The sequence below is a fragment of the Diadema setosum genome, chromosome 21 (assembly GCF_964275005.1).
Source record: "Diadema setosum chromosome 21, eeDiaSeto1, whole genome shotgun sequence".
In the NCBI taxonomy this organism is placed as follows: domain Eukaryota; kingdom Metazoa; phylum Echinodermata; class Echinoidea; order Diadematoida; family Diadematidae; genus Diadema; species Diadema setosum.
In genome coordinates, this window is record NC_092705.1 from 29,054,009 (window position 1) to 29,198,187 (window position 144,179).

General features: G+C 38.2%; 5 protein-coding genes across 5 annotated transcripts in view; 3 read left to right on the forward strand and 2 right to left on the reverse strand.

Moving 5' to 3' along the window:
- Window positions 1-7,269: 7,269 nt before the first annotated feature.
- On the forward strand, window positions 7,270-20,779 carry LOC140244527 (thymidylate kinase-like). Its single transcript, XM_072324154.1, has 5 exons — window positions 7,270-7,423; window positions 12,358-12,466; window positions 14,096-14,186; window positions 15,551-15,739; window positions 18,876-20,779. Exons 1-5 carry the CDS (start codon window positions 7,300-7,302, stop codon window positions 19,038-19,040), a joined length of 678 nt encoding a protein of 225 aa, XP_072180255.1. The 5' UTR covers window positions 7,270-7,299; the 3' UTR covers window positions 19,041-20,779.
- Window positions 20,780-26,788: 6,009 nt separating this feature from the next.
- On the reverse strand, window positions 26,789-50,143 carry LOC140244228 (very long-chain specific acyl-CoA dehydrogenase, mitochondrial-like). Its single transcript, XM_072323863.1, has 15 exons — window positions 49,996-50,143; window positions 46,999-47,095; window positions 46,022-46,094; window positions 44,037-44,101; window positions 41,751-41,885; window positions 40,037-40,305; window positions 38,609-38,737; window positions 36,560-36,654; window positions 35,588-35,691; window positions 34,557-34,748; window positions 33,508-33,570; window positions 32,310-32,411; window positions 31,305-31,402; window positions 28,944-29,162; window positions 26,789-27,423 (listed from the first exon to the last, which is right to left on the reverse strand). The coding sequence occupies exons 1-15, from the start codon at window positions 50,061-50,063 to the stop codon at window positions 27,210-27,212; spliced, it is 1,923 nt and encodes a 640-aa protein (XP_072179964.1). The 5' UTR covers window positions 50,064-50,143; the 3' UTR covers window positions 26,789-27,209.
- A 14,732-nt stretch (window positions 50,144-64,875) lies between these two features.
- On the forward strand, window positions 64,876-100,814 carry LOC140244260 (autophagy-related protein 16-like). Its single transcript, XM_072323899.1, has 16 exons — window positions 64,876-64,983; window positions 67,357-67,471; window positions 70,259-70,370; window positions 76,757-76,830; window positions 77,663-77,753; window positions 78,391-78,623; window positions 80,999-81,019; window positions 83,195-83,263; window positions 89,920-90,019; window positions 92,578-92,683; window positions 93,871-94,013; window positions 94,685-94,805; window positions 97,633-97,747; window positions 98,391-98,540; window positions 98,779-98,925; window positions 100,721-100,814. The coding sequence occupies exons 1-16, from the start codon at window positions 64,887-64,889 to the stop codon at window positions 100,812-100,814; spliced, it is 1,788 nt and encodes a 595-aa protein (XP_072180000.1). The 5' UTR covers window positions 64,876-64,886.
- Window positions 100,815-120,536: 19,722 nt separating this feature from the next.
- LOC140244712 (glycerol kinase 5-like) lies at window positions 120,537-136,451 on the reverse strand. Its single transcript, XM_072324328.1, has 16 exons — window positions 136,350-136,451; window positions 134,455-134,548; window positions 133,886-134,055; window positions 131,809-131,898; window positions 128,876-128,917; window positions 128,420-128,495; window positions 127,647-127,708; window positions 126,773-126,846; window positions 126,127-126,187; window positions 125,409-125,535; window positions 124,281-124,385; window positions 123,528-123,622; window positions 123,285-123,388; window positions 122,725-122,787; window positions 122,037-122,170; window positions 120,537-120,698 (listed from the first exon to the last, which is right to left on the reverse strand). The coding sequence occupies exons 1-16, from the start codon at window positions 136,449-136,451 to the stop codon at window positions 120,556-120,558; spliced, it is 1,542 nt and encodes a 513-aa protein (XP_072180429.1). The 3' UTR covers window positions 120,537-120,555.
- Window positions 136,452-140,511: 4,060 nt separating this feature from the next.
- LOC140244801 (coiled-coil domain-containing protein 39-like) overlaps window positions 140,512-144,179 on the forward strand; it is a 22,075-nt gene continuing 18,407 nt past the window's right edge. Inside the window, exons 1-5 of the mRNA XM_072324415.1 lie at window positions 140,512-140,670; window positions 141,634-141,753; window positions 142,285-142,431; window positions 143,223-143,381; window positions 144,056-144,148. Of these exons, the coding sequence (XP_072180516.1) occupies window positions 140,578-140,670; window positions 141,634-141,753; window positions 142,285-142,431; window positions 143,223-143,381; window positions 144,056-144,148 (612 nt within the window). The 5' untranslated portion in view covers window positions 140,512-140,577. The remainder of the gene's footprint in view (window positions 140,671-141,633; window positions 141,754-142,284; window positions 142,432-143,222; window positions 143,382-144,055; window positions 144,149-144,179) is intronic.

Here is a 144,179-nt window from a genome sequence, read left to right on the forward strand (position 1 = left end):
AAATGTTGACATTTTGCAATCCCAGAAAATGTCGTTTGTAGCTGCATTTTTTCGCTTTGGAAATTAAGGGGAGGCACACCGGGCGAAAACTGCTGGCAATTACTGGCAGCAACATCAGGAGAATGGCATAATGATTGAGCGAGTGAGCGGAGCGAGCGAGCTTCAAAATTTTGACTTATTACAGTCCCCAAACTGCCGTTTGTAGCTTTATTTTTAGCTTTGGAAATTAAGGGGGGCACCGGGTTAAACTGCTGGCAATTACTGACAGCAACATCAAGAGAATGGCATAACAATAAAATGCGAGCGAGCGAAGCGAGCGAGCTTGAAAATTTTGGCTTTTTACAGTAAAAAAAACTGCCGCTTTTTTGATGTATTTTTTCGCTTTGGAAATTAAGGGGGCGCACAGGGCGCAACTGCTGGCAGTTCGTACTGGCAGCAACATCAGGAGAATAGCATATTATAACGATTAAATGCGAGCGAGCGAAGCGAGTGAGCTTGAAAATGTTGACATTTTACAGTCCCCCAAACTGTCGTTTGTGGCTGCATTTTTTCGCTTTGGAAATTAAGGGGGAGCACCGGGCGAAAACTGCTGGCAATTACTGGCAGCAATATCAGGAGAATGGCATAATGATTAAATGCGAGCGAGCGAAGCGAGCGAGCTTCAAAATTTTGACTTATTACAGTCCCAAAACTGCCGTTTGTAGCTATATTTTTCGCTTTGGAAATTAAAGGGGGGGGGGGGGGGAGCACCGGGCGAAAACTGCTCGCAATAACTGGCAGCAACATCAGGAGAATGGCATAATGATTAAATGCGAGTGAGTGAAGCGAGCTTCAAAATTTTGACATCTTACAGTCCCAAAACTGCCGTTTGTAGCTATGTTTTTCGCTGTGGAGATTAAGGGGTGAGCACCGGGCGAAAACTGCTGGCAATTACTGGCAGCAACATCATGAGAATGGCATAATGATTAAATGCGAGTGTGCGAAGCGAGCGAGCTTGAAAATTTTACAGTCCCCAACACTGCTATTTGTAGCTATATTTTTCGTTTTGGAAATTAAAGTGGACGCACCGGGCACAACTGCTGTCAATCACTGGCAGCAACATCAGGAGAATGCCATAGCGATTAAATGCGAGCGAGCGGAGCAAGCGAGCCTTAAAATTTTGACATTTTGCAATCCCAGAAAATGTCGTTTGTAGCTGTACTTTTTCGCTTTGGAAATTAAGGGGAGGCACACCGGGCGAAAACTGCTGGCAATTACTGGCAGCAACATCAGGAGAATGGCATAATGATTAAATCCGAGCGAGCGGAGCGAGCGAGCTTCAAAATTTCGACTTATTACAGTCCCAAAACTGCCGTTTGTAGCTTTATTTTTAGCTTTGGAAATTAAGGGGGAGCACCGGGCGAAAACTGCTGGCATTTTATGGCAGCAACATCATGAGAATGGCATAATGATTAAATGCGAGTGTGCGAAGCGAGCGAGCTTGAAAATTTTGAGTCCCCAAACTGCAATTTGTAGCTATATTTTTTGCTTTGGAGATTAGGGGGGGGGGCGCACCGGGCGCAACTGCTGTCAATCACTGGTAGCAACATCAGGGGAATGGCTTAGCGCTTAAATGCGAGCGAGCGGAGCGAGCGAGCTTTAAAATTTTGACATTTTACACCCCCAAAACTGCCGTTTTTAGCTATATTTTTGCGATTTGGTTTGTCCCACTTTTATGGGGGAACCATCCCCCCCCCCCCATCGACGCCTCTGCATATGAGGGAGCTTTTGTTAAGTGAAAGATATGCTGCACACTCTTTGACAAAATTAATTAGGGAAATATACGTCAATCTCAACAGTGTACTTATCGAATGGGATCCAGTATAGCGGAGCTTTTGCATGTTTATGATTGCAATTCAACGATTTGGTGCATAGTTCTGGCGGTATTTGGACAATAATTCCATTAAGAAAGTTCGAAATTTGTCCTCATCTCGGAAATTGCTTGGGGGATAAAATGATTTGCCTGCCTAAAAACTTTCGTAGGGGCGGGGCAAATGCCCTTTGCCCCCCCCCCCCCGAGATATTTTCGACGCCCCTGATCTTCCCTGTGTATACCCATAGATGTATCTTGACTGAATTATCAGTCACTGTCGTTCCTCATGAATGATTCAGGAAATGGAGGGGGTTCAATTATGGCAATATAGTTTTGTTATTGATTGTTTGTTTGTTTTCGTACATATTTTGCAGATGGTCCCAAGTTACTCTCGTCTTAGCATGTTTACATGTAGGCCTACACTATTTGACGTTGTCAACGTCTGAGCCATACCTTACAGTGTATGTCCATGTCCGCGAGCGAGCGAAGCGAGCGAGCGCTTGAGAAAATTATGCATTCGATTTCCTACAAGATAGAATACTGTTCAGCCCTGTTACCTGTCTGAAGGCCGGCGTACAAACGTCATGCAATATGCCAAAATTGATACAATCACATTTCTGCTTCCTCCATTTTTTTTCTTCAAAATTCAGGGGGGATGATTGTACAGGCCATCCCCCCTCCTCCATTTCAGGGGGGGGGGGATATATCCCCCCCCCATCCCCCCGGGATTTACGCCCATGGTTAAGGTTGAGAAACTCAGGATGCCTAAACCTGCTAATGACACTAAACTTCTCGTGTCCAAGTGGCCTCGACGACTGAAGACTTGCTCTGTCGAAACTCAAAACTTATCTCGGTATGCAGCATTTTATGTGCGTGCATTATCCTGCTCCTCAACTCAAGACAGAACAAATTTATTTATGCTAGACATTATAGTGTATAAAAGAACTAAACACTCAAACAAATCGAATTATAGGGGCCTACAAAGGAACGAAAGAGAAACACAATCTCATTACACAAATATATATTTTACCTTGAGAGTGTTTAGTTAAAACTATGGGCAGAGGCGACTCCACAATGATATCATTCACTATAAGGGGCGTCCGAGGCCCCAGAACTTCGAAACTTATGGCATGGGTGAAATAGATAGTGAACTTCGCCAGGAAGATTATAGGCCCTATATATGTTTCTGCCGGCGTTGGTTTTGTCTGTTTGCAAAATAACTCCTGAACTTGTGAACAGACTTGGGTAAAATTTACAGGAAAACTTGACACAAGAAACAGATGATAAAATTTTGGTAGTGATCCGGACCAACGTCTGGATCCAGGATTTCTTTACAATGATTTTTGAAGGATTCTTTATAATTGACAATTCAAGGCCACCAAACGAGGGACTTCAAGCTGCGTGCGTATATTTTGAAATATTTAAACTTTCCAAGTTAAAGGGCAAGTTCACCTCCATAGACATGTGGGTTGAGTGAATGCAGCAATATTAGTAGAACACATCAGTGAGAGTTTGAGCAAAATTGGACAATCCGTTCAAAAGTTATGAATTTTTGAAGTTTCTGCTCAGTCACGTCTGGATGAAAAGACCACTATATACTCTCTAAAAAAATCGAGTGAATGTCACATGAGTACAACGATATAAAAAAAGAATAAAGAAAATTCAACATATTTTCATTTTTCTCGCATAACAAAAGAACTCTTGACTTCTCTCTTTCAGAAGGCAGGGGGAATAATATTACCATTAACATACGTCAGTAGCAAGTCGAAGAAATGTGTACTTTATTCAAAAGGTAAAGTTTTGTGAAATTCTCTTTTTATTTTCCTTATATATAGTTGTACGCATGTGACATCATACCCTGTAGTAGTCTTCCCTTCCAGCATGACTGCGCAGATACTTAAAATATTCATAGCTTTTGAACAGATTGTCCAATTTTCTTCAAACTTTCACTGATGTGTTCTACTAATATTGCTGCATTCTCTCAATCCTTATGTATATGAAGGTGGACTTGTCCTTTGTTTGTTTGATAGATACTTTATTTCTGCAAATCAATATACATAAGTTACATAATCATGAAGATGCAGGAAGTATACAAAGTAAATTCAACGCAGAGTCGTTTGACTTGCATAAACCACGATACATATAAGTACATAATCATGAACATGTAGGAAATATATAAAATAAATTTAACACAGTCTTTTGACTTGCGTAAACAACGATATGAAAGAAATATAATATACAATATGCATGTCTATGCAGCAGTGATAAGAATAGCATTTATAGTTAAGAAACGATTATGCAGAGGGCCGCCATTATAAGCATTGCTTGAAAAGATGGCCGGCCCGAGGAAAAGATAAGGACGTACTAGATTCGTAACGATATAAATTCTGCTGCGAAAGTAGCAGGGGAAAATAAACTCTAGTGTGTGATGGTGGTGGTGGTGAATGTGTGTGGAGGTGCTTGAAGGTGCACAATGGCAGATAGGCTGGAATTTAGAATAATAAAATTGGTTTACTGAAAGAGGGGACGATATGCGTTGTTGCTATCGGGAGACCAACATTAATTGTATAATTTGTTTGTTTTTAGTTCGTATTTGAAGTATACTGTAATAAAATATACTTCTTTAAGTTTGCTTTAAATGAAGACAAGGAGGCACACTGTTTCAACTCCTCAGGAAGAGTGTTCCATGTATCCGGACCTTGATGTCTAATTGACTTTTGAGCAAGTAAAAGCTTCGGATTACTTAAATGAAAATCATGGGAACGACGAGTAGGGTATAAATGAATATGATCATTGGTTACTAGGGTATTATGAAAAAATGGTAATAAATTTCGAGTGTGTTCATACATAAACACACATAAGCTCAAGATGTCTTCAATGAATTTATTATTATAATAAAAGTAGTGAAGGTGCTTGGGCATCAAACCTGAAATTGGAAATAAGAAAGTTTTGAAGTTTTAAGTTTCACCCGGCCGTCTTGACATGCAGGCATTAAATTGAAGAGGTGATGACGTCGTAATTACGAAAGCCTCTCATTGGTTTCCTCACAAAATATCTTTATAGTGTCAAAAGAATTATTATGTGTTTTGTTTTGTTTTGTTTTTGGTCGATAATAATCTATCAACTGCAACCTCTGTGTCCTGTAAAAGATCGTCGTTGCTATTTTACCCATACACACTGCCTTATAGGCCCATATGAGTTTTTTCTTTTTTCTTTTTTTTTTGTTATTACAAGAATACAATAATTTCGTGCAAGAGGGAAGCATTGACTGATTTCAAAAAACGAAGCTTATAACTTTAGTGAAATGGGAGATTTGGAAAGAAAATGCATCACTATACCTCCCCCAGCTTGAGTCTGACATTATTGTATAATTGCGACTATAATGCCACTCATGATATCCTGTGCGTGAAAACACAGACAATTTTAAAAATTACTCATTGGGGTGGGCGGGAAGCTGTAACTCCCTCTCCTCCACCCCGAATACACAAATTCCCCCTGTTTTCTTTTAATAAAAAAAGGGGAAGTGCAAACACACACACACACAAGAAAAACTTCTGGCTTTCCGAGAATGCAGCTCGAGATTCTTCCTTGTATTGAAGGGGAGACGGGGAAGAGGGGGCGTTATTCCCATTGATCCATCCCCGAGCACCCACATTCTGATGCCCGATAGGCCTACCCCCGATGGCCATGATGGCCTGAGCCCTCCTAAACTACACGTATATAAAATCACAGACAAACAAAATAAAAATTAAAACGTCCGCGGCCGCTGATTACCATGTATGAAGTATAGCATAAAGCTTAAAGGTCCTGTTTACCTTTGGGAGCAGTGATTAAAAAAAAATCAAGATATCAAATATTTGATGCATAATAGATCAGTTGTATCACAAAACATCCTACCATATAAAAATTTTGCAATAGATCCTAAAATATAAGGAGATATCACTGTTTTCTCAATAAACCAGAACTGTAGACGGTTTAGTCTCAAAATATGTTTATTTATTGTTCACAAATGAATATGGTTTTTGGTTCTCGACAAAAAAAAAAAAACAAAAAAAAAATGAGTAAAGGATCAGGAACAAACTAAAAGAATTAACAAAAGGGAAGGAAGCACACCTGGAAATGACTGACGGAATGAGTTGATTTCTGATATGGAATGACAAAAATAGTATAATAGGAAAAAATGCTCGGAGTTATAGTCCTCGACCACTGTGAGCATCTAATAATCTCAAATGTTTCTATGGAATCATTTCTTTTCTCTCCCCTTCCCCCCCCCCCCCTCTCTCTCTGAAGTTCAGGAAAGTGTCTTAACTCTATCAAGCCCAAGCCTTTTGACCTCTTCCAGGCCCAATTACAGAGGGGGGGGGGGGGGGAGGGCGGGGAGGGGCCCAATTACTTCTTTATTATATGATGTATCGTCGTCATATTTGGCAAATGGATATAGAGCAACTTATACTCTGCATGACCCAACATTTGAAATTTCTCAAGGTCATCCACTGAAGGCGCTATTTCCTAAAATATAAAGAAATACATAGGAAATATGCTATGAATCATGTTTTTCTTTATATTTCTTTATCCCAAGTATATTCTCTTTTATGACGTTCATTTCCATATTTGCCACAAAGGAAAAGCGGGTCAATCTTCACTAATTATCATGGTTGAAATTTCTCAAGGTCAACCTGCCGGGACGCGATTATGAATAAATTTTTGAGACCTTTGATGTATTATTTGGGATAGGTTCGTATATTGATATCATATTTCACATTTCCATAATACTGAAATTTTTAGTTATAGATTGCATGATAAACAAATGATACTACAGGCAAAACTTGTGTGAAGATGACACAAAACAAAAAGGTAATCTCTGAAAAATGCTACATCCAATGTTCGATGCCGATGTCATACAGAAAATACAGGAAATGATAAGAAGATTATTTTGGTCCTTCAGCAAACTACAGCCAAGAAAACCCCCGTTTCCTCTATTATTATATTTTTAACTGAAATTAGAACAGAAAACATGCAAAATTTGGTGGACATCGCCGTTGCCGGTTTACAGTTGTCATGGCAACCAGCAATATCGGACATAGATGAATTATATATCAAAATGTTCGTAGTAAAATTTTAAGAAAAGTCACCAAATTTAGTTGAAATTGGGTAAAAGGTGTATTAAGTAAGATTGGCAAATGAAAATAATGGAGCCCCCCTTGGGCTTTAAAGGGTTAATTCCCAAGGACAAAACATTTCCGGGTGGGTCTATCGCGATCGCGCGGTTGTACATTCGCGCGGGAAATTAGAAAGTAGTCTTATCTGCAGTCACTATCTTCCCGTTCTCTCTGAATACAATAATACACGCAAAGCCAAATACGATAGCAATCTACGGTCCGCGGTCATACTGCTGCCAGGCACGCCAGAGGTTTTTGTAAAAAAATCTTCAGTTTCAAAGAATTGAAATGCGTCGCGGGGCATTACTAGTTTTTGAAGGCTGCGATCGCTCTGGAAAATCAACACAATGCAAGAAACTGGTGGAATCGTTACAGAAACAGGGAAGGAAAGCAGAATTATTGCGGTTTCCAGGCAAGTGGTTTTCTGTTCGGTCCCACCTATTGACATTTATGTTGCGATTTAGCTATACACAGCCCAGCCCAGTCGCTGTATGAATATTACTACGCACAGCGTCTGGTCAGGCTAGTTGCGATTGATCCAATACGATGTCCTTGATGATAAGAAGCCCACTACATTAGCCTTCCCAAAGCCCATTAGGCAAAATCGTGAAATAGGCCCCACCGCAGTGCGCGTGCACCCGTGCGATGCTATGCTGTGGAAATCGGCCCCACCGCCGTATGTATCTCGCGTAAACCCCGTTTGGTGGGGCCTATTTCACGAGTATGCCGCCCATTATATTAAAAATCTGATGGTTATATCAGCTCTGTCATTTCTATCATATATCTATTGATAACTATACACAGCCCAGTCGCCGCTGTACATACGTAGCGCGACAGGGCTGTACCAACGAAGCTCCAAACACGAAGAGGGTCCAACGATCGCATGCGATCGGATTGAATTGTGATACTTTAGATCATTTTTTTGTCACTTCAAACTCATCTGACGAACAAAATGATAATGAGACTTCATATCTATGCTATGAATATTGAAATTTAGATTTAATAACTTAGGCCTACCTAAAATGATGGTTATATGCAGCATGTGTGAACGGTTCACGAACGGTACATCGTCTTTCACGCCAGGCCATTTCTAATACGCATCCGGGAGGTCACATGATCTGAATGCCCTTTCAAAAGGTCGCGCTGTCGACCGTGCTGCTACACCAACACTCAAGCAGCGCATCGCACGCACGCAAAAGATTTCCGCAGAGATCAAGGCGCCATTTTGAATTCTGCAACGATGAACCCCGACGGTGTTAGGGAATCCGCCAGAAAGTATCATTTTTTGGTTCCACGGACTTATCACGAGGGCTCTCAATGGACTTACGAACCTTCTGTAATACAAGCATGCACTTAACGTGAGTAACGTTTGGTAACGTGTACACTGTTTATAAAGAACGTATAAATTTTCATAAGTTTTGTAGTTGTGTTGTGGTTCCCCACTTTGAAGGTGCCCGCTCGCTGGTCAGACGCTGTATTCGCGTAGCGTATTAACAGCGTCTGGTCGGGCTAATATATCTATAGATTATAGGCTACCTACCTACCTGGTGCATTCAGAATGCATGATAACTGTGGAATCAGTATTGTACTGTATCTGCTTTATAGTGTCCAGTAAAATTTTGGTCCTGTGTAAGACCTTTAACAATATAAATAAATAGATATGATAATAAATATTCCTTCTCCTTTACCCCTACCCCAACTGTCATTTTTTGCACTTTTTTCCGTATTTTTTTTTTCAAGTCATGTTAACTACTTCCATACTCTTAATAACAAGTTCTAGCTATCAATATGGTGTTTTCTTACAACAATACAGCAAGAAATATACAAATAACTTACATTATACATGGTTTACATATGTGTCATGCACTACAGGTCTGAATACCAAATGTTTATCAGCACTACAAAGCAGATACAGTATAAGCACTGGCTTCTGTTACAATGTACACTGTACCATGCATCCTGAATGCACAAGCCACACTATATACCGATATGTGCATGACACATACATTGTAATAACCGTTATGTAAACCATGTATAATGTCAGTTATTTGTTATTATTTATTATTATATTTATTTATTTATATTGTTAAAGGTCTTACTTAGGACCAAAATGTTAATGGACACTATAAAGCAGATACAGTATCTAATACTGGTTCCACAGTTACCATGCATTCTGAAATCACCAGCCACATACCAGCATTGGCATGACAAATACATGTAAGTTATTTGTATATTTCTTGCTGTATTGTCGGTAGAAAAAAACAAAAACAAAAAAACAGATTACTAGCACTTGTTATTAAGGGTATGGTAGTTAACATGACTTGAAAAAAAAAAAGCGGAAAAAAAGGCAAAAAATGGCGGTTGGGGTAGGGGTAAAGGAGAAGGAAATTTAACCCTAAATATGGGGAAAAGGTTAGTTTCATGTAGAAGCTTAGGTTTTACACTAAAATCATCATGATATTCCATTTCCTTGACCCCTAAAACATGGGGTTAGACATCAAAACTATCACAATTGACCAAAAAATAGCCGAGTCATGTATATCTCAGATTGCTAGAGTAGAACTTTACTCGGATCAAGGAGGTTTTACATGGTCATGGAGTTCCGACTGGCTGTGATTATTCAAACAGTTGTCAGATTTCTATTGATGTACAAAGGAATTCCACAGGTGCACTTGTGCCTTTGATGATCGATGTTCCTTGCCGCCGTCTTGCTCAGCATTCTGAAGATTAATTTTAAATGTTATCATAATTTTGGCCATATTTTGCTTATCTATTTATTAAATGAAATGAAATTTCAATTAATGATAAAGCATGTAAAACAAAAGACATTTCCGTCCAGAAATTTGCGCAAAAGAGTAAATCTGAGCTGTATCATGTGAAAATGTTTAAAACTGTACCATCCTGGAAAGCTGGTTTTAACACTTTTCCGCTTAGTTTCCACAAATGAAACTAATATGGAATAATCTTCAAGTATAATTCTTTATTGATAGATATATCAGATTAGTGCCCGCATATGCCCAGCACAGTCAAGTAATTTTCATCTTCATTTCAGCATTTTTTGCTCAATTTCTATTCGCACATCCTCATGTCTGTACCACCTACCTTTTATAAGAAGGGATAGCAAAAAGTAATTACCATCACAAAGAAATATCTTCCTTTGAAAGTGGCTAGTGATTTATATGCAATGAGACACGAGTCAATTGTCTTCCTATCTGCACGGCAGATCCTGTTTTGCACATGCTTCAAATATATTTGAGTAGCGGCTTCGAACATCTAGCAAAGGAAATAAGACGGTTGTGACTCCATTCTCTAGAACCTCTCTGCTCGGATGTTCCATGAGTGAATGACCATGTGATTAGATAAGTGCAGTGATTTGTGTGAACATAAATGGCACTGCATCAATTGTGGCTAGCTAGCCAGAAATTTTCATGTAAAGCTAAAAATCATTCATATCATTGCCCATTGGGGATCCTTTCTGGAATTTTAAGGATACTTAACCGTTAAGATTTATGGACCTTCAGAAGACTACTTTATATTAGAGGTGGGCTATAGAGGGTGACATTTTCAGAACATGCTCATCACACCTTAGTTTGATGACTTTGTGCCTACTGACACCATTTTTAAAAAAAAGAACGAAAAAAATGGGAAATCCAGGGTGCCCCGGCCGAAATTGTAAAAAATCCAAGATGGCCGCCGTTTCGGCTTAAAAAAGACATTTTTGGCCATAACTCGGCTATTTTTTGGTCAATTGTGATAGTTTTGATGTCTAACCCCATGTTTTAGGGGTCAAGGAAATGGAATATCATGATGATTTTAGTGTAAAACCCAAGCTTCTACATGAAACTAACCTTTTTCCCATATTTAGGGTTAAATTTCCTTCTCCTTTACCCCTACCCCAACCGCCATTTTTTGCACTTTTTTCCGTATTTTTTCAAGTCATGTTAACTACCATACTCTTAATAACAAGTTCTAGCAATCTGTTTTTTTTTTTCTACCGACAATACAGCAAGAAATATACAAATAACTTACGGTATACATGTATGTGTCATGCCAATACTGGTATGTGGCTGGTGCATTCAGAATGCATGATAACTGTGGAATCAGTATTGTACTGTATCTGCTTTATAGTGTCCAGTAAAATTTTGGTCCTGTGTAAGACCTTTAACAATATAAATAAATAGATATGATAATAAATATTCCTTCTCCTTTACCCCTACCCCAACTGTCATTTTTTGCACTTTTTTCCGTATTTTTTTTTTCAAGTCATGTTAACTACTTCCATACTCTTAATAACAAGTTCTAGCTATCAATATGGTGTTTTCTTACAACAATACAGCAAGAAATATACAAATAACTTACATTATACATGGTTTACATATGTGTCATGCACTACAGGTCTGAATACCAAATGTTTATCAGCACTACAAAGCAGATACAGTATAAGCACTGGCTTCTGTTACAATGTACACTGTACCATGCATCCTGAATGCACAAGCCACACTATATACCGATATGTGCATGACACATACATTGTAATAACCGTTATGTAAACCATGTATAATGTCAGTTATTTGTTATTATTTATTATTATATTTATTTATTTATATTGTTAAAGGTCTTACTTAGGACCAAAATGTTAATGGACACTATAAAGCAGATACAGTATCTAATACTGGTTCCACAGTTACCATGCATTCTGAAATCACCAGCCACATACCAGCATTGGCATGACAAATACATGTAAGTTATTTGTATATTTCTTGCTGTATTGTCGGTAGAAAAAAACAAAAACAAAAAAACAGATTACTAGCACTTGTTATTAAGGGTATGGTAGTTAACATGACTTGAAAAAAAAAAAGCGGAAAAAAAGGCAAAAAATGGCGGTTGGGGTAGGGGTAAAGGAGAAGGAAATTTAACCCTAAATATGGGGAAAAGGTTAGTTTCATGTAGAAGCTTAGGTTTTCCACTAAAATTATCACAATAATTCATTTCCTTGACCCCTAAAACATGGGGTTAGACACAAAAACCATCACAATAGACCAAAAAATAGCCGAGCTAGAGCTAAAAATGTCTTTTTAAAGCCGAAACGGCGGCCATCTTGGATTTTTTACGATTTCGGCTGGGGCACCCCGGATTTTGCATTTTTTTTGTTCTTTTTTTCAAAAATGGTGTCAGTAGGCAAAAAGTCATCAAACTAAGGTGTGATGAGCATGTTCTGAAAATATGACCTAAAATTGACCCTCTATAGCCCACCTCTATTTATATGATGATATGTTTATTAATAAATATGGTTGCTCTTTTGAATGATCCTTGATACATTGCTCGCTCTTTTCATTCATTTTCTAGAGAGGACAACCTTAATTGGCAAGTTGATTGACAACTACCTGAAGAACAGCTCAGAGGTCCAAGACAATGCTGTACATCTCTTATTCTCAGCCAACCGCTGGGAATTAGAGTAAGTGTACCCTTGAACCTTGAAGAAGTAATCCCTGTTGCAGCTTTTCGTAGGAAGCTATACCGGGATGGTACACGGTAACATCAAAGGCCAACGGATGTGTACTTACAAATGGCAAATGTAGTCAATTATGCAAATAAAAATTTGCCAGGTGCAAGTAAAAACCAAGCCGGTCAATCTTTAGCATCCTGGATCCTACTGGGGGCTGCATTTTCAAATAGATGGGAGGGCAGCCTCTTGGAAAGCAATAGATGTTCTTGAAGTAACTGTAGAGTATGGTAGGCAGTTCCACAGTTTTGTTGTTCTTGGGAAAAATGAATATTTGTATGGATCAATTGTGGCTTCTGGGACTGTGTATTTGAGGCGGTGGTCATTTCTACCAATGAAGGTTGCTGGGATTATGATGGCTGGGAAGGAGATGGTCACCAGGTTGTGTTGTATTTTGTAAAACATTGACGGCGGGTGTGTAACAGGTCCCAGTCAAACTCAGATAGTAATGGTGTGACAGGAGATAAACGTCTATAATAGTCTCGGTAGACAAAACGGGCAGTAGCTCGTTGTACCTGTTCCAATCGGTTGATGGAAGTAACCTCATAAGGATTCCAGGCTTCTACTCCATACTCAAGTTGTGGGCGGACGAGTGACTTGTAGGCTTGGGCTTTCACCTCTTTGGAACATGGAGACAGAGTCCTCCGCAACAGACCTAGGGTTTGGTTGGCTTTAGCAAGCACAGACTGGCAGTGCATCTCGGCAATAATTTGGTCTTATTTGCCCAGGATGTCCTCTTTGGTGGATACAGTTAATTATTCTGAAGCTGCATCAATCATAAATTGAAATACATTGTATGGTTCGTTATTTCGAAGGTTCATTAATCTGAAAATGAAAAAAAAAGTGTGTTATTCCAGAGGTTTGTTGATCCAAAAAGTAACTAAGGTTTGTAATTTCAAAGGTTCATTATTTGGTATGCTCTTTCTTTTCATTTCAAATAAACAAACCCTATTTTATTTTTAGATTTACAAACTACTGCATATCGGATTAACGAATGTTTAGAATAAAAATTTTTTAATCAATTTCAGATAAATGAACCTTTAGAATATCAAGCCTTATTTTATTTTCAGATTAACTAACCTTCAGAATTATGAAGTTTTGTAATAATGCCACAAACCTTTGTCATACCAACCCTATTTCATTTTCGGATTGCTGAACATCTAGGTACAGGGAATTTGTGTGTTTTGCAATTAACAAATCTTTGGAATAATGACCTTATTATATTTTCAGGTAAACAAACCATTGAAATAATGAACAGCACCATCTTTGGTGTTAGCACTGCCTTTCATTATTACCTCATCACTGCCAGGTCCCAACTAAAGATTGAAACCCAAATAAATGCAAGGATTAAGTGAATGTAAAACATTAGTATAACACTTATGTGAGAGTTTGAAGAAAATTGGTCAATCCATTCAAAAGTCATGAATTTTAGAATTTCTGCTGCCATTGCTGGATGAGAAAACTATAATCAATTTATTATTGTTTGTTTTTAATTCTCTCAGTGCCCCTTTCCTTTGTCACAAAGTTGTATGATTTGGAATTAATTGATTTATTTCTAATTTTGATCTTGAATGTTTGAAGGCCCCTGATGAAAAGGAAGTTGATGGAAGGAACAACGCTTGTCGTTGACAGGTATGCCTTTTCCGGAGTGGCGTTCACGGCTGCCAAAGAAGTGAGTATACAACAAATGGCGGATACACCGGAGCACTCATCAATTATGACTGTGATGTCATCATGAATACTCATAAATGCAGAAATGCCAAATTTGCGGAAACCCTTTTTGCCATCAGTCATACTAAAGTTTGTTTGTTTTTTCCTTTGTGAAAAATCAGAGTGGTAGCTCTCTTTCATTGATGTATCAGATCACACTTTTCTTGAATTTTCTGCACACATTGCAGTTAAAATAGAAGTTTCGTCATAACATTGAACCATGATTAGTACCCCTTTCTACACTAATTCTAGGACATTGATAATCAGTCCAACATGAAAGAGAGTGTGAATTTACTTGATGGTCATTGTTCATGAACTGATGAAATGTTACATGTATGTCATATGAGACTTAATGAGGCTATAACTATAAAAACTGAGGCTGCAAATGTGTCCAAAAACTGTAACATTGAAAACTGCTCCTAATTTTGTTTAAACAATGACAAATGTCGTAATAACCCTCTCTCATCCCCACAAAACTAGAAAAAAGAATATCACAATACTGTAATAGTGGAAACTTTGTAGTAATATAAATTTGGCACAGGGCCAGTTTGAGTGAATTTTCTTGTTCATAATCTTGCAGATGAGAGTATTTTCTTTAAGATTCTGATATTTCCTCCAAATATTTTCAAATTCAAATTAATGATATTTTTTCACACCGTGAAATATTCCATATTCACAGCAGTGTGTGACTTCAGTTTTGAATACCAAGTGCCTTTATCAATATCAATGGTACCAGAATCTAGAATTTCAGAGGTCATAATCGGGAAATATTTTGCCCATGTGACACTGTTACCATTACAGTTCTGCAGACTTCTTCTGACTGTGACTGACCTGCCAAAGACAGACTAGTGGATGTCTGATACTGTCTGCTTATTGTCTTGTCTGAAACTTTTGAGATTTAAAAGATGAAAACCATGTTGAACAGACCCTGGAATCTCTGAGTCTTGATCTATGGATGCCCTGTCTCCATTTTCTCCAGTACATGGCACCGCCGGCAGAATGTTTTCAAAAGTGGGGGGGGGGGGGGGGGAGCTTCCGGGTTTCATGAGCTAATAAGCAAAGAAAAACAGGTCTTCAGCTCATCTTTCTCATTCCATTTCCGGGTTTCTTCAGCTGACAAGCAAAAAGCACTTCAAGGTTTCTATCTATTTCTTTCTAGTGCCACTTCCGCACTTCCGGGGTAAAAAATGTGGGGGGGGGGGCCAAAGTAAGGTCAAACAACCCCCCATGGTCTCTGACACCATGCCCTGTTACTTGACCGCTGACATTTGAACTCCTGACCTTTCATCTCTTACCCCCCACGTCCTCCTCCCTTCCATTCCTTAGGGGATAGACATAGAATGGTGTAAGCAGCCAGATATCGGCCTCCCTGAACCAGACATGGTCCTGTACCTGGACATATCGAGCGAAGCGGCCAGCAGGCGGGGAGACTACGGCTCGGAGAGGTACGAAAAGCCAGAAATGCAGGCGAGAGTAGCCGAGAACTTCAAACAGCTCAGGGAGAACCACTGGAAAGTATGTTTGAGCAATTTTACATTTTTCTAAAACAGAAGGTCCTTTCAACTGATATTTAGATGGTCATAACCTTCTCCGAGTATCTCCGTATATCTTGCAAGTCTAAATTTTCGTGAATCGGGAATTCCCGACGTCTTCTTGGAGTCCTGTACTTAACGGAGTAGAATACACGCGTACGTCACATTTACATCGGGATCATAGTCAATATTTTCGCATGTCTTTAATTTCGCGAATAGCACCCGACTCGCGAAATTCGTGAAATATTCGCCATATACAGTATGTCAAATTTCTGGGTCAAATCTTGAAGGATCTGCTTCTCATAGCTGCCAGATTTAATGAAGGACACCTTGCCATGGTAGGCAAGTTATCCTTTAACCTTATTCTAGGGGGGGGGGGGGTCAATTTGACCCCCACTCCAGATCTCGGCCACCAATGGCGCGATCACACGCAAAATTTTGCCTGAACATAGAGTCGGATGTCAACTACAAGATTACATGGTCATACAATAGAAAAATATTGATTTCTATTTTTATGCCTCCGCCACGAAGTGGTGCCGGAGGCATTATGTTTTTGGGTTGTCCGTCCGTCGGTACGTCCGTCCGTCCGCTTTCGTTTAGGCGATAACTTGAGTAATATTTACTGGAATTTTACCAAACTTGGTCCAAGTATGAAGTATGATGGGGCAATTATTTGATTAGATTTTGGGTGAAATCGGCCAAAGGTCAAAGGTCAAGGTCAAATCATGAAATTGTATCCGTTTATGCGATAACTCAAGACTGGATGGAGCAAATTTCACCAAACTTTCTTGGATAATGATGTATGATGGGACAATTACTTGATTAGTTTTTCAGTGAAATCGGACAGAGGTCAAAGGTCAAAGATGAAGGTCAAATCCTAAAATTTATCTGTTTATGTGATAACTCAAAACTGGATGAAGCAGCTTTCACCAAACTTGGTCCAAGGATGATTTATGATGGGACAATTAGTTGAGTAGATTTTAGTGACATTGGCAAGAGGTCAAAGGTCAAAAGGTCAAGGTCAAATGCTACAAATGTTGCAATTTCCCCCATATCTATGCAATGCCCAAAGGTATTTTCTTGAAACTTGGTGTGGACATGTATTACTGCGTAAAGATTCTCCAGAGAGAGTTTCATGTAATAAGGTCAAAAGGTCAAAGGTTAGGTGAAAATGTTGCAATATTACTTTTCTCGCAAATGGTTCAATGTATCTTCGTGGAACTTGGTACATATGCATGTACTGTCTGGCAAGGATTATCTAGGGAACATAGGGTCATGGGTCAATAGTCAGGGGTCAAAGGTCAAGGTCAACTCCTCAAAATTTTACTATTTCCCTCATATACTAGTTTGTATATGCAATGCTTGCATTATTAGTTTCAAAACTTAATACATGCATTACCTAATGGAGATTCTCCGGGAAATTTCCAGCCAGAAGGTCAAAGGTTAAGGGTCAAAGGCCAGGTTTCAATGCCCCCCCCCCCTCCAAAAAAAAAAAAAAAAAATCTATTTTGTACCGTCATCACACTCTTTCTTTGTATCTTGGAAATTACTCAATGCATAAACTTCCCCCAAATTCCCCAAATATGTGTATCTGCACTACTCTTAGAAAATTATAGCAAACCCAGTTCAAGACATTTCTGACAAACCTGTCATTTCAATATTTTGCCAATTATGTGAAACCGTCATGGATCACACATTGTGAAGACATTGTACTATACGCCTATTGGGAGAATCATGCATTATGGCGGAGGCATCAGTCGCCATAGCGACATTTCTAGTTAGTAAATTAATTATGCAAATTTATGCATGAAAACATGTTTTCACCTGTAACTCCATTAAAAAGACTGAAGGATTGCTAAATTTTTGTGTCAGAATTCCTCAATACACATCAAACAATTTTCTTGATTAAAAAAAGCACAATTAATGCTAATTTCCTTTGTTTTTTATTGTTTTGTTAATTTTTTATGTATTTTATTGTTTTTTAACCTTTTGTTGTGCATTGGCTTTTTGCCAAAATTTGTTGCAGGCACTTTTTGGAGCTTATCCACATTAGAATTTATTAATTTCAATGAATAAAAGTTGAAATAATCTAATTTATATCAATTTAACAGAAAAAACACAGTGGCCCGAATTCTCAAAGGTTGAATAACTTTATTACACCGCTTATTCCGCCAATTTATTACGCCTCTTATGCAAATCAGGCCCTTGTGACGTAAAATGACGTGATTTATTCCCCGGAATCTATTCTCAAAGGTGGAATAACTTATTCCACGGAATAGTTATTCCAGCTTTGAGAATTCGGGCCAATGTGGATTGGATTTGCACACAATATCACAAATTTGAGCTGTTGACATGCATATGCAAAACATTACATGACTTCAAAATGGTGTACCTGGTCGTCACAAATGTGGTCTCAAAATATGCAGTAAACTTCAATGAAAAAAAAGTCATGAAATGGTGCGGCAAAGTCTCGGCGCATTGCAGAATCATGGCGTGAAATGTTGAGGAGGGGGTCAATTTGACACCCCCCAGTTATGATAGGGTTACACCAATTAAAACCCAAATTTACAGGTAGTCCTCTCACCATACTGCCTTGCATCTGTAAGGATAGATACTGTGAAATTCATAAATTGATTTATGAATGACCCACTGTCATACACTGTGGCACCTTGTTACTTACCCACAACAGTCATTGTTCTTCATGTTTATCCTGTAGCTGCTTCTATATACATGCTTCAAGAACATTTTGTTGTTTGCCTCTTTGAAGATTTGCTCTGTATGGTGAGGTGATATTGTCATTTGCGCTACAAAGTAAGAGTGTTGTATGAGAAACCGTCAGTCATTCTTCTTGGGGTAAGTTTTCATAAGAACTGAGCAAGTTGCTCTAGTACTCAACCCTTTGGACAGACGATCATCTTTGATGGTAAGATAGCTTCTTCTTTGGACTCCCATATAGCAAAACGAAACACAAACCTTCTACTACCTGCACAAAGTTTTAACATCAGGGGTTCAAAGAACACAACAGTTTTATCTAAAAATGTTTAAAATTGTGCCTCACGTTACAATGTATCCATCATCAATGTAACTGTCAATATTTGTCTCCGTTGTCCGTTCGGAAGGTCATCAATGCCGACCAGTCCGTGGAAGATCTGCACAGGGAGATACAGCATCTCGCCCTGCAAGTCATGGACAAAGAGCTACCGGATATCGGGACGCTGTGGACGAAAAAAGTGGACTCTTGTGACACCTTGCATCAGAATGGTAGAATTAAGGAAGGAGACTAGAGATATGCCTTGGGAAGGGGCATAAAAGTTGGGAAAAATCAGTTTGATGACAATATATTCCGGTTTACTAATATATTCAAATTTATGCATATTTTTCCTGGATATGGTGTGAATAATATGGTGCCAAGGACACTGAACCTATCTTTGCATATTGTTATACCAATAGTGAATGGTCACGAGTGTGATGGTATGAGATTTCGCCAAGGTGAAAGATAGAGGCGCTCTATTCAATGGGGTGAAGACGAGTTGAAAAGTGCACCTAATCTTTCACCAAGTGCGAAATCTTGTTTCATGACATGAATAAAGACCATACACTATTTGTTTTGTACAACACCTCAGACGTCAACTGATGCGGTCCACACAGATTCTTGAATTTAGTACAGAAATGGCAACCATTTTTTGTGAAAGGCGAATAAGTAGCTCAGTCACAGTACAGTACAGTATAGTCATTTGTATGCACAGTTAAACTGGTTTAACTTATTTATTGTAATATAAGTGACAGAATGCGCACTTTAAACTGTTCAGTGCCTGCAGCAAATGTTTGTTGATTTTGACATCAGAGCCGTGCAATGGAACAAAAACTCAATGTCAATCATGAATTTAATAGGAAGTCAATGAAAATTGGTAACATCAGCTGTTTGATATCCATTTTTGCTCAAACAAAATTGCATGGCTGACAGCGACAGCTTGTGATGGTACTTTTAACTGCATGTCATGTGAAGGGCAATCAACCAATCGGATAGCTACATTCTTTTTTAGTTGTTGTATACAATATGATAAAGACTGTGGTATAATCATTTGGTAGGTTGTAGTGGGTGTGATAACTACCCATGTCATTCCAAGTCTCTTCACTTTGAACAGTAGAATTCATTCTTATTCAGCAAGAAACTCGGTATTTCATTCCACCAGCTCATCACTGATTATGGCAAATAGATATCAAGCACTGTACAGCCTGTGGAGCAGTCTTCCAGAGACTCCAACTCTACGCATCTCCAAAAGACCCTGTAGCGTGGGGATTCATGGAGTGAAAGGCTGGACCAGTTCGGATATATTTGAGAATCTCTGAAACAAATTCTGTACTACTATATCACTGATCTGTATGTAAGTGCACACACAGCTGGAGAATCTAGACAGGAGTCGACATTTTCTGATGAGTGTACGCCGCGATGCACGTATTCACCGACCGATGGTATTGTGGTTTTCGTATGTAGGCCTATCCCAGAGGGCAGCCAGTGAATTGGGCCACCCATGAATCCACACTCTACTGGGTCTTAACCCGTTGAGGCAGATTTATTTTCCTACAACACGCATTTCCCATAGACGCTTGCCTGAGTATACTCGGTACTCGTCCTCAACGGGTTGAATGGGAGATTCTCCCGCCTGGATCCTGTCACAAACTGGAGACTGTAATCTCGCAAACATATGCACAATTTTATATACAGTGCACTCCCGTTATAACGAACACGGTTATAACACAATTCTGGTTACAACGAAATAAAAATTCAAGCTGCAGTTTCATCAGCTTTATGTTTTTTATTGTTTATTTGTTCGGTTATAGCGAAATTTCTATAAAAAGAAAGAAAATTGCCGGTCCACTGTATGCATAGCACATGTCACAAGCGTGAAGCACAGCACCCACTGGGGTTTGGTCCAGGACCCACTGATGGGCCCCGAGCAGCTTCAAGGTTCAAGATGCTGTTTTGTGCTATTATTTGTGAACATACTGTGTATATATATATATATATATATATATATATATATATATATATATATATATATATATATATATATATATATATATATATATATGACTAACCTAAAGGTGGATGGGAGAATGCTACATTTTAAAGGGACTGTACAGTACAGGTTGAGGTGGGGATTCATGTTTTGAACATTCCTAAGTGAGATAATGAAAAGCCTCTTAAGAAATATGAAAGAGCATGTAATTTTAAGAAGGATTCAACGTTTATTTGATGAAAATTGGTTTTCAAATGGCTGAGATATCCCAAAAACTGCTAATAATAAAAGGTGACATGCCACAACTTTATTAGGATCTCTTTGTTTCACCTTGTTTTTGGATATCTCAGCCATTTCAAATACCGATTTTCATCGAATAAACTTTTGATACCCCTTAGAACTGCATGCTCTTTGACATCTCATAGAGTGGCTTCTGAATATCTCGCAAAACGTTAAAAGCTAAATCCTCACCTCGACCAGAACTGTACACACCCTTTAAGCCTGAGAAACAATTCTTAAACGAAAGACACACAGCTACAAGTGGGGAAATTCAAACTCGAATGGGAGATTTTGCGAAAATAGCCTTAAAGTGGGAGATCTCCTGCCAAAACAGCTGGAGAGTTGGAGTCTCTTATCTCCTAATAACAAAGAAATCATGCACAATGACTTGTTCCTTTAAAGGGACTTTACAGTACTGGTTGAGGTGAGGATTCATGTTTTGAACATTTCTAAGTGAGATAATGAGAAACCTCTTATGAAATTTGAAAGAGCATGTAATTTTAAGAAGGATTCAACGTTTAATTGATGAAATGGCTGAAATATCCAAAAAAGTGATAATAATAAAAGGCGACAGGCCACAACTTTATTAGGATCTCTTTGTTTCACCTTGTTTTTTGATATCTCAGCCATTTCAAAACCGATTTTCATCAAATAAACTTTTGATACCCTTTAGAATTGCATGCTCTTTGACATCTCATAGAGTGGCTTCTGAATATCTCGCAAAACGTTAAAAGCAAAATCCTCACCTCGACCAGAACTGTACACACCCGTTAAGCCTGAGAAACAATTCTTAAACGAAAGACACACAGCTACAAGTGGGGAAATTCAAACTCGAATGGGAGATTTTGCGAAAATAGCCTTAAAGTGGGAGATCTCCTGCCAAAACAGCTGGAGAGTTGGAGTCTCTTATCTCCTAATTACAAATAAATCATGCACACTGACTTGTTCCTGTAAGCTACAGTTACAACACACTTTACTATCAACTGCTGAATCCTAACCCAATTAACGGCGATGATTTCGATGTGAAAGACCTTGATTGTATACTTGTAGTTTTATTGTAGGACATTTGTCATAATTTATCTATCGTTTAAAGGGGAATGATACCCAATGTGTGGATTGAGTGAATGCAGCAATATTAGTAGAACACATTAGTGAAATTTGAGGAAAATCTTACTATCTGTTCGAAACAATCCATTCTAAAGTTACGAACTTGAATATGAACATGAATTTGAAGGTTTTGGTACCACCATCGCTGGATGAAAAGACTACAAGAGTTTGTGCAGGACGATAGAAAGAAAATATGAAGAGTATGCAATATATTTTCATTTTTCTAGCATAATGAAAGAGCACTCGAGGTACCTCTTTCAGATAGCGGGGGAATAATATCACCCTTAACTTATATGTACGTCAGTAACAAGTGGACGGAACGTTTAACTTTTTTTTCTTTTTCTAAAAATTGTGAAATATTCTGTATATGGTCCTGCTGCTGTGATATCACAAACTTGTAGTCTCTTCATCTAGCAATGGCAGAAAGTTAAACAATTCATAGCTTTTGAACAGATTGTCTGATTTTCCTGAGACTTCACTGATTATGTTCTACTTATTGCTGCATGCACTCAATCCACATGCATATTTGGGTAGCATTCCCCTTTAAGTATATTCATTTATCATGTATGATTTTGTATTCTAGAATTTCTCTTGTCTCAGGCAGAATAAACTCCTTGCTTCATAAAACACAAATACATAATACACTGTGTGTGCATTTATTTATGACTCTTGTGGCTGCCCCTATATCTTACAATCATATCAAGAGGCACATACCACACTCACAGCTGCACTCAGCACCCACTTTCTATTTTCCTCTCACTCTTATCTTATTTAATGGTTAGTTCTTAATCATTTCTTTTCTTTTCATAATTCTGAAACCTAATTTGTGTCTGATGAAACTTCAGCCACATCAACAAGCACCAGAAAATGCATGCGTGTGTTGCATAACTGTGACCTTTTTTTCTTATTGACTGTAAAACCTGAAACATTCATGGCATGAAACTTTCACGAATGTTATAACTTCCAACAACTGAAACAATGCTCAACAGAATGCATGATCATTTGCATTGAGTTAAGACTTTTTACCACATGCACAGGTCCTTGTATTTGAACTTTCAACAGCTGAAACAACACACACCAGAAAATGTGTACTGCAAAATAAAATTAAAAAATGACATTTTTCTTCTATTCACAGGCCCTCATACTCCCAACTTCCAATAGTTCAAACAACACACACCATTAAAGATGTACTGTACCAGTATATATGCATTGTAAAATCATTAAATTTTTCCTCCATTCGCAAGCCCTAGTCTTCCAACTTCCAACAGCTCTAACAACATGCATCACTATCACATATTTTTTTGCAGATTTAGTTTAGTTTAGTTTATTCGTAGGCCTTTATATGTATTCTTAGTTCCAACAGCTTAAGCAATGCAACTGAATACTGTAAAACACGATATTTTCACAGCATGAAATTTTTGCGAATTGGAGCCAACAGCCTTTTTCGCGGCATGAAATTTTTGCGAGTTGCCTCTAAAATTCAATGCATATATTGTGTAGACAAGAGCTTTCACATGCATTTGTGAAATTAAAATGCATGTGAACATTCCTCGTTTACAGTAAACAACACATAATGTAGCACTGAAATATTTTAAATGTATAATCCAATACCGTTGTACTTTAAACATCTAGACCATATGTGACCGTGCATCACAAAACGAACAAGAAGTCGCACACATTGATTTTGTGTTAGAACTGAAAATAGGTGAAACGGGTCAACCTTGCCAATCTGGAGATTTTCATATTTTCTGAAAGAGCAAGTCTTCTTCTACAATATACTTAAGTTTAAAATCATAAAAGGAACAGGAAATTGTGTTTTTAGCAGTTTTTTCTCGAGCGCTTTTTTTTTTGGTAGAATAGTGTGATGAGCTGTGTCCCCAATTCATTCTTAAAAACCTTGTCCATACTCTCCAATTTAAACTCTAAAGACTTTAGAAAGGATAATGCTACTGCTTTGAAAGGTGATATTGATCATCTAAAGAATGTGTTGATAAAGCATGCTTAATTTGAGCTTAATCGGATAATCTTTATTGTTGTTGCTACGGTGGTTTACAGCATTTTTTTTCTTCCATTCATCGCACAGATAGCATGGTTTGGTAAAGATTAAGCGCTTGAATAGACTATGTACTTCGAAGCCTCTTCTCAGTTCACACTTTACAGAGTGTGAGCTTTCTTTCCAATGTTAGGATAGGTTAGGAGAGTCCTTTTGAATTGAGTCATACACATTAAAGCTTAAAGTCTGCTCTTTCAGAATCTGCTCTTAACTGAAAATCCACGTCTGGCGACTTTTTGTAGGTTTTGTGATGCAGGGTCACATAAACAGTACTTGTAACAGTAACTCGCTAGGGTAGGTTTCACACACTCATCAATTCAATCTCTTCAAACACTCCAGTCATGTGCCTACTTGTATCTCAATATGGACCAGAAACTGAAATACTGCTTTCGGAATTAAAATATTCAAAATATGATCATAGGTTCAACAATAGGTGCTTTTATTTCAATTTACAAATTTACATTAAAGTGGGGTTGTGAAGTTCACAAAATAGTGTGTGTTACTGTGCATAAGAGAACATTGCAGACAGAAAAGTGACTTCAAATGAATGCCACAAAAGATACAATTGTAGGACTTTTTTTTTCTGTAATATTGAGGAAAAATCATGTCTTTGAGAATAATGGCTAAGGAACATAATAAATACATGTATAAGTGATGAAAGCTGTCGGGCAAAACCTTTAACATCGATTAAAAGTAAAATACATCATGCCATTTTTGCAACCAATAAAGGTACATGTGAGTCAAAGAATAATCCACATTGGGCAAGCTATTAAACATCCCTGGCATCAATGCCGAGAGTATTACTTGTATTCTGTGAGCAGCTTTTCAGATTATTGCCAAATTTTGTAATCCTTTTTAGTTTGTTTTTGTCTGTTTTAGTAAACACTGTAGTAGAAATAGTGTCATCATGCAAAGTTTAGGCTAGCTTCAAGTCATCAATAAGTACCTTTACGAAGAAAGCTAGGAGAATGAAACAATATGGACCTGGCCACTTTGCCTAGCTTCGGCCAAAGGGAAATAGGCATCATATATCTGAATCCAAGTAAAGCCCATCTCACACTGCGATTTTGACTAGTTTTTTTTTACTAGATTTTTTATAGCTTGTGGTGCGTTTCAATGCAACACTGAGCAATATTGTGCACTGTTGCTCCCCAAAGCAGGTAAGTTGAAAAAATTGCCAGCTGTTGAGTATCACAGACCTTGTCAAGCTGTGCGCCACCTGGCAATCTTCTGTGGTGCGACGTCGAATTGCAAGAAATCGCAGTGTGAGGCAGACCTTAGCAATAATTAGTGTTTACACTTTGCTCGTCCCATTTGGATGCCTGGTTTGAGCAGGAACCGTCATCCTACAATGCTACTATGTATCAAAGATGTAACATCATAACAGTGCATTGATGTCAAAGGAGAGCGGACATGTCTCCATAATTTTGTTGGAAACTCCCCAAAAACTAACTTCCTCTTCACGTCTCAGCAGGAAAGTACAAAAAGTCTCTTTGATAGGGGAATTTTCATTGGCTACTACAATGGATGCTACACACAAGTGACCCCCCTGAAAGCTTTTAGGGAACCTCCCTGGTTTTGATGCATGAATTTTAATGGAAATTACGAATACATTTCACTCATTCATATTTCTTCCATACGAAATTTCACCAGAGATGGGGGTTGCAGCACTCTAGTTAACATTCATGAATAGTCTACATAATTCCTGTCAAAGATACGAGCATAATGAAAAAGAAACAAATAATCACAGAGTTTAATTAGTGAAATTTATATCTACATGTATTTCAATTACAATCTAGTTCTATCTGTGAATTCCAGTGCAGTAAAAATAACTATGAAAAATGATACTTCTTTGACATGAACATGTTTGATTAGCAATATTTGACAAGAACATCTGTTGGGTACACACTTGCTAAATATTTCGGCTGGCATATTTCTTGGTACATTAAATCTGTGAATGGTTCATGATAGCACATTACAGGGCACTCCCATATGCAGTTTTCTTTCATTATATGGAAATTTCATTAAAGCCAAACAATACAGTATAAAGAGAGATCTAGAGAATAATTCTAGGACCTGAATTTTCACTTTGTTGTAACAAGATTTTCATGATAACCTTGTTCGTTATAACAGGAGTGCACTGTAGCGTGTATTCAAGTTATAATAGTTTTGCTTACAAGCTGCACATGGTTAGAACATTGTTCCCGAAATATGCCCCAAAGGGTCATCTACAACTCATACCACGTGGTATGCAAATATATTAGGAAAGATATACAAACTGCAGATATAAATGAACACATGGACAGTTACGTTTCTCATGATTTAATGTATTATTTCAATGAAACTTTAATATAGACTATACATTTGTTTAAAAATTCCATGAAACAAAACATGGAACACAACATGACTTCCTCTGCACAAAGTTTCATTTTGAAGGGGCATTTTGCTATTTTTGAACAAAACACCAACTTAATACAAATTGTATGTGGCTTCTTTAAATACATTTGGAAGCAAATACAACAGTCCAACAAAAAATTTTCCCATATGAATGACATGCAGGTGTGCAAACTGATAATTTCTTCTGCAATATTCACTGATTTATTCAAGCAGATACGCTTCTAAAACTTCTTTAGATGATCTGTGCTGTTGAAGACGTAGAAACTTACATCAGGCATGATTGCATACATTTTTCCATACATACATAGAATCTGAATATTTCAATCGTATTGCAAGCCCATCCACGTAGCTCTTGTGCTACAAGGCATGAGGTATGGCTGTATCCAACGAATCCTTTGTCGCGCATTAAAATAAGACGAGTGTTATTTCTGTACAGTCATTCGAAAATGAGGGTTAGTCTTGCTTCCCAGTTTTCACATACTTCAGTGCGCGCAAGCAATGTCTTGGTGTTGTTGTTGTTTGTTTGTTTTCACGCAAAAAGTTTTCACCGAAAATCGCTTCATCTTGATGAAGTTGCGAGTGCGGTCGGTGGGCGGCTAACACTTGAGGGGGTGGTCCGGCACCACGTTGCCCGACTGGACGAGCTGCTGCGAGATGGAGGCCATCCGGCCAAAGTTTTCCTTGGACTCGGCGGAGCGCAGGGCCTTCAGGTTGGCCGAGACGCGGTCCGATGCCTCGCTGCAGAAGAGCTGGCAGAGGTGCTTTTCGTGCTCGGCTGAGGGGGCGCCCTCTGACAGTGATCGGGATGCCCTGTGCATGTACAGACAGTGAAAAAAATAGTTCTCATTTGCGTGCAGAACTGTTGACTTTTGCATTAAAATGCATATAAATGCATAAGAAATATGTGAAATATCGCTGTAAATACACAATTTCAGTTGGATAACGACGAAAATGCATAATGTTAGCCAAAGAGCTTCCCCCAATGTACTACAATCTCAGAGCGCACTGATCGAGGTTGCTACGTGATGTTGTGTAGTTCATTACTTTGATTTATAATATATTGGGCCATAGCTGTATATATCCACTGCATGTGAGAGTAAATTGCATGCAGCTTGTTCTGCATGTGATTCAATACTACTGCTTGGACACGATTTAGTCACGGATTGGCAGTGTTTTACATACATGCACACAACCGCATGGGGAGGGCACTTCAGGAAAAAAAAAAAGTTTGATAGACTGACTTTTACTATAGCGCACTTTTGATCTCAAAATACTATACAACGACGCATTATCCTAGCACTTAACTAACTTCTGAAGCCATGTTGTGTATAACAGCAGTGGCAAATTAGCTAAACAGATTTCAGTTATAGTTTAAACATAATTGGATACGTAGCAAGTGACACTTGGGTAATGTCATAGCCAAAATTCCTAAATGGCCATTTCGTGGTACTTCAGGGGAATCATATCAAACCTTCGCTCACTTACTGATATTCAGGCAGGTGCAATTTTATCATCAGTCCAATTGCTTAAAAATTTCTCTGTAATTGTCATCAAACTTTGATTGGCATTCCAGTTTAATATTCAAAACTCTTTTTTTTTTTTTTCATGCATTTCCTTATAATTTCATTGAATTATGATTCACCCTCACTGGTTATCAGCACAGGATGCCCTACTTTGGCAGAATAATCTCTCCATACCATCACACTGCACATTACTGAAAACTGACAAAAATAATGCCTCTGGCACCCTTTTTGAATGTTTGTTTAAACAAAAACAAAAACCATGGAGGGTGACAGGTCTTTTGTTCACTCAGGATCCTTTCTCTGGAACAAGCTTCCTTACACATTTGTACTATCTCCTCAATGGATTCTTTTGAGACAACACTAAAAACACATTTGGCATATCGTCGCTAGGGTGACAAGACCTTGTATCTGCAAATTTGGTGAAAATGACTTTTGGATTAATGGCCAAATAATTAGTTAAGTGATGTCCTGTCCAAATCCCAAGTGTCTTACCCCAAAAATGAAGCCACCATGGCATGTCATAGGAAAAGCTATCCCATTCACCATAGTGCTTTGGCCACCATGCTCTTGGCTCTCCTAAACATTTGACATTTTGTAGATACGAGGTCTTGTCACCCCAGCGACGATATGATTAGTCAATTATTCAATTTCTGAATTCTTTCTTTCCCCTATCTCTTTTATGTTGTGTGTGACATTTTTCATGCCCTTTGAGCACTCAGACTGAGTGGTAAAGGGCATTATAAATACCCCCTGCTGTTATCATTATTATTATTTTTAAAAGGCCTTATCTCGGCGAAGTTCACTGACCTTGAAAGAGTGGCCACCATGGCGTAGATGTCGATGGCGGCGTCTGCCAGGCGCCACTGCAGGAACTGCTTGTCGATGATCTTCTTTCCATGCTTGACCAGGAGGCCCTCCACGGAGATACCAAACTCCTCCATGGACTTGGCTGCCCGGCCGGCTGATTCCTGCAGGTCAGCGTGGACGTACTCGCCAAGCGAGGGCGCCGAGCTGATGCCCACCATCCTGAAAGGCCAAACGAGTGCCCAATATTCTTAACATATCCTTGAAAAATGGTGTTATGTGTCATACTTAGTAGGAATACCTTGAATACATAGGATTTCATCAAGTATGAGTTAGTATGCACAAATTCACATAGTATTCATCAGAATGATGACGGGCAATTTAAATCAAGTAATGAATGGTCACCAGTGTGATGGTACATTTTGCAAGATACAGAAAAGAATTTGCTCTATTCAAAAAGACAAAGCCAAGCTGATTAGACTCCCATCTTCATCTCATATATGAAATCTCTTTTCATTGCACAAATAGAGACCATTCACTATTTGTTTCATACAAGACCTTTGTACAAAAGTAATTAATGGGCTGTGTCCAAGCCATGAACTAAATGCGGTGACCACTTAAAGTCTGAAACTGTGAGTTTGATGACAAGTTTAGGGAAGTAATGTAAACGGTCGCTACTCATTGGAACTGGCATGCTCAACAGTGAAAGAACGCAATGGTCGTTTTCAGTGAATGTTACGTAATGGGCAGTTGATTAATCAGATGGCACAAATCAATTAGGAGCTGAACAAAATCAGCTTAAGACTTGCAATTGCACAACACAAGGAGCTTGAATCTACCTTGCCACACAAGGCTAAAGTGACTGCTGCACCCTTGAAAACTATTATTCTTGTGCAAAAGTCTGGAAACCTTTTAACATGTGATTACTTTTGCCGAGTATGATCAAATACCAGCTAATTGCATCTGAGTGTATAATGATCTGCTCATATAAAAAAATGCTATCTCAATTTCCTGGACTCTATATCAAATTCACCACGAGAACTATACATCTACACTTCCAAAACACAAATGTTTGGTTATCTCAATCTATTTGGAGCAATTCATTTCATTTCATTTCATTTATTTCCACATTAACAACAACAATCATTACATTTCAAGTCATAGTATAGTATAAACATATTCATTGTGGGGGACCAATTTGGATCAGAGTCTGCATATTTTATCAAGACTTGAGTGTTACCTCAATATTGCCCTGGAGAAAGAAGAAAGTGACAGTTTGAGAGCAGAAAGGGGACACGAAGGAGAAAGAGAGAGGACAGAGAAATAATGAGAATGAATGAAATAGAGAGAAAAGAAAAGAGAAAACAATGAGAGACAAAAGGAGAGAGAAAATAGAGGGAATGATTATGTGAGACTGGAATGAAGGAAAGAAATTAACAGATGACAAACAACAATGGAGCAAAGAAAAATACAGGGCAATTCTCACCACCGACAATAGGCGATATCAAGGTGATATCAAGTAATATCGTACAATACCTCCGATATCGAACCTCTAGGGCCAGGGTAGTGACTTCCGGTTATTGATTTGCGTGTGTGCTTTTCGATTCGCAAACATGCCAGCTTTGTTTTGGATCCAAAGAAATATATTTGTTTGGACTTTAGTTTGTTTATTTCCCGAATATAACTATCCATTACACCATGGGGTTTTTCTGTGAGGCAGCAGAGTGTACTTCTGATGATGCTAAAAGGAAAGAACTGGACAAAAATCGACATGGATGAGCCGAGCGGCGCTCAACAGCATTCCTCCCCGTGAATCTCTATGGGGAGAACCCAAAATGCATGAAACCGGAAGTTACTGTCCCAGCCTGAGAGGTTTGATATCGGAGGTGTCGTACGATATCACTTGATATCGCCTATTGTCGGTGGCGAGAATTGTGAAGAATGAGAATATCAAAGCATGTATTCACAGAGCTTCATCACTGAAGTGGATGTACAATCTAACACTCCATGCGATGATTGTTTTCATATGATATTATTAATGGCTTTAGCAGGCATACACAGCCGGAAGCATTTCAACTGAAACATATGGCAGTGGATGGATATTAATTTCAACTTCTTTTCCACTCCATCCTGGCAGGTACTGAGATAAATGCATAAAAACTAAATTTCTCATAAAAATTGATCCATAGACATGCCAAGTTTGATTCGAGAGGAGCTAACCATCCATGATAAACAAAATTCCTCATAAATCAATTCATGCATGTGCCAAGTTTTATATTTTGTATATTTGGGAAGAGCCAACAGTATCGGGGGGGGGGGGGGGGGGGGGGAGAGGAGGAGGGTGCAGGGGGTGCAAAGCCTCACCTCTTGGCCCTCTTGTTAGCCTCATCCATGATGACCCCAAGGTTGGCGGCCGGGTTCCTCATGGCTTTCTGCAGGCCCTGCAGGTGCTTGCCGGCACTCTGGTGATGAACAAACATACAAGTTTAATACACAGAGGCCAGAGATTGTTCAATGTATCAGAGGAGTATGAAGAACAACGACAGAGACTCCAACCCCAAGCACCTTCTGATCTGGAGATTCTCCCGCCCGAAACCCCTAGCAAATGGGAGACTCTAAGTTGATGTGTGCGAGGCGCGAAGTTCCTTGGGTTCTAGGTGTTCTCTGGTGCGTTCTAAGGCTTATTTTTTCAACATACAATAGAAATAAGTGAGAAATCCTTTCCACCGGATGACTCAGAGCCAGGGCGGGAGAAATCAAATCTCAAACGGGAGAACGGGAGATTTTGCAAAAATGGGCTTTCGGCGGGAGATCTCCCGTCGAAAACGGGAGAGTTGGAGTCTCTGTAACGATGCCAAATAAAAAACATACGTTTCAAGGGCATAAACTAGAAAAGCACTTGGGAGAGTGCAGACCTCTCCCAAGCAGCTCATTTCCATCCATTATGCACACATGGTGAAAATCGCCCAATTTATCAATATAAAAGCCTTTTGTTTATGTCATCAGCTTCCAGCTACATGGTGCCTCGCCCGAGCAGAGCATGCACTATCGAGCGAGTATGCAAACCTCAAATACGCAAAGCTTGAACTCCCAAGTTCATTGACCCTATCTGCCAAATGATAAAAAAAATACCTAAAAAATCCACAAATACTCCTGGATCACTACCAAAATTGAATCATCTGTTCCTTGCGTCATTATCAACTTTTCCTGCAAGTTTCATTCACAACTTTTTGAGTTATTTTGCAAACAGACAAACCAACGCCAATGATCACATAACCTCCTCCTTCCTTGGCAGAGCTAGATAGCACAGAAATTCAGCAGAAGGCAGCTGTGGGAATAAGAAAAGAGATTTTCCCGCTGCTATCTTACCTGGAGTCCTGTGAGAGAGATAAAGAGTCTCAGAATGTCGTTGGTGCCTTCGAAGATTCGGAAGATCCTCAGGTCGCGCATCACTCGTTCAAGGCCATAATCCTGATAAAAAGATCAAAATATGATTTGGATTTTTGTCTTTTTTTCAACAATGCTGACATATTTTTATGGCCAAAATCCATTTCTACTTTTGTCTGAATACTGCAATTGTACAATAAATTGTTGGATCTGATCCTTGTTTATAAGCATCAACTTCAGTTTTATCCATTTTGGATTCAGAATTGGTATATGGTGTGTGGAATTTGCTTCTTCTTCTTGGGAAGTACAGCCCACCTCCTTGTGTATTACATACTCCAGAGTGCTCAATTTAAGCTTCAATCTATGATGCATTTAAGACAGCTCTAAAAAGATTCTTGTTGTCCCTTGCATCTGGTGCATTTTTAAACACATATCAATTTGTTTTGTTGGTTTATTGTTGTGTTATGCACCCCTCTGTGCCTAAGAATGGTGTAAGCACTTTTTATTATCATTACCATGAAGTTCGGTAAATCACAGTGCTCACGTGTGAAACATGTACAACTTTCAATGCAAGCAGCAGTAATACTACTTCTATTTCTACTTCTTCTACCACTAATACAACTATGATGACGATGACAAGGACAACTACTACTACTAATACTACTACTGCTGCTGCTGCTACTACTACTACTACTACTACTGCTGCTGCTGCTGCTGCTGCTACTACTACTACTACTGCTGCTGCTGCTGCTGCTACTACTACTACTACTACTACTACTACTACTACTGCTACTGCTACTACTCGCTTTTCTTTGTCAATGTCTATTTTACTGTGAGTGTGACTACTACAGTCAAAGCCGTTCACAGTGGCCACCAAAGACGAAAAAATGGCTGTAGTAGACAGGTGGCCACTACAGACAGGGTCTTTAACATGACTTTTTTATTGGGGGAAATTGAGTTAAGTGGTCATATAGACAGGTGGTCACTATGGCAGGTTTGACTGTACTACTGATACTACTAGTACCGCTGCTTCTGTGATTCACTACTACAACAGCTTACAGAGGTATCACTATTACACTATGGGCTTGCTTTCATAAGCCTCGTAGTATGACTGGAAAAAAAGACAGAAAGAAAGAAAGAAAGAAGAGCCCAAAATGATTCAAAGAGGTTGCATGCACACCTTCATGAAACCCATCCCTCCTGAGACTTGGATGGCCTCATCAGCGACAAACCAGGCTGCCTCCTGTTGGAAGGGGTCACAAGGTCACGTGTGGGAAGCAGACGAGAAAGAGAGAGATAGGAATGAAGGGCAATTAGTCATTCAGGTTTAATGATGTGTGAAACCTGAGTCATTGGGTAAACATAGTCGCAGCTAGCCTCGTGTCAAGGCTTCAACTTTTCATTTTTTAAATCACGTTGAAGCATCGAAGATGGGAAAACATGAGCTAAAAAACAAAGATTTGAAGCCTTGATGAGAGTACATATATTTCTCTGAAGCTGCAATTGATAAATGGCAAACATTTCACACATCTATACTCAATCAATTCAAACTCTCATTTACCCAGCAGGGCAAAGAACAGTACTGTTGTCATTTACCTTAACATGGCCTCTAATACGTCCACCTAACTGCATAAACTCTTAAGTTCACACATTGCTCTCACAACATCATACATATGCACACATATCCATATACTGGTTATCTTTACAAGAATTAGGGCACACCATAGAAAAACAAAACAACAGAAAAAAAGAGCACAATTCAAAAAAACTGAAATTCTCAAGAAGATAAGTCTAATTTTGTATGAATTGGGACTTTCCGACAATTGCGCAAATGGTTAACTTCACAATCATAGAGTACAGCAATGAATGGAAAAATGTATGTGTGCAAGTTACATTCATGCCGAGATCAGGCTTAATATTTTTGCGTGTTGTTAAATTCACAAATCTCGCAAAATTCTGGGCGAAATCCAAAATAAAAACTATGTGAAGTATATAGCACATACAGTAACAGTTGGCATCTCTGTTTAGAGGCAAACAAGAAGAAGGAAAATGGAATGAAAGAAAGTGGGGGCAGGGGTGGATCGGGAAAAAGAGGTACAGGGTCATAATGACCCTCATACACTCCTGCATCCCCCCTTTACCCTCCCCCCACAAAAAAAGAAAAAGAAAAAAGAAGGGGTCATGGAGGACCAAAAGAGGGACGGACTTGGTTCCCAGCCCCAGACTTACGGAGGCGAAGATCTTGCTGATGGCGGCCTCTAGCTGGAACTCTTTGGAGCCGGAGTCCATGTTGGCGCAGAGCAGGTAGGCCATGCTCTCGTTCACGTACTGCTTGACCGCCATGCGGGCCAGCTTCTCCTGGATAGCCCCGTAGCTGTCGATAGTGGAGCCGAACTGCTTGCGACCAGCCGCATGCTCCACCTGCGGGTCAAGGAAGGAAATGTCCATGTTCAAGAACTTATTTTTATTATCTATTTATTTATCTTTTATATATATATATATATATATTTTTTTTTTTTTTTAGGGACGGGAGGAATGTGGGGTTTTGTTGTTGTTGTTATTGTTGTTTGGTCATGATTAACACTGTAAAAGTGGAAATTTTTGTGGTGTGGAAATTTTCACACATTTTGCGCAAACAGAATCTAGTGCAAAAACAAAAGCACATTAATATTTTTGCATGCCTATTTTCCAGTAATTAGCATCTTGATTTTGTGGAATTAAGCACGATTTAAAAACAGGGATTTAGGTTTACATCGATTTAACCATTAACAATCTCATTATTACTGTGTCTCTTCATTCTTTTCTTTCTCTGTTATCATCATCATCGATACAATTAATCATAATGCTACTGAAAAAACTAACAATCAATGTCAAGACTATCATTTATCATTATCTCCATGATCATTTTTGAGACGGCTCTGAATCCTTCCGACTTTGTTCCTATGGGCCTTACCATCACTGATTCTCACCACTGTCACATGTTTATATCCTCACTAAAAGAAATCAAGAACGGTACTTATGATCTTGCACTTTGACAGCTCAGAATCTTGTTTGCCAAATTTCTAATTGAATTTCTTCAACCAATCTAAACATCAAACTTTTGAAGTTAGAAACAAGTTAGAATGCTTTCGTTTCTGGATTTGCACCTAAGTTTGTGTTATCATGTGCTGGATCACTATCATTACGAAAGTACTGGTGGATGAATTACACTGAATTACAGACATTCATGCTCTTAGACTTAAGGGAAAAGCAGGACTTACAGCTTTCTTGATGAGGCCCTTCATGGTGCCACCAAGGGCAGCGCCCATGCCGAAGCGTCCGTTGTTGAGGATCATCATGGCCACCTTGAAGCCTTGGCCAACCTCTGCAAGGGCAGGTCAAACAAATATAGAAATGAGCCCTCTACTGCTTGAAAAGAGCGAGTCGGCATTTGTAGTCTTGTTTCAGACGGAAATAAGACAATAGCCACACAATCCTGCAGCTTGAATGGTTGATTGTGGATGCTACCAGTTTTACCAATAATAAACATTGTGTTTGTTTATGCTACATTTACACTACGTTCCCAGCGGCACCAGCAGTCACGTTTCAGGCCATTGTGGACAAAACGGGACGGACGTGAGACAACCCGGGGGAAGGGATGGGCAAATGTGACAGGCTGTCAAAAACTGTGCCATGGCAGTCCCAGTGCTAGTGAGAACCCTACTAGGCCATAATAAAATGGGGTGAACGCAACAAAATGTGATATCACGTAATAGGCTGTAATAAAACTTTGTGCAACCTCAACTCCCAGTTCACCGCTACCCTTTAACTGTCACTATTTGCCTTCCTCACACTCTCCCTACGTCACTTTGCTACTTCACTCTCCTCTTTCTAGGGTCTTCTTTCTCCAAACAATAATCCTTTCAATGACTGCATACACATAGTGTTACCACACATCTCTCTTCCTCATTTACACCAAGATGCAAAGTTTCAAACAACACATTAACACGAGTTTGTTTTTATTTCCAGGGCAGGGAAGCACAACAGAAGGCATGTTGATTTGCAACACTCTGTACGTTGTTTGTCTTTAGTGGATTATGTTGGGGGTGGGTGAACCCACTGAACTTACTCAAGATTTTTCACCCCAAAAAGGAGAGAAATCTAATTTCATAACTTATCACTTTCTAGCAGCCCACAGACATTTTCCACCTGCATGGAGAATAAAAGGGTCATCCCCCTCCCCCCCACCTCACCTCCGAGAAGGTTTTCCACAGGAACTTTGACGTCCTCAAAGTAGACCTCAGCTGTGTTTGATGCCTTGATTCCCATCTTCTTCTCTGGAGGACCACTGTCAGGTGAAAGTCACAGGAATTTGTCATTACAAAGGCTGTTTTTCTTGTGTATTCGGATTAAAGGGATCGTATAATTGTGGTTGTATCCTAACTTCAGGTTTCTAACATTTTTTGGTGAGATAATGAGAAACGTCTTATGAAATGTGAAAAAGCATGTGATTCCAAGAGGAATTCAAAATTTATTTGATGAAAATTGGTGTTGAAATGACCGAGATATCCCAAAAAAAGCAATCCTAATAAAAGGTGGCACCCACCTTTAATTACGAATGCTTTGTTTTACTTTGTTTTTGAATGTCTCAACCATTCAAAAACCGATTTTCATCAAATAAACTCTAAATTCCTCCACAATGGTATGCTCTATACTATTTCATAAGTGGTTTCAAAACTCAATCCTCATCTCCACCAATACTATACCATCCCTTTAATGGGCATTTTTTTTTTTTTTAATCCATCAAGGACTTAGAAATGACTTATTCAATTTGTTTCCATTCAACATATATCGTAATGACCCTGTTTGCGTGCATGATTTGTTGTTATGTTGGGCATACCTCTTATAGTCAATTGAGTGGCCCACATATCTATATCCTTGTCTTTAAAGTGGGCCTCTCTTTTCCAATAACACACATGTTTTGAACGAATAGATACATGTATATACAGGTTTATGCACTTGCTAATATTTCTCTTCCACTTTAAACATCTACTCATATATTTTATATTACATTGACTTGTTGTAACAGTTGTATATGAAAATATTTGTGATATTGGAACTAAAATTTTGTTTGAAAAAAAAAAATGAATTGACAGGCTTTTAGATTTTAAAACACCCCGTCTACTTTACTGGAAAGAATTTGTGATATTGGAACAAAAATATTAATTGAAAAAAAAAATGAATGGACAGGCTTGTTGTCATGAGGAACATCTTTTCTACTTTACTGGAAAAGATTACATTTTCAGCACTAGCAAGGGCACTACTGTGGGAAGAACCAAGCAAGCAATGTCTTGAACAGAAATCTAGTCTTAGCACAAAAGTGTTTCATTAAACATTGTGGATCCAAATATACTCCTGCACACTCGGCATGTTCTAACAGTGAAAAAAAGTTCAATCACATCATGCACTATATCTGAGCATGAAATGTGCAAGTCAAACATGAATGTTGCACTAAGAGGAAAGACATTCTGAAACAAGACATATCTTTGAAGTAGCACGTATGTCAGTTTACTATCTTCCACAAGACTCTTAATATGAGGTACAGCAGAGCAAATGAAGTCTTACACTCCTGCAACAGTATCAATATTGTATGTTTCTTTTAAAGAAAGAAATCACAGAGGCCCAACGGCTATCACAGAAGGCAAATCAGATTGTTATTTCCAACTTTGAATATTTTGATATAATCTTTAAAAAAAAAAACAAACCACATAGCCTGAGTGCAATGTTGGCAAAAACATCCCCAATTAAGTATTGTGGATATTACTATTCATTTTCTAACATAAGAATGGTACCAATACTGACAGCACAGTTTAGAGATTAAAATTACTGTTTTTCCTCTCAAATTGTACACTTCATTGTGGTTTTGTACACATTTCATGCATTTTACCAGTGCCTACTAATTTTTCTCCAAAGTAAGATATGCAGTACAAGTAATCAGAGCTGCCAATTTAATAATAAAAAATATGATTTTTGCAATAAAATTTCCCAAGGACTTAATGGCCTGAATTCACAAAGGTGGTTTAAATTTAGACCATAGTTTATGCGAATTTCTTTTGCACAAATACGATTGACAGACTGCGTACACCAACAGACATCCAGTAACAAACGCGCCCTGATACGCACATGTCCAAGGTATGCCTATTTTGCGCTTATTTTAGATTATGGTTTGAATTTAAACCATGGTCTAAATTCAAACCACCTTCGTGAATTCGGCCCAATGAGTTTAACACAAACGTTCATACCTGGTCACTCCCCCAAAGCTCCTCTCGACAATGAATGCCGAAATCTTGTCTTTCGTGTTTCCTTCGGCATCGGTGACAGCGGTCTGGGCGAACACGGTGAAAATTTCTGCCAGGCCACCATTGCTGATCCTGGAGTGTGGGAGGGAAAAAGAACAATTTACACAAGATCTTATCAATATTCAACTGCATGGTCCTCAGATACAACATAATGGATTTTCTTTTTGGAAACCTTGCATATACCACCAGCATTAAACATTCACATATCCTGACTAGTTTTACAACACATGCTCTGACATGTTCTAAAGATTTGAAATTTTGAAATCTTTAATGAATTAATTGTAATTTTAAGAAAGTAGTGGTTCACTCTCTATGCAATGCAACACATTTTCCACTGAGGGACAACGTCAATCAAAAACATGTTTACTGAACTAAGAGCAGCTCATCAAGAAATAAGAAAAAAAAAAAAACAACCATTATCTCCACTTGCAGCATGGCCTAAAATAAGACAGTGAACATCAAACACTACAAGAAAAGAGGGACAAATAGCATGTGTTCTAGATACCATAAAAAGCGGATGGAGGTTTGTTTGCTAAGACTTTGGCTTTTTGAAATGATGATGTGTATTACATTGACAATAGAACCTTGAACACAGTGTTGCAATAGCATCACAATCATACTCTCAAATCACACTGCCATCTGATAAAAGATAGCATGAATGTTTTACTAACACTGAAAATACCTTTCTATATTTAAATACGAGTTTGAGCAAATGAATAAGAGTTCAAGCAAATAGTTGGCAGTCGTCAGTAGATAACACTAATTCAAGAGCATCTTGATATATTATACCTGGGTGAGAAACATGTACATCTTTAGAAAACTATATGTGTACATGACATCATTGTATGCCAAAACATATACTTCTAATGCAATGCTTGTTTTGTCAGACAAGCAGCCTTTGCTGATGCATATGATAATGTGATAAAGACTTCACTAGCACAACAGGATGACCCGGGATTACAGATAGTGCAAATAGTATCCATGCAGATGCCTGCACATAGAATCCAAAGGGTATCTCAAAATTAACACCAATTCAAATGTACACTACTACAACAATATACAGTGCCTAAAATATTCCTGTGATCACCCCCCCCCCCCCCCCCCCCCGCGATCTCGGCCGTCTATAAGCACAATTCAGCCCATCTGTATTCAACAGTGATGAGAGATTCCATTTCCTTCAAGATCACAAAGTGATGTTGCAGAAATATCACCCCATGAATTTCTTGCCATGAGATGAACAGAATGTTAAACATATCAAGCACATCTCTTTTGAGTCACAACGACCATACTAGATGCTTCTTCAGGCATTACAAGATTGTGTCCACAGCACTGTGCACTCGGTAAATTCCGCAGAGGGCGCCCCACACTCACCAAATCTTGCTCCCATTGAGGATGAAATGCTTGCCGTCCTCGCTCAGCACCGCCCTCGATCGGATGGAGCTGGCGTCAGAGCCGCTGGCCGGCTCCGTCAGGCAAAAGGCTGCCATCTTCTCGCCAGCCGCCAGGCTCGGCAGGTATTTCTCCTTCTGCGCCTCAGTGCCGTAGAGCAGTATGCCCTTGAAGCCAATGGACTGGTGGGCGCCCAGTGTGATTCCGACCCCAAGGTCATGCTCTCCGACGATCTCCACCAAGCGAGCATACTGAAAAAAAAAACAATTGCTAATATACTCAGCAAATGATGATACTCCTGTGCCATTTTCACAATTTTGTAAAAAAAAAAAAATATACAGTATCTCCAAAAGAAAATTACAATCAGATTTTCGCATTGATAATCCCACCCAATATGATTAAACTGTCTAAATGCTACTTCAAGGTCTTAAAATATAATACCTTAGCTCTATTTTGCAGAAAACCCCATTCAATTTGGTTAAGTGGTCACAGAGAAATGTGGATTGTTGTAAAGCATGTCATGAGTCTGATCCTTCCAAGTTTAGCACTTTGATGCTCTTGTGTGTGAATACAATAGACAGAACTTTGAGGGAAGAGATTCCTGACATGCTCTCCAAAATTCCTCATTTCTCTTCGACCACTGAAGCAAATCAAATGGGGTTTTCTGTAAGATGTGGGCATTGAGTTATAGTTTCGTACCCTGAAACTGTATTTGGATTGATTCACTATACTGTACAGTACTGTACAGTACTGTACAGTACTGGTTGTAGGGATTCATGTTTTGAACATTCCTAAGTGAGATAATGAAAAGCCTCCTGTTAATATGAAAGAGCATGTAATTTTAAGAAGGATTCAATGTTTATTTGATGAAAATTGGTTTTCAAATGGCTGAGATATCCAAAAAAGTGCTAATAATAAAAGGCGACATGCCCCAACTTTATTAGGATATCTTTGTTTCACCTTGTTTTTGGATATCTCAGCTATTTCAAAACCGATTTTTATCGAATAAACTTTTGATACCCCTTAGAACTGCATGCTCTTTGACATCTCATAGAGTAGTTTCTGAATATCTCGCAAAATGTTACAAGCTAAATCTTCACCTCGACCAGAACTGTACACACCCTTTAAAGTCATCATTGTGGAGGGTCCCGTTGAAATTTTTTTTTTGGACATACAGTACATTAAGACAGAGAAGAGATTAACTTGTATGCATGAACCAACAGGCCATATCCTTGAATTCAATACATTTGTAGCTGAGCAACTTTCATGCAAGGAAATAAGCCCATCACTCCGCCCTCCCCCTCCCCCCTCCCCCTTCCCCCTCCTCCCCTCCCCCTTCCCCCCCCCTCCCCCCCTCCCCCCCCCCCCAATCTTTCACTACTGTTCATTTTCGATGGCTAGTTTCTGATCTGGTACAAATCATCACAAAGGACCATAGCTTATTCTTTCCAAGCTGAATTTTTTTTTTAAACAACTATAAACAAAACAAATGAAAACAGAACATATTCAAAGACCAACAAAGTATATGATTCTATTAAAAACAATTAAAATCAATAAAGACAAATTACTGTTGGTTTATGAGAGAACTATCATGTAAGCTACAGCATCAGTATCAAAGGTACGTGTACAAATTGAGAGCTCACTTTAAAAGAAACATCAGAAAAAAAAAAGAGCCACAGAGTTTCTTTGAAAATACCTGTGTATTGGTCAGACCGATTCCTCCATGATCCACTGGGACCTGCAGCCCAAAGGCTCCCAGCTCCCTGAGACCCTGCATTGTGTGGTCCTCCACTTTCTCTAGGGCGTCGTTCTTCTCCGCATCGTTCACCTCCTGTGTGGAGAAAGTTATACAATCGTCATGGTAACAGATGCCATTTGATGGGTGGGAGAACACAAAACACACACGCACACATACACACAAACACACACACACAAACACGCACATACATACATTGAGCCGGTATCATTTTGTAGCATGAAACGCAGATGCTCCCCTAATTCTTATTACTTTCAGTCTTCAACGGAGGCAACTACAATGTAGAAGTCAGATTTTTCTGAATAAGGTGGATTTATTCAAATTTTTGAATCCAGACCAGATATTTTTGTGATTACCACAGGATGAATGCTGCAAACCACCCTGCTGATGCTGAAGATATGGAAGCATTTAGAGATTATTAAAAAAGTTACAGCCATTTTATGTTTGATTACTCAACTGACCACTACGACAGCCTTGATCTAAATTTTGCCAGACATTCTATTCATAGCTCCGGCAACCACCAGCAATTTATGGAAACTGGAATAGACTGCAAGAGAAGGTCGCACTACACCCACACTCAGATTCCATTTGCATGCACGACAAGTATGTACGGTATCTACAGACTGCGCAATAATGTGTGGTCATACAATGAAAGTGGGTACCAGCAATATCATATTCCCTTCGCTAATGCACTCTGTAGGTTACATTCCATTCATAGTATAAATTCCCCATTCAGGAAAGACTGAATGACCCATACTGACCACTTGCTCCATACATGATGCAGATATCACTACCAGTACTTTACATATCTTGCCACAGCTGGCTAAGGAGTACCGGTACAAATGTACCATTCACAACTTGTGTACAACATGTGTACTAACAAGGTTTCTCGATCACGTGCAAGTAAAAAGAACCATACACTTTCACGTGCATCATGGGACAGTAGTTAAGCATTTCGTGCCACTGTCTGAAGTCATACCTACAAGTACATGTACGGTGTACACGTAGGTTGTCCTTTTTTTAATGTCTTAGACATACAAATTGGTAATTAAAGGGATGGTACAGAATTGGTGGAGATGAGAATTAGGCTTCTAACTTTTTGCAAGATACCAAGAAAACACTTACGAAATAGTACAGTGCATACCATTTTAGGAGGAATTCAAAGTTTATTTGATGAATATCGGGTTTGGAATGACTGAAACATCCAAAAACAAAGTAAAACAAAGCGATTGTAATAAAGTGTGGGTCCCACACTTTACTAGAATTGCTCTGTTTTGGATATCTCAGCCATTTCAAAACCAATTTTCATCAAATAAACCTTGAAATCCTTGTGGAATTACATGCTCTTTCAAATATTGCACAAGAGGTTTCTCATTATCTCACCAAAAAGAAACCTGAAATTAGGTCTCAACCAAAACTATATGATCCCTTTAATCTACACTAACAAAAACAAAGAGGGTAATCTCTACAACACAAGCAAAAAGCAACTAAACTCAGGTGAGAATGAATGTACAAATGTATGGTATGTACATGTATATAAAGGAGGACTTATTGACAACACTTAGAGGTGATCATATAGCATCCAAAATATTCACACAATTTGAAATCATCAATTCTGCTCACGAATAGAATGACACAGTTTGAGCTCAAGAGTTTGCGAGGTGTTTATGATGATGAGAACTCTTGGATAAACAGTACGCACTTAGTATCATAAGTCAACAGCGACAGTGTATATTGTCTGAACCAGAAATTTCTGTGTGCATGAAGTTTCCATGAATATGTGAAAGGAGCCATCATAATTTGCAAATATGTGAAATACATGCTAAATTTTATGTCTACCTGTCGTACACAATGTCGTATTCTCATAATTTTATCGCCGTCGGCCCTTCATGAAAGTTTCATGCTGCAAAGAAGGCCATCATGTTTCATGACATCAATGTTTTTGGTTTGACAGTACAGTCGCCTCACAATCTGAGTTTACATGCAAAGAAGTACATACACCTTACCAGCATAAATTTTTGAAACAAATGTTGATAACTTCATAGCCCTGCTTCAGTTCTTCACTTGTTGTTATTTCCTTTCTTTCTTCTTCCTTTTACCATTTTTTTTTAATTCCTAATTCTGGAGAGTTCCATGCACAGAGGGAGTGTTTCTAGAAGTGATACATCTTATATGAGAAATGTGAATGATTATTATTATAAGATGAAAAGGGATGCCACGGCTTACCTCAAAAAATTTCATGGTGGGATCGATGAGCATTTCTAGATTTTCCCTCTGCTCCGGAGACAGGACTACAAAGAATTTTGGGAAGAAGAATTGAAGAGTGATACTGAAAAAATTCATGTCACATGAATAACCATGACAATCAATACTTTTACAGCTCAAACCACAATCATGAAGAGTGGCACAATATGCTCTGAACAGTGAGGAAACTACGAAAGGTTAACAGATAAGATTGAATGTGTCTCTTTAATACATCAAAAAGCTTTATTTTTCTTTTATAATTTCTCTTGAATTTCAAAACACTAAAATATTCAGTACAGGTCTAGATCTACATACCTTGATCTGTAATATTTGGCCATTACTGAAAAACATTATAATAACCCATAATAAATCAGATAAAGATAAAATTGTGCTGTGGTACGTACATGTGTATTATATAAATGGGTTGTGGACCATCAGGCAGGTATGGTTATCGTAAACATCCGCACCTTCTACGCAGCTGCCTACATGTACCTTCAAAACATTCTTCATCTTCACCAACAATCATGAAATCTTCATTCATCGAACTCACAAAAATTACAGGTATCTCAAATCAGGCATAGTTGGGGGGGGGGGGGGGATAATGCTTTCTCATACATGGGCCCAAAACTTTGGAACAGCCTACCAATACCTCTACGACAAGCACCCTCTATTGATGCTTTAAAAAAAAAACCTCAAAACCTACCTTTTCAATCTAAATTGATTTCTTTTTTCACCTAGGTATGTATACATATTGTTTGTTTGCTTACTGTTCTACAGTAGATATCTTCCGTGATACTTATAATACTCTGTTCCACAGTACATGAGTATCTTATTAGGTAGAATGAGCGCTTAATAAAAGTATATTATTATCATTATTATTATTATTATTATTATTATTATTATTATTATTATTATTATTATTATTATTATTATTATTATTATTATTATTATTATTATTATTATTATTATTATTATTATTATTATTATTATTATTATTATTATTATTATTATTATCATTATTATCATCATTAAGTAATAAGTGCAGCTGACATCACACACTTGATGGGAATAAATGCATGTTTGTGGGAACTCTCCAGCCCTGAGTGGCAATATTTCTTGTTCATACCATATGGCATGGTGAATTATCACAATGACTGATCAAATCATCTCATCATTCGAAGCGAGTCTACAGACAAAGAAAATATTGAACTAACAACAATGTCAATGAAATGTGGCAGTTGTCACTGACGACAAGTTTTATGAAACGGGCCCCAGATCAGTACCTTGCAGAGCTAAGGTCATATGCTGCCTCTTATTATGTCTGATCCCATAACAGTCCTTGGATTATTTTGCCACAGAAAAGATCATATTCAGAGACTCCAACTCTCCCGTTTTCGACGGGAGATCTCCCGCCGAAAACCCATTTTTGCAAAATCTCCCGTTCTCCCGCTTGAGATTTAATTTCTCCCGCCCAGGCTCTTTGTCTCCCGTTGGAGAGGATTTCTTACTTATTTCTATCGTATGTTGAAAAAATAAGCCTTAGATAGCACCAGAGAGCATCTAGAACCCTAGGAACTTCGCGCTTCGCACACATCAAGTTGGAGTCTCCCGTTTGCTAGGGGTTTCAGGCGGGAGAATCTCCAGATCAGAAGCGTGCTTGGGGTTGGAGTCACTGCATATTGCTCTCACTAATTTGGCATTACTACACCTACATCCTACTTTTTCCATTTTAGAAAAATACAGATGGTCACACAATATAGATTTATGCAAGGCAATTATCCATCAGACTGTAGGACCCAACTTCACAGAACTACATTGTAACAAGGATTGTCAAACCCACATAAATTGTAACCGAATAGGTGACCACTAACTGGACAAGCTTAAAGGTAACTGCAACTGCTTTTAGGATTCTGTCTAGTGACCCATATGCACACTACCAATCTGACTCAACATGAGTGCAAACTTACCATCAGGGTATGGGAATACTTCTGAAGGGTTGATTTGTCCCTTGAAGAGCCCCATCACAAATGACTTTGTTTCCTGTTGCATAACATAGACCAAGAGTGACAAATTCCAAGGTTCTGTAAATGCCTGATTTGTGGCACAGTCTATTAAACATGGGACTATTCCATGAATGTTCCTAGATCAAAGTTTCTGATATCAATCTCTGCTCTCACAAAAACAATAGCAAACAAAAAAATCCACAAAAATTTGGTTATTCAGCTGTACTTAATTTTAACTAATGTTCCATCTGTGCCATTTCATCTTCGTTTTTTTTTTTTTTTCTAGTTTGATTTCAAGCCCTCAACAGTTTTTTTTTTTAATGTTTACAGTATGCGGTGTTTCTAAGATATTGGGTTTAACCATTAATTTATTTATCATTTACATTATTAATTTCAGCACACTGCAAAATGTACACTTTACACTTGCTCTACGAGGAAGTGTATTTACAATACACTCAAACTAATTGGCGCAGGGAGTGATACGCAACTTCTACTATTAATGCATAAATGTTCATAAGAGACTCAAAAGCAGACATACATTTCATAGCTACAGTACATTGTACACATAAAACTGAAGTGGCAATACTTGTTTAAATGACTACCAGGTGTTTGACTACTTGAGGTGCTGAGTTTCTAATTGTGTGGTGTGTTTGTTGTTACTTTAGCTCTTGCACAAGAAAAGTTTGCTTTGTTTTTCAAGACAAGGGGCAGCCAATTCCTTATGCAAGATTTCCAAGTAAATATCTAGTGTGCCTACTTAAATATACAATGTAGTGTACCATATGTACTGAACCTGTAAGAATTGAAGCTAGGGACCTGGATACATCCAGTGTTATTTGTACCACATCATATAAGATATGAACAATGGAGTGGAAAATACAGTGTATTTGGTTGGGAGATGGGTACGTGAATGGTTTGTATTCCCGTGTAATACAACACACCTCTGTCTTGGCAGCAGCTGATGTTTGGGCAGTTTCTTGCGGCTGCGCAGCAGACGCCTTGTGGCAGGAAAGCTGGTTCCATGCTACGACTCCAGGCCTGAGGAAAAATAACGAAAAGTAGCATGATACTATTTTTTGTCTATGATAAGCGAGAACTTCTGGAACTCTGGAAACTTTCGTTTACAACAACAACACCACCAAAAGATGAACCAAAATCAACAAGCAAAGAACACTTTGCTTTGTTTAGCTGAGATTCAGACTTAATTTCACATACCAGTCAGGCTCTGTAATACTGTCTCAGAAGCTGCATTCTTGTAAAAACACTCCTTACATTTCAAATCAGGTTGGCAGAAGTCACAGATCCTCTTTCTTCTTTTGCACAAGTTTGATTGATGCTCTTGAAAATCAATGCATCAAAATTCTAACTCTTATTATGCTAAGGTAAAGTGATTTGGGGGCTTGTGATACATCATTTGATAAAACTGTAATCCTGAACTCTGAATTGATAATTTCATTCTGTGTAATTTTCTTAATCTGTCAAAGATCGTGCCCTCAGCAGAAATGAGGACAATGTTCATTTATTTTGAATATTCATGAAATTGACAAATTCTCAATTGAGCTCAAATGAAAAATTATTCACAGGCATACAGTAAGCACCAAAACATAAATGTGCAGAGGCAAGTTACCTGGTACAAACATCTTAAAGGGATCGTACAGTTTTGGTTGAGACCTAAATTCAGGTTTCTAACATTTTTCGGTGAGATAATAAGAAACCTCTTATGAAATATGAAAGAGCATGTAATTCTATGAGGAATTCAACGTTTATTTGATGAAAATTGGTTTTGAAATGGCTGAGATATCCAAAAAAAGAGCGATTTCGATAAAGTGTGGGACCCACACTTTATTACGATCGCTTTGTTTTACTTTGTTTTTGGATGTTTCATTCATTCCACACCCGATTTTCATCAAATAAACTCTGAATTCCTTTTAAAATGGTATGCTTTGTACTATATCATAAGTGTTTTCTTGGTATCTTGCAAAAAGTTAAAAGCCCAATTCTCATCTCCACCAATACAGTACTATCCCTTTAAGTATAAATTAGTCTATCGTTTCCTTCTCTTTGTTCTTGTACTCTTTTTTTTTTCTCTCTACGATTCCTTTTTCTTCGGCCCTCTAATACATGCAAATTCATCCAAAATGAAAGCCTGTCATTGGGGTCACTCAGCAACAGCCGTTACCTCTCAACACCTGAAAAGAGCTTCAGTGACACATGCGACATTGAAAAACAATGGTAACAGACTCACACCCACAAAGTCACCTACCAGCAAAATTATTGCAAATCATTACCAAGAGACCAGGCTGAACCAGGAACACCCCTACCTGCATCAAATACCACATTCTAACTTTAGTCTTAGATAGCTCTAGACTACCACAATCTTGCAGGTATACAGTCGCAATAGTTGTACCATACATATACAGCCACAATGTACATAGCGGTACATGTACATCTGGGGAAAATACTATGGTTTTATGTTAAAGGGATGGTATAGTATTGGTGGAGATGAGGATTGGGCTTTTAATTTTTTGCGAGATATCAAGAAATCACTTGTGAAATAGTACAGAGCATGCAATTGTAAGAGGAATTAAAAGTTTGTTTGATGAAAATCCATTTTAGAATGGCTGAGACATCAATAAATAAAGTAAAACAAAGCGATTGGAATAAAAGGTGGGTCCCATCTTTAATAAGGATTACTCTGTTTTGGGTATCTCAGCCATTTCAAAACAAATTTTCTTCAAATAAATGTTGAATTCCTCTTGGAATTATCTGCTCTTTCATATTTCATGAATTGTTTCTCATTATCTCACTGAAAAATGATACAAACCTAAAGTTAATTAGGTTTCAACAGAAACTATATGATCTCTTTAAGTCTCTGGATGTGCACTAAAAAAGAGATTTTTTTTTTCATGTTTTTGTTGATGCTTGAATGCATATTTGGGGGTCATTTCTAGAAGTGATGTGTCATGTACAAATATATACAGTCGGTAGGGTGTCCACAAGTTGTGTTTGTGGCAGAGGCCCTTTCATTTGTTGATGAAAAGGCCCAATCAGGTGCGAGAGTACCCTCACTTTGCATAACATTTGTCATGCGAATATTACTCCTATATTTTCACTTTAAAGTGGGACTAAAAATGACCATCAAAAAGTGGGTTGACTACACAATTTTCATGAAATTTGAGTGGTTTGGGGGGGGGGGGAATGCTCTACAACTCTACAAGATATTAACTCGAGTAGAGAAGGTTTCTAAATCGATGATAAAGAAAAATGAGCCGATTTGGCTGCCCGTAATTTAACAATTCTGACATCTACCCCTCTTTAAATGTTCTACCAGTGAATTCCTAGCCTTTTTACAGTGTATATCTTTATTGACATTTCACTGCCACTTTGCTGTCATTGCATTGGTGACCATCATTGACAATCATATCGCCAGCAGAGCATGACATGAATCAGCGACATGACATGACGTTGAGTTATCACTCAGAATCCACCAGATCACAACCATGCTATTAAGTCACAGTCACACTGCACTGGTCACTCACAGTTCTCAAAATATCACTAAATAGCTCGACCAATCTAGAATCATAAACTGAACTTGCCAAAGTTGCTGCCTTCTGTAAATGTGGTAATATAAGTGATGTTTTCACTTTGTCTCTCTCGAAAGCATTTGGTGTTTTGCGCCCCCGCCCTGATTCGACTGGAGGGCCGCGGGTCGGTCGTCGGGTCTCTTGCTTGGACCCGAACGCCCCTGCCCTGCCCGCCCGAACCCGGCCCGCGCCCGACAGCGACACAAGTACCGGTACATGTTGTATTCCACTGAATTCATGACCTTCAAATGTAATGTCGTGTTATGAATATCGTACAGTATGCGATCTGCAGCGGCGGCGCCGCGTCACCGTTCAACATCATCGCATTTATCCGTTAAACAATCACCGACTTACCTGAAGGCGGCTGAATTATGAGCCACAGTATTCTGAAGGCGACAAACTAATCTCGCTGACTGCATCATGTTGATTGATTGAGTACAGGCGTTATCCGAAAAAAATGAATATTTAGCGAGTCTTTCAGGAGTTCCTGAATCTTGTCTAATCACACCGATTATGTCACTCTGCCAGCTAGCTAGTTGTATTCCTGTGTGTAGTGTACAACATACCGTGTGTGTACATGTACGTGTGTATTGTGTGTATACCGGTGCACGACGTGCGTACGTTCACATGCGTTTCATAGAAACGCGTAGGACGCGCGCGCGTAAAGTATGCTACGTAATAATGACCCAGTGCCCTTCGATTACGAGTCTGTCGAGTGACGCACCGGCGGCGACAATGCTGAAAGTCAGAACAAAGTCAAACCTGGAAAAAACTCTAGGCCCTCATACAGTATGTAAATTCAATATCCACAGCTGATTACATTTTACCTAAAAGAAAAATATTGATGTTTCTCGATTTTGCTGGTTTGCGCCAAAATCAAACAGATGGATGTCGTTTGTGGCGTTTCAGTTGTTGCAAAATGGGCCCATTCCTACAAAAATGAGTCGTCGTGAACTGCACTACCCTGGCCATCAGGGGTGTGTCGGAGGTGTGTGTGAGTGTAGACACGCTCTTCTGACATGAATTACAATCATACAATGTCTCAAGATTACTGTGAATCGCAGGATGCCTGATATGGGAGTTCCATCAAAAGAAATAACATATATAGTGTAGAATTAGCCAATCTGGACCCCATGTCATAAAAAAATGTTAGGATATTGCAACTACGCTCATGCTGGAATGGCAAACTTCCCATCAGTCATTGATGGATTCTTGTCGTTACCATGCATGACAATTATTGCCATTCCTGAAGGGATCCGTTTCATGAAGTCATCACATAAAAATCTTTACATAAATCTCAGAATGGCCAAAGTTGCTGCTATCATCTATCTATGACAGACTTTAAAAGAGAATTATACAAAATTATTTTCATAACGTTTCTCATCAATAATTCAAGTGTATAATCTTAGGAAAGAAATGTCTCTCACAAGACTTTCATGAAACATACCTCTGGTGATGAAGCAAACATAAAAAAAACACACACACACACACACACTATTCATTATAGAGCAATTTGAATCTAACAGAAAGCATAATTATTTTTCTATCTAAATAGGGAACTTTAGATTTGCGACGGGGACGTTTCAGGTGAAGATTGCGTTAAGCTTCTCCTTTCTTCCTGCCTCGTGTTGCAAAGTAAGACCTTACGTTACGGGACGCGACACAACCTTATATACAAAGTAAAATGGCGCCCCCATTATAGTGAGAAGATCAGTACATCAAATAGCACTGATCACTAGGACATAATGGCACTGTCAAAATTGAAGTCGAAGGTGACTCAGAGGTTATTGGATGTTTAGAAACAAGACTGGCATGATGAAGTATTATAATTCCAACACCCAGTGTACAGTTTGTAGAATATTCAAATACGAACTTGAATTCGAGAATTTTTAAGTTTGATAAAATTATATAAGTCCTACTGATAGAAAGTTTGCTTTTTTTTTCTGCCGCTTTAGGTGCTTGGAATAGCAAGTTACCTGTGGTGACGGGACTCAAACACCCAGTAAGTGAAAGATTTTGTGAAAATTGATCTTTAGATCAGATCGGTGATGAATTTTATGATTCGCAATGTCCGCCTTTTCAAAATTTTGTTAACAAGCGCTTAAAAAATATTTCTATAAATACCCAAAACGGACTTAAAATGGATTTACTTTTTAATGACACTTTACACTTTGGTGAAGATGGCGAAATTCTGCAAAGAAGTTGCTAAATATTTTGATAAAAAGTGATTGAATAAGGACTACATCCCATATCAAAACAGTATCATAAATACAGTCTAATGACTTTTATTTATTTGTGGGGGTTTGTGTGTGTGTGTGTGTGTGTGTGTGTGTGTGTGTAACAATGACTGTTAATCAATGGTAGGCCTAATGATATCGGGAGATTTATTATCTATGAGTTCGTGTGTCGGTGCTCGCAGGCAGTGCCTGCATTTCTGTACATATGTTTCCATATTTTGTATATATATTGATTTTGAACTCGCATACCCAAAATGGGGTGACTGAGTCGATAAACATCAACTTCAACTTCAACTTTAACTCTGCGTCGTGAATTGAGCGGACGCAAAATCCGCTTATTACGCGTAATAATGGTCCGAAAACTCAGACGACGCGCGAGACATCAATATTTTGATAAGAAATCTTGCGCATGTGCAGACAGTGGCGTACCGTGGGTCAAGACATTGGGGGGGCACCTCATGGCAGCAACATCAGAATTGCATAACGTAACAATTAAATGCGAGCGAGCGGAGCGAGCGAGCTTGAAAATTTTGACATTTAAAGTCCCCAAACTGCCGTTTGTAGCTATATGTATGTATATATTTGCTTTGGAAATTAAGGGGGTTGCACCGGGCGCAACTACTGGCAGTTGCTGGCAGTAACATCACGAGAATGGCATAACGATTAAATGCGAGCGAGCGAAGCGAGCGAGCTTGAAAATTTTGACATTTTACAGTCCCCAAACTGCCGTTTGTAGCTATATTTTTCGCTTTGGAAATTCAGGGGGGGGGGGGCGCACCGGGTGCAACTGCTGGCAATTACTGGCAGTAATATCAGGAGAATGGCATATAACGGTTAAATGCGAGCGAGCGAAGCGAGCGAGCTTGAAAATTTTGACATTTCATGTTCCCAAAACTGCCGTTTGTAGCTATATTTTTTCGCTTTGGAAATTAAGGGGAGGGGGCGCATCGGGCGCAACTGCTGGCAATTACTGACAGCAACATCAGGAGAATTGCATAACGATTAAATGCGAGCGAGCGAAGCGAGCGAGCTTGAAAATTTTGACATTTTACAGTCCCAAAACTGCCGTTTTTAGCTATATTTTTTCGCTTTGGAAATTTAGGGGAGCCAACGCACCGGGCGCAACTGCTGGCAATTACTGACAGCAACATCAGGAGAATTGCATAGCGATTAAATGCGAGCGAGCGAAGCGAGTGAGCTTGAAAATTTTGACATTTTACAGTCCCAAAACTGCCGTTTGTAGCTATATTTTTTCGCTTTGGAAATTAAGGAGAGGGCCTGGGCGCACCGGGCACAACTGCTGGCAATTACTGACAGCAACATCAGGAGAATTGCATAACGGTTACTTAGTAAATGCGAGCGAGCGAAGCGAGCGAGCTTGAAAATTTTGACATTTTACAGTCCCTAAACTGCCGTTTGTAGCTATATTTTTTTCGCTTTGGAAATTAAGGGGAGGGGGCGCACCGGGCGCAACTGCTGGCAATTACTTACAGCAACATCAAGAGAATTGCATAACGATTAAATGCGAGCGAGCGAGCTTGAAAATTTTGACATTTTACAGTCCCCAAACTGCCGTTTGTATACATTGTATATTTTTTCGCTTTGGAAATTAAGGGGAGGGGACGCACCGGGCGCAGCTGCTGGCAATTACTGACAATTACTGACAGCAGCATCAGGAGAATTGCATAACAAAAATGCGAGCGAGCGAAGCGAGCGAGCTTGAAAATTTTGACATTTTACAGTCCAAAAACTGTCGTTTGTAGTTACATATATGTTTTTTCGCTTTGGAGGGAGGGGGCGCCCGGTGCTCCCCCTGGATCCGCCACTGGTAGTCAAGGGTGTCGGTTTATGTTCATGATTGGGGGAGGTATGACCAGCGAGGGGGCGTCGAAGTGACCAAGCGGGAGAAGGATGTCTAAAATCTGCACTTTATATAGAGCATCCCCTAATTTGTTTGTGTTTGTGAGTGTGTGTGTTTCATATAGATGGAAAAGTTAGGAAATAGCTAAGGTCAAGTCTTATTATTGGCAATGCAAGGCATTTTAATATAGACTAGTATGTAAAGCAACACTGCAAAAATCAATGATCAAGCTTTGATAGCAAAATGTGTACAACCTATCAAACATCACATTGCGCAACATTGCAGCGACTCTTTTTGCCATTCCGATGTTCTGAGTACACTGCGCACATCCTGCTTGTATTCAAAATGGCAACCAGGAATCACACTGAATCACAATCTTTTATCGTCTCCGGGCTTTTTGAACAATGTTTCACTATAATACCTCTTTATGGTTAAAAGAAATCTTAGAAAAATATCTTTTTTCTTGATCATCCTTTCATGTCGATTTCAAAAGCAGTTTACTAACCCTTAAATTACCATTTTGGTAGGGTTTTTTTTTTCTTTTTTTCTTCTTTTTTTTCTTTTTTTTTTTTACCTGCGGATTGGGGGGGCACGTGCCCCCCCATGCCCCCCCGTAGTTACGCCACTGTGTGCAGAACATTAATTTTTTCCCCTCTGAACGTCCGCGTCGAAAAATCTAAAGCTCCCTGGAACATGGGAGATCCTATGACTCAACGTGTGAAGGAAAGGGGGGAGGGGAGAGGATGCCATCAGCTGCTGCATCCACCGTGTATACTCTATAGGCGGGGAAAATACTAAAAAGAGTAAAAAGTCTATAATCTGGTTAAAAAAAAAAAAAAAACTTGTAGGGGAACGAAAACAAAATACGCATTGGGTGAATGCATCAATACATAGCAGAACACATCAGCGAATTAAAGTTTGAGAATAATAATCTGAAAATAGGTTTAAAAGTTGCGCATTAGGTTTTAACGTTTCGGAGCAGCCATTGCTATTATTATGAGAAGATTACAACCGTTCGTGACGTCACGTATATTGACAACGGTATAGAAAGTATAAAGAAAATTTCACCAAAAAAAAAAGGTTTGTTATTCCGAAGGTTCGTTAATCTTAATATGAAATAAGGTTTGTAATTAAGAAGGTTCGTTTGTTGTTGTTGTTTGTTTGCTTGTTGTTCTTTTTCGGATTAACGAATCTTCGTGTAAATGGGAGCGCTGTATAACTCATGTCCGAATAATGAACCCTTTTCATCTTTGGAAGTTTGGATCAATGAACATGCAGGTATAAGAAGTTTGTATGTTTCGGAAAAAAACAACACCTTATTGTATTTTCGGATTCACGAACATTCGGAATAAGGAAAAACATTGATAATAACTCCACTTTTGTTTTGACACGGTCGTAAGTCAAGTGCTCTCTCATAATGCATGCACTCCAAGTACCATTATGGAAAGTTGAAAGTACAAGTCCATATGTTGGGTTTAAACATATTTCGTTTATATCGTTGCCCATGCGTGAAGTAACAAAATGTTTTAGTCTTGTCATCCAGCGATGGTGGTTAAAAAACGTAACTTTTGAACAGATTGAGATTTTCCGCCCTCCAAATATACACTAGATAGCTGTATTCTGCGAGTATTGCTGCATTCCTTCAATCCACATGTATTTGGGTTTTATTCTCGGCACTGCCAAGCACCCCTTACGCATAGTCATTAAAAACGAAAAGAAGGAAAAAGAAATGAAGAAACAGGAAAAATTTTGTCAAAATTTCTGTGACCTCAGTTCCAATATCAACCAGCAACCTTCGATCTCTTGCATTATAACCACGCGGTGTCATAATCCTGAATCAAACTTCACGTCCACTAATTTCCACCATTCCATCAACTGAAGCGTCGAAATTGGATTGACCTACAAAACACGTTAATGTTTGTTTCGTGTGGATGGAAAGAAAGCACCCTCTTTTCATTTGGAGTTTGATAAACTTAGAGGCAAAAAACGATTAAATCTTGGTGACGCCCTCTCCGTCGGAGTTCATCTCGCGTGTATGACCTGAGTGTCAAGTACATGCAAGATGCAAACTGATAACTCGATAGTATTATCTGCAGAGATACAGCAATTCTAATCTTTGAGTCATGGACACATTTTTAATGATGACCCTATATGCCTTTGCCTCAAAGGGGCGGATCCAGGAATTCCGCAAAAAGGGGGGCCTTTACAAAACTAAAGGGGGCGCACGTGCCCCCATTTTTTCTTTTTATTTCTTTTGTAAAAAAAAAAAAAATAATAATAATAAAGAGGGCGCGCCCGGTGCACCTCCGCCTGGATCCGCCACTGCCTTTGTTTTGTATAAAGGAGTCTAGAGATACCACTGACATTGAATGGCGAGGTGACGGTGGTGCATGGAATTTAGCCCCACTTCAAAAGAATGGGATCAACCCTCCGCCAACCCTTTGCGTGCTATACACTAATTACCTGTGTATAGGTTTCTGTGTGAAATCTGCACACATTATGTTGCACAGCAAGAATTAAAAAAGAAGGAAGAAATATTACACGGGATGTGTAAAATGAGTCAAAGAGAACAACTTACTATCGCTACTGAGACAACTTCGAGACCGATAGGTAAATCGCATCTAAGATTATACAAGATCATGATCCATAGAACATCTTGAAAACAAAAATTTTGGGGGCCCTTTATTAACCCTATGCGAAAGCCCAAGCTATTTTGACCCCTTCCAGGCCCAAGGGGGGGGGGGGCACATTGTGCCCCCCCCCCTACATAATTTCTTTATTATATGATGACTATGACCGTCATATTTGGCACATGGGTAGAGCAACTCATACTCTACATGACCCAACATTTGAAATTTCTCAAGGTCATCCACTGAGGGCACTATTTACCAAAATATACAGAAATACATAGGAAATACGCTAAAATCATGTATTTTTCTTTTTATTTCTTTATCCTCAGTATATATGTTTTTATTTCATATCAATCATTTTTATATCTACCAAAAAGAAAAAGCAAGTCAAACTTTACCTTCACTGTTTGTTATGGTTGAAATTTCTCAAGGTCAACTCGTGGGGCGCTACTCGTTATAAAGAAATATATGAAACCTATGATGTATTGCTTGGAATGGGTATATTGGTATCACATTTCATATTTCCAAAATATTGAAATTTTGAGTTTGCAGATTGAGAATAATGATAAAAAAATGATATTACAGGCAAAGCTTGTGTGAAGATAACACAAAATAAAAGGGTAGTCTTTGAAAAAGGCTGTATTTTCTATTATTTCTATATATATATTGTTTGATGCCTATGTCATATAAAAAATAAAGGAAATAATAAGAAGACCATTTCAGGGTAATTCACAACCAAAATTACTTCACATTTTGGTCCTTCAGCAAATTAAAGCCAAGAAAACCCCCATTTCATCCATTATTATATTGTTAAGTGAAATTGGAACAGAAAATCATTAAAAATCTGACTGACATGGTTGTCAGTTTACGGTTGCCATGGCAACCAGCAATATCGGACATGGCTAGATTATATATCAAAATATTCGCAATAAGATTTCAGGAAAAGTTACCAAATTTGGTTGAAATCGAGTAAAGGGTGTAGGAGTGGCAAACGAAAATATGGTAGGGGGCACAATGTGCCCCCCCCCCCCCCTTGGGCTTTATAGGGTTAAGTCATAAATCTGTGAGAATTTGTTCAAAGTCGAGCAAGGACCAATGCCCCCTTTTATTTTTTTTTCAATTATAACGCTATCACTGACAGTCATCACGAGTCCGACACCCACGAGTCATACAGCCCACGAGCTTGGCACTATGGGCAAATAAGGCCACGGGTGAGTCCGACACGGTATAGTGTACGTATAGGCAAAAACAAGGCACACAAGTCCGACACTAATTACATCACGAGGCATAATACATAAGCCCAATGTGTGCAGTGTTGGTCTCGTGTTTTTCTTTTTTTTTTCTTTTCTTTTCTTTCTGCCTGGTGTCAGACTCGTGGGCCTTGCTTTGCCTATCGTAGTAACTGTCGGATTCATGTGCCATAAAATATGCCTATGATGTCGAGTTCATGGACTTGAATGACTCATGGGCTGTTGTAGCATATATATTCATGCGGACCTTTTTTTTTTTCAGTGTCGAGCTCTTGACCCGTTTGACTCGTGGCTGTCGGGCTCTGGGATAACCCTAAACAACTTTTACTCTTCAATGCAGTGCGCAAAATCTTATTCTACAATGTACTTGTACACGTATTTTTCTTCTCACGGCTGGATTCAATCAGGCTACGTTCATGGTCATGGTCATGATGCAAAAGTTATGAATTTTTAAAACTTTTGTGTTGGAACCGCTGGATGAGGAGACTACTAAGGCTCGTGACGTCATATGAGTACAACAGTATATAGAAAATGCAAAGAAAATTCAACATATTTTCCTTTTTTTCGCGTAATAAAAAAGCACTTGACTTGCCTCTTTCTAAAGGCAACGGGAATAATAATAGATTACCCATATGTCAGTAACGAGTCAAGGGAATGTGTACTTTTTTCATAAGATGAAGTTTTGTGAATTTCTCTTTACATTTTGGTTATATTGTTGAACGCATATGACATCATACACTGCAGTAGTCTTCTCATCCAGCGGTGACTGCACAAAAACTTCAAAAATTCATAAATTTTGAACGGATTGTCCGATTTCCCTCAAACTTTCAATGATGGGTTCTACTAATATTGCTACATTCTCTCAATCCTTATGTTAATGAAGGTGAACTTGTCCTTTATTAAGTTGTCAAGAGGATCGGATTAATGCATACCTATGTCGATTTCGGAAGTGGAAAATATTTGTTTCGGTCGTAAACGACCGAAAGCAAGGAGCCAGTCATAATCATGATACACTAACTGTATACAAACAATAAGATGCAGAGTTCTCCCTATAATGTGCATATCGTCCTTAATACTCTGTATAATACTCTGTATTATGAAATGATAGGCCAATGTTTATGTAATTTATGTATGTATATATATATATATATATATATGTATATATATATGTATATATATATATATGTATATATATATATGTATATATATATATATATATATATATATATATATATATATATATATATATTAATATATATACATATATACATACATATATATATATAAAGAAAATTGGTCTGCTCGGCATCTTGATGATAATAAGTTAGCGAATCAGTAGAAGAAGAATGCCGTAAAAAAAAAAAATAATAAATCCTAGATCTTGAAGATCTTAAAAACGGAGCATAGCTCTCAAACGTGATCAGACGTGTTTTCATGTCTGTTTCAGAAACGGGTTTGATTAAGATCTTTTGTCACACCATGGGCACTGATGAAGAGTGTGACCTTGCCTTTCAGTATTTGAGAGCTATGCTCCGTTTTTAAGATCTTCAAGATCTAGGATTTATTATTTTTTTTTTACGGCATTCTTCTACTGATTCGCTAACATATATATATATATATATATATACGTATATATATATATATATATATATATATATATATATATATATATATATATATATACAATATATATATTAGTATAATATATATATATATATATATATATTTTTTTTTTTTTTTTTTTTGGGGGGGGGGATTAACCTGTTTCAATTTCAGTTTTTTGGCTAACTCCTGACAGGGTGTCGCTGTTTATTTTGGCCAATGTTTTGGTATTTCATATATGTAATTCATATATTCAAGACAAATTTTCGAAGCATACACATATAATATGTTCTTCAGGGTCGACATGATGTATGATTATTTCATAGGCCTATAAGATAATAATGATGATGATGATGATGATGATGATGATGAAGAACAGCTGTATTCATTGGCCCTAATATGCCTTTTATCTGTAACAAAAAAAGGAAACAAAAAACGAACATTTAAAGACTCTCCCATATACAATCAATGTCACATATTCACAAGTTTGTTTGTTTTTTGTTTGTTTTGCTTTTAATAAGGTCCAGGGTCCTATTTTGAGGAACCTTGTTTGCATTCTGTTACGTGAGGCATATACAGTGTACACGTTTCTTCAAAATAGGACCCTACTATAAATATCAAAATATGATCATGGAATCTTGCAGTTTCACTCAAGTATTCACGAAAAAAAAAAAAATAGGACGGATTGTAACAACATGCAACCAACATCAATGGAAGCAAACAGAACTGTTAACACTGGGACATCGCTAAAAGGATTATTAAAGGGGAAATCCAGTCCAAAAATAAGTTAGTCTGATAAAAAAAGAGTAAAATCTTACAATTTCAACGGTAAAAATTTGACTGAAATCGGATGAAAAACAAGAAAGTTATGAAATTTTGAAATTTTGCTAATTTCTGCACAACAGTTCGTGTACAGTGCTATTTCCATCTATTGCGTTGAATGAAAAACTGCAAATTTCAAAATTTTATGTACAAACTATAATCTTATGACAAGTTGTTAGGGGATGACATGCTGACATGATGACATGCATTTTTCCCTTTGCATATTCATATTCATATTGACCGTTCAAGAACTGTTTCCTGAAAAATTACAAAACTTCAAAATGTCATAACTTTCTTACATCATCCGATTTCGATCAAAATCCTAGTGCTGAACTCATAATATTTTACTCTTTCTTATCAGACTAACTGATATTTGGACTGGATTTCCTCTTTAATCTAATTTCTAAAACACTTACAGGCATACTTTAAAAGGAATTTAAATGATTTTACTGACGAAATGCAGCTGAAAACAAGACCATTATTTTCTTTTTCAGTCGATTGGTCTCTCCCACATTTCATCAAGTGGATAATGGAAGACCAACATGGAAAAAAAAAAGTAACAGAGAATGACAATTTCAGTGGTCAAAACAATTCTTGAAAAAAAAACAAACAAGTGAAGTGAGTTGTTTTGAAACGATGAACTGTTCACAAAATGCAAAATTCTACTTCAGTGTTTATAGATCTGGGGATCGAGATCAGTATGAGATCACTTCTTGCCGTGACACCTGTTTCTCTGGGAATGTCTTCATAATCTCGATATTGGAATTTTGGACTTACATTTGCAAGCATATGATGTAATCTGTCTTTTAGAGACAAAAACAGACACACCAGATCTGTCTCAATCTCATATTTGCGGTTTTCAGTGTTATAGTATGCCAAAATATTCCAATAAACAAAAGTTTGGTGGGTTTCACGGTATGTGTATTCTGATGAAGAATCATATTTTTAATTGTTCTGAAAGAATTCATGCAACAGTTTCTGAATCAATTTTATGGGTCAAGGTAAATAGTAAAATTTTAGGTTTTGAGTTTATTGTTGGTGCAGTGTACTTGCCATGTGAGGGATCAATTCACCATTCTAATGAAGTTTTTGACAACCTGGTGCAGGATATTATTGATATTAAAAGTAGATATGATGCACCCTTTTGTTTGCTGGGTGATTTCAATGCCAGGACGGGTTTGCTTGATGATTTTTTAGATGTAGAGGATGTGTTGACAGATCAGACTGGATTAGGCTTTTGTAATGATGCCTCTGATATGCATGTAACTACTGATGGCCTAGATATTCCAACTACTCGTTATAATACTGATGTCCATGTAAATAATAATGGAAAGTCTGTTATTGATGTGTGCCAAAGTTTTGATCTCAGGATTGTTAATGGAAGAATAGGGGAAGATCAGTCTGTCGGAAAATACACATGTTTCAACAAAAATGGTGGTTGTAGCACCATTGATTATGTTATTGTATCTCGCCAGTTATTTTCTAGCATTACACATTTCAGTATTGATGTATTTGATAAATGTTTGTCAGATGTTCATTGTCCTGTCAGTGTGACCTTGCAATCGGAAAATTCTAAATCTGCTGTGAATGTCGACACTGTTTTTAACAATTCTCAAAACGCTGCAGTAGACAACGCAGTTTTAGATTCACAGCCTAATGAAAGTCAACGTTATTTATTATTCCAGTGGAGCAGTGACAGCGCTGCAATATTTAAACAGAAAATCAAGGACTCGGCTGAGCTAATGTGTGAAAATGTGGAATGTTTAGATGGGAATGCAAATCAAGATAGTATTGATTTTTGTTACTCACAATTATGCAATATGTTCGTCAGTGTTGCACAAGATGTTGGCATTTGTAAGTGGAGACAATCTCGACATAATATAAACAAAAATGAGACTGTCAATAAGGATAAAAACAACCATCAGCCTTGGTTTGATGCAGAATGTAGAGCTGCCCGTCAGGAGTATTTGAATGTTAAAAATCGATTAAAGAGGAAGCTTAAATTTCTGGGCAGGTCAGGGGCTACTTGTCTATTGAATCATTATGAGTCTACAGGAAAGCTTTATAAGAATTTATTAAGACATAAAAGAAGGGCATTTCATAGAGATTTGAATGAATCTCTCCGTTCATTACAGGCATCAAATCCGAAAGAATATTGGCAATTACTCAACAGTAATAATGAACGCAAAGTAAAGAAAACAGGAAATGTTTCATTAGGGGATTTTGTTAATCATTTTAGTCATTTAGGTAATAGCCAAGAGGACCAGCCCACAGGCCTGGAAGATAGTATGGGTACTTCAGAAATTGTTGAGGCAGATGGTCCCTTGGATGCCCCAGTCACTTTGGAAGAAGTGGTACTAATGATTAAGAAACTTAAAAATTCAAAAGCTTGTGGAAAAGATTTCATAAGAAATGAATTCCTTAAGAATTGTCCCGTAGAGATGCTTCATGTGTTGGTAAAGTTCTTTAATGTGGTACTGGACAGTGGTATTGTTCCAACTGAATGGTGCATAGGGATTATCATTCCTATTTTTAAGAATAAGGGTATAGACACAAATCCTGATAATTATAGAGGAATAACTCTTCTCAGTTGTCTAGGAAAACTTTTTACTTCCATTTTGAATCATCGAATCTCAGAGTTTTTCGAAGCAGCTAATATGTTAGGTGAAGAACAGGCTGGCTTTCGTTCTAATTATTCTACAATTGATAATATTTTTGTTTTGAAGACTATAATTGATGTTTATCTGCAAAATAAAAAACGCTTATACTGTGCATTTATTGATTACAAGAAAGCATTTGATCTAATTGATAGATCATCTTTAGGGTACAAAATGTTGAAGATGGGGCTTAGGGGTAAACTGTTTACTGTCATTAAGAATATTTATGAAAGTGCTAAATCATGTGTGGCGGTTAGGGGGGAGATGTCAGAGTTTTTTACTTGTAACATTGGTGTACGACAGGGTGAAAACCTTTCCCCGCTTTTATTTGCCATTTATCTGAATGATTTTCAAGAATACATAAGAAATTCATATGGTGGACTTAAATATTTGGAAAGTGAGATTTCTTACCACCTGGATTCTGATAATGTCAAAAAAGCTTTAAATCTTTCTTGTTTACTTTATGCAGATGACACAATAATTTTAGCAGAAACTCCGGAGGAGTTGCAAAAAGCTCTTGATGCTGTAGATAGTTATTGTCAGACATGGCGCTTGACTGTAAATGCAAGCAAGACTAAAATTGTTATTTTCTCCCGTGGGAAGGTTAGAAGAATTCCTGAATTCGTTTATGCTGGTGATCCACTCGAGGTTGTAGATGACTTTGTGTACCTTGGAGTTAAATTCAATTATAATGGTAGTTTTAAAAAGGCAATTTCTAAACAAGTCACACAAGCTAGAAAAGCACTCTATAGCATGTTGGTCAAGGCTAAAAAGTTACAGCTCTCTGTGGACACACAGTGCCACCTATTTGATCATCTTGTTTTACCTGTTTTACTCTATGGTTGTGAAGTCTGGGGTTATGAGTGCATAGACCAAATTGAAATTTTCCATAGGAAATTCTTAAGAAAAATTTTTCTTGTGAACAAATGTACTCCTGATTGTATGGTTTATGGTGAAACTGGACGTGGAGTAATTTTGAACCATATTAAATGTCGAATGATTGGATTCTGGTTGAGATTAGTCAAGGGAAAAGAAACCAAACACTCATGTACAATTTTCAAATTTCTTCTGCATTTACAAGGAGACATACACTCCCCGTCAAAATCACAATGGTTATTATCTATCGCAAATATTTTTTATTATGCAGGGCTAGGGAATGTGTGGTTAGCACAAGGGGGTGGATTTAGTGCTGCATGGATTTCACACACCTCAAAAGTTAGACTTTTTGATATGTTTATTCAAGAGTGGAGAGCAGCAACATGGTCAAATAGAATCTGTACAAATTATAGAATGTTTAAGGATAATTTGATGTTAGAGAAGTATTTACAAGTCTTGTGTAAGAAAGATTATATTACATTAAGTAAATTCAGATGTAGATCTAATGGATTACCCGTTAATAAGGGCAGGTTTGATGCAAGCCTGACAGATGAATTGCATTGTACTATTTGTTCATCTGATGATATAGGGGATGAATTTCATTATATTTTTGTTTGTCCCTTTTTCAACAAAGAGAGATTATTGTATTTACCAAGTAGCTTGACGGCCAGTAGACCAAGTGCATTACATATGGCCAAATTATTCAATTCAACTAATGCTTGCCGTTTGAAAAAACTAGCCAAATTTGTCAGAATTATTATGTTTCAGTTCTCTTCAATACCAAAGAAGAAAGACAGTATTTTTGTAGAAAGTAAAGTAGATGTGAATGTTTGTACACGTAGTGGTAGAGTAGTTAAACGTCCTTTACGCCTTGTTTTGTAAACATATTTATTTATATCTGTTATTTTCACACGTACATGTACATTATCACTTATATTTTTGTATTCATATATTGTAAATATGTTTGTACTCTCATACCCCGAGAGGGGGTCGATAGAGTCAATAAAATCTTACAATCTTACTGTGCTAAGCGTCATGTTTCCTGCCCGTAACATGGAAAAATACCAACTTTAGAAGAAAACCAAAAAAAAAAAAACTCTGCCTATGACTCATATCCCTATAGCTTGCTCGTTGGTTCTATTTTCGGCAGTGTGCCTCAGAGCGATTGTACGCGTATGGATGTAAAACTCTCGCTGAGTACTTGTCTAGTATGCATTGCACGTATTGCATGCACAAAGCAAGATAATTTAGAAACGACAGCTGGCGCTAGACCAAAACAATTCCCTCTCCAGAGAAAGATGGCGGCTCCCATGGACAATGTCAATTCTTGGAGGAAGACGATACATTCGCGCCTTCGTAAACGAAATGCACGCGAATGTGCGCCATTTAAGTCGCTCTTCGAAAGTCGTAAGTAGCTGTGAAGGTTGTGAAGTGAAATTTGTGAATTTATTTTCTCCTAAGGGGCTAAATCAAGACAACTCATTGTAACGTTAGATCTCCCTTTCTCTGACCCCTTCCTTCTCTTCTGTCTTTTCTGCGTGCTTGAGGCGCGGCAGTGCAATGTGCAATATGTCGCAAGCAGTTTCGCAAGACCCTCGGCCTGAACTCGTTCCTCCCTCCTGCGCTACGCTCTGGTTGATGGTGTCGGAAAACTCTTATGTTTGTGGCATTTCAGAATGCCTAAATAACTTGAATAGTGCGGAATACAGTTTGTTTTAGACGCTAGCTCTAAAAGTGTAGATAATTTAACTATTTGGATTCTGCTGTTGCTAAGAAAGACTACCAAATTCACACCACTGCTGGCACTGCACTGGTAGAAAATCTTCTAGCTAACTTGTTAGGGCCTACCTGGTAGGCCTATGTGGTAATTTACATCACTATAAAAGTAAAGATGCAGATGTTGACCGAAAGATCCAATACTTTTGTAATCTAACCTAGTAGTTACTGTGAGTAGTGTATTTCGATTACACACTGAGAGAAAGTTACCCCAAATATCAATGAATATTGCTGCATAATGACACGTGTCATGTCATGTCAAACTTGTTTGAGTGTAATAAACATTGAATAAAGCTGTATGAAATTGGGTTTATCGTGTAATAAATGCTTGGCCTGTGTAGTAGGAGGGGATTCGTGAAGCCAGACGCAGTCTCTGCGGAACATATCCCCAATGACCAGATACAGACCGATCTTTCGGTCAATGCAGTCCATGGCATGGGAATTTGAATTGAATGCTTGTGATTAATTGTAATTTAATTTCCTTGTTAATCAATGTCATTATAACTTACCACTTTAAACCTAAAGGGACTGTACAGTACTGGTGGAGGTGGGGATTAAACAGATTCATGTTTTGAACATTCCTAAGTGAGATAATGAGAAACCTCTTATGAAATATGAAAGAGCATGTAATTTTAAGAAGGATTCAACATTTATTTGATGAAAATTGGTTTTCAAATAGCTGAGATATCCAAAAAAGTGATACTAACAAAATGCAACATGCCACGCCTTTTATTAGGATCTCTTTGTTTCACCTTTTTTTTTGATATCTCGGCCATTTCAAAACCGATTTTCATCAAATAAACTTTTGATACCCCTTAGAATTGCATGCTCTTTGACGTCTCATAGAGTGGTTTCTGAATATCTCGCAAAACATAAAAAGCTAAATCCTCACCTCAACCAGAACTGCACACACCCTTTAATCTGTCCACATTGGCCTCCTTTTGTTTGTGTATCTTTTTAATTTGTCAGACAGTTTATACCTTTGTTAGACAGGTACGGCACAACAAGCTTTGCAAGCTGAAATTACATGTAGAAGTGTGCTCACAGATGCAACAGTTTTAGCACTGCTCTCATTATGGTGAGGTTGTGATGCTGCACTCCCCTGAATTAATTGATTACATTTCATTATTCAGAAGCTTACTTATTCCAAAGGTTTGTTAATCTGAAAATGAAATGAGATTTTTTCTTTTTAAAGCACTTTATTCTGAAGGTTTGTTGATCCAAAAATTAAATAAGGTTCGCTAATCCAAAAATGAAATAAGGTTTGTAATTTCAAAGTGTCATTAATACAAAAACGAAATAAAGTTTGTAATTCCTAAGGTTTGTTAGTGCGCACCATCTTTTCATTTTCAGATTAAAAGAAATCATCGCTTTTTCGGAATGATGCCACAGATGTTTGGAGTAATGGATCTTATTTAATTTTCAGATAAAACAAGTATATAGGTGTAGGGAATCTATGTGTTTCTGAATAACAAACTTTTGGAATAATGAACATCACCCATTTAAAGGGGCATTCCAGACGATTTTCTTAATTTCACGTTATGCAGTACTTAAATTGACAGCTCCATGTATAGATTTGTTGAATTTATTGTGGTCCTTGAGCAGAGAAACAATGACTCTGAAAAATCTGAAACAAATTACACTGAACAGTGTTGATAATGTAGGAGCCTCACATATTTCAGAAATGTAGCAGTGTAATTCCATTACAATACCGCTTGCTTGCCAGTTTACCTGTGTATAATCTATGCATGCCTTCTTTTGTTCTGCTTCCTTGAGCCCCAACTCATGCATTCTTATGGTGAGGCTGCAATGCCACCATCCTAGTTCATGGCAATTAGTTGTAAATTTTGAAACCATTCTTATTCCTCAACCCAATCACTATAAATTCTGAAACTCTGTACTCGAGTCTGTAGAACTAATTTATAGTTGTTCAAATGTAAAAGTCTGAAAATCATCCGGAGGTCTCCTTTAATCTCTGTGTGTCTGTGTCTGTGTCTGCTCCAGATGTGAAGCTAGCCAATCAGATTGAGGCATCCCGGGCACAGAATCTCCAGCTCCAAGTGCAGGTGGAGCGCCTACAGCAGGAGAATGCAGACCTCCAGTCCAAGCCCCCACCAAGGTTAGAGGGCGCTGTTCTTCTTTGTTTTCTTCCTGAAGTGTCTAGGTTCTTTTGTTTCTGTTTTTTTCTCCTTTATCTTCTCCTTCATGTTCTAAAGTGAAAACATAGTTTGTGTATGGTTGCTGAATTGTTGATTTTTGCTCTAAAATGTACACAAATTATACATAATTTATTTTAAAGGCATAATGGCACAATGCTGTAATGACATGATTGTAGCTGGGTAATGATGACATTGTGAAAAATAAGCCAAAAACCTTTGCTGGAAGTACTACAATCTTAGAGCTTACGCGATCCTGGTTGCTACAATGTACATCCTGTATGTCATTGTTTCTACAAAACCGTCACATTTTTGTCTGTCCATGTACATGTACGTTCACCACTAATAATAATAATAATAATAAACTGTGCTTGTACAGCGCATATCACATTCAGGGAGAAGTCTCTATGCACTTTAAGAATGAAACAATACAAGTAAAGGAAGTAAGGTGAAAATGGGACAGGTAAGTAAACAATAGAAAATTAAGATTAAGCTGACACTGAGAAACACTGATGGCCATGAGCCTTATCATTGCAAAAATAAATATGTTTTCAACATTCTTCTAAATGAATCAATTGTTTCAGCATCTTTAATTTTATTAGGCAGACTGTTCCATAATTCTGCTGACGCTACAGCAAATGTTTGTGCTCCATAAAATTTGGTGACAGTCTGGGGACAAACCAAGAGAGACTTGGATTTTGAGCGAAGATTTCTAGTCGGATGATACCTTTGTCTAGGTCTAGAAATGGTATAAAACACAATGTTAAATAAAATTTGAGATTTGTTGTTATCTTTTTTAATCAATTTCAAGCCATATTCAGTTAAAAAAGAACATAAATTTTCAGTGAGCATTTTTTATTTGATCTAATACATAGATGTCAGTTCGGCATAACATACGTTTGCCCCAGAATTTTCATTTCGGCATAAATTCTAATATATTCCTTGTTTGAAGCAATTTGGGACAAAGTTGTCTCTCAAAGTATTCTTAAAGGTCATATTGTGCTGGGGGTTAATGCACATTGTGAAACAGAAAATAACCTACATCCCTGAAATGTACCCTATTACCTTGGAAATGCCCATTATATGCAATATACTTAGAGAGACTAATTTTTCATGAATCAGGGCTTCCAGACAATTTCATGAGTGGTATTCGCTATTGGGGAGTTCAGTACAAACGAAGAAATATATACATGTATGTGTGCATGTCACGTTCGTGTCAGCATCAGAATCAAATGTGTTTTTAAATTTGCAAAAATGAAAAATTTGAAAAATATTTGGCATATAACACCTTACATGTCAGTAGCCTGAGATGGGGCTATAATGTCATCAGCCTGAGATGGGGCTATAATGTCATCTCCTCACAAATTTCCCATGGGAGAGTACATGACATAGGATAGTGTCATTTCTTTTGCCATTAAAGGGATGGTACAGTATTGGGGGAGATGAGAATTGGGCTTTTAACTTTTTGCGATATCTATGAAAACACTTATGATGTAGTACAGAGCATACCATTTTAAGAGGAATTCAAAGTTTATTTGATGAAAATCAGGTTTGGAATGACTGAAATATCCAAAAACAAAGTGAAACAAAGTGATCGTAATAAAGTGTGGGTCCCACACTTTATTAGAATCGCTCTTTGTTGGATGTCTCAGCCATTTCAAAACCAATTTTCATCAAATAAACTTTGAATTCCTCATAGAATTACATGCTCTTTCATATTTCATAGGAGGTTTCTCATTATCTCACCAAAAAATGTTAGAAACCGGAAAATAGGTCTCAACCAAAACTATATGATCCCACACTTTATTAGAATCGCTCTTTGTTGGATGTCTCAGCCATTTCAAAACCAATTTTCATCAAATAAACTTTGAATTCCTCATAGAATTACATGCTCTTTCATATTTCATAGGAGGTTTCTTATTATCTCACCAAAAAATGTTAGAAACCGGAAAATAGGTCTCAACCAAAACTATATGATCCCACACTTTATTAGAATCACTCTTTGTTGGATGTCTCAGCCATTTCAAAACCAATTTTCATCAAATAAACTTTGAATTCCTCATAGAATTACATGCTCTTTCATATTTCATACTAGGTTTCTCATTATCTCACCAAAAAATGTTAGAAACCGGAAAATAGGTCTCAACCAAAACTATATGATCCCTTTAAGTGCTCATCTTCAAAACCTTGAGAAAAGTCTGCATTATTAAATCATAACAACTTGAGAATTACTCAGTAATGGATGCAGTTTCACCATTTTGAATTCATTTCCAAAAAAGTGAAATGGAAAGGAGATCTGTGTTCAAGCTGATAGAATATCTGTCAGGTGATGACAGTCAGTTCATTGAATTTGCATGTTGTGACTATCGCCAGGTTTTCTGTTTCACCGAAATACAGGAACATGTCCACATTTTACAACTTTCCTGTTTTGAGGTCTGATTGTGATAGAACTGGCACTGTTCCTGTTGATTGGGTCAACTTCATAATATGGTTCAGTTACTAAGAACATTAAGTACAGTTTCTCTTCAAGATTTACGCACAAATGTAGGAATGTTAATCTGGGTAAATTGATTTATCATCTAGGTATCCACTTGTAACATAATTTCTCATGCCTCCCTATTGTCTGTCCAAAAATTTCACAAAAAGTGTGGGCTTTTATCTTTGAATTTGATTCACATGTCGCAACACAATTAGCACTACAATTGTACCCATGATCACACTTTCTTGTTCCATATTTGCAATCCTAGTAGCCCTGGAGTTGGTGGAAACATGGGCAAGGGTACAGCAGACTATCACAAACTGGAGCAGAAATATCTGAAGATTCATGAAGAGCTGACAGACTTGCATCGAAGAAGAGGGGAGGTAAGCACAAGTCTTGAGCTGAGAACCAAAAGGGTGCTCTTGCATTCTAAGATTTGAACGTAGATCTATAAAAACAAAATGCTCAGTTTTCATAAAATAAAAAGTTTGTTTATTAAGGACAAGTTCACCTTCATAGACATGTGGATTGAGTGAATGCAGCAATATTGATAGAACACATCAGCGAGAGTTTGAGGAAAATTGGCCGATCCGTTTAAAAGTTAAGAATTTTTGAAGTTTCTGCTTAGTCACTGCTGGATGAGAAGACTACTACAGCTTGTGATGTCACATGTGTACAACGATACAAAGAAAATATAAAGAAAATTCAAGATATTTTCACTTTTCTCGCATAATAAAGAACACTTGACTTCCCTCTTTCAAGAGGAAAGGGGAATAATATTACCCCTAATATACGTCAGTGACGAGTCGAGGAAATGCACACTTTTTTCAAAAAGTAAAATTTTGTGAAATTTTCTTTATATTTTCTTTATATCGTTGTATGCATGTGACATCATACACTGTGGTAGTCTTCTCATCCAGCAGTAAGTGTGCAGATACTTTAAAAAATCATAACTTTTGAAAGGATTGTCCGATTTTCTCCAAACTTTCACTGATGTATTCTACTAATATTGCTGCATTCACTCAATCCACATGTACATGAAGGTGGACTTGTCCTTTAATCAAAAGTAGATAGATTTATAGGCATTGTTCCAAATGTAGGATAAAATTGCACCCGTGTCGTTTTAATTTTTTATATTTTACTGAAAATGAAAATATTCTAAAATTGACACCATAATGTAGAGGAGATTGAACTCTACAACATGATACCAGTAACTCAATACCCTCCAAAACTGCGATAAAGCCCTTCTGGTTCTCAGCAGGCAAAATAGAGATGATGTTCTATATGTGTATTATTTATACACCTTATATGTGTACATAGATGTATAGGTATTTTTCATGTTTGTATGTGTGATGTAATTGTCTAACATAGGCATGCTTTTTTCAGTCATCGATGATGACGTTGTCAACAATTATGTATACTTTCTCTAACTTTCCACAGCTTTAAGCTATGACCACCAAACTCATACTACAGATATATAACCTATAAATGCCAGTCAAGTGTGAACATGGGTGATGTCTGACAAGGTCAAAGGTCAACATGTCAATGAACTTGACCTGATAAGCACTGTACTCCCTGTATTGTGATGTACTCTCAATAACTTTCCACCGCTTTGAACTATGACCACCAAACTCATACCATAGGTAGAAAACCAAAAGATGCTAGTCAAGTTGAAATATGGGTGGAGTCCATTGAGTTTAAAGGTCGAATGGTCAATGAACTTTACCCGATGAGCACTGTACACATGATATTATGGTGTACTCTCATTAACTTTCCATAACTTTAAGTTATGACCATCAAGTTCCCACCACTGATACATCACGTGCAGGTGCCGCTCAAGTCCAAATATTGGCGAATTCTGACAAGGTCAAAGGTCAAAATGTCAATGAACTTTCCTTGATAAGCACCATATATCGTGTGCATTCAATAACTTTCCACAGTTTTGAGGTTTGACCACAAAGCTCACACCCCAGGTACATCACCTGAAGATGCCAGTCAAGTTGGAATATTGGTGAAATCGGGCAAGGTCATAGGTCAAAATGTCAATGAACTTACATTTAAAAACACTACAAATTGTGATGTATGTGGGCCAGACATCGCTTGGCATTTGCCTTGTAATGTAATTTTCATCAGTTTGTAAACTGTCAAGTACCCCATGTACACTGAGCAAAAATGCAGCATGAACATGAAATCAACTCCAGGGGGTTTTCCCATAAAAACCCCCTTCCCCTGTAAGAATGAAAGATCATGAGATTTGTAAAGCACAAACATTAGGTACAAATCATGTTACATGGTGTAAACATTAACATAATTAGGAGAACCTCTTGATGTTGTGCCAAGTTCCTGTCGGCGTAAACGGTCGCAGCATGCAAACCAGAAGTCTTGCTAATGACCGCATGCCCAACTACTCACATGCACTCACGTTCTTGTTGATCTCGTAGTTATTACATTCTACCTTTTTAAAATGCCCTTTAGGGCAAGTAGTAATGAATGATTCTAACAGGATATTGAAGTTTAATATGATGGCTTTTTTCCCCCCAGAAAACGTACCCTCCTAACAGTTACATCATTGCATACACGTACTATGTACCTTGTTTACCTGTACATTTACAAGGCTCTGCAGCAGAACACGGTGGTACGCATGAGTCAACTGAAAATCCATTTTGAAATTGGCAGCAATCCAAGCATGCAGTATTGAAGTGATGTATGATATCCTTAGCGAAATCTAAAGGGAGTGAGTTCATGACCATAGAAATGTGTAGTGACATATTGGACAGTTTCCTTAAAGGACAAGTTCACCTTCATTAACATAAGGTTTGAGAGAATGTAGCGATATTAGTAGAACACATTATTGAAAGTTTGAGGAAAATCAGACAATCTGTTCAAAAGTTATGAATTTTTTGAAGTTTTTGTGCAGTCACCGCTGGATGAGAAGACTACTGCAGTGTATGATGTCACATGCGTACAACAATATAAGGAAAATATAACTTAGAGAATTTCACAAAATTTCATCTTTTGAAAAAAGTACACATTCCCTTGACTCGTTACTGACATATGTTATGGGTAATTTATTCCCATTGCCTTTAGAAAGAGGCAAGTCAAGTGCTCTTTTATTATGCGAAAAAAGTGAAAATATGTTGAATTTTCTTTATATTTTCTTTATACTTTTGTACTCATATGACATCACGAGCCTTAGTAGTCTCCTCATGCAGCGGTTCCAACACAAAAGTTTTAAAAATTCATAACTTTTGCACCGATTGTCCAATTTTCCTCAAACTTTCACTGATGTGTTCTACTAATATTGCTGCATTCCCTCAATCCTTATGTTAATGAAGGTGAACGTGTCCTTTAATATGGATACATTTCGCTCTCAAGACACAAGATGTTCATTTGCGTATTTTATATAAACCATACCTTGCACCAGTCCTTACCTCGTGTTTTGGTAAGGAATGCTACCAAGCATCTATGCTGGATGATCGTTTGGGAGGAACACAGGGTAAACACAGGAGGACTGCAGTATAAACAGGGCTTGAATTACCCTTTTTCCAACTCACAAAAATCATAGGCCTTAATGATTCCATTCATTTGTTGTTGTGTGTTTTTTACAGCCCACCTCTCAAAAGGTGAAAGTTTAGGATCATAGGTCAAGGTACTTTTGGGGGAAAAAAAAAAGGAAAAAGAATGTAATTTCCGACCAGAGCTCCTTCCATTAATGTCCAGTAGAGTGATGTACATTAGTAGACAGGGTAGAAGAAAATTGACAATTAATTGCATAAATGTGACCTTGATGAGAGTTCAAAGGTAAAGGTCAAAAGTCAACTTCAATGTCAAAATAGACTTCTGACAAGGTCAAAAGTGAACTTTGGTTAAAATGCCTTTATTTTAGGAATGTCTAGTTACAATATCTGGTGAGAAGATTGAAAATAATTAAAGCAAGTAGTTTTTTGGAAAAAAAAATGGGCTTGAAATGTCAAAGGCAACCAAAATAAAAGTTGTAATGCCATCTTTTAGCCATAAATTCCATGAAGTAGATCAAATGATAATTTTATTTGGTATAATGCACAGAAGTAAAATGGAAAATATGTCCTGTGAAGGTCAATACTTGGTCAAGATCAGTGAATTCCTAAAAATGATGACATAAATGGTATCTCGGGGTACCAAGTAAAAATCAGCCATTTTGTTGAATTATTTTTTTAATTTTTTTAAAGGTTGTACCCTTGGTGCCAAAAAGTGGGAAATTATTTTGGTGCTGGAGTTGGCGCACGCTAGCCACTGCACTGCGCTGAAGCACACGCTATTCTGCTAGCACAGCATACCATGCATGCATAGTATCACCTGCAGTGGCATGGGAATGACTGTAGACGCACTTACAGTGCATGCATTTCTCTGCGGCTGTCTGCGAGTGGACGTGAGGTGGCGCTACACAACGTGGTACCCCAGGGTATACCCCGGGGTAATGCGTGATGCATCAAATGTGAATGAAGGGCCATTTGATTTGATTTACTATGGCATGAATGCAATGATTGCATGAAATGTGGAGGCATCAAAATTGACTGCGCAGAAGTTGAATTGCTCGTCAATATTTGCTTTTCTTTTAGAATCCTAAACTAGTAGGTTTTGGGAACTCAGAAGTGAAGACAATGCAATATACTTAGGACCCTGGAGTAATTGCCATCTGCCATCCTTAGATTCGAAACACTTCATGTTTGTGTTTCCTAGGCATTTGAGAACCTGTACAGTGAAAAAAAAATAAAAACAGTTTTTGGGAATCCCACTGGCCAACGAGACCACTTAGAATGTTTGCATTCTACCGGCTCTCGGTCTCGTCGAGTGGGAACCACAAAACAGGAAGGGAAAATCATTTAATCAGTTGATTTTTAATCATGACTTTGTGTTGTGGATAATTACTGTTGTGCGTATATATGCGAGTCCAGCAGAACTACCATTCTAGACTTGAGAGTGACTGTGCAAGTAATCTGTAATGATTTCCTGTTCTGTCCTACAGAAGACCAGATTACTCGGTATGCATCACAAATCCTTGATTGATGCGCAAATGCAAAGTAGTGTAAAGTGTAAAGTTGACGTAGTTTGTGTGTGAATGTATGTCCCTCTGCCCCCCCCCCCCAAAAAAAAAAAAAAAAACAACCAACAACAACAACAATTGGACTTTCTGCAATGATACCTTTAAAAAATAATGAATCAGTCCAGATGCAATTTTAAAATGTATTCAATCCAGTTAAATCCAGTTAAATCCAGTTAAATCCAGTTTGCTTCAGAGAAATGAAGATCTCTGTAGAGCTTGTCAGGAATCCCTTCCCTCCAAAATTTGAGCATCCAAGAGCATCCAAGTGCTGAACTTGGAAGAAACGGACCCATGACATGCATTACAACGACGCACATATTTCTGTGACCACTAAAAGGGACTGTACAGTTCTTGTTGAGGTGAGGATTTAGCTTTTAACGTTTTGCGAGGTATTCAGAAACCACTCTATGAGATGACAAAGAGTATGCAATTCTAAGAGGTATCAAAAGTTTTTTTGATGAAAATCGGTTTTGAAATGGCTGAGATATCCAAAAACAATGTGAAACAAAGAGTAGCATCCTAATAAAAGGTGTGGCCTGTCGCCTTTTATCATTATCACTTTTTTGATATCACAGCCATTTGAAAATCAATTTATGTCAAATAAACACTGAATCCTTCTTAAAATATGCTCTTTCATATTTCATATGAGGTTTCTCATAAACTCATTTAGGAATGTTATAAAGCTGAATCATCACCTCAACCAGTACTGTACAGTCCCTTTAACCAAATTGAATGGGGTTGTCTGCAAAATGTAGGTAAGAAGCTTTAGTTTCATTCCCTGAAGTAGCATTCAGATTGTTCAATCATTTTGAAAATTATCAATGCGGAAATCCAATTGTATTTTTTTTTTTTGGGGGGGGGGGGGGAAGGGGCACACTGTACAAAGTATATGGATACTAATGAAGAGTTTAATTGCAAAATGGGTCAAGTGCAATTTTTAGTGATACCTCACTTTTTGCATTTCAAATACATCAAGGCACATTCGTGAAGGTATGATAAGAATATCCTTCAATTTCTTAATATTTTCTTTGTTTTTGGCAGGTTTAATTGCAAATATCTCAAATTCACTAGAATGGAGTTAACACATGTTGTGATGAAACCCTTCGTATCGTCAGTTGAGAATGATAAGGTCTGAAGTTGCCACTAAAGTAACAGTGTTCAAGGCACCTTAATGCCCTTATCATTCTCACCCGACGATATTGAATGTATGTCTGGTGTAATACATTATAGGTAAACATGAAAGTGACAGAAAAAAAATTAAGAGACTGCAAATCTGTAGCTGCTTGTTTTATTTTCTGTTCAACAAGCTCTTTCACTCGAAGTCAGGTCAACAGAGTGATTTTATCAAAAAGGATTCAAATAGGAAATGTGTGAATGTGAAACCCTTTCAAGATGAGTTTTGTTTTGTTTTGCTAATTGCCAGTGTTTTCATGTTATGGTGAAAGGCAAAGAGTAAAGATTACAGTCAATTAGTGATCTTTTTTGTGTGCTAGTGTAACAAACTCTAGCAAAACATATGTACAGTGTGTAAAATTTGACGTAATTTTATTACAGTTTATCAACAGTGTGTTTATTTTGTTTGTTTTGTTGTTGTTTTTTCTGATTGCTTACACCTATGTCTGTACACTGTTGAGGATCACCCTGTAATTTCTTTTTCATTATTGTTATCATTATTCCTCACTGCAGAATGTTCAGCAGCTAATGGATCTAACCAATCAACTCAAGATTAAAGAAACCGAACTATCCAAATGTGAAGAGAGGTAAGTTGAAAACGGACCAACAGGTTGGGGTTAGGGTGTCTGTGGAGGGGGTATAGAGAGGCTGGGGGGGGGGGGGGGTTAGTGTTGCTTAAAGAGGAAGTTCAAATAGCATTTATGATGGATCCAGTGAATTAGAGGTTAGGGAGGCTTTGAGGAAAATCAGATAATCCCTTTAAAAGTTGCACATTTTTTAGAAAATTTTGTTTAGTTCCACATGCTGCCTTCTCTAGAATGAATTTAATGATTTGTGATGTTATAGTAGTAGAATGATATTCAGATGATGCAACAGAAAATACATTATATGTATAAAATGATATAGAAAAATATTAAAGAAACATCGAAAATCCTTATTTCCTTTGAAGAGTACTTATTTCCTTGACCTGTAACTGAGGTATGTTTCATATGCAAACAGTACTCTCCATAACTCCATGCCTTCTTGAAGGAGCTAGAATTTCTGGGTCAAGTGCTCTTATTGTCCTAAAAGATGAATTTTTGTGAAATGTAATTTCAATAACCTTCCTTAAATGTGTCTCTGATATTTTGTGCAATCCCTGAATCCACATGTTATTGTTATTATTTTCTCTCTTTTTTTTTTTGGGGGGGGGGGGATATCCCCTTTAAGCATAGAAATAAGGAGAGAAAAAAATCTGATCATGTTTTTCACTCTGCTGCCTCTGAAGTGCCTGGCCATAGAAACTGATAGATGTTGCTGACATGCCATTAGACTTGGCATTATTGTTTGATGCTTCTATGCGTGTAACCAACATCAGTTTTATTTCCTTCTGTTCATTGTGTGTGCATGTTTACGTTGTTTTTTCCCCCTCCTTTTCAGCTTAAATGAAGCATTAATCAGAGTAGGGGCGTACGAGGACGAAATCAGGAATCTGGAGACAGCTGTGTTAGAGCTGAGGAAAACAAACGAGGTATGCACGAAGATAAATCAGTCACAAGCATTAAAAAAAAAGCAAAACAGGAAAACAAAAAACAAAACAAAAAGACTCATCAGTCTTTGTGACCATATTGAGTTAAAAAAGAAGAAGAAAGAATCAGTGTGTGGTTTGTTAGTCTGTTGCAAGTGTTGCAGATCAAACTACTTTAAAAAAATTTAAGCAATTGATTGTAAAGTTGATGCACGTGTTCACAGTTGCTGTTCTAGCCATATTTTGTATCTATGTTGGGCAATATATATTGCAAAGGTAGCAGCATTTGTTAATAAAATTGAAACAAAAATATTGTGGATAGAGCTGACGCAGGTTTTGAGCATTTGACTTGAGATTTGGCTGATGTGACTTGTATAATTTTTAGATATGCAAGGCACATCTTTCTTCAATGTCAAACAATGTATTGCCATATTAAAAGCATACTTTTTATAAAAATCATGCAAAGATATTGTAGGTTGAGCTGACTCCTTTAGTTCTTTGATGTTCTCAGCAGTGCGCTAGTGCTGAGGTGTTAGGCAGAGTATTTATCGCCTTCAGTGATATTTCTTATTGAAGTTGACTTGAGCACGGGGTGAAGTTTCGCTGTGAATTTTCGTTGTGACGCAAATTTGTCGGACAGGACCTGCGAGACGAGCTCCAGAACATGACGCTGCTGTGCAGCAAGAATGACGAGGCGCTCTACAAGCTGAAGGTGGAGAACTCGGAGCTGATCACGCGGTTAATGGAGGAGAAGGGGCGCGACGCGGACCGCATCAACAGCACCAATGCCATCATCCAGGAGGTACTGAACCAGAAGGTGAAGACCGCCCTCGAAGACGCGGCCTCGGAACCCATCAATATACCACAGACCAGGTAGCTAGCTGCCAGGATGAAGATACCGCAAAAAACAGAAATGTTTGCGGCATGAAACTCTTGCGAAATGGAGCCGACGGCCTTTTCAGTGGCATGAATCTTCTGTTGATTTGGGACTAGCATTCAAGGCATATTACAGAAAAAAAAAAAATAGTTTGCAAGCATTTTGCTTCTGTGAATCTCGGCTCATTGTGAAATTTGTGGTTTCATGCGCACGAAAATTTCTGGTTTTTTAGAAATTTTGCTCCAATCTCTGCTCACTCTGGATCTTCCTCTCTCTCTCCTCATCATTTCTGTCACTTTCTCTCCTATTGTCTGTCTTTTTTTTTCGTTTACTTGCTTCTCTTTTCACTTTAGAGATAGCTGATGATGATGATGGTGATGATGATGATGGTGATGATGGTGATGATGGTGACGATTGTGACGATGGCGATGATGATGATGATGATGATGATGATGAAACAGATGGTGATGATGAAATAGCAGTTATATAGCGCCATTTATCTGTACAAATATTCAAAGGCGCCTTAAAAGAGGAAACTCACCATTAGCTATTGTCTAACCCATAACTGGCTGGTTAAGACAGAATTGTGTATTCACTCACCTTCCAATGTGCCTACAACTGTTTAGTGCAGGCCCTGTTCATTTTCTGCAACCAAATCAATCTAAGAATTATATTTTTGCCCTTTCACTATATAGGTCAGTTTTGATATCATAGGGTATCATTACAATTGTATTATCATTATTATTTTTTTTAATTATTATTATAATTATTATACCTATTATAACTATTGTTATTATTATCATAATCATCATCATTACCATTACCATTGCTAGATATATACAGACATAAATAAGTAAATAAGTGGATGAAAAGATGACACACAAAGTGAGACCAAATATATTCTTTACGTAGGGCATGCATTTCAAGAGATTTGCATTTTCATTGCATGTAGCAACCTGCAATAAACAAGAACAACCTAAAATGACAAGCATGTCTTGCATTCCACACATTCAATGTCTTTATTGTTTTCTCTTAAAAAAAAAAAAAAAAATCCTTGCTGAAACTTCTCACACTAAACTGCACTATCACATATGATTACTGTCATCTTTCAAATGCATTCATGCCCTCACATATTTTTGGCTGTAATTTTTTTAAGGAACCATACAAATGTCCACTTCAAATACATGATTGATTAATTCCTTTAAATTCTTTTGTTACAGGGAATGCAGGATGCACTTGACAAAGAGCCAGCAAAAGTTGATGACACTTTTTCAATGTTGACTAGTGGAGTTGGCAATTTGCACTTTGATCTTCCAAGTACATCAAACTTAATTGAATTGTACCAAATTAAAGGCAAATTTACCTCTGGGCAACATGAGGCAGAATTTTCCAAGTAAAGTAAATTGTTCAAGTTTTCAGAAACACTTGCGATTTAATGGTAGTATTACCAATCTCTCCCTCCCCCACCCCCCCCCCCCCAAAAAAAAAAATAAGCCAGTAAAATACTAGTAGCTTGTACTGTAATGCAGTACTCTGTTGACAGATGACTGACATATCTCTCAGTGTTTGAAATTTTCAAAAGCCACTCAAAGGGAATGGTCAAATGACCACTATGCCCTTATGGACAAAGCGGGCATCCATTTTTGTATAATAATATGCTCTCATGTCTAATATATAAATGCTAGGTGTTCAAACTACTGTATACATGCAGAAGTATATTGCTTTTTTGTGAATCGGTAATTACTGAAGAAGATTAAACAATATTTGCTCTAATATAGGGTATTTTATTATAATCTATGTGTTTTCCTAATCTGTATAGAGGTTATTTTTTGTTTGTTATTATTAGTATCATTATTATTGTTCTTTTTTTCTCGCAAAAAGCACCTAGGCCTATCTTAATATGAAAGTCATATAATTTTAACACGCAGGGATTCATTATGATAAAAAGGGAGATTTCAAACATTGGTGGACCTTAGCAGCATTTGCTAGGGTATTCTTTGGACTGTGTCTATAAAGTACATGTATTTTAAGGGCATTATGCCATACACATGGGCACACACAACACATGCACACGTACAATACTCACGTACACTTGAATTAAGAAGAAACTTCAGTATTAAAAGTTTTCTGTGTGTAAATATCTGGAATACGTGAACACAGCTTGTGGGCCCCAATTTCCACGGCAGATTATGTATTTCTGATGAGCCCAGCCTACATTCTCATTGAAATTCCTTTCATGTCAGCATTCAACACGTATAATTCCCCATCTTTGATTTTTGTTTTCTTTGTTTTCTAAAGATGAGTTCCTAACCATGGCAGTTTGCATGCTTTTTCACATACACGTCTAATTCTCCCCCTCTCTCCCTTACAGCAGTGCCGAGAAGAGAGCAAGGTAAGCTGCCAACCACTTGGGTTTAATTTCCACCATGTTACCCCACGAGTTACAAGATAACACGAACCACAAAATATTATCCCTTTACACCTTGCCCCCTCCCCTTCCCTTGCCCACCCCTCCCCCTTGCCAACCCCTCCCCCTTGCCAACCTTACATCTTTAATCCCCTTCCCCAGCTCAGCATTGGCTTTTGTGATATCTTGTCTGTAAAATTTGAAGTGAATATCTTGTCGCAAATATTGTTTTTACCAATAAGTACAAGGATCCTAGAATGTGTTGCATTGTTAGTGTGTACACCTTTGTGATTAAGATAAGGTTAGGGTTAGGTATGCATGGATGTTGAGATGTTAAAGATATATCTAACTTTCTTAATGTGTCATTTTGGCAATTAATTGTGTGTCATTGTAATATGTTGTTTTTCAGAATGGGTTGTTTTGTAATGCCTTAACTGATTAGCCTTGCATGGGAATTTTAGCAGGAAAAGATTGCATTACATGTCTAACTCCTCGTAATAGTCCACATACTGGAAGCTTAGATGGATTAGGGAGCAGTTTATTTGATTTTCCTGCATTTAGAAACTTGACATGTTGAAAATGTAGAAAGTGCAGGTGTTGGCCTCACTTTTGACCTTTTCTCGTGATGAAGTATGGCTTTGAAACAGCTTCTATGTATGATCAAATCACAGAGAATTGATTCTCCATACACAGAACTCATTGTCAGCCTGTCACATTTGTTTGATATCATTATGTGGCGAGTTTCATTGAAGAAAAGCCTTTGAAATCACTGCAGTACACTCCCGTTGAAAGTTTAGCTGTGTGAATGGGTAGGGAACTATGATCTAATGCAAGATATGTGTCAGTGCTTAGTGTGTCTGTGTGCTGGGCATCAAATTAATTTACCGATAGTTTTATTGGTATTTCAAAAGATACCTTGTGAATTTCTAGCAAGACCTGTTTTCCATGATCAATCAGAGACCTCGTTGACTTGTCTCTTTAACCTGTTGAGGACGGACTGGTTTTGTTACAACACGCATTTCCCATAGACTCCTGCCTGAGCAGGGTTCGAAATTGGCGATGGTCCGCTGGCCATTGGCCACCCAAAATCATGTCGGACTAGCTAAAAATCACAAAATTCTGAAGTAACTAGTCCGTCTGGCTAGCCAAAATATTGCTTCAGTGTCAAAATTGATTCTAAGTAGTCCGCCTGGCTAGTTAAAAAAAAAGTTAAGTGCGACCCCTGCTGAGTATACTCAAGACTTGTCCTCAGCGGGTTTATTGAGGACTTATCCCTGGGAATATGAAACAAAAATGTCTGCATACATTCAGTGAATCAAAAGCAACATATCAGGGAGGCAGTGAGCAAAATTAGAATAGAAATCAAAAGATAGCCATGACCACCTGCTCTGTGGTCTTTATCATGGTACTGAGGTACGGTACATGATACTTCACATTGATTTGGGATGCAAGAAGAACAAAGTTGAAGCTTGCTCGCGGAATGACGTGTAAAAAGGAAATCATTTTTTTTTCCCCTGTTGGTGTGGAGTACCAAAGAATGTAATTTCATAATCTTCCAACTTGACTGGGGTTACGGAACAGAGTCGAAAGTAATTCTTGGTCACTCTGCCCGAAAATTGCTTATTTTGTCTAGCTCAAGATTCATGGATCTCAAAGAAATGATTGTATTATGACTCAAGTAACACGGAAGTTAGTATGTGGGACCCTTAAAAACCGTCACATTTGTACCTGTGTGTCAGTGGTAATGCATCTTACCATGTGTCAGTGTTTGTTCTGTTTTGCTGTTTTGTTTTGTTTTTGTTTTTTTTTTGTTGGAATTACAGATAAAACAGTTATACCGTAACATGTACATAGCGTAACTTATAGATTACTTTTGTAAGTTATAAATCATATTCCTCCGTGGTGCATTGTAATAATAGAATTCCAGTTACACAAATGGATATGGATGCAATTTTAATATTGCAATGATAGAAAACTGATAGAAAACTGATAATAATCATTGCACCATGAAGTTGTAAATCAATGTAATTTGAAATTAGGAATTACACCTTGGAATGAGAGGAAAAGTAAGACATCGTAGTATGTGATATTAGATTTTGATTTGAATGTATATTCATGTACACTGTATTTATATCTGTTTTTATATGTTTGCTCTCGTAGTTTTAGCTCATTCTTCTTTAGAAACAGTCCAGTAACTTCAAAAAGCCCCACCTCGTCCTCACCCACAAGGTACAAAAGAAAAACTTTCACGAAACATTCACGGTGTTTGTGTGGACACACTGCACCGTTGTATCGGGACCTTGCAAAACACTCAACACTTTGCAACTGATTAACAAATTGCCCTTCATCAACATTAAAGGGGGTGGCTAGTAACTGATCTGTGGGAATCAGTGGGGCTGCTGGGGGATGATTGTTCCAATTCTTGTGGGATTCATTTAAGAGTACATTATATATCTATTTTTGTGTGAAAATTATTTGCTGCAGAACGGTCTCATATTCAAGTAATGTGCAGTTTAATGCCCTGTCACTGTACAGGCATGCTAACCTGGAAACATTAAAACTGCACAATTACTTGAATATGAGACCATTCTGAAGCAAATAATTTTCACACAACAGTAGATATATAATGTACTCTTAAATGAATCCCACAAAGATTAGAACAATCATCCTCCAGCATTCCCACGGATTCCCACTTATCAGTTACTAGCCATCCCCGCTAAATAAGCACCAATTTATTCAGTGTTTTTAGTAGTAGCCATGATAAAAAATCGTGGGCATTTGATATGTACTCCGGTTGGACACGGTAATCAGGAGATTGTTGTTTTGAATCCAACCAGAGTATGTATCCCCATGATTTTTTTTTTTTAAATCACAGTATTAGAATAATTGCTAAAAACACTGAATAATCAGTGCTTATTTACGTCAATGTAGGTTAGTTTGTCAATCAGTTGCAGTAACAACAAATGGACACCAGAATCCACTGATTTGAACTCAACTCTTTATTGTGTATCAGTAGTTTAGTATCATAATCATGATTTTAGCTTATCTGTGTATTGCGTTATCCTTGGCTCTTTCCACATATATTCAGCACCTTGCTAATGTGCACGCACACATATATCCCTAGCTACCTCTCTATTATTATTCACATCTAACCCCTACCGCACACATACGCACGCTGCAAAGCACTGTATACATGTACTCCTGGCAGTTATTCCGTTTGATCATGTTTGACGTGTACGCAATAACATGATTTATTAATCCTGATGTTTGTTGCTGTGTCCCCTTTGACATGATTCCACATACTCTTGTATATGCAAAGTGCGGTAACTCATAGTTTTCACAATAGTTACGTTCACACACAGTTGCCAAACTTAAAGTTTAGGTCGAAAACTTAACTGTCGATGATTCGCTCCACTTGTGAATTCACGCCGCGGGTTCACGTGCGCACCTACTTGTAAACTTTAAGTTACAACTTGCAGCGAGCCCCACTCAGTGTTTACAACGGAAGTGCAGAGTCTTTGCTAGATGACCTTGTGCCCATACAAAATAGCGCAGCGAACAAGACGCGAGGTTCACGCTAACTCACCAGCTCGTTGATTATTGTGTCCACATGGAGCAAAACTACGAGTGGGGACCCCCGTGGCTCGTGGAGAGAGCGTAAACCCTAAGATGTCTCGTGGCTCTAATCATCGACTAAACTTTAAGATTGCTAACTTTTGATTGCGTCCACACGGTGCTAAACTACGAGCTAATCATCGAGAGTTAAGTTTTCGACCTAAACTTCATAAGTGTAGGAACAGCATGTGAACCTAACTATTGCTAGTACTCTCTTTTCAGTGTCACTGCCGAGGGTCATCATGTAAAAGTCTTTACATGAATCTCAGAATGGCCAAAGTTGCTCATACTTGTATGTAGCTATGAGAGACTTTCAAATCCATTTTATGAAGTCGTTCATAAATGTGTCTTATGAGCAAAAAGTCTCTCGTAAGACTTTCATGAAATGGACCCCTGCATTTGCCTGCCCTCCCAAGCCCCATGGAACGCTCTTTTGTTTAGTGCTTATTGACCTCAGAATATATCGGAGCTAATGTGCACAAAACTTGTCCTGGTCTTGCAAGGGAAAGTGAAACTGTTTTTTTAATTCATCTTTGTATTTCTTGACTTTTAAAATATATCCCTACAGTTGCAATCAGATGTTTTTTGGGTTTTGTTGTTTTTTTTTTTTTTTGTATTTCATGTGTCTCATTAAAGATGGAATTGTATTATTATCACTTTGAGAAATGTGAATGTGCATTTTGAGAGAGGACTGTCTGTTACCAATGCACCTCATGGTTGTTTCGTTGTTCAAAGCCACACATGCGCTGCACTGAAGGCAAACTGTAAACGCAAGCACGTGCCCACTCTATTATCACCTATAAGATGACACCCATGATGCAATGCAAATTTCTGCACTGTACGATAACACATGCCTGACTCTAGATACTGTATAATGTATCTATTTTATCAGTAGATATAATGCGATTCAAGCAACTTGTGTTATATGGCAGTGCAGACTTTATCCCTAACAGTATTTTGAAGCATTATGAGAATTTCTTTCATTTGGGTGCGAGCAGTAATTGTCACCCTGTCAAGAACATTTTGGACTTCTTGGAAATTACTTCCATTGGTATCTATTTTGTAGATCTTTATTCTACTGGACATGGTGTAATCATCACTTTTAGAATGCTTAGTTTGCAGTAACTGGTGTAGGTAATGCTAATAACAAATTTGAAGTTTTGCGGAGTTGGTTTCTTCTCCTATAAATTTCAAGGAATTCAGGGTGCCATGGTTGTGGAATCACCTAAAAACTAATACCTTAATTTTAACCCTAGCCATAATGGGCTATTTTGAGCCGAGGAGGTCCCAATCTTGATCTCGGAAATGCAAAGTCCAATGAACTTTAAAATTTGCATTCTGATAGATCTTCTTGTGTCAGATCTGGTGGCATTATCTATTGTAATCAAATAAGCAAATTTTGTAAATAATTTGGCAATTAATTATGCAAACTGTATGTTCGTATTTGAGATATGTCCATATTTTTTGACCGAAACAAGTACATATGTATAAAAATGTATAGAAACTGTAATAATGAAGAATAATGTTTCCTAAATAAGAAATTAATCAATTCTTATGTATGTTCATGTGTACAGCAAATTTGCATAAACTGTTGATATGCAAATTAACTACCGGGACTTATCACATACTGTTCATAATGTATCTACAGTGTACTGTAGTATATATAAATATAAAATATGCAAAATATTAGCATAATCATAATTTTGCAGAACCCATTAGCACTACTATTACGCTCTGCCATGTTCTATTGCCCCTGATATTGTGAGACTAAAAGTATAATTTGTGCAAATTCGTGCAAATTTTGATAATTTTTATGCCTCCGCCACGAAGTGGTGCCGGAGGCATTATGTTTTCGGGTTGTCCGTCCGTCCGTCCGTCCGTCCGTCCGTACGTCCGTCCGCTTTCGTTTACGCGATAACTTGAGTAATATTTACTGGAATTTTACCAAACTTGGTCCAAGTATGAAGTATGATGGGGCAATGTTTTGATTAGATTTTGGGTGAAATCGGCTAAAGGTCAAAGGTCAAAGGTCAAGGTCAAATCATGAAATTGTATCCGTTTACGCGATAACTCAAGACTAGATGGAGCAAATTTCACCAAACTTTCTTGGAGGATGATGTATGATGGGACAATTACTTGATTAGTTTTTCAGTGAAATTGGACAGAGGTCAAAGGTCAAAGATCAAGGTCAAATCCTAAAATTTATCTGTTTACGTGATAACTCAAAACTGGATGAAGCAGCTTTCACCAAACTTGGTCCAAGGATGATGTATGATGGGACAATTAGTTGAGTAGATTTTAGTGACATTGGCAAGAGGTCAAAGGTCAAAAGGTCAAGGTCAAATGCAAAAAATGTTGCTATTTCCCCCATATCTGTGCAATGCCCGCAGTTATTTTCTTGAAACTTTGTGTAGACATGTACTACTGCGTAAAGATTATCCAGAGAGAGTTTCATGTCATAAGGTCAAAGGTCAAAGGTTAGGTGAAAATGTTGCAATATCACTTTTCTCGCAAATAGTTCAATGTATCTTCATGGAACTTGGTACATATGCATGTACTGACTGGCAGGGATTATATAGGGAATTTAGGGGTCATGGGTCAATAGTCAGGGGGTCAAAGGTCAAGGTCAACTCCTCAAAATGTTACTATTTCCCTCATATACTAGTATATGCAATGATTGCATTATTAGTTTTAAAATTTGATATATGTACATGTATTACTTAATGGAGATTCTCTTGGAAATTTTCAGCCAGAAGGTCAAAGGTCAAACGTTAAGGGTCAAAGGTCAGGTTTAAATGCAAAAAAAAAAAGATATATTTTGTACTGTAATTACACTCTTTCTTCATACCTTGAAAATTATACTCAATGCATAAACTTATAATAAGATCGGTCAGAAGTCAAGTAAAAATTTTCAATTCCCCAAATATGCGTACCTGCACTCTTTAATAGACAATTATAGCAAACCCAGTTCGTGGAAAGTGAACATTCAAGATATTTCTGCCAGTTATGTGAAACTGTCATCACACATTGTGAAGACATTGTACTGTACACCTATTGGGAGAATGATGCACTATGGCGGAGGCATCAGTCGCCATAGCGACATTTCTAGTTTAAGAATGTGCCTTAATGTATATGCAATTTGAAGTGCAAAAAAGCAAAGTCCAATGATTAATGCTACCTGTTAGAAATGAGAGAAAAACCAAACAAATCTCCATTACCTGCTTACATTGAAAAAGATTCATTTTCCTCCGAAAGAAGTGCAAAAGATGACTTTTATTCTTCTGTTATATACAATGCTTTCATTTCTATTGTTTTTTATTTAGATTTTGAATATATCTGTTGTTTTCTAGGTTTTGCTCAGTAAGTCTTTATACCATGAGGAAGTACAAAACAATTATCCAAATCATTTCTCTTATAAAAATTCAATTTTCCCTCTTGCAAAAAAATTGTCACTTTATGTTTTTATATTTTGTATTCATATTTCTTATTTTTATTGTTTTCTATTTTTCTTATATTTCATTATTTCCAAACTTTATTCGGTTTCTAGCTGAACCAAAAAAGAAGCATGAAGCAATTGCAACATCAGTTTCTTTGCAAGATTCATAAAGAAATGCAAGCCACTGTTGACTGACAGTTTGTAATTGTACACAAATATATTTATTAGTGAAAAATTGAGCAAAGAAAATGGGATTCCATCGGGATCCGAACCCGAGACCTCCGGATTGCTAGCCCGGTGCTCTACCGACTGAGCTGTAGAAAGCCCTAGTTCAGTGTTCGTCCCAGAAACCCTAAATTCTCAATGCTCGAATGGTCAAAAGCTATAGCAGTGTGTTTGTGTGTGACACACACGTACATTGTACACACTTGAACCTGGCATAAACCCGAAGGATAATTCAACTTGGGGATAAATGCGAGGGATCACCAAAGTGATGCAGCTTTTTGAGTAAACGCAAACCCGCTAAATATATTTACAGTGTATATAGTAAGGAGCAATTTTTGCAACATGGACATACTAATTGACATGTAACGTCCCACAGGTATATCCGATATGGGCTTAATGTTATAAGTCTATACCCAATATTTAAGTGTTCTGGGCCCCGTTTCATAAAACTTGTTATCAGTGACAACTGCCACATATCTATGACAAATTTGCTCTCAGCCAATCAGATTCAAGGATTTCAGTAGCTTGTCACAACTATGACAACTTGTCACTATTAACAAGTTTTATGAAATGGGGCCCTGAACTGGATTCTTATTTCTTCTAATGATGTTGACTAGTAAAAGGTTGTCAAAGAATCAACTAATATACAAAGTATACCTACTCGACTAACCCGCTAAAGTCTGAATTGATTGCTCTTCTGGATTACTGCATATAATGTAGTGTGTTCTTGTTAGTACACCCCTCTCCCCCCGCAACAAAACCAATATCCAAAAACAAAACTAAGAAAAAAAAAGCCAAGAACAACAGCAACCATAGTAACGTAATAGTCATTGTTACCATGGTATAGCACACACAGACATTTAGCTTCTCAATCACTGGAAACACAACAGTATGAATGAATAGCGATATTAGTCTTACACAATGTAATCTTTAGGTTGCCAAAACAGTAGTAGAGCCATAACATGAAAGGGCAGTTCAAAGAATTAGCTACAGTCACTTAGAGCATGATGCTGTAATTTTTGTCAAGTTGTATAAGGTTGGGAAGACCCCAGTTTTAAGTAGGATCCATGTGAATTTGTATTGTTGACATGCCTTTCCACTTGTGGTGGTAGCTCTACTGAGTGGGTTGTTCCATGTGTTTTTTTTTTGTGTGTGTGTGTGTCTTCTGATGGGACATGCATAATTTCAAAGACTGGGTATCTGTCAGACTGGGAATGAACAGGGCATGCCGTGCAGAGGATTCAGCCTTATCAAATAAAATGTTACCAGAGACTCTACTGTTACCCCCCCCCCCCCCCCCAAAAAAAAAAAAGAAAGAAAAGAAATAAAAACTGGGATATTATACGACAGTAATTATATGATGACGCCAAAATTTGTCCATTTTCATGAGCTTGAACCTTTTAGCAAAAATAGTTGGCTGTCTGTAATTCTAAGATTACTCTCAAAAAGACATCAATTTTGTGAGAGACTGCATATATATCAAGTCTTAATACTCTGGATTACTACATGTTGAGAATTGCAAAGGGATGGGGAAGGAGGGGGGGGGGGTAGGGAACAAAAGTTCCCAAGAGATGGTTCTTGATGCTCATTGTTTTTTCTCCTTTTCCAGACCTACCTCAACATCCGCATCCACTCTACCGAGGATCGCCAGTCTGCCTCCTCCCATCTCGTTTGTCTTGAGTGTACCCGACAAGAACATCTCACAGTTTGTGAGTATCTCACTTGCCACTACATGCTGGAGTCTTAAAGGCATTGTATAATTTTGGTTGAGATGGGGATTGAGGTATTAACTCTTTTTGCGAGATAATTAGAAATCACTTAAATACAACAATAAAGAGCATACAATTCTAAAAGGAATTAAAAGTTTATGTGATGAAAGTCGGTTTTGAAATGGCTGAAATATCCAAAAACAAAGTGGTCCTAACAAAAAGGTTGGTCCCACCTTTTGTTTTGTTAGCTCACCTGAGCCAAAGGCTCAAGTGAGCTATTGCGATCGCCCTTCGTCCGGCGTCCGTCGTCCGTCGTGCGTAAACTTTTTACATTTTCATCTTCTTCTTGAAAACCCCAAGACCGATTTTCATCAAACTTGGCAGGTAGCATCCCTAGGGGGTTAGGAACTCAATTTTTAAAAATGGGCACCATGCCCCATCCTGGGGGCCCCCAGGGGGGCCCAAACCCCCCAAAATTAAGGAATCTGTAAAAATCTTCTTCTCTAGAACCAGAAGTGATAGAGCTAAGTTAATACTATGAGTTAGTACATTGATGACTGTAGTTTCAAGTTTGTTCATGGCAGAATCAGGGGTGCCCCCTTTGGGACCCAGGGGAGGGGGGTGGGGAGGGGTCCTAATGGGGCCTAAATTATACATATTCATCTTCTTCTTGAGAACCCCATGACCAATTTTCACCAAACTTGGCAGGTAGCATCCCTAGGGGGTTAGGATCTCAATTTGTTAAAATGGGCACCATGCCCCACCCAGGGGCCCCAGGGGGGCCCAAACCCCCCCCCCCCAAAAAAAAAAAAAAAAAATTAAGGAATCTGTAAAAATCTTCTTCTCTAGAACCAGAAGTGATAGAGCTAAGTTGATACTATGAGTTAGTACATTGATGACTGTAGTTTCAAGTTTGTTCATGGCAGAATCAGGGGTGCCCCCCTTGGGACCCAGGGGAGGGAGGTGGGGAGGGGTCCTAATGGGGCCTAAATTATACATTTTCATCTTCTTCTTGAGAACCCCATGACCAATTTTCACCAAACTTGACAGGTAGCATCCCTAGGGGGTTAGGATCTCAATTTGTTAAAATGGGCACCATGCCCCACCCAGGGGCCCCAGGGGGGCCAAACCCCCCAAAATGAAGGAATCTTTAAAAATCTTCTCTAGAATCAGAAGTTATAGAGCTAAGATAATACTATGAGTGAGTACATTAATGACTGTAGTTTCAAGTTTGTTCATAGCAAATCCAGGGGTGCCCCTCTTGGGGGCAGGGGGGGGGGGGTTGGGAAGGTCCAAATGGGGGCCTGAATTGTACATTTTCACCTTCTTCCTGAAAACCTCATGATGGATTTTCGTCAAACTTGGCAGGTAGCATCCCTAGGGGGTCAGGATCTCAATTTATCAAAAGGGGCACCATGCCCCACCCAGAGGGCCCCAGGGGGCCCCCCAATCCCCCCAAATTAAGGAATCTTAAAAAATTTGGGCCCTTATTGTACATTTTCATCTTCTACTTGAGAATGCCTGGTCAAATTTTAGTAGAGCTGTGAATAATTTAGATTAGTGACTGCGTGAAAGGTGAACTTGCGATACTCAGGTGAGCGCTAGACCCGCGGGTCTCTTGTTTTTTACTAAGTTTTTTTTGTTGTTGATATCTCAGCCATTTCAAAATGGACTTTCATCAAATGAACTTTTAGTTCCTCATGGAATTGTATGCTCTTTGATATTTCATATAAGTGGTTTCTAATTATCTTTAAAAGAGTTAATACCTCAATCCCCATCTCAACTAAAACAATACCATCAATCTAACAGCCCCCTCCCCCCCCAAAAAAAAAAAAAAGATTACCCAGTTTATTGAAAAACAGAGAATGTTTTTCCTAATACCTACAGTGGGAAGCATATGATGGGGAGGTACACACAGTCAAATTCTGTCCATCAGGAACTTTCTAATACCTACAGTGGGATCTGTTTTATTACAGTCACAGTTATTTCTCAGTGTGTTAAAGATGTGGTTTAGTACTTACAGCTGTGAGCAATCGTCCCGTGAAGTGATCAGTGCATCCACCGGAACTGTAAAGTGATCTGCTGTGCTAGGCCTGTAAAACTTGAAGACATCATTTTGATGTCTCATTGTATGTGCTCCAGAATGCAACCTTTTGAAACTTCTGCTACCAAAATGTTCTGTTAGGCTGATTTCTTAAAGAGACAGAATCTGTTTGAGAACACAAATTTTGTTGTAAACATATACTAACATCCCATCCCCTAATTCAGAATCTGGAAGTCAGCATAGAAATGTGGTTAATGCATCTAGGTAAATACAGTGTGTGCACTTCAAAATGAACTGTGGTTCTTAAAGGGTTAAAAAAAAGAAAAAATCCAGAACTTTCTTCCGTGCCATAAAGTAACATATGCAACAACAGCAACAACAAAAGATAGTTCATCTTTAATTGTTTAATTCCATGTTTCATGAAATGGTCATTTGTTATGTGAGATCTGTTTCAAAGTGATAATCATGCACATTGTGCATGATTTTTATCCTCCACCCTTCCCCTCCATTTTAGGAAGCACATGATGGGGAGGTACACACAGTCAAATTCTGTCCATCAGGAACTTTCTTCGCTACCGGAGGATCAGACAGACATCTCAAGCTATGGGAGTTCCTAAATAGTAAGGCAGCAGCATCTGGAATATATGGTATTATACAAATAATGCACAGGTCTGAGTGCATCAGTCAGAATTATGTGCATACGGTAACTATGGACGGCTTAACCCACGAGGCAAAGCCGAGTGGGTTTTCGTCTAGGCTAAATTCCATAGTTACCGCATGCACGCTATATTCCCACTGACGCACTAAAAGACATGTGTGTCATCTGTTATAGCATTATTTGTCATGGAAACATGAATTTTCGTGCCAAAAATCAATTTTTTATCGTGTAACCTGATGGCAGATTTACTGGATGCATTTCCGTTTGGCTTGCCATAGATGAAAATCATGCATCCTGTACTTCAAAACTGTGCATCCAGTAATCACTTGATGCATGGCAAAAAGTACTGGATGTATGGTTTGCTAGCCAGTAGGCATCTCTTGCTGAGTGCACGAACCTTTGGTGCAAGAGCATAAACTCTTGCTACAAGTGTGTGATAACGTGTTTACAGTGGCTGTCCTCTATGAGGCAGCGTGTGGCCATTAACAGTCAACACACAGCTCTCGACCTATGAGATTGCAGGATTTTTGCTACCTCTTCTATAAATGTATCTTTTATGTGAGATTTGGCTATACTTTCATTATGGGGAGAAATTTGTTTAAAAATATAACATAGATGTAAGTCCAGTGGGTCCAAACTGATTGAAATTGTGATTAAGATAGATATATAGTACTCTTTGTAATTCATGTATGATCAAGTACGATTTGTAGTGCACTTGGACACAGCATTGTTGACTCCTTGTTATGGAAACAAAATGGCACTGCTGCATTTTGAGTTTTATAGTCATATGCAACAGCGAATATTGGGTCAAGTTTTTAGGAATCATTTGAATAATGTGGGAAAAAAACATGGCAAGTTGTAGCTAATTTCCTTGCACATACTTTGTGTCTTAATATTTTGGGGAGGACTTCTGGGCCCCTGTTTATAGAGTTATTTTGTAACTACCTTTGCAGCTTACCCATTTTCTATGGCAGCAGCAAAGTGGCAGCTAATCAGCTGTAAGCATTGTTGTGTCTGTGGTAACTACATTTATTGCAGCTTGAATTCCAAAGCTCTTTCAGATGTATGCCCCTGGCTTAATATCAAACCTTCATTGAAAACTGCTGGACTCAACGTCTTCGATTTGCTCGCTCTTGCACAAAACTGCAGATTCATGTCAGAACCGAGGAGTCCTCTTCGGCAGCAACCTGGCAGTAACCTGTATAGACTTTGATGTCCAGGAACAGCTGATTCTAGGGGCATCTAACGACTACGCCACCAGAGTTTGGGGCACGCGAGACCACAGATTAAGGGTAAGGGTGCCTGATCTTTTAATAGCGGAAACAACTTTTGACTGAGAGTGGACGGTGACTGTGGGTTGTCAATTTACACCCTTTGCTGACTTGAAATTTGAAGAGATTTTGGTACACCGTACATGTCAAATCTTCAAGGCCACCTCTGATCTGCAGGCAAAACTGAGACAAAAAAAAGAAAAAAGTTATCAGTCTGTTAAGCTGCTTTTCTACAAAGAAAAGGAGGGTAACGGAACAAGAACATCGAGAAGATAATACTGATAATGACAGTTGTCGTGATCGTAATTATTGTAACAGTATTAGTAATAATAATAAAAGTAATGTTGATTATGATGATGATATTATATAATCATAATAGATTGTGTAATGATAGTGTTTATGATAATTATAATAATGATGATAGCAAAACTAATGAGGAGGAAGAGCAAGGAAAAGAAAGAGAAATGCGAAAATATATTAATGTCTCTGAATTATGTCATGAAATATGTTCACTATCAGGTTCTTCTGTGAGCATGAAACCTGTCTGTGTCAGTTCTCAGATAAAGTAAAATTGTCCAGTGCTTGGCACAGCAAGCTCTGAAAATGAAGCAAGTATTATGAAGGCGACTTAAAAACAGTGTGATGAAGCTGCAGATCTCTCATCATATTGACCACCCTTTGTTCCACTGCAGCAAACATTAACGGGTCACAGTAACAAGGTGCTGGCCGCCAAGTTCCTCAGTGACCCCAGCAAGTTTGTCTCCGGCAGCCACGACAGGACGCTGAAGGTGTGGGACTTGAGGAACAGAGCATGTAAGTTTGTGAAATGTTTGTTGGTTTGTTTGTGTGTTTGTATGTATGTGTGTATCTGAGTTTGTTTGTTGGTTTGTTTTTTGTGTTTGTTTGTTTGTCTGGTTGTTTCATTTCCCCATCGGAGAAGAGGGATGGATAGCCCATATTGAGCTATGCTGAGCTGGTCTTCCATAGGGTCCAGTTAGATGTGAGGCAGGACCACTTCACTGGAATATGCACCCTGTGCTTTGCGATGAATGATTAAAGCAGGGTCTTTTATGTGCATAAAAGCTGTGACTTTCTTACACACGGGACCTCCATTTAATGTCCTATCCGAGGGACGGTGTTTTGCCACTTACAACGAGAGGATGGTATGATTACACACAGCATTGCTCGGTTAGACTCGGGAATAGAACCTAGATTTTGGATGTGGAGGCAGATGCGCCACCGATTCAGCCAAATCACTGCTCTGTGTGTGATTATTTCTGTGAAAATCTTTCTGCTTGTTTTACCAGTGATTCATTTCATTTTGTTTTCTTTCATTTCATTCAACTTTGTCTTATTTCATTTCATTCTTTTGATTGTTTATTATTTGATTTCAGATAGATTTTTATGCCTCCGCCAACGAAGTGGCCGGAGGCATTATGTTTTCGGGTCGTCCGTACGTCCGTACGTCCGTCCGTCCCGTTTTGTTTTTGTCGATATCTCAAGAACCGTGTTGCGGTTTTGCATCAAATTTGGTATGAGGGTATATCCTTGGGGGATGATACTTTGTGTTGATTTTAGGGTCACAGGGTCAAAGGTCAAAGGTCACAGGTTATTTTGTGAAAAAAAAATGAAATTTCATGTTTTTCTCCATATCTCGCAAATGGTTCAAGGTATCTTCATGGAACTTAGTATATATGCTTGTACCGATGAGCAGTGATTATCTAGGGAAGTTGGGGGTCATGGGTCAAAGGTCAGGGGTCAAAGGTCAAGGTCAACTCCTCAAAATATAACTACTTTCCTTATATTTATGCAATGCCTGAAGGATTTTTTTTTTAAAACTTGATGTATGCATGTATAACCCAATATATCTTCTGTGGGAAGTTTCTTGCCAAAAGGTCAAAGGTCAAAAGGTCAAAGGTCAAGTGAAAGTGCTAAATTGCACTTTTTCCTCCATATCTCAAAATAACTCAAGGTATTGTCATGAAACTTACATATTTATGCATGTTCTACCTAACAGTGATTCTCTTTGGAACTGTGGGGTCAAAGGTCAAAGGCCAGGTTTCGATAATACTATTTTACCATTTGATACTGAAATTATACTTTTTCTCAATACCTTGAAAATTACTCAATGCATAAACTTGTAAAAGGGTCAAAAGTCAAGTGAAAATCATCAGTTCCCCCAAATACCTGCACTCTGACGTTTTAATCATTCATCCAATTGAACCTAGTTCTAGGAAAGTGAACATTCAGCACATTTGTGGCAAACCTGTCATTTTAATATTTTGCCAATTGTGTGAAACTGTCATCACACATTGTCAAGACATTGTACTATAGACCTATTAGGAGAACCATGTATTATGGCGGAGGCATACACCAGTCGCCATAGCGACATTTCTAGTTTTTTTTTGTATTTTAGCATGTATATCTTTTCACATCATAACTGTTCCTATTAACCTTTCCTTTATTCCATGAAAAAATTTGGCCGAAGAGTAATCTTTTTTTTTTTTTTTGTACCCACACTCTATCTGCCATCCAACCTTGTAGTAGCCTAGCCTAGGGATGTGCTATGTGAAAGATACTGGCTTCTGACAAGAACACAACAGTTTTAATATCAGGTGACATTCGATGAGACTTTTTGATCTACTTACCACTTGGCAGCAAATAGGGACCCTGAAAAGTAAATGCTTCATCTTCCAAAATTTTTTTTTTTTATGGGCAGGCATAGATCAGTTTATCCCCCTTTATTTGAAAATGGCCTTTGGAAACATCCCAGGCACAGTGAATTCAAATGATTTCGGGCTAGTTTTATGTCGCACAAAAATGTTCGTGCCATGAAAAGTTCCACGTTTGCAGTAGCTAAATCTAATTGCAGTCATGTTTACTTTACACATTGTCATCTCCATTAGGTCAAGAAGAGCAATGTTAGTAGTGATAACATCGTTTTGCTAGTCGGTCGAGGATAGAGCAGATTGTGAGTACAGTATTCATCGCATAATCGGGCCAGGTTGGGAGTAGCAAACACGGCCCCTTTAAGCGAGGTGCCCGATTTCGCGATGAGCACTCACCATACACTAACGGCATACGACATGTACATGTAGTGCACACACACACACACACACACATGCATACTGACGTACTGTACATGTACATGAATACACAACCACGCTACCCCTCGGCGCGACCCTCCAGCTCTCCCTGCACATGGCTTTGCTTATTATGTAGGGGAGAAGAATGTTCGCGAAAGCATGTGTTTCGCAATGGCATGGATACTTATACACGGCGCTTTCGTGGCTATGCATGTACGTGTACTGGATGGACGGAGGTCAAAACACACCAGTCCGAAGCTTGCTTTGTAAGTTCGATGTAAACGACAACTGATAGGGAATCTTTGAAATATTGTTGTGGTATTTCGGTAGATTTTTTTTTGTGTAAAATATCAACGAAATCAAAGATCGCTTGAAGAAAAATTGTCCCGTTTATCAGAGGTCCCTGCCCGATTATCCAGTGAAAATAACGTGCATTGGAAATGTTTCTGTGAAGCGTATGTCATTTAAACGAGGTTCCCGATTATCAGATGCCCGATTATGCGATGAATACTGTATTGAGGTGTCTCCTGATTCATTTGTTTTTTTTGTTTCAGGTGTAAGAACGATGTTTGCTGGATCCATGTGCAACGATCTCGTGACAAGCGACGGGGCAGGGACGAACATTATCAGCGGTCACATCGACAAGAAGATCCGATTCTGGGATACGAGGTGAGCTCATGTAGATGGCATTGGAAAGACATTGAAGCATGTGTCAGTATAGTGTGTACTAGATTGAAATACCCATATTACAGGGCTTTGATATCACAGTACATTTGCAATACCACAGGTAGACTGTACTGCCATATCATACCTCCATCTTGATTTTATTACAGCAAACAGTATTTGAGGACATCACAGTGGGTAGTGAAGAACTTTCTCTATGATTTGTATCTTTACAAATGCCTTCATGTTTGATAGCAACTATCCTGAAGTTGCATGGTAGCATTACATTGTGCATGACTTACAACTCAGTGCACAATGTTGTCTACTGTAAAAGCTGTTATTTTCATGTTCAAGCATTTTCATGAATGAGGAGGTCTTAGACATTTTGGGGAAATGTAATTTTCACAATTGACACTGAGACTATCTTAAGTGCACTAATGCCTGTTAGTTCACAATATTTTTGTGTGTTTCAGATTTGTGGCACAATTGTAATTCTCAAATTTGTGAAATTAAACCCTCACGACAAAATAACAGCTCTGACAGTATCTAATGTTCTACTGATTCATGACCTAGCTTTTAAAAACTGTTAAAATTTCCCACACCGTGACTTAGCTTCTGCTGCCATTTCTGACACTTTCACCCTCTAAAGATCGAATGCACGGGCCAAAGAAGTCCTGCTCAGTGGGAAGGTGACCTCACTAGACCTCTCGCCAGATAGGCTCAACCTCCTCTGCTGCACCAGGGATGACACGTTGAATGTCGTTGACCTCCGCATGAACCAAGTCATCACGTCCTGTGGGTGAGTATTGGTGCACCGTGCGTTGGCAAGGCGTTTCACTTGGAAATTGTCACAATAGTCACAGAAGCGACGTGATATGGATGTTTTTAAAAAGTTACTACTGACCTTTGGCATACTGTTTGATTTCGCTACCAATAAAACAATGGTGCTATGAAACATCTTGCAAGTCCAACCTCCTTCAACCCCCCCCCAAAACAAAAAGATTAAATTAATTATTGTTTCTTCTTTTTTTGAACAGTGCTGAGGGTTTCAAGGTGGGTTGTGACCACACCCGAGCATCTTTCAGTCCTGACGGCGAGTACCTCACCGCCGGCTCGCAGGACGGCTCCATCTTCTTTTGGAAGGCAGGCAGTGGAGATCTGGAGAAGAGAGTGAAAGAACACAAGTGAGTCATAAAAAGAGCACTCCTCCTTGCATTGCCTCTTCATTACCCTGAAGGGATGTTATTGTTTTGGTTTAGATGGGATCTTCAGATTTTAACTTTTCGTGAGATATTAGAAACCCTGTTTTATGAAATACAGTTGCACTAAAGAGCATACAATTCTAAGAGGAATTTAAAGTTTGTTCGATGAACATCAGTTTTGAAATGACTGAGATAACATTCCAAAAACAAAGTAAAATGAAGTGTTCCTAATAAATGGTGGGTACCGCCATTTTAAAACCAATTTTCATGAAATAAACTCTGAATTCCTCTTCGAATAATTGTATGCTCTTTTATATTTCATAAAAGGTTTCTTATTATCTCACAAAATTTTGGAAACCTGAATCCCCATCCTAACCAAAACTATACCATCCCTTTAACACAGCTGTCTCTGGTAGCTGATGTGGATATTTGAATGACATCAAACTGATTTTCCAGAATGTTCGAGTGATTTGGTATCCAATGTTCATTCGTGAAGAAATTTGTATAATTACTTATGACTTCATATGAGGGGTTTTGACAAATGCTTTTTTTTTTTCTGTCAAGTTCCTATTTTTTCTTATGTGTTGATTGACCAGTGAATAGATTCGAATTCAAGAAAGTGAAGGGGAATAGTAGCATGCACTATTTACAATTTAGACATTGTGAAGATGCCTGTGAAAATAGGACCTCTGCAGGAAAATGACACGTTTATGTGTAACGGAAACATTTTTATCTGCACCAAATGTGACTTCGCTGTTGCCATCATTCAGTCATTGTTACCAGCAATAGTTCCTGCTTCTACTCCTTTCCTCACTCATCCTCTTCCTCCACTTCATCTTTGTCTTTCACCTCCTCTTCTTCTTCTTCTTCTTCTTTTTTTTCTCCTTCTTCTTCTTCTCCTCCTTCTTCATCTCCTCCTCCTCCTCTTCCTCCTCTTCCTCGTCTCCTTCTTTTTCTCCATCCTCCTCATCTGTATGTTCAAGTAGTACTGGTGGTTGCTTTTACCATTATCATCATAATTACGGTGCATGTAGGCATGGCTGCAGTTACAATACCAAGTAATTTGAATGTGCCTTGTTTTGATAATGCGGTGATGCATGTAATAGTATACAAATAGTGAATGGTCACGAGTGCAATGGTACGAGATTTCGCAGGAGGGGAAAGATAGAGGTGCTCTATTCAACGAGGCGTAGCCGAGTTGAATGGTGGGCCTCATCTTTCACCGAGTGTGAAATCTCGTTCCATTGCACGAGTAAAGACCATACACTATTTGTTTTATACAACGTCCAAGTAGATCTTTGTTATTTGGTTGGAGGATTGTTGGGTAGGTCTAAGTAGGCCTAGAAGTCTGTATGAAAAATAAAGCCATACTTACATGTGGATCCACTGCGATTCTCTTTCTGGCTTGTGCAATCTGTGTAGATACAGGTCACAGCTAGCGCTCATACACATTCACTAGCACTACGTAGGCCTACATACGCGCATGCATGTACCGCACACATACAAATATGTACACTGCGCTAGCTGCATGCGATCCTCAATGTGCAACACACAGTACATGCAGTACCGTACAATTTCTCGAACTGTGGAATAGAACGAAAAAATTGAACCAAGTTGCACGCAAAAATAGAACCAAAATGGCATGGCACGTTGAATGGAGTACTTATTGAATATCACGTCGCCAACAATCCTCCAATCAAATGACAAGGTTCTACTTGAACGTTGTATAAAATGTTCTTACCAAGCTTCTCCTCTATCTTTATTTTTCTCTATCCAGAGCTCCAGTGATGAGTGTGTCGTGGCACCCCACCGGACGACAGCTCCTCAGCTGTGACCGCTCCAAGACTGTCATTCTCTGGGCGGACTTCTGAGAGTCGACGAGGATCAGAATTATTGCGCCAGGTAGCACCCATCATCAGTGTCTGAGAGTACCGGACATGCTAATGCCCAGTGTGAAGGGGGCATGGACACAGTCAGCACCCCTGGGGCAGTTCACATAATGTTCAGACAGTGGTGTTTCTTTTTGGATGGTAACGAGACCACCGATCTCCATCTCAGATTGATGATGGATTACTGTACACTGTTTGAATGGACAACACTGAAATGTTACCCATTCACTGTGCATCTTTGATAGTGCTACTATCACACTTAGCAGATTTGTGGATAATGATGCAGTTTTGATAATGTGAACTGTGGTCTGCGCATGCGGTAGAGGCAGAGAACACGATTGATTGCCATACCCTTTGTGGTACCTGCAATGAACTAAAAACATGGAATGATGTATGTGCAAAGCTTGTGATTTCTTGGAGGTGCTGTGCTGCAGATAGGCAAGATTTTTTCCCCTTAGCATATGCATGGATGCAACCAAAAGATATGATTGCAATTGTTTGTGTTGAAGATATCCTCTTTGGTATGAATTTTCTGGTGCGAATGGGCCCCTTTGACTTGATTCTCAGAACAGCATTAATAGCTCTACCCTCGAGGGCCGAAAAATATGATTTGTAAAATCAATGATCGCATTGTATTGATGTAATGGGTTAGGAAGGATTGTTTCCATAGCCAGGCATTGGCTTTTCATTTATGCTGCCAATATCAGTAAAGTGTCATGGGTACTCTCAGACATTCTGTTATGATTTTTGGCCTATCTAACAGGAAACAATGACCTTGTCATAAATCAAGATATTTTCACTCTATTTTGCTCTGATTTTTTTTTTCTTCTTTTTTTCTACAACTTCGACTCTTTGAGGGTTTGGTCCATGAAAACAAAGAGAAAAAAGAGAATTCTCCAAAAACGAACCTTTGACCTAGAATTTGTTCATGTACACAGAACATTTTAGCATGCAGGCATAATGAGGCCTGAATGTTCTGGAGCCCAGTATGGTGGCTGTAAAGATGAAATCAATTCTGGGCCGCTGAATTTACTTGATTTTGCACCCACACAACTGAACGCTTCATCGTGTGTGGGAGATTCACAGATTTTTTTTTGCGAGAATTTCATTATGCATCGAATAATTCATTACAACTTTCCTTCATCTGTGGTGGATGTCCCTTACCATTACTTGCTACCCATGTTATTAAAGACCCAGCAGCATTTTGATACCATGGAGTTGGAAGGCTGGCCTGGCTCGGATATATTTGAGAATCCCTTTTAATGAGTTGTATACATCTTTATCACTGATCTCTGTGTGAGTTCACACGTGGCCAAAGAATCTCCACTGGCTCATTGATAACTGTGGACTCCAGTGGAGATTCTTTGGACACGTGTGAACTCACACAGAGACCAGTGAAAAAGCTGTGTACGATTCATTACAGGGATTTTTCGAATATATCTGACAGTTTTCAATGAGCGTATGCTTCAATGCATATTTTTCACTGACAGACACTACTCTTGGTTTTCAAATGTATCCCGGTGGGCGGTGAATTAAGATTGATTTAATTGTGTCACCCATGTCTCCACACACAACTGGGTCTTTGTTAAAGGGATGGTATAATATTGGTTGTAATGAGGATTCAGCTTGTTAACTTTTGCAAGATACTTAGAAACCGCTTTATGAAATGTTAGAGAGCATATGATTCTTAGAGGAATTTAAAGTTTATTTGATGAAAATTGGTTTTGATAGAGCTGAGATGTCCAAAAACAAAGCAATCCTAATAAAAAGTGGGTTCCCCCTTTAATTTGGAATTGCTTGTTTTGGGTATCTTAGCCATTTCTGAACCAATTTTCATCAAATAAACGGTGAATTCCCCTTAGAATTATATGCTCTTTCATATTTCACAAGAGGTTTCTCATTATCTCAAAAAATTCTCATCAAAAATGCTGGAAACCTGTGAAGCCCCATCTCAACTGAAACTATACCATCCCTTTAACAGTGTATTTGATAATTGTTTCCTGTGTCTATGTGATGTCATGGCAATGAGCAAATAGGCCTTTTCTGTACCACTATGCATCTGTAGCTCTGCTGTTTTTTTGTGGTTTTTTTTGGTAAGCTTTTCTGCACTTTTGTGTTTTAGTTTGTTTCTTCTTCTATTCCCCCTACAATATTTGAGTTGATCTTCAAAACAGCACAGATCATATTATGTGAATATGATGTGTATATCGTTAGCTGTACAGACTAGTTCCCAAGCATGTCACTTCTGTCTTTAAACTTTTAGGTTAGTCTGTACTGTACACATACATTGTAAAAGTTTTCCCCAGGGAAACATTGGTCTTGTATGTGTAAGCTGCATGTAGTAGTATTTTGATCTTTTTTTCTCCAGAGTCCTTTTGCTATAATTCATTATTAAAAAAAAAAAACATGAGAGAGAAAAAATATGTATCATTATGACAGAGGAGTTGTCCGTATAACTGATGATTTTTATCTTATTATTTATTGCAAAGTTGTAAATTACTGTGTTTGTAGATTTCCTCTTTAATTTCTGTCCTGCAAATTGCTCCGTACAAAATATATGTTGTGAGAATGAAGAGGGTTTACAGCAAGACTATCCCTGATTTTAACCTGTTGAGGACGGACTGATTTTGCTACAACACGCATTTCCCATAGACACCTGCCCGTGTATACTCGGGACTCGTCCTCAACGGGTTAGACATGATTTAATATTTTTTTAATTCTTTTCAAAGAAAGAGTCCATGACTAAATTTCTAATAGTTACGGAGAAGACTTTTTACTGCACATTCTTTGCTGTCTCAGGCGTTAGGTTTTGTGATTATTTTTATCATTTTTTTCTTTTGTTTTAATGGCATGCATGTACATGTATGCAGACTGCAAATGAAGTTGTGGTTATTACGGAAACAAGGGAAATTTCAAACAGAATTGGATTTGTGGTGGCTGGATAGTCACTGTTGTGGTAGGTGTATCCTAAAACTCAATATCTGGTCAGTGTTAGAGATATCTATAGGCCTATATATTTCTTTCTTTCCTTTTTTTAAAGTAACTATTCTGTATACACAGTATATTTTTGTAGTGGTTTTATTTTTTACCATTTTTGCAAAATCAACTATTTATTGGCAAAATTGATAACATGGCAAGATCCATGACACAAATTAATTTTGTATTGTATCTGCGAAGAGAAATCTACAACTTTTGCTACTCAAAATGGGGTAATACTTCCGAATCATTCCATACTTGTGGTGCTGGATTGTAAATCTACCCACTCACAAAATTCATGAAATCATATGCCCTCTGAATTTACGGCATACAGCCATGCTGCTCAATCTTTTTTTTCTTTCAACCTGAGACTCACTTAGGCTCCTGTCAATGTTTTCAAGGCTCATAGTTAGATGAAATACAAGTCTTTTTTATTTCATTTCTGGCCTACACCGTACATCACCCACTTTGACTCCTACAAATGTTCTCAAGGCCCATAGTTAGATGAAATATGAATTGTTTTTATTTCATTTCTGGTTGACATCGTGGTCCACTGGTTGAGAAGCTTGGGTGTACACTGCCCTACTTTGGCAAAAGGAAGCAAGTGACAAAAGTGACATTTCTCGTAAAAGAGCAAAAATGTGTCTGTCTTTTACACTGACGTCAATGGACTATCATGATGTCTTATCTAACATATCTCTTAGAAGGATGAGTGTTTCTACATGAAATTTGGCCTGGAAGAAGAGCTCATTATGTGAATTATGAAAACATCAATAACTCAAATTCGGATGGTATGTCACTTGCTTCCTTTTGCCAAAGTAGGGCAGTACAGTAGATCATCTTGTTTTAAGGCAACAAGGACTTAGTTTGTACCTTCTTGAATTGCAAAAAAAAAAACCAAAAAACAAGAAAAAACAACACAAAACAAAAAACAAGATTGCTTTGGAATGAAAACCTGGGTACTCTGGCTAGAAATTCCTTCAATGTCCTTTCTTTATACCAAATGTCCATGATGGATTTATTTTGGGGGGACTTAACCCTAAAAAGACTGGGCTATTTTGGTAGCTCAAAAGACTGGAGGGGGGGGGGGCCTAAAGGGCCCCCCCTTAAGATCTCGGCCGTGGATTGCGCGATCGCCGCGGAAATTTGCACAATGGTAGTGTGCGATGTAATCTACAAGATCGTATATTTATATTTTTCCAAAATAGTCTTCTTTTATTTTATTTTGATTAATTATGCTAATTTATGCGAGAAATCAGACTCTTTGATCTAAATCAGTAAATAAAGCTCGAAAAGTGCTCATTTTTGGTCTAATTATTCTCTGTGGCATTGTTTGCAAATGTACTTGAAAAAAATTAGGTATCAAGATTAATTTCTTATTTATTTTATTGTTTTATGAATTTCTTATGTATTTCTTTGTTTTTTCGACCTTTTGTTTTTGCTGTTTTTTTAAACAAAATTTGTGGCAGACACTTTTTGAAGCATAGTACTACTAAAACAAATTAATTTTAGCCACTGAGAGTAAAAATAAGCATATTTATATGAACCATGTGAAAAAACTCAATTTGCATTGACTTTGTACACAAAATCACACTTTTGAGCCATTTTCGGTCTCATGTGCATGTACAAAAAGTTATGTAACTTCAGAACCGTACCCCCGGGCGTCACAAATTTGGCGTCAAAATGTGCGGGAAACTCGAAAGAAAAAAGTCATAGAGCATCGCGGTGAGAGCATTGCGTGTTGCAGAGTAATCGCGCGAAATGTCAAGGGGGGGGGCCTTTTAGGCCCCCCCCCCCCCCAGTCTTTTTAGGGTTAAGAATATCAGCTGCTACCTTTTGATTAGCATACTGGGTATATTGGTGTAATCAAAGAACTGTCGTGACTCTGTACAGTGCACCTTTTATAAGAAAGGAAGAAGGAAAGAAAGGTCAAGAAATTAGATAAATAGAAAGATAGAGAGATAGAGAGCCAAGGAAAGAATGCTGAAAAAAGGCATGCTTTCGAGATGGTTGAAAATTGGATTAAAAATGATCTGTGTTGAAGGTCAACAAGTTTTCTTTCACCGTCGATAGTAGAAAGATAACAGCAACAGAAAGTGTGCTTGTAACAGTGTGTTGGTTTTCCCCTTTCGATTGTCCATTTTCTCTGTGTTTTAGACAAGCTAAGCCGTTAACGAGGGATGTATCAGTGAAGTAGTGACCATGGATTTGGATTAGTTGTTGCTGTTGGATGATGACGTACCTGAAAGTTGTGCTTAATAAGAAATGTATAGGGTGTCATTCGTGTACTTACAATGTTCTTCTGAGATCAACCTGGCAGTAGGCAAAAACAACTTGTGTTGCCAGAGTAAATTCTGCTTTTTTTGTTGTTGTTGGAAAAAAAAAAGGTGATGATAAAACCAAAATTCCCTTATGCTCGTACTCGATGGAAAAACTTTTCCTTGTGAACTGTGAAATTGTATCAGCAACCATACTATGTCAACCCCAATGGAGGTGAGACTAGTATGTAGGCAGAGACTCCAACTCTCCCATTTTCGACGGGAGATCTCCCGCCGAAAGCCCATTTTTGCACAATCTCCCGTTCTCCCGTTTGAAATTTGATTTCTCCCGCCCTGGCTCTGTGTCTCCCGGTGGAAAGGATTTCTTACTTATTTCTATCGTATGTTGAAAAAATAAGCCTTAGATAGCACCAGAGAACATCTAGAATCCTAGGAACTTTGCGCTTCGCACACATCAACTTGGAGTCTCCCGTTTGCTAGGGGTTTCGGGCGGGAGAATCTCCAGATCAGAAGGTGCTTGGGGTTGGAGTCTCTGTGTAGGTACCTTACTCCAACCTAGCCCTGAATCAATGTGTAGCCAGTGCATATATGTCTGAAAAAACCCGTACAAGTATACCCAAAATTTGACCATTTTAAGTTCTTTATCTTCACTGCTTAACAGCAATGCGAGTCAGTGGGAACATAGTGGAAAGAAATCCCACACTGAAGTTTTCCTGTATATGCCATACATGTACATTACACACTGGGTTTTATTTCTTGTGAATTTCAATTGACATTCACAGAACTAACATCCCCAAATATTGCCTTCCTTCATTCTGTGCTATTATCTGTGCTTCGTTGGAAGGGATGATACTAATTATTCTGTTGCTGGGATTCTTGATTGCGAATCTAACCACTCATGAAACAATTCTGTTAGTCCCATGTGCTGAAGTACATGGCATGTACACGAATTGACTGACTTCTCAAACTGAGTTCGTCTTCCGTTGCTTCTGTACCCAGTTTTGAGGCAAAAAGAGGTGGAGTGGTACATTGTACTTGGCTGGATTCTCGCCACATCAAATTCTTCAGTCAATAGAATAATGTCGTTGCCATTTCAAAATTATGATGAAAGTGGAGGTCAACAGATCTGTATGAAGTGTTCAGAAAGTGTTACCGTTGCTAGGTATTGTCAGAAAATTCCTGATTTGTGTCACAGCTGCTTCAGATGCATGTACCGGTAGGTGAATTTTCCACTTAGTGTATTAAAATGTTGTTCAGTTATTATTCCACCTAGGTAATAAAGGTGAATGGGAATCTACCATCCATTTTTGGTAATCTGTTCATCTACGGCTTTATCTCAGTGGTACTGTGAATTGGTAGGAAAATCCAAAGAGGCCCATGTGTCATGGCCCGTGTTGCAAATGTCCTTTAATTTCAGTTTGTGCTTTCATGCATGCTAGACCAAACTTGAGTTGTGTGAAGACATTATTGTTAGCAGTGTAGCAGTGTGGTGCGTTGGAAAAGATTTTCATTTCCTCCTCACACTCTCTGCCTCAATTGAAGTAGCCGAATGCCCACGTACAATGGTGCGATATCTTTGTGTGCCGGTATACACTGTGCATGCTTGTATGTGCCACCGATCATCTTGTTGCATTTCCGAGTCCTTGCTTCTTGAATATTGCAAGTTTATGAATGTATATTCACCATTTACCATTTGGTATCCTTTCGTCAGTTATTCCAGAGTACGTTCATTCATTGGATTTGTAATCTTTAGCACAGATAGTTTTGTCAAGAGGATGCAAACATTTCATATCTGTATCTTCATCAAGCTTAGTTCCGCATGCACATTTTCTTGTATTTATCCAAACAAGATGTCACTATTTTCCCCATATGGGATGCCACACCCCTTGACTTTTCTTGCCGCCTGCTTCTGCTTGTGAAGGTTAGAATTCATTGCGAACGAAGGTGTGTTTAAATTATTTGTATTTTGATCTGTAGAAAATCGATCATGCATGTACAAAGGAGAACATGGAGTAAATATTGAGATTACAGTACTCTATTTTTATGATTGACAAAAAAAGAAGAATTTCTTTTCAAAGATCAACTTTTATATATCATGTACATTGTATATATGTATAAGGAAATTGTGTATCGTGTTCAAGTCTTTGATTTCACAGATTTCTTGTAATGGCTTGTGATATTACAGTGATAAAGTTTGAATGCAGCTTTGAGTGCAGCAACGTTGGCTATTGATAAATGTCGCTTTATTTCATTCTCTCCTGGTGTATCTGGACCAAAGTTTTAGATAACTTAACTGGTGTCCCCCTTTCATATTAATTAACAAAATCATACTTCATTAAAGGACAAGTTCACCTTAATAAAGATGTGGATTGAGTAAATGTAGCAACATTAGCTAGAATACATCATTGAAAGTTTGAGGAAAATCGGACAGTCTGTTCAAAAGTTATTAATTTTAAAAGTTTCTACACAGTCACTGCTGGATGAGAAGACTACCGGAGTTTGAGATGTCACATGCATAGAATGATTTAAAGAAAATATGAAGAGAATTCCACAGATTTTTAAAACACACACACATTCTCTTGACGTTTTACTGATGTGGTTCTATGATAAGGGTGATATCATTTGAGTTTGTTTGTTTTAATGTGAGAAAAGTGAATATGTTGAATTTTCTTTATATTTTCTTTATATCTTTCTACGCATGTGACATCACAAACTGTTGTAGTCTCCTCATCCAGCCAATTTTCACTGATACGGTATATTCTACTAATATTGCTGCATTTACTTGAATCCACATGTATATTTAAGGTAAACTTGACCTTTAAGATTGCCATACGACACAGAAGACCACAGTGATTCAATCATGAAAAACCTATCTTCGAGAGTTTATGTACACACACGCACACAGAAAATACAAATGATGGCAAAACTTTGTGATTTCATAAATACAGTAATTGCTTTAATACTGTTATTGAAAACCCTGTCATGATTAATAGGAAGCAAGTACATATATCATGCAGGTATACAGATGTTCTACGATGGATCAATTGCGTTTGAACTACTGGTAAGCAGCAGATGTCTACGTTAAGAGATTGCATAAACATCTTGCATGAGATGATCATGTTTTATCACACCAAAAAAACCTTTTGTGTAAGGCAAAATTGTATGTCTCTACACCCCCCAAACAAACATACATGTACATACATATATAAACAAGCAAACACAAAAGCATAACAGTTGTATAAAAATGTAAAAAACTACTTGCAATAGGACTCCTGGGAACATATTTTGGATTAACTTGTGTTTGATTCATGAGCGGCTTTGTGAACCTCAAAAGATTGTACAATGTAGTACTGAATTCCTGTGGCACTATACTATTCAATATCATGTCATAAATTACTGTCCATTCGTCATTAAGTACATAAATTTCATTTACATACATGTACCTACCTACAGGTAGAAATTCTGAATGGATATTTTGAAAATGAAATAAAAATGTCTAGTAGCTATTCCTAAGTCCAAAATATTGGAAGGATATGCTATCGCTTTAAATTACAATGTACGTCACTCCAGAAATATTCCAAAAGAATCTACCGGGTACTCACAAACAAAACCCTGATACATGTACTATTTTTCTGCATAAACTTGATCCCTCGCAAAATATGTAAGAGACTTTAGTCTAACACATCTATGGAAACTGCCCCTTTCAAGGACAATGCGTCTTGGAGAGAAAAAAACAACAACAAACCAACGGATTAAATTTAATAAAATCATACACAGTGGTAGTCTGGGTGAAAGTCAGATATGAACTAGAAAGTCACAAGTTTGAATTCAACTGAGTCATCTAATGTGGGATCTGATTGGTCAATAACATGGCTATCTTGGTCACATGACCATCTTAGTCACATGACCTGTCTGTCTCCTGCACTGTAATCCTTCAATTATTCAGGACATACAATATCAAAATATACAAAATAATACAAAATTAAATGAAAATAGATATTCCCAAGATATCTTTGCTTTGTTTTGTCTCTACCTTGACTATGAAGCAGCATGTGATGTCTCACGATGCTTGGTATATCCAGAGAGCAGTTTTGAGGAGAGCATTTCTCTTGCGAAATGTAAAATCAGAGACTTGCGTGACATTGCGTAACTGAATGATGCAGTGCATTCCCGTTATAACGAACACAGTTATAACAAAATTCTGGTTACAACGAAGTAAAAATTCAGGCCGCAACAGGATCGACTCTATGTATTTCTGTTGTTTATTTGTTTGGTTATAACGAAATTTCAATATATAACAAAAGAAAACTGCTGGTTCCGAGGGAGTCCACTGTACACTGATGACACAAAACAATAGGAAGCTGATTTACTGTTCAAATTGCTGTAACTTTCTCAAGTGATTTTGATGGAAGTTCCTGACAAGCTGAAGCTCTGGGGACTATTGCATAAACGTTTGAGTTGCAATTAATTGGAACTTTCTATGCAACTGGTCCTCTTTCAACAATACATGTATGCAAAAGGAATATCTCTACAGGGTACATTCTGTAAGATATTGAATCCATCTCTGATCTTGCTCCAATATATTGCTTTACATATAAAAACAACACAAAAAGACAAATAAAAAAACAAACAGATTTTTACCATCTTTTACCATCATTTTACCACCATTTTACCTTCACTTTAACAGTACACAAAAAATTTCTGCTAGCTACCACTCATGAAAGACCTGAGATATGAAAAAAATTTGGTTGCATGATTAGAAATGGAATATAAATTTATGAAAAGTGTTGCAATACATTATTTACAATACATCCAATATGCTACAATATTCTACAAACCATAACATCCAATTGCAAAAATTCATACAAATCAGTATCGCCACAGCTAAGAGAAAACCATGCAGGGACATTATGTATTCCACACAGCTTACACAGCATGCAGTCCTACAAGATGGCAAATGGTTCCCTTGTTTGGCAGATTGAAATCGTATGGTACATTTCACCCTAGCATAAAGAGCGCTTCAAGTATTACTACTTGTACAATTCACCACTTCAAAGTCTCGAGAGGAAGAGGAATAGGTCTACCTTAAAATGAGAGAAAAAAAGGGTACGTTGTGTTTCCTTCACCTACCAGCAGAAGACATGCTTCTAATTTTATTATCTACACTCCATGCATCAAGACACCTGAATTTACACAAGGTCATTTGATATTTCGATGATTACTGGCATTCAGCACGTATTGCACTTGAGACATCGTAAGATATGTTCAGTTAGTTTCATCTATTCGAAAATAAGCATGCCAATATTTAATTTTACCTCAATCTTCATTTCTTTTCTTTTTCCAGCTTTTGGTTCATCAAACATCATTAGAATGAAAGGGAGATGTCAAGATGTCAGATGGTATGTTTTTATCACATATACATGTAGAACGATAAACAGAGTGAAATACGATTATACGATATCACCTATTAAAGATATGACTTTTCATCTTTCAAATAAGAAAAAAAAAAAGCTGATGTAAAATGCGGAAAACTGCATCATCACGTAGTTCTAAAGATGTACAAGTGAATTCCCACAACCCCTACAAGAACTCTGAACAATGAGCCTAAATGGGCAGGAAATATGTGGAATGAGCAGTACCCTGCTTTGCAGCAGTAGGTCCAGCGGCCATTGCTCATGCCGTGGAAGAGTAATGTATGGCATGCATTTAAGATATTGTGATGGCTGGATGAAGCGCATGTGTTTTCCACATGTACCGTATTGATATGCCTACCAATAAATCAGGCCATTGGAGGTACATTTAGCTCACAGCATGGGCTCCATAACATTTGCTCCTGCCACAATTGCTCCCATTAGATATATGCACGCTAAGCCCAACATAAATTCTACCTACATACACAACCCTACCCCTAATCCCATTCCTCACATCAAACTAAATCTAAAACCCTATCACAGCCCTAACTCTAGCCTAAGTCCTTTGAGAAAATAAGACCAGAGCAATTGTCAGGCAGGATGTTGTGTCACCTGTAGCATGATGGGCTGGAAATGGAATCAATTTTGACTTTGGAAATATCATTTAACTGACATCCTTCATGGCATCGAAAGGTAGAAAGTAATCGTACAGGAAGGAGTATTTTGCTGTCAAAAAAGGACAATCAATCCACGACTTGCATAATTCTTGGAAGCGATTTCAGCATTGCCCTTGAAGGGGCAATAGATATACAGACCCACATCAGCAGGATCAAGCGATCGTAAATCATAAATGAGGTCTTTATTTAGTGAAGGCGGCATGTTGAGTACATACAAGATCATGACCTGTGTCACATGAATCAAGCTATTAAGTTTATCAATACTTATCATTCTAACATAGGTGGCATGTCAGGTGCACGACCCATGTCACATGAATCAAAGTAATTCATTCTTATATATTTCTTAAGTGTAGGTGTCACATTGGCTACATGACCCATGTCATAGAATCATGATCTTAACCCACGTGTAGGTGGCACATCAGGTATATGTCCTGTTGCACAAGATTGATGTTTTTATTTCATCAGAAAATATCATCAAGAAGATTAGGGAGGTGCCCTTCTCTCTATACACTGAATGAAGCAGTGACTGCGGTGTAGATGAACAGCTACGTCCAATCATCATTTGGTACTTTGACGTGGGAGTTCAACGCACGATCAGCGTGCTTTTACAAAATCACAACACTAAAGACAGATATGCTGGACAGAACATCTTTCTCCTCTTTGACAATGTGTTCAAAGAAAATGGTATTACAGGGAAGAAAGTCGTGCGTTTCACGCCGAACAATGCAGCTGAGAGCATGGGGCAGTTTCTGGTGCTGCTTCTCTCGTGAGGAAAGCCAACACAGATGTGTGTTCATCAAAGGCTCTCATTGCCACTGGCTACACCAGGCAGCTGAACACTCAGGGAGCCAAGCAACAGGACAGGAGAAGAAAGGTGACACTATCAGTGGCCTGAGTGATTAAAAAGGGAGCTTTAGATTTGCGGCGCAGATGGTTGAGACGATGCTTGATCTGGATGTTCTCCTCTTCCCTGAGTCATGTTGAAAAGCAGCTTTAGATTACGCCGAGACGCAACCTGCAAAAAATAAAATGGTGCCCCCATATGACCGGTGCATGAAGTAGCTCACTACATCATGAATTGAGCGGATGTAAAAATAGCACAGAACGCATAGCGAAAACTCAAGACGACGCGAGCTATAAATAGATAGACGTTGATAGCGAGTTTGCGCATGCTCAGAATAGGTTTTCTTTCCCTCTGAACGTCCCCGTTGCGAAACTCTAAAGCTCCCTAAAGAGGCAAAACCGAGTCTTATGTGAAGAAGTCTGCATGTGGTGAAAGAACATGTACTGTAATAGCGCCCCCTTCTGGCAGGCAGTGTAAGTAGTGTAAGATGTGAAGTGAACTAGGATGAACTGGTCAGCGAGTGGCAGTGCTGTGATTAGCACATTGATAAGCACACAGCATGAGACAATGCAGACGGAAATGCAGTTTGTTAAAGGACAACAGACTCCTGCTTTGGCTACACTGTACCTTAATAGGAAGGGAGGGGCTGTTAACGAAGACCTGAAAAGAGAGAAATTCATGCTCCTTGTGCAAAGGAAAGCATCGCACCACTCTCCAAGATCATGACTGGAAGGAGAGACAACAGGATGCTGCTAACAAAGAAGGCAGTAACAAAGAAGTGGAGTCCAAATCACATGCATTGAATTCGCATTCCAGTCCTTTGATGCGGTCATCGTTGATCATCCCAGTATATGTACGTTCTTACCACCTGTAAATCTTGTACTCCGTGATTTATGATGTCAGAATATCAAAATGCGATTTTATCAAAAACATGACAACCCAGGTTGCTTAGTTTGTTAAAAAACACAACATAATTATGATAATGATATCATTTTTTCCTGAATTGTTTATACTTATTCATTTGTTTCACTTTCATTATTAAACAGGTAATGACATGCAGAATTGAATAAGGTTCAAAGACATACGAGATGCAGCTGTGCCTAAAACCGGTATGCCCTTCATACTTGTCTCCCATGCACGATATTCCTGCCTGTTCGGCAGAGACAAAAACAAAGCGAGGAAAGTTAGGGAGGAGGAAGCACACAGGCAGCTCCTCATGGTGAGTAACATCAGGGAGTCATTTTTATACCAGTGGCCTTTTCTTTTTATTACTTTGAAGACTTAGAACAGGTGTTGCCATCATTCATCGGTATCAGAGATCTGTCATCCATTGTCCATATGATTTGTGATGACTTTTTACATTTTCACTTCTTGAAATCCCATCTGCCTGATTTTTACAAAACTGGAAAGTACAGTAGCATCTCATGGGTGGTAGGATGTTATCATAATTATTATATTGTTTAGGAAAATGAGGGACCAATTTTCACTTTGAAGACTACGTTAGGTAAAATATATTAACTCTAAGATGTTGTTTATTCTTTCTATCATTCAATGGTAAGGAAAGAAATACATGTATGTGATAATGTAATATGCCACTGGTTTGTGACAATCGCGAGTGAAAAAAAATTACGAAGACCGATGTGTTGGCTCAGTGAGTAGAGCGGCTGCCCTCACAAGGTCGTGGTGGTCGTAGGTTCAAACCCTGGCCGCGTCATACCAAAAGACGTTAAAAGATGGGAGTTGCTGCTACCTTGTTTGCCGTTCAACAGTTGAAAAGGTTAGAGCAACGTCGATCTGGCGCTGCTCAGTGGCTGCCGGGCCCACGATCAATTGGGCAAAAAGAATTTCCATTCTTGGACAATAAAATTTGGAGTTTATATCCAAAAAAATTATTATTATTATTATTATTATTATTATAATATTCTGTTATGTGGATTGTTATTTTGATATAGCTTTTCTGTAGATCAAAGCCAAGTGTACAGTAGTAATCTGGTGCGGGAAGGTTCCTGTTAACTTTACAGTTGGTTAAAAGCATGGTCAGCCTGTATAAAAAGCCAATGTTATATGTTAGCACCAATATTAAGCCATGTAGTGCATAACCATTATACATCACAAAATGTGGAAAATCTAAGGAAAAGTTAAAACTGTAACATCACATTTTTATATTTTAGGTAATCTTATGTTTTTATGGCATAGAAAGCTTTTACCAAATTCTCTGCTGCATTATTTCACTTTAAATTGTCATATTCATTCATACCATACCAGAAACGCTGAGAATTTTCACATGCCAAAAGTAAGAACATCGTTATTTCAGAAATCTGTGTTTTATCAAGGCCCCCTTATATGGAATTCAATACCAGATGACATTCATAAAGTTACCTCTTTTAATGTATTCAAACGTAAACTTAAGGAGAATTTTATACAAAATTATCATTCCTAACTTCCTGACATGCTTTGCTGGCATTATTTTATCTAATGATTATAACTCAGTTTGTGTTTGTACTGTCTTCGTAATGTAATGTAGTGTTTTGTTTATCATTGATGTATTTCTTTTGTTTTGTTCTTACATCTGCATATTTGTTCATCCCTTGTTGTTTAAAAATATGAGAATGATTATCACTAACGCATTTTTTTTTTTGATTATTCGGGTCAGCCTGATTTTAACTCTTTATGTGCCACGTTCGCACGTCCGACTCAGTCGACGGTGTGCCAACTTCGCATATTCTGCTCAACAAACAAAGCCGCCAAAAACCGATCGATAAATCACTAATCCCGCGGAACAATCAAAGCGTTTCTCGCACTTTTGTTCCTCTCACATACGGCTTGCATTCTATGGGGTGATTGACTATCAAGCGTTGCTCCCAACTAGATTTGCGTGTACATTCTAAATTTCTGTCACTGTCTTATGTGCAAAAGTCATGCCTTTATAGTAATGTAGCAACTGGTACTTCAAAAGAAAAATTGAAAGTAGAATTGTTATACATTGTATATGGAAGCAAAGTTTGGCATTCCTCTTTAACTTTGCTCACTATTATGTCCAGCTCAACAGAAATTTGTAGAAATTAAACAGATTGGAAAAACAAAATTCTTTCTCAAAGCATGACTACCTTCGTGTCTAAGAATAACGTGGCACACAGAGGGTTTCCACCATGGCACATAAGGAGTTAAGGAAACTTTTAATTCCTCGTTGGCTGCTTCCCTTCAGCTTTATGTACTCCATAGATTCGTTTTTACTTTGTGCTTGTCATGATTGTTAATCATTGTTATTCTCTGTTGTTGTTTTTATGCTGAACAAATAAATTCAATTCAATTCAATTCAATAAGCTCTTGATGAGTTTGAATCTGCCATAATTGTCTTTCAACTCTGTGAAAAGCCCACGAAAGGCAGTTGTTGCCTCAAGCAGACTTTATCACTTTTCTCTTGTTCCAATGTGTCCGTGTATGTATTGAAAATATGCATGCAAAGTACATATTTTACAGAGACACGTACCTGTGTCACTATATATGGCTCTCCCATGACTACGGTCGCAAGGAGAGACTAGTTTATGCCTTACTTGATACGCAATCTGACACAGCCTTCATTATCACCAAGGAAGGAATGGGAATGGATTGAGTATGGCACAGATACTCTGTACTCCTGGCAGGGCAATATCCTTCGGACATCTGTCCAGAATCACCGACATGATAGCTTCTCTTCAAGATGTCGAAATTGGACTCCTGATTGGTTACGACTGTGCCAAGGCTCTGGCCCCTCGTGTAGTGATCTACTCTCCTGAAGCATGACAGTATAATCGATGCCTGAGGATGTACGGCTAAAGGGACATCAATCGGAAGTGACTCACACTCATCCAGCCACAATGAAGGAAGAAAGAGCTCCAACTTCATGTTGTTCAACTTCTAGAGGCTGATGGGAGACAGAAACTATATTCATAGAATGACATCGGACTGATGGGGAAGGAATATCCACATTTCAAAGAGTGAACATTATGAGATGCCGCTGCCATTTAAGGAGGAGGAAGCACCCACAGCCTAAGAACAGGTTTGCTGCTGCAAAATGTCTGAACTACATGAAGAGGAAATATGAGAATAATGCTGCTGACTATAATCAGTACCTCCAGCAGAAGAATAATCTTCTCCATAAGAAGTACGTACAGAGGGTGACGGAGCAGGGTGAACCAGGCAAGCAATGGTACATTCCACATCACGGTGTGCAACAACCAAAGAAACTTAGAGTGGTATATGACTGCAGCTCTCGGTTCACGGGAGAATGCTTGAACTCTCATCTTTTGACAGGTGCTGATTTGATTGACGCGTCAGCAGGAGTACTTTGCAGATTCAGGAAGGAGAGAGGGGCTTTCATGCGTGACATACAGGAAACGTTCCACCAATTCCACGTCAACAAGGTACATCATGACTACTTACGCTTCCTCTGGTGGCCAGACGGAGACTACCATCGAGAGCCGGTTGACTATCGCATAAATGTGCACCTGTTTGGAGCCGCCTCTATTTCCCGGATGCTCAAACTTTGCTTTTGAGGCAGATATTGCAAGGGACATGGCAGATGTCATCGGTCAGAATACAGCCAAGTTCATCCAGCGAGACTTTTATGTTGATGATGGGCTGAAAGGTGTAGCACTGCATTTTCTGTTAGCAGTGCTCAGCCTACCAAGACCCATGCGGAGAAGTCTCCATCTTCTGTTAGCAAAGCTCAATTTACCAAGACCTGTTTGGAGAAGTCTGCGTCTTCATAGTCAAGACTTCTATGAAGAAGTTTGTGTTCCCTACAAGCAGCACTACTCAATCTCCAAAGACCTCTGCTACAAAGTCTTCATGGGTTGCTAGCAGTGCTGCATCCACCAAGATCCTGTCTACAAATTTCCTGCCCATAACTCTCCTAAGACTGCAAAGATATCGGTGAAGCGTACTACATGCATGTCTTCAACCAGGGGTACTCCCTATAGTGGGCAGATATTTTCAGGGACAAAGTCAAGCATTAGTGATTTGGGAAAAGTTTGTCCAAAAGTCAAAGCAGGCGAGGGTACCAGAAGAGTGTCCGTTGACAATTATAAGCAAACCTGATGATATCTACAAAAAAATTCGCTGATGAGAACAAACCTTAATGCATGTCTTTGCAGCTTACATCCCTCTCTACAATGTCCCGAATCTGCAGCTTCAGCAAGATGAACCAAAGGTCCATCTTTCATCTTTTAAATGACAAGCTAACGCAAATTACTGCATGACGTCTTGGTGTGATTTGCCAATGCCGAGACCAAACCTTCACAATTAAAAAATATGACACGCAGTCAACTACATCTCGGTGGCCACACACAATATGCAGATGCTACAGAATGCTTCCCTGAAAAATCATGAATTACAAATCTGACTCAAAAGCAGTCACTTAATCTATCTCCTATGGTTAATACATGCACTGTGTATAGAAGACACAGACCCAATATTGAGAACTAACTGTCAACAACATAATTAGTTATTGTTTCTTTATACCAAGATTTTCTTCTTGCATAACAGTTTATTTTGGGCCTACCAAATTGTTAAGCATGGTAAAAAGAATCTGAAAATGAAACACAAGAGCTTAGCACTAATTTGCTACTTGGAATGTCTCAGACTGAGAATATTTGTAATGTAACAATTGATAACACGTCACAGTCTTTCTCACTAAAAAGTGTATAGGCAATGAATGTGCAATGTATATTACAGATAATATGAGATCAAAACGAACTGTGCACAAGACCACACTGTATGTCATCCTCTAATGATCACTATGTTGGTGCCGGTTTAACTTCACTTCTCCTCGTGCAATTGAGAAAGAACAGCAAATCTCAGCTGCAAAATATATTTCATTCTTAATCCACAGCGTATGCGGCCTTTGCGCTGTCTATATAAAAAGATCCTAAAAAAAACTTACTATGCAGGTATATGAATATCTATATGAATACAACAAAAAATAAAAAGGAAGGCAGTATCTTCACTTATTTCATTATTACTAGATGACATCAGCTGCCCCAAATCAGAGCTGCATTATTTTGACATCAAACAAGAATTTCCTGAGGCATAATACAATGTGCAACAGGTAAAGTAGCCCTAACACACAATCGTTATGCAGTATTCACATCTGGATGAACATTGGCACTATGAAGCAAGCACATATAAATCATCTACAACTGAATTCTCTCAGCAAGATTAAGAAATAATGTGATGCATAATCTTGATTTTAAATACCCAGTAAACTAACTTTGGCTTTTATTTCTCTATAAAACATCACAAAACAAAACAAAAAAATATGAAAAGCTACTGCATTGAATGTACCTGATATACAAAAATGCCTTCCTATAATGAGGCTTAAAGTACTAAATGTGCAGTAAAGGGCAGGTCAAACTAACTCAACGGGCACGGCACAGTAACCGACGGTCAAACCTTAACAACCTGTATTTCAGAATCGCCAAGCAAAAAGCCACTGCAGTGGTATAAGGCAAGCATTTTTTTTCCATCAATAGAATATATTCATCTATCTGTGAAAAGGTCCAATAAATTTTCAGAAAAAAACATCTTTCATCTCAAGGTGCATTTTCCTAATTTTGTTAAAGAAAGAACGCACTGAAAATGGTCAAAAAGATACCAATTGGCAGTTTTGCACTACAAGTGTATGCATATTTTCTCAAAACATAAAACATAAGTAAATTCCAGTCATTGTAGACATCAAATTTTTTTCATGAACTAGCGCGATATAGAACACAATTTTGGACATGTAAAACCAGAGAGCAAAAAACGTTATTCAAATCGCGCTTTGACTCATGCTTTTTCAGTGCATGTGAATGAGCCTATTGTTAGGCCCGAGCGGTATGTATAACTCAAGATTTGGTAAAGTTCGAAGAGATTAACTGCTGTCAAAAAAGAAGCGTGGCCAACATTTGCTTGGTGCCACCTTGGCACATCAAAGGTTTAAGTGCAGTAAGTAGTTAACCATTAATAACCAATGGTGCAGCATCCTATCCAAAAGGTTTATCCAGTCTAACAATCATACTACAACTAATTTTACACAATATACTCTTGGAGAACGGTACACTGAAGGTGTCCGTTCAGTGTAAGGGTGCCTCCCCTCAAGAATATTTATGGAATTCCCATGGCTTTCGATGTATGGAATGACTATCGACTACAGTGACTGCAGCTACTGAGCAAACAAAAAATGCACTTGCATCAGTTTGGTCATTTCCTGGTCTGCAACTGCAATTAAGACACCTCGCGATATTTAACTGCAACACTCTTTTCGAGAAAGACATACTGTTTCCCTAAATCTCAGTTTAAAAGAAGTTTTTCTCCACTTGATAATAACTTTCACTCATTTTTCCCATCATAATTTTGTTTCATTTCCACTTACTTCAAGTGATAAGATCGCTATCACATGATTACAGCATTTTTTTTATTATTTTTTATTAAGGCACTCACAAAAATCCCTAATTGTTGAAGGGATTACAAGAGCCTGTGTGTACAGCAAGGATGCTTGGAGGTGGCTGGGCCTCGTCAGTCTGTGTACCACTTTGCGCCCCTCTGCAACGCCCGCTCCCACATCTCGAATTCCCGGTCCTCACCCGTGATTGGCTGCGGCTGGAAAGTGACGTCCGTCTTCCTTAGACGTTTCAGTTCTTCCTTGTCCTTCCAAACCCCTGCAGAATTTGAAAATTCAGAGCGCCATACTTCTCAATATTTGTTTCTATTGTTTTCCTACAGTGTACACCCTTTCCCAAAGTTGTTACATAGTTGGTACATTCGAAGACATTGACTTCTGTATTTGCTGGAGATAAGGCTGCAGCAAAGTATAAGCCACATCCCAATATTGACAACTAAGAATAAAAGCAGAAGGGATATTACTCTGATCTAAGCTTTCATTCACACACGCAATACACATGTATCTTGTTATGCAATAACAGATGAATCATGTGAGATAGTGCTATTGTGTGATGCGTGCGGGGCATGTCATTGAACAGCAATGACTGCCGTGTCTGTGGAAACTTACAGTACTTGTTCCTGCTGTGTTTTGTGTTCAAGACTGCTAATCTCTTCAAAACTGACACAGAAACAACAGCAGTTATCATTCACTGACGACAAGAAACAAGTTGTCACTTAAACTGTGAAACGTAGCATTGTCTGTGGGATTGATTTACCAGGTTGGAGAGATCATGATTTCGTTGTGGTGGCGTAAAGGCCGCACCCAAAATTTACTGCTTTACTGGAAATAGTGTGACCTTATCGCTGGCAATTACAGTACTTGAGGGAAAAACTCACAATTTTTGCCACTTCCCGAGGATTCAGTATCTATTCCACCAAAAATTTACAAATAGACACATGACTGTAGTGGTCACACCTTGTAATGTTGTGCACACTGTGTACATGCCTACTGATAATCCAGCCCCTCAAATCGCAACAAGTAAAATGAATAAATCTTGGAAAGATATTGAGAAGCATCTCCATATTTCCTTGTTCATTAATACTGTCACAAGTGTAAAATTTCCTTCAAAAGATGCTATCATCATGACCTGATGGCTTCTACGACACACATTTTGGTTGTTGTTACAGCTTTAATCGCAAATATCTCAACTTACTATAAAAGTGGAAATTTTCGCGGTGTTGAAATTTTCGCGCATTTCGCGCAACCAGAAACTAGCGCGAAAATAAAAGCACGTGAATATTTTTGCTTGCCGTACGTTCCTGTGCGTGATGTCTTGATTCCGCGGAATTAATAACACGCGAAACTCTTCTGACCCGGCCTAGCGCGAAAAATTAGTCGCGCGAAAATATCCACTTTTACAGTAACAGGAATAGAGTAAACAAAGTTATCAAACAAATTCTCCAAATAATATACAATCAATAATCTAGTGACATTCAACAAGATTTTACCAAGATTCTCACATACTCATCGTTCACTAGTTTATATTAGAAATGACACTATATCTGGTGCAATATTTTTGCTGGGGCAACCAAAGACAAAAAGGAGAGATGCATACCAGCAGCCAGTCCAGCTAGGAAGGCGGCCCCGAGGCACGACATGTCCAAATTGGTTGCCCTCTCTATGGGATTCTTCAAGAGATTCGCCGCTAGCTGCAGAAGAAAGTTGTTCTGGCTCGCACCGCCATTCACCCTTTGGACAAGAACAGTGATAGATGGACATCAGAACTTAGGCAAGAGAATACAGACCACCTGGACTTAGGAATTTTCCCCTCATCATCCTCACACTGGTCAAACTAGGGCAAGAACAGTAATCAATCCAAACTTGACCTAGTTGTAAAGTGAGCAAAGCAACAGGTGTAGTAACAGTGGCGGATCCAGAGGGGGGTGCACCGGATGCGTGCCCCTCTTTATTTTTTGCTAAAACAAAAGAAAAGAAAAAGAAAGAAAAAATGAGATGAAACCCAGAAGTAGCACCAGAAATATTGTTTGCCCCCCTTTTACAGAATTCCTGGATCCCACCCCCCCCCCCCATGTGCCTCAGTCCAAACCAAAGAAGGCCATGGTGACATGATAGGGACTAGGGAGATGAAGTTTATAAATCTTTACTCATTGACAATTAGTTTCCAGACATCTGTACCAATTGGTAAAGAATGCACTCCAGCACGCATGGCAATCTGCAAACAATGCACAGTATTTGGAAGGTTAAACAAAGCAAAGTGGAGGGAAATATTCAGTCTGACTCACCTGATAGTAGGATTAAGTTTCACCCTGCTCACCACCTTCTGGAGTTCATACAGCTGTTTACACCTAGAATAAAATACACAAGAACAAGAGCATCACCATGAAGTAAAGATAAAGCTACTCATTAGTTGGGACCTTTTTGACTCAGTAGCCCCATTCACATGCAGGAGTTATCAGTTTTTGCATCACAATGCAAAAAAAACAACAACAAAAAAACACACAATTAATGTTATTTGGCACTCTTCACACACAACAAAAGAAAAAAAAATCACTCAGCTGCACATGAATCTCTTTGAATCTCCAGACTGCAGATGTCTGAACAATTATAAAAGCATGACCCCATGCACCCAAGTGTGCGGACTGAACTGCGACGAGTTGCATCACGAGATTAAAAAACTTGCAGGTTTCTCCACATGCCATTCACACACACAGTACAGGACAAAATTATCACAAGAGTTTTAAAAATGTTCAAGCTGGACTGTTTTTAAAGAAGAAGAAAAAGAAGAGCAGTTAATCTGACTCGGTGCAACCGACTGACAAAAGGCAGGTAGGGATTTCTTTACCTAAACATGATGGACTCCAGCATTGCTCTGGTCACATGGGCGGGTCTGGTTTTGGGCGTCAGGCCAACCAGGCAGGCACAGGCACAAAGGTCGTTGACAGGGGCCTGTGGGAGGTCAAAGGTCAAGTAGTAGTCAAAGTGACAATAATATCTGGACACAGTCATGGTGAAATATATCATAATGCAGAAGCAAGGCACTTGAAAAGCATCTAGCATGAGATCTACCGTAGGTGCATCAACTCACCAGTAACCCCTTGAATGCAGGGACAAAGTAGACACCGCCGCTGCTATCAACTGACTTAGCCAGCTCTTCTGACTCAGCAGGACTTCTGTAGTAGCCTTTGTGGTGGAGAAAGAGAAAAAGAGAAGACGAGCGAAAAGAAAAAGTAAAGGAGAGACTGGCAACTCTGCTTTATTTCTATATCACCAGACACAGAAAAAAAAAAACTTCTCAAAGTTTAACTTTGAGAATTCTTCATGAAGTTTGCTCATTGAATCACACTGGCAGCAAAACTTTTTGAAATTGAAGTTCTCAAAGTTTAGGTCACTGGTGTGCATGCACAACAAAGAAAAAAGTGCACACTGCCTGACAGGCATTGACTGTTGCATAAACAATGCACACATGTACATCCCAATGAGCGCGCACCTTGGAGGCACGACGGCAAACAGGCAGTGAACCGGTCATGTGACAAATTTCGCAAAGTTTCAGTTGGTCAAACTGCACAAACTTCAAAAAGATTTGTGCGGGTTTGGGAAATTTCCCTCACTTGAGTGGCAAGTTCAGCAAGAAGTTTCATAAGAAGTTTTCGGAAAAATTGGTGGTAACATTGTCAACATTTTGAGAACTTTAGCTTCGCAGAGTACCGTAAGTGTAAACGCAACTAGTGACGACTTTCTCATATCACAGACCCCCACCCCCCCAAAAAAAAAAAAATATTGTTTCTGAGAAACAGTGTGTGTTGCCTTCCAATATGTAACATGATTTAAAGGTACTCACCCATGGCTGCTCCCCATTCAACGACCGTGCCACAGTCTGACTGGTTACACTCCATGGCGTAGCAGATCTCTCCTTTTATTCGCCACGCCACAAGGGGATAGGCACCTGAAACGTGACATATAAATGTACAATCGAAGGCAATTGACCAGTTTACTCTTACACAATACAACTTGTCCACACACACCACTCAAGGGATATATAACTCAACTGACCAGTTTATTAATACAGACAACCCATTATATTTACATAGATTGTTAAAAGGATATAAATACAATGTTACTCCATGGACCAGTTTACTACAAGAGTCTAATCTAGTTATCTGGTCATGTCAGGATCGGCGCCCATCCGGATAAGTGATACGAACTGATAAGCAAGATATGCTCAAGTAGACACTTTTAAGGACATTGTTTGGGGGATATTGTACATAGGGCATGTTAATGTATTTTTACTGTGATGAATGACATGTTATACTTGCACGTTTCATAATTAAAACAATGTAGAAATGAAATGAAATATGAGTGGAAATGCACCTTCCTCTTAACCTTCATTCCTTCTAGCAACAGTAGTCTGCACAGAAATGCAAAAGGCAATCACACGACAGTCCATGTGCAAGCAATTGAGAGATACCGGAAAGTGATGACCAGATAATTGAGGTAGGACTGTACAGTCCAAAGCTTCGCAAATACAAGTAATTGCTAGGGACAGACAGAAGGTACAGATAGATGGCTGCTATGGCTGATTAGACTGTACATTAAAAATTTATTCAAACCTTTATTAACGAAATTGATTCTGACAGAGAGCAAGCTTGTCAGAGGCTTGCCCAACAGGACAACAACTAATGAATGCAAACTGGATTCCAGGTACTAAAATCCATCTCATAGAAATATATCCTCCCAAGGAAAATAAACATTGGTTGTTACTGACCTACAAATATGAAATTTGGTATAGTTCACTCAGATATGAGGTTTAATATCCAGTAAACTCATTAACATAATATCACAGCAATTAAAATCATCACATCAATAATTAACAATCTTTTATTCTTTTAAACTGCACACATGCTGCAATGTTAGACTGTATATGTACAGGTATGTTGTGATGATTTTTCTGAGCACCCAACCGACATACCACGAGCAGGGACGGAGGGCATCTTTCCCGTGTTGACCACCATGAAGGCACCGGTACCCAGGGTCAGCTTGACATCTCCGCTGTCAAAGCAGCACTGGCCAAAGAGGGCGCCCTGTTGATCCCCAACCTGAAATATAAAGGAAAGTTTATTTGTTTGTTTGTTTGTTTGATTTCCATCTTAGAAGATGGCTGGATAGCCCATATTCAGCTGCAATAGCTGGTCTTCCATGGGGTCCAGTTGGATGTTAGGCGGGACCACTTCATTGGGTTAAACACCCTGCTCTTTGTGATGAATAAATGAAGCGGGATCTTTTACATGCGTGAGTTGTGACTCTCTCATACACGGGACCTCCATTTTATGTCCTATCCGAGGGGCAGAGTGTTTTGCCTCTTACTAGAGGGGATGGTATGATTACACACATCATTGCTCAGTGGGATGCAGGAATTGAACACGGGTCCTTTAGATCATAAGGCAGACGTGTTAACGACTGCGCTAACTCACCACCCAAAAGGAGAATTTGATGCTTACTTATTGATGTTGCTGGTGTGACAGGAAGCAAGTTTACATATATCAAATATCTCCTTCTAGTTTTTACATGCTTCACATCTGTGATACACCAAAAATAATGCTTTAAAAAAGGTGATTATTTTTTGAATGAGAACAGATCATTTCTGAGATACAGGAATATAATGCAGTAAAAAAAAGTTCTCAACTCACCAAGGCCCGTATTGGAATGGCTGCCCCGAAGAACTCCTCAGAGCATATACCAAAGTCACCACTGTGAAGGCAAAATGACAAAATACAATTATTACCATGATGACGAATTGTCTTTGTCCTCCCCCCCCCCCCAACCTTCTACATGCACAAGTTTCTACTTTGACTGACACAAAGCCATGTGAAGAATACAAAATATAAGGAAAATTCAACATATCTTCAATTCTCTCACATAATAAAAGAGCATCTGACTTGACTCTGTCAAAAGGCAGGGGAAATAATATTACCCGTAACAAATGTTAGTAACAGGTTGAGGAAATGGAGAAAAAAAAAAAATTAGGAAAAAAAGAAATTTTGTGGAATTCTCTTTGTATTTTCTTTATATTGTTCTACACATGTGACATCACAAATTGTATGAGTCTTCCAATCCAACAATATCCTCACAATTTGAATTTTAAAAACTTTTGAACAGATTGTTCAATTTCCCCCAAATTTCAGAGATGTGTTCTACTATAGATATTGGTGCATTCACTCAGTTCACACATATATGAAGGTGATTTTGTCCTTTAAAGCAAAGAGCACTTCAGCCTGTTCAGAGGTGCTAATCACTCCTAACAGCCCCATCCCCAGATCAACACAAATCACTCACCTCGTGTCTCTGATTTCTGGGAGCAGCGATCGCGGCAGGCCGAGGTAGTTCATGTGAATACTGTTCCAGTTTGCCTGTTTTGCGATAATGCAGAAAAGGGGAAGGAGGAATCACTTTATAGATATTGACTATTGAGAACATTAGAGAAAGAGAGCGAGAGAATCCATGTACAAGCACTTTCATTCCACTCTTATGACATATCCATTTTCTACAAATGCATCACAAGACCAAGTTAAACCAAGGTTCTTATCGGTTGCAAAAGATGATCCATCTAGACAAAAAAAAATCTCACCACTTGCCATCTCTTTGGTATCAGGATCATTCCATTGGGTTAGGCCAACGTTTGAGATATAACAGAACTGAGAAACTATGTGTCATCATAAGCTCAGCGACATTTGCTATTATTTATTTCAGTGAGAACAACTCGGCCAACTACGTGAAAGTGCTTAAGCGTCAGTTATCAAAACAGGAATCTTGAAATTTGGTGTGAATGTTTTATCAATATGATGTCCATGTTACATATATGTAAAACAAAAGAAATTTAATTCACAGCAAATATGTCCTTATTTACAAGCTGAAACGGGTATGAATTTAGCAGGGCACCACTACGCATCCACGGTATCCAAAACATTCGATAGATGAATTAATCTTCAGTGGGTAATGAAATATCTCGTACCTGCATTACATGCACGTCATTTTATTCACCCCTCACCTCCCCCCCCCCCCTCCCCACCACATGGAATGACCCAGATCTCTTCATTCAGGACAAAATCATTTTGCTGCCGCTGGAGAAACAAGACACATTTGTTGCTCTCGTAAAAATTTAGGAAATAAATTCCTACACTCTAATATTCCATCATCTTTTGTTACTTACAATGAATAGGTCGTAGAGTCCTGTTGCACTTAAGTTTGATGGATCCGTAGCATGGACTTTTCCTGAAGGCACAAAAGAGACAGATATTGTTGGATTTGAATTCACTGAAATTAAAGAATATGTATCTACAATCTGAGCAATAAAATTTTATGTACTTTGTGTCCTTCATACAACCTTGCCATCACTGGATATATAAAATTATAACTTACAGCATAATTGTACAAAGTGTGCTTTGATATTTTACATGTCTCTTACACATTTTTCTTTAATTTTTTTTTTGAAGAAGAAGAAGTAACCTTGCATCAAGTAACCTTGCATCCCACATGAATTCTCTTTTTGTCTTATTTATTCTTGAAGCCAACTACAACAAACATGCTCTGATGGACTAATAGTTCTCCATTTGACTACACCGTAAAAGCAGAAATTCTAGCGAAAGTAATGTGGAGTTTCTCTTTACTGTTTTTATAGTTTGAAGACCATGCAAATTAAAGTCAATACAAAAATATACTTCAAAGCACAGTGCTTTCTTGCAAAGTCATAAGACAAACATGTTTCAAGGCATAACTATCCAATGACCCAGTGAATTCAAAAGTTTCAAAATGTATGAATATAGATGCTCCCAGTATAAACTACATTTGTTTGTGATATCAGAAAATAAGACGGATTATGAGATACATGTATTGTGGCTGACCCAGACAAGACTCATAAATCGCTTGTCATGTCTACAAATAGCACACAGAGCAATACGTGGTGCCAGTTTTCATGGAACATACCTTCAGTCAATTTCCACACCAGCCACGTTTCGATCGTACCAAAGAGAACATCTCCATTGGCGAGATCCTCTCGAATCTGCAAGCAGTGGCATGACAGAGAGAAAAAAATTATCATTATATCATGTGATGTGATTGTGTAAAACTGTTGGGGAGTTACAAAGCAACCACTGATGAAGTTGCGTAGGTTATACTTGTTTAATTTATGACCAAACCTGATCATCTGTTTCACTGTATATCTTCGTCACAGTTTTAAGAATTAATAAATTTTCTTATCTCATCTGATAAAATTATTGTCTTTTTGTCTATGACTGAGAAATATTTACATTTTTTGAATACTTATATCATGTTTACACACATGTTCTAAACTAGGGGATGCCTTAATTGCTCTTGGGGAGGGGTTGGGAGCAAAGGATGGTCTTCTTTAAAACAAGTCCAATATGAAATTGGAAGACTTACACCTTTGATGTTGTCAAGAACCCAACACAGTCTCATTATGACCTGAAATAGGAGAAAAACAAAAAGAAATTCAATTTCAAATAAAATAATACTATTGATGGGAGATAACATAGCTGGTCTAAATCTTGAAAATATGTGTATATTTTACAACAATGCCTCAACACCATTTACCATCAAATATTCATTATTGCTCAGTGTAAAACAATTCTTGACAGCTTTATCATTGGGTTCATGGCATAAGTCTTTGATCTTCAATGACATGCTTTGACCTTTGGCTTAGTTTCAGGTCTCGGCATATCTGAAAGAATGAACTTGGGTCAAGAACTTGCACTATCACCTTCAAAACAGTTAATATTAAAGGGGTTGTATAGTTTTGGTTGAGACCAAATTTCAGGTTTCTAACATTTTTTGGTAAGATAATGAGAAACCTCTCATGAAATATGAAAGAGCATGCAATTCTATGAGGAATTCAACGTTTATTTGATGAAAATTGGTTTTGAAATGGCTGAGATATCAAAAAAAGAGCGATTCTAATGGAGTGTGGGACCCACACTTTATGACGATCGCTTTGTTTTACTTTGTTTTTGGATGTTTCAGTCATTCCTAACCCGATTTTTATCAAATAAACTTTGAATTCCTCTTAAAATGGTATGCTCTGTACTATATCATAAGTGTTTTCTTGGTATCTCGCAAAAAGTTAAAAGCCCAATTCTCATCTCCACCAATACTGTACCATCCCTTTAACATAATATGGACTAGCCTTGAGGGGGATACGACATCTATTGCCTGAACTAGAATTGTATTGCCGAGTTGAAGACGAGGGCAATACAATTCTAGTGAGGGCAATTAATGTCGTATCCCCCGAAAGTAGACAGTCCATATCATTATCATTACCCATTTCAGGCATCTTGAGCAGTACAATAAATCATTACAATGTAAACTTTTTACAACTTCCCAATTTATGGTATTCCACTCGGCGCCAGCTCGAGCTCTACACCACACAGCGCGCTACATCCCTATACACAGCTCAGGTACGCGGCATGCATATAACAGCCAACTCGCACAGGCGCAGGGAACGTCCTCTATTTTTACGTGTTAACCTATGGGAATTTGCCCTCTGTCACGAAACTCGGGTATGCGGCACGTGTAAAAACAGCCAGCTCACACAGTAACAGCAATCGTCCTTTAGTTTTATGTCTTAACCTATGGGAATTTGCCCTTCGTTGCAAAACCACTCCGCGAGGAACTGTCATAAACAGCAAAGTTTCCTCATTGGGAGCTCAAGTGCCCGGATGCTATATTCCCTTTATTTTTAACACGCAAATCCCATAGACCTTTGCCAAAGAGGGGAATATGAGAAATTCAACCCTCTTTTCCCTGCTGGTGCACAATCCCAAGGGGGGGGGGGGGGGGCAGAGCTGCACAATCACAACATGATCCCTGATATCACATGGTGAATGGAACAAATAACAGGAAATGTGTGTGATACCACGGAACCCATGTGCTATGATCATTATGTACATTCTTTGATGACCAAAACCGACACACAACTCCCAACCGATCTATGTCTTGTCACGTGACTAAAATATTCAACTTTTTGCCAGCACCATCATGTCATGGTCTGCATATGTGGTATTATGCAGCATATTTAATCAATCAAACAACACAGGAGAATAGCATTCAAATATCTACATTTTGAAATGATTTAGAAACTCTTGAGCTCATACTATAGTGGGTATGTGGTCTGAATATTTCATAAATATTGTCATATGAAAGTTTTCACTACAATTCCACATCTTTACCTGCAGGTTTAAATAAAAAAAAAACAACAACATGAATTTGGCAAAACTAGAGCACAAACAAATCAGAGCTTTAAAAGGACCGTACAGTTTTGGTTGAGACCTAATTTCAGGTTTCTAACATTTTTTGGTGAGATAATGAGAAACCTCTTATGAAATATGAAAGAGCATGTAATTCTAAGAGGAATTCAACGTCTATTTGATGAAAATTGGTTTTGAAATGGCTGAGATATAAAAAAAGAGTGATTCTAATAAAGTGTGGGACCCACACTTTATTGCGATCGCTTTGTTTTACTTTGTTTTTGGATGTTTCAGTCATTCCAAACCCGATTTTCATCAAATAAACTTTGAATTCCTCTTAAAATGGTATGCTCTGTACTATATCATAAGTGTTTTCTTGGTATCTCGCAAAAAGTTAAAAGCCCAATTCTCATTTCCACCAATACTGTACCATCCCTTTAAAACAGTTATAAAGATCATTAATGTGGCAGTGTCTCTTCATTATCAAATCCATGTTTCCTCCCTATCACTGCAAAGTGAATGCACTGCAAACAAGAGAGGAAACTAGCACTGATAAACAACACCTAAAACCACTACAGTAGCACCTTGTGGTAAACTTTGTGCTACACCATGGTGCATGATGAGCTGATAACAGCATTTATGTGAGAATGGCGTGCCCTGAGTTCAAGATCAAATTACAGGTACCTCTTTAGATAGAAACAGATAATGTTGATGACAAAGATGATGACAATGGTGATAATAATCCCTTGACTGGGATGATTTAGGTCCACGCGAATGAGATTCAAGCATTTGCTACTTGACCTTTAACACACATAGCGTATCTCTGCCTGCACTGTGTATGAATACAATCTCCATTGCTTGAAAGCAATTATAGCTAATTGCTATCATAAAGACACCTGGACCAAGTTCGATCTCACTGGGTAGCCATTCTCTCCAAGGAGAAACATGGCACTGTAGGTTGATCATGTTAGATTGATTAAAGATTACATTTATCTGTTTTTGTGATCAAAAGATGAGCTGTTATCACCAACACACCAACAGCTCTCAAATACAACCATGTCTCTGCACCTTTTACAAAACCTGATCAGAGTAGGTTTTTCAGTTGATACTTGCCAGTTGTGCTGTGAAGGAGAACACGCTCGCTGCCTCATATCGCCTGCTTCCCGTTATCCATTTCAGAATTTTTGCACCTCCCTTCAGACCCTGCAGGATTAAAACAGTCGCATCAACTGTCAAGAGGATGGATCCCTAAAAATGCAAGGAAACTGAAGCAAAGTATTTGGGTGGGAAATGTCTCTTTCTAGCTGTCAAAATCTCGGCAAAATTTCACAACAGTGTGATGAATTACGGTGGATTTGTATCTAAAAAAAAGTATGATGTCATAATCCCCGAGTTGTGGCGTGCAAAGAAATGAGGTAACCTGCAAAGCCATTGTTTCTGAAGTGTCAAAGTATGATCTGAATGAATTATCATGATATCTAATATTGTTGTCACATTGCTCATATAATTTTGAAGATGAGAGATCCAAGGTAATTTTATTTTGATACCCAGAAGGCCTCCAGGAAATAATGTATGATGCCATGTCACACATTTCTGCATATATTTTCAAATTTGTATCACTGTAAACATTATTATACCACATGAAAAAGCACTGTTTTGATGGGTAAAAGAGCTTTGAGATACAATTGTTGGCAATTACACATCTCACACTCTGTTTTTATCTACAGAACCATCATTTCACTTGTTAAAAAAACACATGTATATCTGCATCAATTGTCATGTATATCTTTCACTAAATTTGTAAATTTTATGACTATTAGTTTCCCAGTGAATAAGATTCAAAGGTTTTGAATTTCACAATTGATATATTCAGAACAAACGTTAGGTAGTTCCCTCAAGTGTAATACATCTATCTGCCACAAGTGTACCAGCAGAATTCTTTGTTCTCCATCTGTCTCTGCATGTGTGAATAAGAAGTGCTTGAAAAATGATCTTCAAAAGTGCTTTGATTTCATCGCTTTAACAATTTTGAAGTGAACAAAATACAGTCATAGTTTATGCCCGAGTCATAAAGAAACATCATTTTCCTCACCACAAAAAGTATTCAGGAGGTTTTACTGTAAAAGTGGCTATTTTGACGTAATTTTTCGCGGTCTGCTAGGTGAGATGAACTTCCCATGTTTTTAATTCCGTGGAATCAGGACATTAATTACTGGAAAAAATGGAATGCAGAAATATGCACATACTTTTATTTTTGCACTAGCTTCTGGGTGCGTGAAATGCATAAACTTTCCACACTGCAAAAATTTCCTCTTGTGGGAATGGCACAGCTGTCTGGACATTGTAAGTGGACACCTGCCTAAGAAACATCCACACAATTATGGAGTGTGGGTGAGAATATCCTTGGTCAAGGCATTTCATGTATGAAAGGTACAAATCAATTACAGTTCTCCCTTTCCTTTTCCCTTTTATACAATCGACACCATGATGTGTAATACGATTGAATTAACGTTTATAGCGCAGCACTAATCTGGCTTTACACTTGCATGTGGGGTGTGAATATTATACAGGGGCCGCTGAACTGGGGGGGGGGGGCTGCAGCTCAAACACTTTTTGGGGTCTGTAAAAAAAAAAGAAAGAAAGAAAGGAAAATAATCAGAAAAAAAAAATCAGAAAAATATCACAACTCTGATATTTTCTGAAGGTTTCGTCCTTGGATTCTTCCTGTCTAAGCAGGGTTACTGTTTACCCGCAGCACCTCTCCCCTAAAAAAAAAAAATGTTCTGCAGCTCCTGTACTATGTGTGAAAGGCCATAGCTGCACTATTTTTTAATGTATTTTTGCTTTCTTCCTACAGTCTGATCTGACATGCAGTGTGCACCAGAATTACCATTTCAATTGGTGCGCCTTTGTTTGAAGAAAGTTGCAAGTTCCATGGAGATCAATGGACAAAATAATTACATGTGAATTCACACCAGAAAGTTGACTTCCAAGATAAATCATGCACATTTGTATTGCTAGATTGGATCTTTGTGTTTGATACAGATCTAGGTGATTATCAATATCCTGTATGATAGTTTCAGCTCATACACTACGGCATTGTGGATTGTGATAATGTCCAGGTCTATTAATTTAAAACTGAAAAGGTCGTAAAACTATCTTTTTTTTCCCATAAAGGGAGAAGGCCTACCCTGAACGTGTATGCCCTGTTCACTGAATCTGTGTACTGCGCAGACCTTGTGTCATTCCACGAGATGAAGTTATGATAGTGCGCCATGGTGTGTTTGTTCCACGTCGTGAACGTTGCCCTCTGCACGGAGATGCCTAGTGCGTCAATCTTCGATGCAGGAACTTTGGAATCTGGAATTTTGAAACCAGTTTCATACAAGATGCAATATATGTTCATTTGAACTTCTCTATAACGCCGTATGCTTTACCATCTACCCTTTATCAAAAAAAAAAAAAAAAAATTCATTTAGCTGTTTACAAAGAAAAAAATGCCATTGTGTCTACAATTTTTGTTATGGTGTTATTAGCCACGAAATGAAAATAAAAATAACAATTTACTTTTGGATCAAAAGAAATTTTCTGTTACTATGTGGCTTTGTCTACAAAAGGAACAGGGGCAGGATCAAAATATTTTAACAGAATGCCACATATATCATTGGCTTTAATACTTAAATGGTGGAAAAATTGAAGTACCTGAAATATGAATATAGTCTTTAAGCAAATCATAACTCATATCAAACTCTGACTCACTTGTTAAAGCTTCTGCTCCAACAGTAAGAAACTGGGCCCAGAGGCTATCAGGAACAATTTCCACATACCCACGCTCTGGCACGATGAAGTCCAACTGGATATTTGAAACAATAACAACATAAAGGCATTTATCTGTACCTCACAACACAAGACATCTATTTAAAAAAAAAAAAAAATATTTGTCTAGGTGTAGATTGTATCGGGCCATTGACTTGCAAAAATAGATTTCATTTATTTACAATGTTGCAGTAAATTGATAATAATAAATCACATTAGTATTGAGGACTTCATCATCACACTCTGCATTGAAAATATAGGCATCATACAAATGAAACACACTCTATTTTTAATACAGTGCCGGGACTCTCATTATAAGGAAGTCCTCGGGACCGGCGCTTTTCTTTCATTGTATCAAAATTTCTGGTTATAACCGAACAAATAAACAATACAAATACATAAAGTGGATAATCTTATGGCCTTAATTTTTCCATCACTGTAACAAAAATTTTGTTATAACTGTGTTCGTTATAAAGGGAGTGCACTGTAATTAATCTGTGTGTAGACCTAAAACTATCTGACTGAAGGAAGAATTACCGTTACTGGCGTTAGGGGTTAAGGAGCTAGATAACATCGTGAGCTGCTCAGAAATCGGAACTGTTGTATAAAGTGACATACCACAAATATGTTCATATGTTCATCCATGCGGCATAATATGCCTGGCCCAAAACCGGCAATTAGGTTGCATGGTGCATTTATCGATGCGCCAATGCATAACAATACAATACGCACACACACGCAGCACACACACATAATGTCAGGCATCCTAGTACGCACGGCGCATCTCAACCCCCCCCCCCCCCAAGCCCAACTTGGGCAACCCGTTCCTAGGGATAAGCAATGGAGGGCTACCCACATAAGGGGCTATAATAAAAGGGGAATAAAAAAAAAAAGAGAGAGCTCGGAAACCAGATAACAGAGACCAAGCAAGCCAGTACCATCATCACAGAAAGTCATTTGCGGTTCTATACGTCTTATTCCACTGATTCCTGTCTCCATCAGCACCGGTACTCCAAAGCGAGGTAAGTGCTGCCAAACCAACATGTTTTCCGAGGCGCAAATAAATTAATCATGTGCAGCAGCTTTAAGCATCCCGTGCAACAGAATGGTCTCACTTGCCGGTATACACCTGTAAATCTAGACTAGGTAGATCAACTGAATATTTGGACTAGTAATAATCGTATTCAAAGATAAAACATGTTGTCAAAATAATGAAATAAAAAAAAACACAACAAGTGGCAATATACGAACAAACACAAGGTAGGCCTAATCTGCATTGGTGTATTCTGGCACTGTCACTGGAAGAGGTTCTGAATACCGAGTCTAGCCAGTAGACCAAAGAGCAAGTGCCAACCATCTAAAAGGGATGGTATAAATTCATTGTAGTTGTTTGAGATGAGGACGAGGTATCCAGGTTTCCAGATGGTTTCCAACTCTTTTGTGAGATATTAATGAGAAACATCTTATGAAGTATGATGGAACTATTGTACATTTCTTCCATCAAAAGAATTAAAACTCTCGATGAAAATTGGTTTTGAAAGGGGTAAGATATCCAAAGGCCAAGATAAGAATAAGATGTCCTAATAAAAGTTTGGACCAACCTTCCTATTTATGAGCACTTTGTTTAAAAGGCCCCACTGTTGTTGTTGTTCTTTTTTTTTTCATTTTATTATCTCAAGTCATTTCAAAACCGATTTTTACCAAATAAACTTCGAATTCCCCTTTATGTATGCTCTTTCATATTCCATAAGTGGTTTCTAGAAGTGGTTTATTTATCCCTCTAATCACAATGGTTATTCGGTTATTCTGTATTTACAAGGTTGTTGTTAGAATGTTACCTTTCGGATGCTTTCCCCGACCAGCTCAGCTTTTTCGTTGTAAACATGTCCTCTGATCGTTGTTGTGCCAACGTCTACTGACAGAATGTAATGGCTCTCCATAATGCTCCTAAGTTAAAAAGGTCTTTTTAGTCGTCTTTTCCTCGAAATTCTCAGCATGTCACGGCTTCACATCACAATATCCAACACGGAGCTGGGCGGACTGGAGGTTATCCCGATGGGCGGTGCTCATTTCTGCAGGCTGGTACGGTAGACGAAAAGACCAGCAGCTGCTCAGTGATGCGGCTTTCTCCAGCAAGTGTTGCGGAGGGCCGCCTCCGCGCCGGGCACTCCACCTACCAAACCTCGCCTACCAACACCAACGATCGTCCCTCTCGCTCTCCCAGATTTATTAAAATATACAGCCGTCAGCTTGAAAAACTTTCTAGTAATCGCCTATCAAAATGTTTACCCTCTGTGGTTATATCTAAAGAAACGACTGACACCACTCTAGATTGAGGACTAGGTAACTCGACCAGTAAGTATTTTGGCCTTGTCAATTCCTATATCGACCGCAGATGATAAAACAACGAAAAGGCCCGAGCAGTATTGTACAGAGCTCTTGGCAACATTTTACAGCTGATTCTCTTCAGGCGTAGAATCTAATTATTTTGAAAAGTCGAAAGTTTTATATTAATCTATGCTTCGAATTCAATGACACTGACTGTCGGATTGTTTAACAGTTTGTATTTTGCTGTTCTTGTTTTTGATTTGACAGTGTGATAAAAAGTAATACTTTTTTTTTTTGACAATGATATCCATGCAGCCCATGGTACCAGAATGATTATGACTATGGAAATGCCAAGAACATTTAAAATGCAATACCAATGATTAGGAAAGTAACAGTACCAATGATGGTGGCACTATGTAACAATACAGTATGTCCCAAAACAAAAATTACAATCGGATTTTCGCATCAATAACATCCAATATGATTAAACTGTCTAAATGCAACTTCAGGGTCCTAAAACATAACATCTTAGCTCTATTTTGCAGAAAACCCCATTCAATTTGGTTAAGTGGTCACAGAGAAATGTGGATTGTTGTAAATCATGTCATGGATCTGATTCTTCCAAGTTTAGCACTTGGGTGCCAACTAGTCTTGGTATTGCACAATGTGTGTGAACACAATGGACAGAACTTGGAGGGAAGAGATTCCCGACATGCTCTACAAAATTCCTCATTTCTCTTTGACCACTGAAGCAAAGTGAATGGGGTTGTCTTATCTGTAAGATGTGGGAAATGAGTTATAGTTTCATACTCTGAAATTGTATTTGGATTGATGTATACTATTTTATACTGATGTATACTGATGAGGTACACTGTGGCTACTATCACTATCATTACCACTACTGTTTGTTAGGCCTAACTGCTATACGTTTCAGAACCTTAAAAAGTATCAACTATCGAGCCAATTAAGTTCATGTTTCACGGTTTCAAATTCAATTGTAATTACTACTCCTACGTAAAAGCGAATTCCAGACCACTTAAAAATTAGTCTGAAAAGAAAGAGCCAAATTTTCTAAGCACAACAGTGAAAAAGGGATTCTTCTGTAGGGAAGTTAAGCTATAACCAGTATATGTGGTGAATATAATCTTTCGCTATTTCAAAACAGATCTCGAACTGTTGTAATGACATTATGAGTCAGTGAGCTAATTGTGTCACCACCTCACAAATCGCCACTGATCACTGAGACAAAAATATGATGAAAACGCATTTTTCTGCTAATAAAAGTATGAAATATGATGTTATTCAACTTCAAAATGATGATCAGTTTCTATATACGAGGATTTAGAATCTGCGACATAACGGAACGAGGTCTGGATATTACAGAATTTTGTGTATTAGATATCTGGCTAAGTTGTGAGGAGATGACATGACCAACTCACTCATAGCGATCATTTGCATATTCCATTGACTGTTCAAGAAGCGTTTTGTGAAAATTAGAGAAATTTCGTAATTTCACAAACTTCCTTAATTTTTATCCGATTTTGATCAACCCACTGTTGTGGTTCTGACATCTTACTCTTTCTTTATTGAGCAACTACTGTCTGATCCGGAATTCCTTGTAAAAAAAAAAAAAAAATCATTATCATTTTTAACGTTATCATCGTTATCATTATCATTATCGATCTGGAATTGTTTATTTTTTTCTATCCAGTAATGAATGGGTATCAATGCATTTGATTTTTTTTTTCAACAAAGTATAATACAGGGCAGAAATATGAATACATAAATAAATAAACATTTAAATCATTTCGCACCTCCCAGAAGCTACCCCTTCCCCTCCCCACATGCAGTGGACCTTATAGTGGTCATTCAAAAACAAATAAGGCTGCAGGAAAGTAAAATGCACTCAAAAAGTAGACCTTCACCAAGCAGCTAATACTCACCCGTTATAGTGTGATTTCCACTTTTATCTTCTCTGTGAATTCCTTATAGATTGGAAATCAATCTGCAAGGTTGTTGTGAGGGACCAATCAAAAATTAGATATTGAGAAAAAGATTGACTTCTAAATCTATATGAGATTAACGTTGGATTGGTCCCTCATCTCAATCTAAAAAATTATAGTGAATTGTTTTTCATTCCCACTGTGTAAAATCAATTAACGGTCATCACCTATGGTATCCATGATATCATGGTGTTTTATAGCGATGCTACATAGTGTAAACATTTTAGTTACTTATCGTGGAGATTTATATACACATGCTAAAAATCACCCTTTATATCTCGCAATGATAAAGAAGTCTGATCCTTAAATAGAGAAGCCGAGAAAAAAAAAAAAGAAGAAACGTACGTTTCCGTGGATACAGACGGTGATCCGGATCACAACCAAAATTTAATCATCATCTGTTCTTTGTATCGATATCTAATTTTCTTGAAGTTCGATCATCAAAACCTGAATGCACAACTTCATGAATTAGTGTGCAAACAGACAGGCAAACAGACAAACAACAGCAACGCCTTCAAAAATGTAACTTCCTGGGAGGAGACAAGAAGAAAATTATTACATTTGTAATTATACAATAAATCGGAACCATTTCATTACACAATTGTGATCATTATTGATTCAAACAGAACAAGGATAAACCGCCAAAAAGACTAATCACAGGGTTGCTTGATAATGTGCTAACAGCGTTTTGAGATGTCCCAAAATTATAATTTTTAACACAAATTCATTGAAAATGGCAATAAAAAAAGTAAAGTGACGATGGACTGATGAACTGTCTTGATGAAATTTGGGTAAGGGGTGGGTTCGTAGAGCAAATCTTACTAAATTGATCCGAATGACATCTCTTGCAATGACAATATCTCTTGTATTTGAACTCTTGAATTCTCTCTTGAACTCTTTGAACTTTCAGAAGTCTTGAATGACATCTTGCAAATACACTGTAGCACTACACATCATTATACAACTACATTGTATATGAAATATACTTCCAAGGATCATACAAAGATATGACACAAATATATTAATTTCTACCTTGGGTATATTCATGAATATACCGGTAAAATAAATAGAAAACTGAAAAGAAACAATCAAATAGATGTATAATTGCTAACTGAAGCGTGCAAAAGTTTTTCTGAAGAGCCGTAGTTGGTATACCGATATTTGGGGCGAACAATACACGAGCCGAATTGAATTAGGAGAGCCTGTCAACATCCGGGGTTTCGGAATTTCGTTACCACAGCAAACAACGCTATCACATACTTTCCTACAGTATCGTACGGCAGCTGAATTTTATTCATTATCATCGAAGAAAATTTCTAACTAAAATAATACGTTGGTTGACATCATCCATAATACCATCACATCGGACTTCAAAGAACTCTTAGAGAGACGTTTATGTGCAACAATTCTGCACACCTGATTTTGACTTGCCGTGGCAAAGGTGGAAATTACGAGAGATTCTGACTACGACGACTGCGTTGTGCTGTGCCAGATCTCGCGACGTCCAGCCGTAGTTGCGGTGTTCATCTCGCTGGTGATCGCGTAAAAGTCGTAAGCTGGCTAGCTAGATCAACAGCTTAGGAAGTTTTCAGAGGCCAGATTGTTGTCGGAGATAGTCCTAGTGTCAAATTTAATAGACAAATCGTTTGTCTGAAGATAAACCGTTGGTTCTTGACTAGTAGATGGCTTATTCATAATTCTATTTTAACGATAGATCTTCACCAAACCAGCAAAGATGAGCGTAAGGAGTGTTTTGAGTGACATGGAGTGGGACAGTGGCCTGCAAATTCCTGTGGCCAACCAAGAAAACAAAACCTTGGAACAGGAGGTAAGAATTTCTTTTCCCTTTAATCTTTCTGTTTAGTGGATTCCAGTGATCTAGTTGTCTATGCTTCTACCCCCCCCCCCCCAGTGCCGTGCCAATTATTCTGTTAACATATTTAAATATGAAAGAATCATGATGATGTATGAAACTAACGTTATGGTAATGTTACCGGTAGGACCTAGATCTACACTTGACCGAAAGATCGGTCTGTATCTGTCCGTCGGGGAATGTTCCGCGGAGACTGCGTCTGGCTTCACGGATCCCCTCCGTATAGTCTACGGAGGACAGCGTTAATGGCAAAATATAAAAGAGTCCTCCGGACAGACGGATCTTTCTGTCTAGATCTACACCAGCAAGGATTTTTATTCCACAGCATCATTCAAACTTCTTTTGCCCTTATCAATTCAATGAGCAGTTAACAGAGTGTGCACAGCATAAAGGATGCATGTAATGCGTTAAACAGTGAGATATCTACTCTTTACAAAGTTTAGTCATAATAAAAGTGCACATTTTTGTGCAACTAATTTTTCACAACGGGTAAGAAGAGTTTTGCTTGATTTGAATTCTGCGTAATCCAGACATTGACTAGATTTACTGGATACATGTATATTAGTGGAACATATAGCAAGCAAAACTATTTGCGTGCTCTTATTTTTGTGCTACTTCCGGGTTGCGCGAAAGGCGCAAAAATTTCAACACTGCGAAAATTGCCACTTTAACAGTCTAGTACAGTGGACTCCCGTTATAACGAAGTCCTCGGGACCAGCAGTTTTCTTTCGTTATATCGAAATTTCGTTATAACCGAATAAATAAACAATAAAAATACATAAAGTGCTAAAGTTACGGCCTGAATTTTTACTTCGTTATAACCGGAATTTCGTTATAACCGTGTTCGTTATAACACTTACAGGAGTGCACTGTAGATTATAGTAACCTCACGTTTCATATTTTTCTCTCTTTGTGTAGGTCGCTAAAAGGCAAAAGGAAAGAGTAAAGCTGCACGGAGAACTCAGTACCAACGATGATCGTGTCTTCGCTATGTCATCCCACATGAAGAATGTGCAACAGGAGCTCAACCACACCCAGGTACAGTGGAAATGCTACATCTATACTAGTGTGTGTTAACTATTTCTGTTTTCTTTCAGATTTGCCCTGTCAATGCTTTGCTGCATTACTGGTGCTTGGCTGCCCTTTGTTGTGGTCCCTACTATGACCAGTTAGCAATTAACTGATATTCATTTATGGCTACTACAGTAGATCTAGTGATTTGTCATGACATTGCCATTTTCATTCAATTGATTCATTATACACTTGCACTTGTGTAATGCAAGTGGACTCAAGAGCCAATTGTGACATCTGTGAGAAAAAAACAGACAGGAAGAAGAAACACACACAAATTTTGTTTCTTGTCTTGTTTTTCAAGAAATTTTAGATACTGCACTGTAGTTGTAGCACAATTAGCCAAACTGCATTCTGTAGCTTCAGCTCCCATTGATGCTGATTGTGAGTACATAACTACTGTACCTGTCATGAACATCAAAAGTGCAAACAAATTGAGGACTGGTGACTGTGTGGGAAAAATGAAACCAATCATGTCTTTGTTGTGTCCAATTTTAGAATCTCTGTGCAGCGAGATCCAAAGAGCTAGAGACGGAAAACCACATGAAGCTTGTGGCGCAGAGGGAGGAAGGTCGCCTCAAGCAGGAGATCATACGCCTTGAGAACGACTTGGCAGACATCAAGGAGAGAAAGAATATCTTCCAGGTGAGAAAGTGGCCAACCGCAACCCCTGCCTGGCCCCTCCCAACCCCTGCCCGGCCCCACCCAACCCCTGTCTGGTCCCTCCCTGCTTCCAACTGTATACACTGGACACCCCTTGTTTCATAACGAAGTTCTTGGGACCAGCAGTTTTCTACTCTTGTATCAAATAACAAATAACTAATAAGAGAGATATGCATGAAAATTTCGGGACCTGAATTTTACTTGATTGTAGGAAGAATTTTGTTATAACTGTGTTTGTTATAATGGGAGTACGCTGTGTAGGGAAATCCTGTTAATAGCAAGGTTGCCTCGACCACCAATTTTACCTCGTAACCAATGTTTCATTGTATACACACTGAAAAGAGGCCAACTAAATACAGTAATGGAAAAGTGGGACTGCTAAATTGACCTCATTAAAAGCAGTACCTCGTATGCAAGCTCATTGACGTTAGATTGGGATTTCCCTGTATAACTAAAAGCCTGAATTACATACGGTAATATCACTTTTGAGACCTGTGCTAGACAGAATGCGTCTTATAGTAGACATCATGTAACTTTTGAGTGTGCAAATGAGTACTCTGCTATAATGCCTCCACTGTGTAATGGTGTCCCAGATATTATGCTTTTGGGATATTAATTCACTGAACAGTGCCAAAAGGATTTCCTTGGCTGATAATGGAAGATGATAATAATTAGAGAGTTTTATAGGAGAGGGAAGCAAATGATATTGTACTTAACAATTATGAATGTTTCATCTTCATCCCTGTTGGGTTCCCTTCTCCCCCCGAACACAGAACACCATCTTCAAGAACACCCAGAAGCTGGAGGAGCTGAAGTCTCAGCTGAACTGGGACCAGCAGGCCCTGGAGGCCTGGCTGGAGGAGTCCGCCAGGAAGGACGAGGACTTCATGACCATCGCCAAGTACACACAGCTGGACGATGCTAAGATCAAGGTACAGTTGGTCAGGCCAATCGCCCCCTTCATAGTGGTCAAGAGTTGTTTTAGTATGTCAGGCCCTCCAATGGGGGCCGTAGATAAAGAATTTTTCCCATACTGCAGGTGCCCTTCAACTGCATACTATAAAAGTAGAAATTCTGGTGCGAGTAATTTTTCACACAGTCAGGGAAGATGAATTTTACATGTTTTAGATTTTGCAGAATCAAATTACCAAGTAGTACCAGTATGACATATAACAATGAAATATTTGTGTGTTTTCATTTCGGTGCCAGTTTCATTTCACACATGACAATTTCCACTTGTACAGTACAGTGTAGTTGTGGATGGTGATAGAGCCACACTCTAGTTAATCCTTATCCACATTTACCAAAAAAAAAAAAAAAATTAGAAACCACAAAGTTTATACTTGGTGATTTCAATTGTATGTACCAAAATGAGAGTTAAGTCTAAGAACAGCTGAGTAATTAGATTGTACATGAGGAGGAGAGAATATTAGCATCCATACATCAAAGTTGTACAGTAGTGTAATGAACTATTGGGAATGTTGGTGTGTGCTTGATGTATGGTAATGCAGTTTTGATGTGTGTCTGGTAGCACATATTTTTTTGCTTGTTATGTCTGTATTGCTGCATTGATTTTGAGTTTTCTCCTTTTGTTCAACTCTTGCAGGAACTTAGCCTGCAGATGGAGAGATTGACAGAGATGTCGCAGAAGAAGAAGAAAGTGCTGGACAATGAGATGACAGAGACTTTAACTGCTCAGGTACAGAACATCCAACATTTCCTTTGGCAGA

Bases quoted from the DNA above. Each gene is read 5' to 3' on its own strand.
- LOC140244527 (XM_072324154.1), top strand. From the start codon at position 7,300: ATGCGTCGCGGGGCATTACTAGTTTTTGAAGGCTGCGATCGCTCTGGA. The intron at 12,467-14,095 runs GTAAGTGTACCC...GAATGTTTGAAG, and splicing joins GCCAACCGCTGGGAATTAGA to GCCCCTGATGAAAAGGAAGT. The intron at 14,187-15,550 runs GTGAGTATACAA...TCCATTCCTTAG, and splicing joins CGTTCACGGCTGCCAAAGAA to GGGATAGACATAGAATGGTG.
- LOC140244228 (XM_072323863.1), bottom strand. From the start codon at position 50,063: ATGATGCAGTCAGCGAGATTAGTTTGTCGCCTTCAGAATACTGTGGCT. The intron at 40,306-41,750 runs GTATTTTCAAAG...TTTTTTTTTCAG, and splicing joins TCGGTCTGACCAATACACAG to TATGCTCGCTTGGTGGAGAT. The intron at 33,571-34,556 runs GTAAGTCTGGGG...CCCTTCCAACAG, and splicing joins TCAGCAAGATCTTCGCCTCC to GAGGCAGCCTGGTTTGTCGC.
- LOC140244260 (XM_072323899.1), top strand. From the start codon at position 64,887: ATGGACAATGTCAATTCTTGGAGGAAGACGATACATTCGCGCCTTCGT. The intron at 64,984-67,356 runs GTAAGTAGCTGT...TGTCTGCTCCAG, and splicing joins TAAGTCGCTCTTCGAAAGTC to ATGTGAAGCTAGCCAATCAG. The intron at 90,020-92,577 runs GTGAGTATCTCA...CCTCCATTTTAG, and splicing joins ACAAGAACATCTCACAGTTT to GAAGCACATGATGGGGAGGT.
- LOC140244712 (XM_072324328.1), bottom strand. From the start codon at position 136,451: ATGGAGAGCCATTACATTCTGTCAGTAGACGTTGGCACAACAACGATC. The intron at 128,918-131,808 runs GCAAGTATCAAC...CTCCTATTTCAG, and splicing joins TCTCCTTCACAGCACAACTG to GTCATAATGAGACTGTGTTG. The intron at 127,709-128,419 runs GTATGTTCCATG...TTGTGCCTTCAG, and splicing joins GGTGTGGAAATTGACTGAAG to GAAAAGTCCATGCTACGGAT.